Source organism: Phytophthora cinnamomi, assembly GCF_018691715.1.
Source record: "Phytophthora cinnamomi strain GKB4 chromosome Unknown Contig81, whole genome shotgun sequence".
Lineage (NCBI taxonomy): Eukaryota > Oomycota > Peronosporomycetes > Peronosporales > Peronosporaceae > Phytophthora > Phytophthora cinnamomi.
The window spans coordinates 518,309-659,379 of record NW_027151014.1 but is presented as its reverse complement, the minus strand read 5'-3'; the positions used below and the strand labels follow the sequence as shown (position 1 = coordinate 659,379).

The window sequence follows — 141,071 nt, the reverse complement described above, 5'->3', positions numbered from 1 at the left end:
ACGAGCGACACCGCCTCTCTCCTATGATGATAGAGATGATCTTGTTTTTGAAGATTAACAGCCGCCTCTGGAACGTCGAGGTGGTTGAGCAGTGTCTTTAGGTGCAAATGCTTTTACTACGGTAATCTATTCTGCCATCTTCATTTACTGCGTTATTTATTTTATCCCGTTCCTCCAACAGCAACAGGGTTTTATTTTTCTTGGTGTGTATCAGTAGAACTATATGATATTTTGGGTATGCCTGTACCCGAGTCTATCTGTAATGTTGCATACAGTACAACCGCTTGCCTTTGTTATAGATATAGCCCGCTTCTCCGTGCTATTTTCATCCCAAGAAACGACAGCGATTGTACAAGACGCCGGGAGAGTACCAGTTCTTTCAGTGCTTCGCCAACCCGATCGACTGTATCATCTACTAAACCGTGTGCAGGCCGTACTCGCTCGCACAAAAAGCAGAAAACAAGATCCGCTTCATTCATTGTGGGTGCTGCAGACTTGTGCTCTTCGGACGAGAGTGATGACGAAAATGCACCATGCGTAAATCTTGATGAGCAAGAGGAGTTCGACAAATACATGAGCTGCTCCCTAGGTAAAGACGACAACACCAACCTCGACATATTGAAATGGTGGAACTCCACAGGTAAACCAGCGTATCCGAAGCTTGCGATGGTGGCGAGGGCGATACTATGCATTCCGGCGTCAAGCGCCGTATCGGAAAGCAATTTCTCCACTGCGGGAACCGTAATGTGTAAATCGCGGAATTCCCTCAATCCACCGATGCTAGATGATATTCTCGTAGTGAGATCTAATAGCGATCTCATCGACTGAGAGTAAAGATGAACTCACCATATATTGCACATTTTGTTTTGATTGGCTCTGTTTGTATAAAATGGGACGGGTAAAGTTCGGGTACCCGAACGGTGCTGTCGGGCGGGTGCGGGTACCCGGAGTGAACAAGAGGAGCGATCGGGTGGGTGCCGGTAACCCGAAAATCGCCATTTGCGAGCTCTGGTTTCTTGATCGCATGTACGGTTACGCCGTCGAACTCCTATTGAAAGCAGTGCGGCAAACCATCGCAACCCAGGAGACCCAGTCTGGAATTCCCTGGGGTTACACTTGTAACTTTTGTGGTGACTTCAAGGATTTGTTGGTGGAATGATGTATCGCTCGTTTTCGTTTTTCACTCGAAAGAGACGCGACTTGCAGGGGCTTGGTAGACGCACGTAGACGTAGTTCCTTTTACATGTACCCCGTGTGGTCATTTTGACAGTGCTTTCAATGGGCTGAAAAATTGAGCTTCCACGGCTCACACGCCACTATGATTCTAAAAGAATGTTGACGTGGCATCCTGAATGCCGCGGAGTTCACATTTTACGTGATACAGGTGTAGGTTATGCCTGCACCGTGCACTTCAACAACCTGTGCACCAAATCATGTGCATGCTTCGAGCTTCAGCTACGGTAATTACACGTACACGAACTCAAGAGCTGGACAGCCTATCCGATTAAGGCCAGCCTAATTAAGTCGTTAGGTCCTGGGCGTGTCGTGCTTCACGTGACGAGGCCCAGCGCGACAAACAACATGCGAGGGGCGACAGTGAAAACTACATGAATGGCAAACGTTCTGTATGTTTGAGGATGACGACAATGATACATCCTCCCGTGGAGGACTTGTCTGTCTTTGTCCTTTTTCCCGAGGCTTGTCTTCAAGAATACGGTAGTTGCGCTGGCTCTGGATCATAGCTCAAGTTGGGAATGGATCTCTCTCTCTCTGGGCCAGGGTGTCCGGTTAAACGACCCAAAACGGTGAAGCCACTGCCGTCCGGTGGCCTTGGCATTTCCCCAAATCGTGTGATCAAATGATACATGTACAGGGATAGCTGCAAGCTGTGCGCTTGAGCTCGTACGACAACAGCCCAGATATTAGACAATCATTGAGTATATGTAATTGGGATCAATTTGCGCCGGTGCGAGACAATGCCATAGGCTCACACCAACTTGTGTGAGCCCGTAAGACGCGAATGCCAATGGCTGCCAATAAGCATGCTGAAGTTGGGGACGCTGCGAGTCCGCCTTGGCACATCATACACATGTACAATGTGATGCATTGCCACGGGTAGGGTGGGTGGTACGTGTACCAGACCACAGATCAAGTTTGACCGAAGTGATTAATGCTCATCCCCCCTTTGAAGTTCAAACTTCACTTCGGTTAAAGTTGCGGCAATGTGTAAATTCGCAAGAAAAGCTATAAAAATTTAGCATTTAAAATTCCTCTTTTTTAGGTGCCTGACTCGCAGCTCTACTAACATGAATCTGCGCGTGGTTGATGAATCGCTAGTGCCTACACGTGAAGCAGCCCGATGTACAACCAGTGGGCAAATGAGGGGATGCTGAGCATACCGTACACGCTACACATAGTAATATTACCTCTGGTGCTGCAAAGCCCCACTCTAAAGTGGAGCTCAGTTTCAACAAGAAACTTCAATGTCCCCTTTTATTCATTTACCAACTCAGGTGTTTGACAAACACTGTTTGTACATGTACACTGCGATCGCGCTCTTCTTTTCCACTCTGATAGGGATGCTTTTTTGAGCAGACGATCCGCGGTTTCCGGCGCTATCGCTGAAAGTCGCAGTTAACTCTTAGGAAGAAGGGCGCTAAAATTGTTTTTCACCAATGGAAACTACTGGCGGATTCTTGCCTGGTGTGCCAGCAATTCGGACGCAGGATCAATACGAACTTAAAAAGCTGTTGGTTAGTTGCTTCGTAAACTTCAATGCCCCCTTTTACCCCACAAATCCGGTGCTGCTCCCCCGGACGCTCTTTTTTGGAAGGCTTTGACACTGAAAATAATTTGACTTTGTATGCTCGTAAAATGACTTTTTGTGTCGTAGGTTCTGGAAACTGCGTGGCGGGAGCTTTCAAGACGAATCCTAAAGACCAAACTGCCGTAGGCATCCTTCCAATCTTACAAATGAATCGGTAAGCACCGAAAAGCAGCGCGTACGTTTTTCCAGTCTGCCTGAGCTAAGGAGTGCGGTAAGATGGTGGTGCCCGAGATCCCGGCTCTAAGTCGCCGGGAAGATCGCTTAAAAGCGATGGGATGCCGCACTAATTCCTCTAAACAGCCAAGGCATCCCATCACTGGTGTTTCTTGCCATGTCGGGAGCCCCCTCTCTGCGCGAGTTGCTCGGGCATTACCTCTGCATCCCAATTGCAAGGGATAGGGCGATTAATTTTAATACATACTGGACCTCATACTAAAGTTTTGATTGAGGGGGTACCATCTCCCCCAAAGCGCACAACGCGCACTGCAGGCCACTCAAGGCGATTGCAAACGCGCCGATTTAGGATCGACGACGCTGGTGTCACGAAGATACGGAGCGCAGTTTGACGCTGGAGCACTACCACATGTGCAGTTCAGGTAGATGGGTTGGCGATCGATCGGGTGAACGTGTACAACACACCAGCGGCAGTCTCCGACCCGCGTCGGTATCTGTTCATTCCTCAATTTGCCAGCTCGGGCGCAGACCTCCACTCCGCAAGCCACCCACCCAGCCAGCAAATTCCGTGATGGCCATCAACCACGACAACTACCAAGCCATGGACCAACCCGCCCCGGTGAAGAAGTCGTGGCAGCGCAAGGTGTTCACGTCGCTGACCTTCTGGATCATCGTCGGCATGGTCGTCGGAATCCTGCTCGGCCAGTTCGCCCCCACCTTCTCGGAGAAGGCCGCCCCCATGAAGAACATCTTCCTGCGCACGGTGCAGTTCATCGTGTTCCCGCTTGTGTTCTCGTCGCTGGTGATCGGTATCGCCGACCAAAAGGACATGAAGCAGCTCGGTCGTATCGCGCTCAAGTCCATCATCTACTTCGAGTTGGTCACGACGCTGGCGCTGATCCTGGGCCTCTTCGCCGTCAACATCGTCAAGCCCGGCAAGGTCGGACTCACCCAGGGTGATGAGTACGAGAGCGAGAACACGTCGACCTTCACCTTCGAGAAGTGGATCGAGCACCTGACGCCCAAGACGTGGGGCGAGATGATGGGCGGTGAGGGCTCGTCCGAGCTGCTGCAGGTCCTGGTTGCTGCCATCCTGACCGGTGTGGCCACCTCGCAGCTGAGCGGCCAGCACAAGACCCTCATCATTGACTTCTCCCGTGCCGTGCTCGAGATGATGTTCAAGTTCGTGGACATTGTTATCTGGACGGCCCCCATTGGTGTGTGCTTCGCTATTGCTGATGCGATCGGATCGAACGGTCTGTCGGCTCTGGGCGGCCTGGGCGCGCTCGTCGCCACCGTCTACGTGACCATTATCCTCTTCATCGTCGTTGTCTTCGGAGGTGTCTGCCTCTTCTTCGGGATCAACATCCCGGAATTCCTGATCGCGATGAAGGAGCCGCTCATCATCGCCTACACGACGGCTACGTCGGAGGCCGCTCTGCCTAAGGTGTTCGAGGCTCTCGAGAAGTACGGCGTGTCGACGCACATTTCGGGCTTTGTCGTCCCCTTCGGCTACTCGTTCAACCTGGACGGCTCAACGCTGTACCTGTCGCTCGCCTCCGTCTTCTGCGCGCAGGCCTCGGGTGCCGACAAGTCCATTGGTGAGCAGATCGTCATGGTGCTCATGCTCATGATCTCGTCCAAGGGTGTCGCTGGCGTGCGTTCGGCTACGCTCATTGTCATCGCCTCGACCCTGGACCAGTTCGACATTCCGTCGTGGCCCGTGGCGTTGATCCTCGGCGTGGACTGGATCATGGACATGCTCCGCACGCTCACCAACGTCATGGGCAACTGCCTGGCCGCTGTCATCATGGCCAAGATGGAGAACGAGTTCCGCACGGAGGAGTGGGAGCGCGAGCACAAGCTTAACGGCGAGGACAAGCTGAGTGTCATTGGCGAGAAGATGAGCCACGTGTCGGCTGTCTCAGCCATTGAGGAGGGCCGCCACTAAGCGGATCCTGGATTGAGTTGACCCCCCCAGTGAACGCATAGCGCTAGTGCTGTATGGCAGTACGATGCAGTGCCGAGACGAGGGCATAAGATATACCATAATCAAACCCGTTGTATCCAATCCTTAGTCTTTCCTGTTCCTTTTCGTGTGCCATGTAAATGTTGGTGGCTCAGCGCAACATCGTCACCGCGTCTATGGTGGCCGATTGAGCACGAATGCTCATGTGTTCGTTAGGATAAACATGGTGGACATTCACCAAAGCACCCACGTTCTCATCCACCCAAATGATAGGATGCCAGAGTACGTGCGCATCGTCTTCTCCCCTGTGACAGTGCAGACAGTGTATATTGCCGGTGCCATTTCATGAGTTAAGTGACTACTTCCTGAGTAATAGGCCCAAAATTCGGATACAAACAACTTTTCCGATTATTGGTATACGAGAACGACACTACCCAAACCTACAGTACCTTGCAACTGCAGCACTCAGCACTACATGTTCATCAGCCTGTGCAATCGTTTGGGCTCTTGACTCAATCTGGACTCGCTTAGTGGCGACCTTCCTCGACGGCCGACACGGCCGAGACATGGCTCATCTTCTCGCCAATGACGCTGATCTTGTCCTCACCGCCGTAGAGCTGCTTGTACTCGCGTTCCCACTCCTCCGTGCGGAAGGCGTTCTCCGTCTTGGCCATGACGACCGAAGCCAGGCAGTTGCCCATAACGTTGGTGAGCGTGCGGAGCATGTCCATGATCCAGTCGACGCCGAGGATCAGCGCCACAGGCCACGACGGAATGTCAAACTGGTCCAGGGTCGACGCCATCACGATGATGGCGGCGGAGCGCACACCGGCCACACCCTTGGAGGACACCATGAGCATGAGCACCATGACGATCTGCTCACCGATAGACTTGTGCACGCCAGCGGCCTGGGCACAGAAGACAGAACCCAACGACAGATACAGCGTCGAGCCGTCCAGGTTGAACGAGTAGCCGAAGGGCACCACGAAGCCCGAAATGTGCGTCGACACGCCGTACTTCTCGAGGGCCTCGAACACCTTAGGCAGAGCGGCCTCCGATGTGGCCGTCGTGTAGGCGATGATGAGCGGCTCCTTCATCGCGACCAGGAACTCCACTGGGTTGATCTTGAACAGTAGACACACTGCACCGAAGACAACGACGATGAAGAGGATAATGGTCACGTAGACGGTGGCGATGAGAGCTCCCAGACCGCCCAGAGCCGACAGACCGTTCGAGGCGATCGCATCGGCAATGGCGAAACACACACCGATGGGGGCCGACCAGATGACGATGTCCACGAACTTGAACATCATCTCGAGCACGGCGCGCGAGAGCTCGAGGATGAGGTTCTTGTGGTTCTCGTGCAGCATCGACGTGGCAATGCCCGTGAGGATCGCGGCCACCAGGACCTGCAGCAGCTCGGACGAGCCCTCACCGCCCATCATCTCGCCCCACGTCTTGGGCGTCAGGTGCTCGATCCACGTTTCGAACGTGAAGGTGGACGTGGAGCTGTCGTAGTCGTCGCCCTCGGTCAGCCCGACCTTGCCGGGCTTGACGATGTTGACGGCGAAGAGGCCCAGGATCAGCGCCAGCGTCGTGACCACCTCGAAGTAGATGATGGACTTGAGCGCGAGGCGCCCGAGCTGCTTCATGTCCTTCTGGTCGGCGATGCCCACCACGAGCGACGAGAACACGAGTGGGAACACGACGAACTGGATTGGGCGCAGGAAGATGTTCTTCATGGGGGCGGCCTTCTCCGAGAAGGTGGGGGCGAACTGACCGAGAATGATTCCGACGACCATGCCGACGATGATCCAGAAGGTCAGCGACGTGAACACCTTGCGCTGCCACGACTTCTTCGCTGGGACGGGTGGGTCCATGGCTTGGTAGTTGTCGTCGTTTACGGCCATTGCTGGCTGGCGGCTGGAGATCTGCGCCCGAGCTGGCGAATTGAGGAATGAGCGGATACCGACGTGGGTCGGAGGGAGGCTGCCCCTGAGCACGTTCACCTGACCGCCAACCCATCTACCTTAGATGGCAGCTCTTGCAATCATGGTGGTACCTGCTCAAATATGTTTAGAGTGCGTACATGTAAATACATCCCCCTGCAGAGGACCCTTGCCGAGGTACATTTCCTGCCTGCGTTCGTACAACAGTGCAGCGAAGAGCATGATGGGATGCGTGGGGTGTTTAGACGAAAAGTGGTCGGCACCGCAACTGCTGAGCCATTCGTGTACATGTACGCCCCCAGTCCACGCTTAGCTTCATCAGACCTCAGCTAAATAAACGTGTGGCTGATCGGCCTTTTGCATCAGTCGTAAACTCAATCAGCTCAACGTATGTCATACTAACCGTAACTCATTCAACGCGTGTTGAACAGAATCCTGAAAAGACGCAAACGCTATGATCCAGCAATTAAACGACTCGTTGTCCCCGCAAGCTCTAGAATATATGCAGTTGCGGTTCGCAACTGACCCGCCAGGCGCAAAGGCCATTGGCTTCTCATGATCTAACTTACATTAAATTTTAGTTATGCATTTCGTAGGATAGCTGCGGAACCAGCGGATCATCTGTACGTGGGCACCCCAGTCGATTCGATAGTGCTTCGATTGATTTTGCCATCAGGCACGGTGAGGAGGATACGGGCGTGCCAAAAGTCGACCGCTTTTTTTTTTAATATTTTTAATAAATAAATAAATTAAATAAATTTCTTTTCCTATTGATCATATAGATTGTATGTATCAGCAACATTTCCAATTTACCGACAACTTTACTAAAAAATGATTGAACTTCAAGGGGGGATGCGCGTTAATCAGCTCGCCAAACTTGATCTGTGGTCTAGTACCGCCTAGCCCACCTCTACTGTACGATGCACCAGCATTCAGAGCGACCAGTGCTGAGTCTCTTGAATTCACTGGTCACTTAGGGAGTTGGTCGGCACCTTGGCATCTTTAGCGATGAAGTATAGATCATGCCAAATGTGCATGGGGGACCTACATGGACAAGGTTAGGCAATTCGGGATGCCCTATGGCTTTCGTGTGCAAATCAATCGGATTGCGATAAGGGTGCCGGCCGTACACGCGACTCGCGTGACGCGAGCATCACCTTCTTGCTTTGGCCCAATTTAAGCACTACATGTATTATTTTAACATCCTTGGGCGAAATGATAAGTCGCCGAGTGATGTAGCGAAGACGGCCACCACCGAATGTTGCGGGACCGCAGGGCTTGCTCCAACCTCTGTATTACTAACCTGTCGTGTAGCGAGCCCGCAAGGCGAGTGGAACTGGGGAGCTGTTGCCGCAGCGAAGTGTAGGTAGGCCCGATCCAGTATAGTGGAGTGTTACAACCTAAACTTACCGCCGCAAAACGGCGGCGGCTCGTACAGTGTATGTAAGGGCAACATCTTTCAGATGGCTAGATAACCTAGACCGTCGGCCACCGCGTGCGACTCGCCACGCACACCATTTACCGCGACTTGGTGGCCGGCCACGGTGTCGAGTTCTACCCGACATGGTCAAGACCGGCGGCCACCTCCCCACCAAGATCGAGATGCTGCATAAGGACGTGCCGCGCAACATGCTGATGATCGAGGACATCCTGCGCTCCACGTGGGCCGCCGTGTCGGCCGCCGACCCGGAAGGCGGCGACCCAGGCGTGCGCGGCAAGCCGTTCCGCGCGCAGGCCATCATCTCCAACCCTGTCACCTACGGTCACGAGCACGGAGCCGAGCACCTCAGCGTGCCGCTGCACATCATGTTCCCGCAGCCGTGGGTGCCCACGACAGCCTTCCCGCACCCGCTGGCCAACATGCCATACACCGGCAAGAAGCAGAAGAAGAACTACCTGTCGTACAAGCTCGTGGACCTGCTCATGTGGCAGGGCACGGAAGGCCTGGTCAACGAGTTCCGCACGGAGGTGCTCAAGCTGCGCAAGATCCGCAAGGGCGACGGCGGGCGCGACATCCTGCAGGACTTGCACATCCCGCACGCCTTCATGTGGAGCTTGGAACTCGTGCCCAAGCCCAAGGACTGGGGAGATCTGTACGATGTTGTCGGAACCGTGGCGCTGAAAGGAACGGCGTCGACGTACACGCCCTCGCCGGAGCTGGAGGAGTTTCTGGGTGATGACGGCGGCCCGATTTTCGTTGGCTTTGGGTCCATGATGCTGGACGACCCGCGCGCTACCAAGCAGGCGAGTGCGCGTGTGTTAATCCAGTCCAGCTGGAGCGACATGGCTGGAGACCTGGTGATTCCTGACAACATTTTCTTCCTGGGAAATTGCCCGCACGACTGGTTGATGCCGCGGGTGAGTGCTGTGGTGCACGACGGAGGCGCCGGCACGACTGCAGCGGGCTTGTTGGCCGGGAAGCCGACGTTCATTGTGCCATTTTTTGGAGATCAGCACTTCGGGGGCTGGGCGGTGTCACGAGCAGGTGTTGGTGTGGCTCCATGCCCGATCGAGGAGCTGACGTCGAAGAAGTTTCGTGCTGCGTTTGAAGAGCTGCAGAATTCGGAACTACGTGGCCGAGCTGTGGCCATCCAGCAGAAAATGCAACAGGAGGACGGCGCAGAGGAAGCCGTGCGCTGCTTTTATCGTCATTTGCCCGTGGAGAATATGCGCTGTGATTTGGATCATGTGCAGGGCTGCCGATTATGGCATCGATATTTATCCTGACGCTTACCTAGCAATAAATTATGTCATCGATGTCTGCACAACAAAACATAAATAATGTCATTAGCCCCACAATCACAACAAATAATGCAGTAATGGAGGTGATGTATTAGCGCGTAGCATCATCGACAGTACGAGCGTCCCAGTAGCTCGAATTCTCTCTCAAGAAGAGAATCATCTCGAGGGTGATCGGCTGGAGGCTGTGTCGCTCCTGTCCGTACGTGGTTCGTGCGGTGCTGAAAAACCTCTCGGCAACATTAGACGTTGGATGGATGGAAGAAAGCAGCTCATATCGCTGCTCTTTTCCTTGGAGGCGGCGGCGCTTCTGCAGCTGTTCCACGAACGATCTCTCTTCATCGGCACTACTTTCTTCGCTGCTGTTTTGCTCTTTAGCAACAGGGCTGCAGAACGGCTGAAGTGCAGCTTTCTCGCCGCGTGACAGCCTGTTGGTTTGTCCAGCAAGCACGCGCACACACGCTGCCTCGAAATCAGGGCTGTGAACAATAGCTTCCAGTGGCCCTGAGCAATACAAATAATAAGTTAGCAAGTTAATCATCAAAAAAATAAAACTAGAGCCTGTACTCGCCGATGTATCGCTCATACGGTGGCTTGATTGATAGCAACCCATCAAACCATACACGAACGTCGAGCATGGTGACATCCAAGCCTTGGAGGGCCTTAGCCAACGATTCCACCTTCTTCAGGTCTTTCAGAAGCCCGCGAAGACGTCGGGTAGCCGCCGCAAGCAGGAGATAGTCTTCGAGAGCGTCGTCATTCATATCTATGTGTTCCAGTAGCCGAAAATAGCGGTGCACCATAGCAAACGTCGATCCCCACCTCGTGTCCTGGCGAATTACCGGTCGCAATCCCGTTTTGAGTCTACAGAAAATTCGTTAGAAAATTATAAAATTTCTAAAGTAGCCGCAAATTTACCGTAGTTTTGCCGACTGGGAAATTGTTCTCAACTTGAGCATCAAAGACTGCAGCCGGTCCAGATCGGGCTCAAACTCTTCCATGTCAGCTTGGACAGCCAAGTTGTGTAGTGGGCCTACTTTGGCTCACTACTTTAGCTTACACGTTGCGCAACGTGTATGAGGAAGCGTAGGAGTTTATTAATAATTTGATTTAATTATACTTGAGTCCACAAGTACAATATAAATCAAATAAAACACCAAGTAGCTAGTTTAAGGTAAAATGAGAACTGTATTGTTTGTAAATTGGTCTTTCTCTAAAATCTGCTAAAATAACTGTTTATCATCTATGAAAGGGTTGGCAGCGGCTGGCTGTCAGAGCCCCGCTAATATGCATGTCTCTGATTGGTAGAAAGATGCTGCTTTCTACCAATAGGATCTTTGGGTATGTGTGGACCACTAATTGTGGTGACCCACTTCAATGTATCCATTGGTGTGTCTTACATCAATGTGAGGAAGTATCTAAAACCTTTAACAGATATTTATCTGTTAAACCATAAGTGACAAATGTCATGCACATGTGACAGTTGTCACTTGTGACCGTTATCGTGCACAAGTGACTGTTGTCACTTGTGTGTGTAACCCCGTTACACCATCCCCCCGTTAAGCTTAGACGTGTCGGTCTCGACACGTCAATTAATATTGACTGCTTGTGAATTGTTTGTGCTGGGGTTTCCGTGCTCATCCGCAATGAGCACGATCAAGCTGAAGACCACCATTGGAACAGAGTGTAAACTCTCTGTTGCTGTGTACAATGCGCGGTAGCGCGAGGTGCGCCGCTACCACGGGGACAGACAACACAGTGTCTGTGTACGATTCTTCGATGTCGACCGCGTCTATGCGTCGACATCTCTAAGCGAATTTATGTTGCTTACCGTGATCGGGTAAGCAAGCGCCAAAGCACTTCGGGTCCTTCTCGAAGTGGCAAGTATTAGCAACTCCACGCTGTTGCGGTGGAGGCTGGTGTCCGTGCGCCGTGCGCACTGTCCGTCCAGGTGGCGGTGCATATTAGCAACCGCGACCACAACAGGTGTACTATATGTATACCTGAGAGCTTCAATGATCTCCGTGCTAATTATCTAGCACGCGAGTCGTCAGGCGTTGTAGATTACTACAGCGCTCGCACTACCTTCTTGCTGGTAGTGCGTGTTGGGTTTCGTACTCCTTCACCATGTCCGGAACGTCTTCCATCAGGACGTTCCGTGGTTCCCACGTGTCGCGTTGGGGAGGGAAACCTCTCCAACGAATGCGAAAACAATCCAGACCTCGGATTGTTTTCCTATGATCAACAATTCGCTGGACGATCCAGCGAATTTCTCCGCGTGCGTCTCGCAGCGGTGGCGGAGGTGGTGGAAACACGCCCCGATGGTCAACGCCGTGTTGACCTTCATCTCGTGTTGCTCCACGACCAAGTGACGGTCGTGGAGTACATTCAGAGCGCGGCGGTTGCCGCTCTGTTCCTTCGTGTCCCGGCTCTGGCGGTCTCCCAGACCGCCTTGAACGTGCCGGTCGGGCTGTAGGCCCGACTGTATTAACTGCTCCAGCGCGACTACGCGCTGGAGAGGAGGGTTTCCCCTGTCTAGTCTGTCTCTTCGGGTCAGACGAGCCACTTGGCTCGTGCTGGAGGTATGGCTTTAACCGCCCGACATAAAATGTCGGGTGGAGGCGCATGCTAGACGGTATGTCTAGCGTGTATGCGTTACCGTGGCGTGCCATCACCGTGAATGGCCCGATGAAGCGCGGAGCAAGCTTGCTTGCTCCGAAATCCGAAACAGCATGTTTAGGCAGGTTTTGAGTAGATAACAAAACCAATGAATCCACTTTGAATTCATTTGTGTTGCCCCTGCCAATATTATCGGCGTTCAGCTTCTGTTTGTCCACAGAAGCTGCAATCGTGTCCTGGACAAACCGAATTACGGCTTGTCTTTTATTGATAAAGTCAATCGCATCCGATCTGAACTCGTTCAGCTCGCTCTCCGCTAGAGGCCCGGCCTCTGCGTGGTTCTTTGCGGTGTCTGCGCCCTGCGCAGACCCGTGGTCGTTGGCCTTGTTGTTGGGGGAGTCTGCGCCCTGCGCAGACTCATGTGGTTTGTCCATTGTTGCAGCTGACACTGTGCAAGTGTCAGCGGTTTTCTGCGGCTGCTGTATTGCAGTCGTAGATCCTCCCCCGCTTAAAGTGGGAGCCATCACTCCGAGTAAACTCGGTAGACGTGGATGCCGCATGGCATTCACGTAGAACGGTGTATGCCCGGTCGAGGCATGCACTGAGTTGTTGATGGCAAACTCTGCCATCGATAAGCACTCGCTCCAGTATTGGAACGAGTGAGCGTAGCTCTTCAACATATCGACGAGCACGCGATTCACGCGCTCGGGTTGACCGTCCGTCTGCGGATGATCCGCAGTCGACATGGAAAGCTGGCTCCCAAGAAGTGTAAACACTTCTTGCCACAGGTGCGCTGTGAAGCGCGGGTCTCTGTCCGACACAATGTCGGACGGCATGCCATGGTGTTTGAACACCATGTCGACGAACAGACGGGCCGTCTGCTTCGCGGTCACCTCTGCCGGCACCGCAGCAAGATGTACCATCTTGCTGAAGCGGTCGACGAAGACCACAACACCGGTATTCCCTCCGCTGTCCGGGGGAAGACCAAAGGTGAAGTCCATGTCATTGGACTTCCAACACTCCGACGGAGTCGGTAGTGATTGTAACGGAGCCTGCGCGAATGGCGCAGGCTTTACGCGTTGGTACACCTCGCAAGCACGGACGTACTTGCGCACCCACTTGTACTGGTGGTGCCAGTAGAAGTCGCGCGTGAGAAGGACGTATGTCTTCTCACGTCCGAGATGTCCCGCAGTCGGGGCATCGTGATACTCGTACATGATCCTGAGTCGCAGGTCATGGTCATTTGGCACGACAACGCGATCCGCGTTGTCGTCGACTGCGTTGTAAAGTAGCAGTCCTTCGTGCACCCGATATCGGTGTGCACGCGCACGAAGGTGCTTGGGCAACTTCTGACGAGCCTTGTCAGAAGGTGCTGTGCCATAGGCCAGCAAGAGTTTCGCGTCCGCGTCGTGCGCGTACGCGGCCTTCACGTCGTCCAACAGAGACGACGTGGGTGTGTTCGTTCGCATGGCGTCAATGGCATTGACGTCAGCAGCTTCTGCGTAGTCCGGCCGACGTGATAACGCGTCGGCCACTACATTCAATCTTCCGGGTTTGTATTCGACCCGGAAGTTATACTCCGCAAAGAATGAGAGCCATCTCGCCATTCTTTGTGATATGTGTGGCGACTTCACTGCGGTGCGCAGTGAAGCATGGTCGGTGTAGACCACAAATGGTCTACTTCCAAGTAGATACACTCGGAACTTTGCGAGTGCGTATTTCATGGCAAGGCGTTCCTTGTCATGCACCGGATAGTCGCGCTCAGCTGGCTTCAGCTGACGCGATTGGTAGTAGACGACACGATCACGGCCCTCGTGATCGTGCTGCATCAACGCGCATCCGATCGCGAAATCGGATGCGTCACATACGACGTGGAATGGACGATCTTGGTCAGCCACTGCCAAGATCGGTGCCTCAGTCAAGCCCCGCTTGACTGCATCGAATGCCTTTTGGCAATCGGTTGTCCAATTCCACACAGCTTCTTTCTTAAGAAGCTGTGACAGCGGGCGGATCTTGCCCGCATAGTCCTCCACGTACTTGCACAAGTACGTGGCCAAGCCAAGGAACTGCCTCAGTTCCTTGACACTTGAAGGCGTTGGCCATTCATTGATCACTCTGACCTTTTCCGGGTCAGGGCGAACACCATTCTTCCCTACGAGACACCCGAGGACGGGTATCTCGCTCGCCCCGAAGATACACTTCTTCAGGTTCGCGTAGAGCTTATGCTTTCGCATAAGCTCAAGTAGCTTCCGGAGATGCACCCTGTGCATCTCTACGTCGGTCTTCCCGTCCACAGTCCGGCTGTGGATGAATACATCATCGAAGTAGCTCGGTGCGAAGTCGCGCACCGAGCGCAACAAGTGCGTCACGCACCTGTTGAAAGTCGCAGGGGCGTTCTTACGCCCCTGTGGCATTACTAGCCATTCCCAGAGCATGCCGCTTGGCGTGCTCACTGCCGTGAGAGGGATATCGCTCTCACGCATTAGGATTTGATAAAATCCATCTCGCAAATCGAGAGCACTGTAAATGGTGCTCCCGGCCATCGAATCGATGATAACATCTTTTCGCGGTATCGGCGTCTGCGCCGGTACCGTCGCATCGTTCAGCTTGTTGTAGGCATGAACGATGCGCCATCCGCCCTGTGGCTTTTTGACACAGAACGTCGGAGCACTGTGCGGGGACTTTGATTCCCGCACTTGTCCTACTTTGCGACGACTTTCAAAGAAGTCGTCGATTGCTTTCACTTGCTCTCGCGGCAGTGGCCACTGCCGCGTGACACAGTACTTCGTGCCCGGCACGAGATCAATCTCGTGCTGAATGCCCTTATCCTGCGGAAGCTCCGCAGGAATGTCTTCCGGGAGTACGTCTTTGTACTCCCTCAACAATTCGTAATAGGGACTCGACTTCAGCGAGTCCCAACCTTGTTCCTCGAAGCGCTCTCGCTTCGTCTTCGCACTGAGAGTGTCTTCACTCTCAGTGGTACTTCCCATGAAGAGCTGCCTCAGCTCTTCGTTCTTTCGCTGTCCGAAAGAACGCAGACTTGCTCGATGCGTCCATCGTGCAACTCGCGCGTGAAGCGCTTCCAGCTCATGGCTGGAAGCGAAGTCAACTCCGACGCCGTCGTCGGAGGACTAGCGAGTTCCATCCCACGATACTGGAATCCAGTATCGGTGCGCGTCAAGACGCTTAGCGTCTTGACATTCGGCGTCACCGCCGCAGTCTGCCCAGCAGACTGCTCTTGTTGCGTCTCGGTCCCGGACCGAGACTTGCGCAGCGTTTTCCGCTTGCGCCGTCTTCTTGTTGTGCGGAGCCCGGCTCCACACAGTTGTTCTTCTGGTCCAGGCCCGGCCGTGGACAGTTGTTCGCCGGCGGACCCTGTCCGCGGGCGCGCGGTATCAAGCCCGGCTTGACCGCATTTTCCTTCGTGCAGCCCGGCTGCACGGTATCCTTCGCCGGCAGACCCTGTCTGCGGGCGCGCGATATCAAGCCCGGCTTGATCGCATGGCGCTTCGTCGTGCAGCCCGGCTGCACGACAGCATGCAAATTGCGTCAGTGCGGTACGTTTGCAACCGCCCGCACTGTTTGCAGCGTCAACTCCCGGAGTTGACACGCCTTCGTCACCTCGACGCCATTCATTGGCGGAGCCCCTCATGACCGAGGGTTCGTCGGCTCCCGGAGCCGACGCGCCGTTGTCAACCTGACCTCTTCGGGTCAGGGACTGTCCCTTACACGCTTGAACGTGGGTGTTGGTTCCCGGAAGCAGCACATCTTTTTCGACGTCGGCAGCATTGCCGACGTGGGTCTCACTTGTGCGCTCCTTCGCGCACTTCTTGGGCACTCCGGGACAGCAGCATTAAGCGCTGTCTCGACTGGTGAGCCTCGCGCACCTGCTGGTGCGTGCGCTGCGGTAACAGGGCCATCGCTCTCTGTTCCGCTGTCGCGTCCGAAGCGCACGAGCGTGCGCTTCTTCCAGTCTATTACCGGATCATGCCGTGCAAGCCACGGCATGCCCATTACTACGTCGAACTTATCGTCCAGGTCCAGGACGATAAAGTGTTCGACAAACACCCGTTGTTTGTACGAGAAGCGCACGTTCACGACGCGCTTCTCGGTCTTTACGATGGCACCTGTTGCCAGTCGTACCTCCAGAAGACTTCGAGGTGTATCTACCTCCTCGAAGTCAAGTCTCGACAGGCTTCGTAGTCGAACAAAGTTGCTCGACGCGCCTGAATCTACCAAAGCTCGAAGAGAGTCACTCGCTCTCTTCGAGTAAACCTTCAAGATGCCTAGGTTCGGCCTGTCATCTTGTTTCTTGCAGTGAGAGCTGGTCTCACTGGGGGCTGCAGTCCTCAGTGTCGCGTGCCCGATGTCGGCACGCGTGACTGCATTACCAGTAGGGCGCCCCGCGCCTACTGGATGTTCGCGTTTTTTGTTGGTCCGCGGCGATGCCTAGCATCGCCACGACGGCCACCATTGTAGTGCACGGGAGCCGTGCACTCTGTGACCGATCCTTCCGCAACGGAAGCATCGCACATTACTTCCGTGCTGCTGGTGACCAGCAGCCGTTGCATTCGAGAGGTCCATTGGTTCCGGACCTCCCGTGCTCACTACCGGGCGCGGTTGCGGCCTCGGTATATTTACATGGAGTTTAGCCTGCCGCAGGCTAAACTCTTCTTGCATGGCAAGGGTAATTGCAGCTTCGAGAGTACTCGGGTACTCTCGGAACAGATAGGTCTTCACAGGCCCATCTCTCAGTCCTTTCATGAACGTGACGACTTTAGTCGCCTCGTCTATCGGGTTGGTCACGATGTTCGAGACCAAGTACCGTGCACGCTGCGCGTAAGCATGGACGTCATGCTTGCCCTGCTGCAGGTCGAGGAATTCCGCCCTCGACCGGAACTCATTTTGCGGGGGCTCAAACGCTTGTCTGAGCTCCTCTTTGAATATCTCGTACGTGCTAAAGCACGTAGGATTTGAGAGTCGGCGTCCGTACGCCCAACTCCTCGCTCGTCCGCCAAGACATGACATGGCGAACGCAACCTTTGACAACGGGTCGACGATACGTCGAGCCGCTATGGCTGTGTCGAGTTCGACAAGCCATCGGAGGAGAGGCTCTCCCTCTCTTCCTACATAATTGCTCACGCTCAATTTTGATGATTGAGCACGCGGTGTCGTCCCCGTCGACGCCGTAACTGAGGAAGCAGCATCACGCTGCTCCTTCATGATGAACCCCAGAGCAACACCATGCTGCTCTGTCGGCGATAGCGTACGCAGCATCGTAGCTATCGCCACCTCCCCAATGACTGTTGACAGTCGTTGGAGGGCCTCCCACTCTGGATCTGACAGGTGGGGGCAGTCCGCGCGTGCAACATGCGTTGCAGGCGTATTGGAGCTCTCCATGGGCACTTCCGTGCTCATGGGGTTCTCGGCTCCGCGTTCGTACACCCTGTACGAACGTCACGTAGTCGGTCGTTGGACGGACTACAAAGTGCTACCAGGTGTAGTGGGCCTACTTTGGCTCACTACTTTAGCTTACACGTTGCGCAACGTGTATGAGGAAGCGTAGGAGTTTATTAATAATTTGATTTAATTATACTTGAGTCCACAAGTATAATATAAATCAAATAAAACACCAAGTAGCTAGTTTAAGGTAAAATGAGAACTGTATTGTTTGTAAATTGGTCTTCCTCTAAAATCTGCTAAAAACTGTTTATCATCTATGAAAGGGTTGGCAGCGGCTGGCTGTCAGAGCCCCGCTAATATGCATGTCTCTGATTGGTAGAAAGATGCTGCTTTCTACCAATAGGATCTTTGGGTATGTGTGGACCACTAATTGTGGTGACCCACTTCAATGTATTCATTGGTGTGTCTTACACCAATGTGAGGAAGTATCTAAAACCTTTAACAGATATTTATCTGTTAAACCATAAGTGACAAATGTCAAACACAAGTGACAGTTGTCACTTGTGACCGTTATCGTGCACAAGTGACTGTTGTCACTTGTGTGTGTAACCCCGTTACAAGTTGAGTCCGTGACTCGCACAACCCACCAGGGGGACCCTCATGAGCGTAGCTAGTAATCTGTTTAAAGCACAGTTATCAGCAACTAGGAATAAGCATTGTGATAATTGTTTCCCGAAATCTCGGGGCCACATGTTCGCCAAAAACACCAGGTGGCCTCGCGCTGAGAGGTCGTCGTCGAGGGCCCCCAGCAGCGGCGCCATGCTGAGCAGCGGGGTCTTCCGGACGCCGCCAATCTCGTGGAAGGCGAAGACCGCGATGAAATGCTCGGAGGCATGCGTCCACCCATCGAGGAGCAGCCCAAAGCGATCGGGGAGCTCTGCCGCGATCGAGCGCTCCACAACCCTAGTGAGACTGTCCATTGCACCGACCAGAGTCTCCACACAAATAGGGTCGAGTTTCGTGTATCTGGTTATAACCGAAACAAAATGTAGTAATTAGTGAATGCACACACCAATACGTTGAAACTAGCACACCTTCTAGCTGCTCGATTCTCGCAGAATGAGAGTGGTAGATTGTTTTCAGAATCCAATCCATCCACCCGTAGACATTCAATGCCGATTGCCGCACGTAGTTTAGCATGGAGCCGGTTTCTGCCGTCGATGCTGCAAGCATCACGGCATCGTAGTCAGGATGCTCGCGTCGGACGTGCTGCATGAGGTTGCTGTAGCCGTTCCGGCGCGTCTGCTTCCGCACCGTGCCACACCTGCAACGAAAGTACTCGTTGGTGACCTCGTCATGGTCATCCCGGCACGGTCGGAAGTAGAAGCCGGAAACTTGGGCTGGGGTGAAGGTGGCGTGACGGGCGCGGGAGGCGAGAGCCATGGTGATCGTCGTGCGGTGCTGGGAAAAGCTTAAAGTGAACAGTGAGAACTTGAGCGATCTGTTCTAGATAGATGGCTGTGAGAACGGTTGGACCAGAGGAGCTTGGCGCTCAAGAATTTGTCGGTTGGTATGGATGTGCTCATCATGATAAAGAGGTTTAGGTATAAATTATGAGAGATGATTGTCGAAGCTAATAAATTATCAATAAAATCCAGGGAAATACCAACATAAATAATTTCATCGTCTCATATAAAATTACTGAAATGATCATGCCATAATCGGCAGCCCTGATCATGTACGAGTGGCAACAAAATGGTATGAGCAGCGCAAGCTGAAGGTGTGCGAGATGTGCGACTTTGTAATCTCCTCAGCCAGAAAACGCTGGCAGGAAGGTAACGGAAAATGCCAATTAGTATTGCGGTGCCAAATAGAATACCCCCTGTAGAATCCGATCATCTCGTTGACTATACAATTCGTATTGTACCTACGCCAATTAGTATACCTCACGTTGGCATCCTAGCGCACGACTTGCGCTGCGGAAACATTCAATTCGCTGTCAACAACAAGCACCTGCACCAACCAACCAACGCCACCATGCCTGGATCCCGCCTCGCCAAGACCATGTCGGAGAAGAAGGAGATCGTCACGTGGATCGAGGAACACCGAGAGGTCCCAGCAAGGGCTGCCACGCACTTCCAGAACAAGCGTGGGTGGGAAATCTCTGCGGCTCCAATCCGATATTGGTGGAAGCAGAAGGAGTCAATCAATCTATGTGCCTGCCAAAGTTGTTACTCGGTCTGCGGCAGCGGCAGGATTCGCTCCCTGTTAACAAGATTGGCACACCAGTCGCCATGACGTCTATGGAGAACTATTTTGCCGCAAGTAGCTCTCTCGTGACGATGATTCCGATGACAACGATGTTGAAGAGGATCTTCTCGAAAATCTGGACGAGTTCACGATTTGGGACTCCGAGGATTCCGTCTATGCAATAGTTTACCTCCTCCTAATTGTATACCTTGCTAAGAATGAAGTGTGTTCAATTCGATTGTATACAGTGCACTAATTGGCATTTTCCGTTAGTGGACTATCGGCTCACCGGCAAAACAAGCCACTATTTAGAACGTTCCAAATTTAGAAATACCAAGCAGTAATATGACACCCACAGTTGTGTACATGTTATGGCAACCTAAAATTATTCATTTTAATTATGGCTACAGCGCGTCCACATTGGTAGTGGTGGCCTTAGGAGGTACTGTGCGAGACTGGTACTCGTCCACGCTCAGAGGCAGTCTTCCCTCCCGCTGAAGCTTCGCTTTGGCCATGTGAGGAGGCTTGAACGTGTTGCCCCCGGTATCCTGAATGCACAAGTCCATCGACCCCTGCAGACTTAACGCGGCATTAATTGTCGATGGCGGCAGCTCCCAGTACACTGCTGTAACGGCATCAATGAGCTCATCAAAGCTGCGAGGTGTGCGCAGATGTTGGCGGGCTTGTATGACTGCGAATAAGCCTAAGTCCAAGCAGTTGAGATCCGGGGAGTTCGGCGGTTGGCAGCACAGCTCGATATCCAGCTCCTGCTGCTGCACGGTGTCGGCAAACTGAGCATCGTCGACGCTAATATGCGCAGGAGCGTTGTATTGCTGCACGCGCACATGCACACCGTCTCTTGCAGCCGGCCAGCGCTCGCGAACAGCAGGTAGAAGCTTCTCAATCAACATTGCACAATAGGTACCTTGGTTTACGCGGCCTTCCTTGGTCACGATTGTCCCCGCCGGACGCTTGGTACTGCTGCGGACAGCAGCTTCCCGCACGATGAAGGGCCATATGCCTAGCTTTCCGTCGAAAAAGGAGCCCGAGGCCTCACCCCATCTTGGTCTTCCTACCACAGCAAGCATCATCACCTTTGTGATGTAGCGCTTGGAACGAACTTGGCGGTGGGGCTCTGCTTCGCCAGGAAGAAGATAGTATCGACGCCGGACGGCTGTCATGTAGAATAGTTTTTCGTCTACATGAATGGTGTCATTCATGTCTCTAAACAGCAAAGACAATGGCTCAACATGCCCGATGCACCAGGTTAGTCTTGCTACCTTGTTCTCTTCCGTCAGAAGTGGCTTTACATTGCTAGTGTGTGCCACGAGCTTCTCGTCCTTGACACGACGCTGCAGGGTTGCTCTCGACACACCGCATGACAACGCCGCAGAGCGCAATGTGCTGCGCTGCTCCAGCGGGGTAATCCGCAGCCGCTCCAGCTTGGCCGACAAATCCGCCATTGGGCGGCCACGATCATGGCGGCGCGACTCAGCACACAGTTGGCCCGACTTGGCCTCCTCCTCCTTCGCGCGCCGCCATAACCTTGAGATCGTGCGAGGGTTGACTTGGAACTTGTCCACCACCCCCTTCACGGCGCCTCATCGAGGAACGCCGTTCACCGATCGCTGCAGCAGCGACACCATGACCTGCTCGCGGTCGATGTCAGTGAGCTCCCGCCTTCGCGGCGTGCTTGAAACCTCCATTGGACTGGGAAAGTAGGAGTATGGGCGGATCTGGACGCTTGGTTTGAGGAGGAAGGGCGACATCTGCGATCTGCCGCCCTGTCCCAGCTCTTAAATCACATCCGAGGCCATTCATTTCGTCACTCTGCTGTCAAAACTAACCGTGGTGAGTAAATAAGCACACGGTTCACACCGTGAGAACGCGCCGCGTCGTATTTGCCAAACCGCGCTGCAAAAGACGAAATATTGACAAAACGCGCATGTGTTCTACAACAATGGGACATCAATTTTGAGACGGAGTAGTACACAACTGTGGGTGTCATAGTACTGCTTGGCATTTCTAAATTTGGAACGTTCTAACTAGTGGGAGTAGTAATATACCCCCACAAACGACCGCCAGTTTTTTTTTCAATGAATATATTACCACCTTCAGGTAATATAAACGTTGAGTACCAAAAGTAGACAAAAAGTGGGCAAGACCTCTCGACACCCTCTGGTACAAATAAGCATTCTATAATTATTCAGACGCCACAATACTTCTAAACATTGTTTCAGATCACGCACAAATGGCCGCCAGTTTTTCAAATATAAAGAACGACCCATCCTGATAGATAAAATATAAAGATATAAACCGATCATATATACGATCCAACGATCCAACCATAATTATGTGTGAATATATTATTCCAAGTTCAGGCAGGAAATGTAAAAAGGCACCTAATACGCCATTTTGTCATATTGAGAGCCATCATCCGGATTATAAATCATTTACAACTGAATATCATATCCCGAAGCATGGTATTGACCCCGTTAGGGAAAGAAGACACCTATCAGCAATGGATAGAGCGTGGCTATTGAAGCACACATAAATTGTAAATATTTTCTTTCATCGAACCTGATATAAAGTATTCAATAATATATAAACAGTCATGACTTATACTCCGGAATTCTACCAAGCTAACAAGGATCGCCTCAAAGAGAATATGAGGCGCTCATATCTAAAGAATAAGGAAGCTCGCGTCACCAAGCAGAAGGAGCATGATACTGCTAACAAAGACAAAATCAATGCTCGACGTCGTGAGAGGCGTAGAGCACTCAAGGAAGCGCAAACAGCAAACGAAACCAAGGAATCGAATTAATTAGTTTCGTTTTTTTGTTATCAATCAGATATAAAGGTCTATCTTAAGCGAAGATCAAACTAATATAAAGACATTTTTACGCGACGAAATATAGCACCTGATATATAGCTATGTTTGGATACGAACTCGAAGGATTGCACCGTCTCAAAATCAAGCCCATTAAATGGGGAACCTCATATCGACTGAAGGTGCGCGGACGCACTGGTAAGATGGTGTCCATTGGAAACCCAAGCCTACCCAAGAATATGAAGCTCACTGCCAAGCAATACAATGTCTCGATCGATGAGCTCACGAAACAACTTTCACCCGATTACAAACTCGACACGCAATTCATTTTCAAGAAGGAGAAATATGGTGAGAGACACTTCTATGAATACATCCCAACGGGTGAATTCTATGATAAACTCGAAAACGTGCTTCTAAATCAGCCTAAGGCTTATAAGATCAACATCGAACTGGGTTATACGCTTTATGACCCAGTCAATGATGAAGAATTTTACTTCTATCCAAACATTGCTAACACGGCGGTGTATGACAAGCCATTCGCTGTCAATAGCCGTGCTAATGCTCGAAAAATTGTTTCGGATATTAGAACCCGTGAGCTGGCCGACGGACTTAAATATCCGAAGTCATGTGTCAAGCTCAAAGCTATCTCGGGCTTTCTGATTCAAATCGATTACCGCGATCATGCTCTCGGAGACAGCGATGCTTTCTTACCTGAATTCATTAAGAAACATAAATATATTGTTAATTTCACGAAGACTAACAACAAGTGCGTATTCCATTGCCTTGCATATCATTTCTCGGATAAGAAGGACTCAAGAAAAATTCAGACCCAGGTCAAAGCAGCCTTCAAGAAATACTGTAAGTTCAAGGGTTTTGAATACTCTCTCAGCCTCTATAAGAATTTTAAGCTTATCGACCTCCTTGACTTTGATAACCTTGAGAAGTGCTTCAATCTCAACATTAATGTGTATACATACGATGAAGAGTCATGAGCTGTTGAGAAATTTCGCCCTACTGACGGTAAGTTCGAAGATACGATCAATATCTTATCTCACGCTAATCACGCACACTATATTACAAGCCCAGACAAGGTCCAGTCTCGATATGCTTGTCCCGATTGTAAGATGACGTTTGATAACTGCATCAGATTGAGGGAGCACATCTAGTGTAAGTGTGATAAGATCAATATCGGATCATTTGTTAAGGCCCTAAGATCTATCAACCTAACGTTAACACCATTAAGTCGCTTCTGAAGTCTTATGAAGTGAAGAATGTAAATCATTACATTGATCATTTCATCGTATTCGATCTTGAAGCGATTTTGGCGCCTCAAGCGTTTGATAAGGAAGCTAAAACTCAATTCTTCAATGAACACGTTCCTGTTTCAGCAAGCGTTTGCGACAGCTTGACAAGAGAGATTAAGTGCTTTGTCAATTCTGACCCGAAGCAACTCGTTATTGATATGATGTGCTACATCAAAGAGGTTAGAGACAAAATATTTGCTTACAACGTCAGCAAATATGAGGAGCTGATTATCACTCTAATGGATTCGCTTGGAATGACTATGATTCCAGGTGAAACAATTACGGAAACATTCCTCAGCAAGGATCTCCATCGATGGATCAAGCCAGGAATGTATGCAAATTTGGCGGAATTCGTTGATAGTGCTTGCGACTGCTTCATCAATAAGAAATCTAAACGGCTATTGGCCATCCTTAAGAAAGTCCCAGTTCTCGGTTTCAACAGTGGAAGCTATGATATCAATATGATCAAAAATGATTTGTTTGAAGTCTTAGGTGATATCGATAAAATCATCAAAAATGATGGCTATATGGCCAATACGACTGATGATTATAAGTTTCTCGATATCATCAACTATGTTCCAGCAGGAACATCTCTCGATAAGTATCTCACAGCCTATCTCGGTGGTTGTAAATGTGTTGATAGCATTCGTTGCGTCTGTGGTATGACCAATGGAGTTTTTTCCACAGCCTATCTCGGTGGTTGTAAATGTGTTGATAGCATTCGTTGCGTCTGTGGTATGACCAATGGAGTTTTTCCCACATCCTATCTCGGTGGTTGTAAATGTATTGATAGCATTCGTTGCGTCTGTGATATGACCAATGGAGTTTTTCCATATGAATACATTACCAGTTATGATGTTCTCAATGAGACTGAGCTTCCGCCTAAATCAGGTTTCTACAGCAAACTGCGCAAGATCAATATCGAGGATAAGGACTATGCCGCCTACAGTTCGTTTGGAAGCATTATGAGATGAAAACAATCAAGGACCTTCTCGTCTGGTATAACAACCTCGACGTTGCTCCATTCGTGATGGCAATCGAAAAGCATCGTGAGTTATTGAAGCGTTTCGCTTTGGATATGTTCTGTGATGGTGTCTCTCTACCAGGCTTGAGCGAAAAGGTCATGTATCAGACTACACTGAGTGAGCTGAAATTTCCACCTAAGAAGCCGGCTGAATCATTCGTCTTCCCTGCGAAGCGTTTCCAAGGCTATATCACTCAAGACAAGGAAGCTAAACGTGAATTCGATATGACGAAAGATCACGTCGCTAAGCTAATGAAGAAGCAGAGGTATCTCTGTGCCATATGCTATTGCAAGCTGAATGAAGAGATTGTTTCAGTCGATCGTATCAATAATAAGCTCGGGCATATCGATGACAATGTCATGATTACTTGCATTGAATGCAACGTCGCACGCAAGGACATGGACATTAGTGCTTTCAGATACAAGAAGCTACTCGATTACAATGCCAATCGATTGGTATTCTCTATCGATAAGGAAGAGTCAGCTATCTATTACAAAATGAAGGCCAATATCGCCGGCAGACCATCAATCATCTTCAATCGCTATGCAAAGCGTAATGAGACGAAACTTCGTGGTCCTGGTGGTAAAAAGTGTACGAAAGTTATTGGATACGACGCTAACGCTCTATACCTGTGGTGTCTAGGCAATGAGATGCCTTGCGGACGGTTGACTATTATTGACGCCTACGAAACGATCATTGACGATATCAAACAGGATAAGATTTTTGATTTTCTTGAATGCGATATAGAAACTCCAGACCACTTAAAAGACTATTTTAGTGAGATGACCCTCATTTTCAAGAATATTGAGATCGAGCCGACAGCTGAAGTCATTGGTCAGCATATGTTTGACTACAATCAAACACGAGGTAAGAACATGGCTAAAGTAGGGCGCAAGCTTATTGGGAGCTGCTTTGGCAAGCAAATCCTCATCTATACACCTCTTCTCAAGTGGTATCTGGAGCATGGATCAGTTATTACTAAGACGTATAGCTTCATCAAGGCTCACAGTCATCGACCCTTCAAGTCATTCATGGAGCAGGTGTCTGATGCACGGCGAGAAGGTGATGTTGATGATAGCAAAGCTATGATTGCTGATATGATGAAGCTTGTCGGTAATGCCACTTTCGGTCGCTCTGGCATGGATATGAGCAAGCACAAGGAAATCAAATTCTTGAATGATGAGAAGCAAATTAAGCAGTCTATCGAGCATTTCACACACCAATCAAGAACGGAGTTTTCCAATGGGACTGTTGAGTTAGTTAAGCATAAACGACGAATCAAGCTTACCAATCCTATCCATATTTCTATTGCCATATATCAGTTAGCTAAGCTACGTATGCTACAATTTTACTACGATTGCATCGACTTTTACTTCGATAGATTTGACTTCCAGCATCAGGAGATGGATACCGATAGTGGATATATTGCCTTTAGTAATGGTAATCCTTTCCCAAATCTCATAAAGTCTGAGCTTCTTGACCATTTCAACAAACATAAGTATGAATGGTTCCCAAGAGACGATACCAAGGAGAATGCTGCTTTCGATCGAAGAACGCCAGGTCTTTTCAAGGAGGAATTTCGCTGCAATGCTATGGTCAGCCTATCGTTCAAAAACTACATTTGCTACCTGAGTGGACAAATCGATGATAAGACTGGTAAGGAGAAGATCAAGCTATCAGCTAAGGGTGTGCAAAATCGAAGAATGCTAATGTTCTGTGCTCTAACAACTTTGAAGCCGTTGTCAAGGGGCAACAATTCACTTTCGAGGGAAATAACACTGGATTCTGCATTCGCAAAGAGGCTAATTCAATCATTACCTACTCTCAGACAAAGACAGCGCTTTCTTACTACTACGACAGGCAACAAGTACTGTCGGATGGTCTTTCTACCGTTCCTTTAAATATCTAAGGGGAAACATTTGCCATTTTTTTAATCGTATAATATAAAGCTATGGATGATCTACTTGAGGGGCTATACTATGATCCAGCCACTGGTTTAATATCGGCAAAAACCTTATTTTGGAAAGCTAAGGAAAGAGATTCATCTATCCGCTTAAAAGATGTTGAGTAGTGGTATAAGGACAAGCTCGACATCCAAAGACATGTATCGCAGAAGGATACCTACGACAACTTTAGAATCACCTCTCACGACCCGAATTCATGGCAAATGGATCTTGCGTTTTGGCACAAGATTCCAATATTAGCAGCTATCAATATCAACTCTCGACTGGGTTTCGCGAAGATCCTCAAAAACCAAGGAGCTATCGCAGTATTAGGTGGAATCAAGCAATTTGTTAAGGAAGAGGGGGTTCATGTATTAACGTCGGATAATGGTAAGGAGTTCCTCAATCGTAAGCTTCAGGCATTCCTCAAAGAGCGAATGATCACACACTACAATAACGATTCTGGCGATCACGCTAAAATGGGTAAGATTGAACGTTTCAATCGAACGTTGAAGATGCGATTACTTAAAATTAATCAGCCTATCATTGACAAACTACTTAGCGACGTTGTAAGTGGATATAATAACACTTGGCATAGTTCTATCAAAATGACCCCAAATCAAGCCAAACGCTCAACCATAGAAAAAGATCTTGATCATAATCGTGAGTTAATTGAAAAGGTAGAAGGAAATCTACCAATCAAATCTACAGTACTCTATCGTCTATCTAAAGGTGTATTTGATAAGGACAACGCGCGATGGAGCAATACTATCTATGAAATCGTTGGTATCGACGGATATCGTGTTCAGATTCGATCCAAAAATGGACATACCCTCTATACGAGTCCCAACGATATCAAACTATTCAATTCAAAACCTACTGACGCACCATTCGAAAATGGACAGATCTATGAAGCTGAGCGACTCCTGAAGCATAAAAAAAATGCTATCTGGCAATCTCAAGTACTTAGTCAAGTGGAAGGGATATGATGAACCTACCTGGGAGAGCCAAGACAACCTTAGATTGATCAATAAGAATCGGAGGAGTAAACTGGAACAAACTTACTTCTCAGAGAGTAATCGAAGCTAAATCAGGCATCTTCGCCTGCCTTAGTTTAGGTATTTCAATACTATGATATGGCCCCCAGCCTCTGCCCATGTTCGCGCCTTGATCAATAGGCTTATGCTCATTTTTTTCTCTTATTTATAAGCCTCTCAGTCTCTTCAGCAACCTCGCTATTGTCATATACATGAGAGGCTAACGGATCGTAGTCAATATACTCTATGTCCATTTTTCTTGACTATACTATATACATACATCATATCACGATTATATCAAGATATCTAAGCTCTGCTCTATACCTTGCAACGCTGTCACCCTTTCCAATAAACCATGCTCTAGAGAGTCTCTCCCTTGCGGATATTGCTCACAGCATAGTAAGGATCATAAAATAACCATGTATCGCAAGGAACTGAAGAAAATGCATCAACGGATGCGGTTCTACAGCAATAAGCTAAATCAGATGAGTTCGTTGCTAAACGATGTCTATCGACTTTACTATCAAATATCACCTACAGCAACTCAACTCTAATCGACCTTATCGATTCATTTGCCGTGATCCTAAGTTCAAAAAGGAAGTCGAAGAATTGTTCGGACTACCTATCGATGAGTGTCAAGCCGCTTACATATCATTGCTAAAGAGGCGCAATGCGACCGTTCATAAATTCACGATGCGACTATGGGATGACAGGTCGGAGACCGTCCGGGAGGGGCTACGCCCGCTCCACTCACCGGACGATGAGCCTTACGGCTCCGCAGTTGGCGGAGTCGCGAGGCGACCCCACCTTCGTGATATACCGGATTCCCTCCAATATAAGTCAAAATTCCGGAAATAAATATCAATATAGCAATCGACAATGTTCCCCAATTTCACATCTCTTGCACAGCGTGAGCAAAAGCGTATCGATCTACTCGAACGAACCAAGCTTCGCGTCAGACAGAAAGATGAATCTCGCCGCATGTATGCGGAAGCATCATGGGCATCGGAAGCAGGCAAAACCATCTCACTTGACAAGCGGGCCACTCAGGACCCGAATGATCAAGCTGGAGATGGTGATTTAAAAAAGCCTTCAGTAGCAACTGAAAATCAAGATAATTCACTAAAATCCTCCCAGAAAATACCTGAGTTATCATCGGTTGGAATCAATACTGATCTACTGAAAGTGCCTATTATGGTTGATGCTGAAACTACTGCCAGATCAGACATGGCTGACGCTGAAGTAGTTGCTAAATCATCTATAGCACATATGGGGTCTACAGCTAAGCCAAATGTTATGGATAGATCGGCCGGTGTTAAACCTGATACCGCTGATGCATGGATCGAGACCTCAGAAACCGCGGTCATTCGAGATCATGAAGATCAAGTTGCATCAAGAAATTGGATTAAAGCATTCTACAAAGCTAATCCAAACTGGGCGACCATTGGAATCAACCCAGTTAAGAAGGATGGTAAAGACGATAGAAAACGTGTCATTCGTGAAAATGGATCTCTTCGATCGGTAAAGAGTGGCAAAAAATTTAAAAGTTATGGCTCAATCGATTGGGTCGCTACCGAGTCTAAAATACGAGATATTCTCTACGATGGTGAAAGCAATTCGATTGATGAACTTGGTGCCATGCGCGCTGAAGATATGAGAACGCTCGAGGAGCGTTCGATCGGCCAACAACGTCGGCCTCCCCAACCGCGATCAGATAGAAAGAAAAGGGGCGAAGATGATATTGAAGATCTCGATAAAGCGCTAAAAGATCCACGGCTCACATTAAAATATTTAAATAAATCGACTTCGACAAAACTCGATGATGATGAGGCTAAATACAAGCTGGCATGGTTTATAATTGAGAATAAAGCTATGTTAGAGGCTAACAACCTACAAAAACGCATAACTCCTATTCTTAGAGATGGTGAGGTATATTTGGGTGGATATCTATGGATTGACAGCCATTTTAGGATCTACGTGTTTGGTATAGATTCTAACAAGCGTCACCCGCTGTGCAAAAAATTGTAAATTGGTCTGCTACGCTCGAATGGTTCTTGACCATTGTCAAGAAGAAAGGACTTAGCTTAGTATCAAATACTGAGATGGCTAACGAGAAATGCTAAACCTTACGAATTAGCAGATGATCTCATCGATGAACGACCAGGTGAAGATGAATACATGGACAAAGAGCTTGCTATCCCAGAACTTGAAGCTAAAACCATGCTCACGGATTATTACAGGAAGCTTGCTGATAATCCAGTGAAGATAATAGTAAGATTACGTCCGATTGTTAATTCGGATAAAAGTTCGAAGATCCACCCGACTTACTACCTAGGTGAGCCAACTCATAACAAACCCCTATATTTTAGAAACGCTCAGCTCAAGCCTGTGAAAGGCGACGCAATGTCGCGTTTGATGAAAAATATTCGATGGATGGACAAATTCCAATCCTTACTAACTGAGCTAGAAGACTGGGAAATATGTTGATGATACCGGAAATCGAAATATAGAAAAAAAACTCAATGATAATCTAAAGTTGCTACGAGAAGCCATCTTCAGCAACGCTGCTGATATCAAAACACCACTTGAATATGAAGTTTTATGGCGATGGGACCCTTCGAGAGCTACACGATGACACGGAATCTGCTTTTCAAGAATACGGACAAGCTCAATGCCGCTTGGAGAAGAATATACACGATTCTATGAAGTCGGAATCAAAGGCTGATAAAGACGCAGTAAGAGCGTTAAGGGCAGCGGTAAAAGTTACCAAAACAGCATATTCAATCAAATTTCGTGCTTACCAATCTAAGCTTCAGCAGCAGCGAGAAAGTGACCAAATGGGCGATGATGATGCGTTAATGTCAGCTTCAGTGCTTGCAAAGGTTGAACGGGCAAATGGGCTGAAAGGTCGCGGACTACAAGGGGCAGGTGTCGTGCCATTGGAAGGTGTTGAGCGTAAAGGTAGGACTTACAACCTGAATGACATTCAAGGCAAAGCGACTCCATCAGCATATGTTTATCGCAAGCTTGGTTCTAAATTTATCAGATTGCCAGATCTTGACAAGAGGACGCTGACCATCGTTCAGCCAAATCGCAGAAAGGTTGGTCCGATGCGTGAGATCAGTGATTCTCTACAGACCATGATACAGGATCTGGTATTTAGAAACGATATCAGTCAAGAGAAGTATGATCATCTATCTATTGATGATAAGAAACTATTCAAAGAGATACTTGAGATGACCCATCTTCAATACAACTTTGGTCAGCATCTTGAGGACCCGCTCGAGTCGCTTCGGATGGAATACGATAAGCTCAAGGGAGAACCGATGCTTGGCAATACAAGTCCATCGATTCTAAAGCAACTCAAGGTAGTATGTGTGGATATGTACAGCAATCGATTGATTTCTGATTCTGAATTCAAATCGATTATCACGCGACTACTATAGCTAAGTTAGTACTCGACCCACGAAACATTTCCAAGAGCGGAGGGCTCTATAATCTAAATGCTGATCAAAATCTTGCTGAGCTGACGGCTATCATGAAGGATCTGCTCGTCAAGGAGGTTCCATCAAGCGATCGACCTGCCGTGTGGGCATCTGACAAGCCATATTCGGCGAAGAAAGTTGTATCCACTCAAACTGATGCTACTGGCGACGAAAGGGAGAAGTCGGAATCTAAGGCTGGATCAAATGTTTGGGCTTACAAAAAAAGAAGCGATCGGTCAAGACCTTTGCACTATGAAGTCATTGAAGCAACCTTTTTTGGCGCGGGCTAACGCCCCGCCCGGAGCGACTTCGTCAGCTCTTTTAACTCATCAAGACGTGCATACACATCGTTTCGATCCGCTTTGAGAATCTCCAACTCAGTCTGCTGTCTCAAAACCAGCTTATGAAGGAGACAGGAGACCTTGCCATAATCAACAGTCATCTGAAGACCTTCCAGATCAACTGTTTCATCCTCGACGTGTAAATCTGGATTTGAAACGTAGTTGATACAATGGTAGAGGCCTGCCTTCAGCATTTCCTGAGCACAGTATCCGAGGTGCATAGGAGTGTCCTCTGAGTCGTTTTTGTATTTAAACATACAAGGCTCAATTTTCAGTAGACCATCGCACACAGAGTCCTCCACCGGTTCAAAACAATGCTTTAGACGTCGATCACTATATGTATAACTAGTATGGCAGCATCCTCACGGCGAATCATCGCCTCGGTTGCTAAGGGGGCAATCCCACAAATATTCTCTTTCAGAATATTTTTGGCAACGCCCCCCAAATATCATACATACTCTAGTTAGAAAGTTGAACTTCATTTGCAATCGAGTCGAGAACTGTCTCCAACCCCACGAGGTAAGACGTGCACGTAGGGCGAGCTGCTGTCCGTCATACTTATACTGTGGGTTGCCTCGTGTTGCTGTAGCATTGCTGCTGCGCCGCTATTCCTACAAGAGCTCATCATCGTCGCCGCTACGTGTGAGGGTCATCTCATGGCGATGAAACGCACCAATTTTGAGAAGCGCTCGGCGCAAGACCTCAGTTCGCTACAATGTCAGTATCCCGGGAAATGTGGCAACGAGAGAGCGCTTAAGGCGAATGGCCAGCGGCACTGGCTTTGCGCTATCCACCGCGACCACCAGAATGCGATGCAGCGTGCGCGCTACCAAAAATCAAGCAAATCAAGGAAGGCAAGTTCCAAACGACAGAAGATTCGTGATTCTACTAATGTAGAAGGGGATCGCGGGACTATGCTCGGGGCTCCAATCTCACGCAGCGGTGATGCTGGGAACGCAGAACGACCTACACGTCTAGAACATGCACGGGATTGCAGTGCGCGTGATCACACAGACGTTGCAACCAACGCGACAGAATCGGCGCCGTTGGATCCACCGGTTGAGGGAGGCTGCCACACGACGCCACCACCGGCGAGCGCTGTACACACGCTTCCCCATGTGTCTGTTCAAGTGGATTACACGCATGCGCAAGACCTTCCGCCCATTCACATTCGCGTAGCTGCCGCATCCTCTCCATCCGTCTACATTGTAGTTCAGGTAGTCCCGGTCCCCTCGCGCAGCCAACAGCGGTTCCAGCGTCTTACATCTCCTGTGTTGCGCCTCAGGTGGAATATGACCACACTGACGAGGATAGCGGCACTCGAGACCAGACGATTGCGACGGCAGCAACACCGAAGGAGTTCGCCCATGGCTCTCCATCTGTGTTGAGCCCTAACGTTGGCACGAGGCCGTCATCTTGTTTGCAACGCAAAAGTTCTACTGGTGCATAAAATTACGTAGATGAAGCACAGGGGCCCTCGTTGAAGGTATAGCTTTCAGTCAGGCAAGCTGTAATATGTGATATACACGCTTGAATGTTATGGCTTCTGATTAGTTTTGCTCTAAGCATCAACTATGAATTTGTTAGCTAGTTGTTTGCTTTTAAGATGGCTGCGACTTCCCCATTACAATGACTCGATAGTTCTGTTGTGCACTATAGCAATGGCTTTCATGTTGAGTACTGCCGGCACTGCTGACTGTGTAGTTCGAGCTACAGCGTTTGAAACACGATTTTCTTCGCGCTGAAATTCCTTTACTTTCGCAGGAAAACCGGTAAGTTTCACTAATGTTAATCGGTGAGTGAGTACGATGGAGGACCGGTGTCTGACCCGTGAGAGTGCTACATAAGTGAAAGGTATGCTAGAAATCGAATTCGAGTGAAATACGACATACTTACAAGTAAGACCTTGGACTTTATGCACGGTCATTGCGTAGGCAAGCCTAAGCGGGATGCCTCTTCGTACTCCACGGAGATCGCTTGATTCCTTACCCTACGATACGTCTTTAGGGTTTATTGGCACAATATTCGGTATGTCGTCCAGCAACGAAGGTCCTAAGTACACGTCGGTAATTTGCACGAGAACAATAGGTAATTCACTTCCTCGCACAAACATAAAGTCGTACACTACGGCATTTTTACCATTACACAGTCCAGCCGACTGGGCCATGTTGTATGTGAGCGTGATGGGGGCACCAATGCAAAGTTTTAGCTTGTTAGTCACTACTCTATCACGGTCTGGGTTGGTTTGTTGTGCATCCTTCACGAGCGCGCGTACCGTCCCCGCTGGAATATCTCTTTTAATTGCCAACCTTTTCTGCTGAACAAAATGCTGTGAAGTAATGTTCACGATCGGTGATCTGGCGGAGCTAATACTCTTCTCGTTGGCGGCAGCTACGTCTACACTTTTGTACGCTACATGCTTTGCTTTGTCCGTCCATGTAGGTTCATCTATCATTGCTAAACAGCGCGAGTTGAAGAGATCTATATCAGCTTGTGTAGGCACCTTCTGCCTCAATCTACGAAGAGCACTAAACCACTCTGGATCAAGTTTGCCTCTATTTTGGCTCGTTAAGGTACACACAGAAGCCAGATCTCCCTTCCGCGTCTTTGAACGACGTTTGACATTTTAACTAGTGGTGTTGAAAGCGAGTTCGGTACTACAGGGTCTAACTGAGCTGCATCGCCTGTAAAATAAACGTCTCTACCTCCGAATAACTCATCCGAGTGACTCGGCCAGATTTCTCGCATCCGCCTACCTATCCAGTACAGCATCCCACACGAAATCACGCTGAACTCGTCAATAATGACGAGGTGCACGTCCTTGAATTGCTGCTGCATGTTTTTCAGCTTAGTCTGACCAGTTTTGGTTTCTGCCAAGGATTTATATGGTACAAAGAATGCAGACTTAGAAAAAGAGGAAAACCCAAGGGCCGAACATAGCGTCTTCCCCTTGATGTTAAACGCTGCTGTCCCTTGGTGAGCAAGTAGTAGAACGCGTTTTGATGTTCGTCGCGTCGAACCATGCTCACCGAAGACGTTATGCACGTCTTTCACTATGTGCCGGATCAACCAGCTCTTTCCGGACCCGCCTTCGCCATTTATTATCATCTGGAATGGTTTGCAATTCGACTTTTCCAGCGAACATTTAAACAGTTTTCGAGACTGCTCCATTGCAAGGGCAAACGGCACCCACTGCGATTCGGCCATTGTTTGCGTACTATTTTCTCTACTAGTTTCCTCACAGTCATTTATCGGATAGCGATAATGCGATATTTTCCTGGTATTCTCGTGAAATACGTTTCCTAGTGTACGCCGGTCTTGTTTCTCTTTTGACCACGGCTTTAAACACACATTTATAAAGTCACAAGCTTTGCTCATGACTTCCGCCGAGTAGGTATGCCTAGGTTTTAAGTCAACGCCATTGAGGTTTCCCGAAGCGACTTTATCCGTTGGCTCTTCTTGAGAATGTTCATCGCCTACACATGGGTTGTCAATAAAAACGTATTCAGAAGCAGGGAAAGAAGAAATACTACATGATCGCGGGAATTTCTGAGTAGATCTAGCTTGTGTTGCCGGGCCAGCTTAGCATTGGACTCTTGCCGAAGCTCTTCATGCAAACTCTCTTCTTGTACTTCAAAAAAGCGTTTGATACACTGCTCATCAGTCTGTGGCAAGCCTTCCAATGATCTCCAGGGAACATACAGAAACACTTCCGAAAAGCAACGTTCCCTGAAACCGGGTGCATACACGGGGACTTCTGCACCACCACCGCCTTGTTTCGGCGTGCTATCCATCCTTCCCCGTCCACCCGTTTTCAGATATCACCACGTTTTTGCTTTTTGACTATCTCAGGTATCGCTTCATATTCCTCAACGAATGTTGCGAAGCTCATCGACTCGAATAAAGTATTAGCTGGCCGGTTCATGTATGCTCGCTCGATGGGCTCTATTCTAATTGAATTCGAGTTCAATTGGTTCAGTGCAATGAGATCCTCTACTCCCTGCGGCTTCACGCGGTAGTATCTAAGATTGTGGCGCAGGACTTTCACTTTTACGACCGACCGCGACTTACTATGCATAGGAAGCGTTCTTAGTAAGATGTAGATCGCCTCGGGAGCACCAACTTCTCTCACAGACAACATAGAATTTGCTACGCGTTTCAGAACCGAGTGATACGACAGGTTTGTGTCACACCGCTGGATCGCTCTAGCAATTACGCGTCGAAAGCGTAGCGTATCAGGCTCTGCTTTGCTAATGTAAGCCCCCGCGTACTCTGCGGCTCCATATGAATTACCGATCAATTGTAGATCCATATTAGCACGCCAACAAGATAGTAAATGCGGTGAATAATTGTAGATCGTGGACACCTCACGTCTTAAATGTACCTTTAATGATGGGATTCCATCCGTGCCAACATTTGTTTCAATGATCGTTTTCTCTTGCAGATTTTTAGGAAATCCAAAGCGACAATTGGAGCTCTTTTTCCTACACGATGAGTTTGCATAGCACTCATGCTGTTGTACGCGCTGTACGAGCCTGGAAAGATCACATTCCCATTCGGCGGTTCCAATCGCTGGGGTCTCAACGCCAAGATATCCACCTTACCGGTGCGATGCACGCCGCATGTAGTACACGAACAGCTATCTAATTCTTGTAGTGTTTTCGACAAAACCGATATATGTTTATCAACAAATGCGGTAAGCTCCGCTCGTCCTTCATCGGTTTCTGACAGCTTTAGCACATCTGGGGCATCTTCGATCCAGAGTAGGCAATGAACGTGGGGTGAACCACGCTGCTGAAACTCAACTCTCCAGAAATGATCAATGATCTTGCCTAGTGGTTGTGCTTTACCGCACATAATAGTATCAAAAAACGTCTGGAAGCGCCGATTAAAATGCCTCGCACTGATGTCGGGGTTTTGATTCAAGTGTTTTCTTCGCTCTTCAAAAGAAAGTTGCCTGCATTCTGCTAGCGTCAGGGCGGGGTTACATGCTCGAGCGAAGTCCGGCCCAATAGAGTCAGCGGCGCTCAAGGTTAAAAAGAAAGTAGGCCACCTTGTTGGTAGCACACGGTTCCCAATCATCGCCATTAAATCGTCGCGGGCGTTGGACCAGTACAACCCACTACCCCGTACTACCCGAAAAATGGCTTTAACGAATCTAACACCTGGATTGCAGCATTGAGTTCTTCTTTTTCGTTAGACGGATGTCCGCAATCTCTTCTGGGACTTTGATCACACCCACTCCCTGCAATTTCTACTGCCGCGACACGGCTGTCCGTAACACGAACTCGTCTCACCAGGCCATCGATTTGTCTTCTGCATCCAATTCATGCAGAAAAACTTGAAATTCCCGTGAATTACAAAACGTCTGTCATGCCACCTCATAAGGTGTGCGCAGAAGTCGGCTAAGCTGTACTCGTGCATTCTACCTTCATTATCATTAACCGCGTGATATCCTCCTTTTTCCATCCGGAAACAACGTAGGGAAGCAACACAGCATTAAATGCTCCGTCCCGTATTCATCTATCGGATGTTCTTGACGTCGCAGCTCACCAATAGGAATAGCAGGATCCGACGCATTTACACCTGCCGCTCACATCAGCTGTTCTAGTTCGCTCTCTATATTGCTCTGACTGCCTTCAAGTTCAAACGATTCAGTTAGATTGTCAAGTACGTCACTTCTTTCATCATCTCCACTTGAGCTCGCCAATTGAGATTGAGCAAACACGCTCGCGTCATCGTACTGGGTAGTTCATGTTGCACAATCTTCCGTGCTGCAGGTGGGGTCGAGCGCCGGATCCTGGAGTTCGTCCGTCACACAATCTGGTAAAGTCGGCGAATCATGCTCACTGCTAGTGACGGGATAATCACGATTCTCGCTGTTGACCTGCTGACTGTGACCTCTTAGCTCCTGTACTTCCTCATCTGTTACAAATATCGTTGGTATGTCTTGTGCGGTGTCTACTTCTTCTAGCGCACGGAGATTTTCCTCCGAAATCGAGACGTCTACGTAGATATCGTTGTTAGCAATCAGCCACTTCAACGCGCTCCGCAGCAATGCAGGTCGGACGCGAAAATACTTTGTGGTTTTATCCGACTTTGACGCGAGAAAAACAACCCCACATTCCCTCAACGGCCTCGGTAGTTTTCTTACTCTTGCTCCAGGGTCATTCCAATAATTTATAGCATTGCCTCGAGTGAGTTCTTGGCCGTCACGGTAGAGATTCACACACGTAGTGAACGAGATCCCCAATCCGACCAATCTTGCCTCCATCCGATTAAGTACAGCCAGTTCTTTAGGCACCTCACAGATTCGGAATCCACTGCTCCGACAGAACTTAGGTTTGCTTCGTGAGCGTAGTGATCGATAGCATCGATCACACAGCCAAATCGACTGCGTTGACTGCGTATCCCGCCAGACACACTCGAGACAAGACCCTCCGGTATAATTTCCACTGTTCCTTCCTCGTTGCGAAGGGGATACAAAAACTGGATTCAGATTCGTACAATCTTAACACGGCATTCACTGAGTTTGCGAGCTCCCCACAGCTTCCGCATACACGAAACAGTGGGTCATCGTTGCCCCCGAAAAACGCTACAACGTACACAATTGTCGCTAGGTGAGTCTCTCAGACCAGAATTCCGTACAAAAAACACTAACCTTTTTTGTCGTCCTCGATATTTTCTTCATCGTCTGCATTCAATCGAAGCATCGACTTCTTTCTCCGCTTGTTGCGAGGAAGTTGCTGAGTATCTGCGTTCCGTTTTTTTGTTTCCTCGTGTCGTGCGAGCTGGGCTCTGGTGCGCTCTGCTTCTACGTCATCAACAGACACCGTAGGCTTTGGTGTTGCTTTAGGCTTTGGCGTTGCTTTACGATACGGGACTGTAGATTTTGCTGTTGCCTTCAGAGCACGTTTTGCGGCTTTCGCGCGTCGTGCCAACTTGGCAGCTCTTGCCATCGTCTTGCCAAATGGTCTGGATGCTCATTCAGAGCTGACGCGACGGATGTTGTGAGGACTCCCCCAGCATCAACAAACCCACTGTACGGCTTAAATCTGCTAGATTTTGGGTGAGCCTCACTCGGGGTATGGTCCACTGTCGGCTTCTTCTGTTTTGTCTATTTTGCAACTCTGCAACTATATCTCCCTTGAACCCATTTCCGCTACAGCAGTTGTAAAGTATGGCATTCAGGCAAGTTCTAGGCATCGACTTCAACTAAAATGACTTCCCGCTATCGTATAATCACATAAAGTGGCACAACTGCTAGCAAATACAATGCACGCAAGATTTCTTCATAGAAGTAACAGCGCCCATCGTTTTTTTTCAGTGTCAAATCACTCTTTTGCATTCAAATCTGCTACATGAAATGAATTACCTTACAGCCTCAACACTCACTCGCGCGTAGTTAGTTCTGGATGAAAGCAACTTGCACCGTTCAATGCCCACAGCCAAACATCGTGCATGCTGCGACCCCGTGTCGTGTGTTCGTTTCTCCAGTTCACACACTGATGTGATCACCGCTCTTACTGCGCGTCAGCGGAGCACAAGCTCTCACTTTCTTGCTCCCTTCGTCTGCCATGTCGTAGTCAGACTCGTCATCGCCGGATTGGGTACCCATGCCCGACGAGGTTGCTGGAGACTTGGACTTCGGAGACGACGGCAAGGCCTCTCCTGGGTCTTGCGCTTCTTGGATGGGGCTCCCTTCGTAGATTTTGAAGGTATTGTCGCGCTCGTACTGCACACTGCCTTTCGCAATGTTCGCATAGAACCCAACGCCGTCGACTTCGTGGAACGTGTACACCGCACCAGGGCGGAATTCCATGTTGGGCTTCCCGTATGATCCCTTCTTCGGCTTCGCGTCCCAAACCGTTACCTGAACAAGGTAGGGCTTTCTCTTCAGAGGCGTCAGGTCATGCAACGCAACCGCCGTCAACTCGAACATGGAGCGTTGACTGGCGTCAATCCCAGTGACGCGGGTTCCACGACCTCCAATAACACGCTCCGTAGAAAGACAGCACAGCTTGAGCGTCACGCTCACATCCACAGCCGGCTCCGTAGCCGAGATGAACTCGCGGAAATCAGCGACGCACGAAAAGAGGTTGACCTCCGCCTCATCTCTCTGCTTCTGCACGTCATTTTGGATAGCCTTCAGCAGCTCCATGGTTGGTCTTGCAAAATGCGTCGAATGTTCAGGGGTGAGTGTGTAGCACTGCTCAAAAGCAAAAGTGAGCTGAGCGAAGATGCGAGGGATGATCGTATCCTTCTGTGTCGTCAGTGGAATCATTCGCTCGTCGGGAACCTGTGCATCATAGCGTGGTTCGTATGAACATTGGATCAACAAAACTTTTCCGTTCCGCTCCATTCTAGCTTATACTGGTCAACAGTTACTATTTTAGACTCGCGGCGGTGTACTTCTCCACCAGTACGTATGACATACTATATACATTACCAGGCATTCAAAAATAGATATTTTGACTGAAGACACGCTTTGAAAAAGCCTGAAACCCAGAATGGATACGTAGTATAAAAGGAGAGTTTAGGTCGTTTTTAGAGGTGCAGGAAGACTTTTGCTGCTCGATGCAGTATTTGCTACGCATGTCCATACTTTTACTCTATCATATTGTCGCGGCCCTGCCGCGGGTACTTTCGGGTAACCCAGCAAGGTATCCTGATCGAGCTGCACTTCACTTCTTGCCTGTTTATCGGTGTATCTCTACACGGAATCATGGACTGATGATTCGATGATTCCCTAACGTGTAGCATTACTTCTTTCTCCGCAGTGCCGCAAAATTCCTCTACTTCGCGTTCCATCCTCACGGCAGCTGCTCACAGTTCTACCGGTTGCCATATGCAATGCCGTTTGCATAACCATACTCACAGCTCTACCTGCTGCAAGTATCCACCTGCAAAATTCAACGTTTTGAGGCTTCGCACGACGCGCAGCGCGTGGCGCACTGTAGAAGTAGAAAGTGGTCTACCTGCTGCAACAATCCATCTACTAACATCCAACGTTATAAGGGTTTGCGCGACGCGTTTTGCGTGGTGCACCGTAGAAGTAGACAGATATTCACAACCAAATCTACCTGCTGCAACTACCCATGTGAGGCTTCGCGCGACGCGCAGCGCGTGGCGCACTGTTGAAGTAGAAAGTGGTTCACGAAAAGTCTCACGAAGCAGCCCACAGTTCTACCTGCTCCAACAATCCACCTACTAACATTCAACGTTGTGAGAATTCGCGCGACGCGCTGTGAGTGGCGCACCGTAGAAGTAGAAAGATATTCACGACCAGGTTGCTGATCCAATATCACTGAAGGAGATTTGAGTTTTCTTAAATTCTGCTATTGAATAACGACGAGCCGCACGAACAGGGACTAATTTCCACATGCAATGCTCGGGATCGGACTCAACGAAAGCTGCTCTACCCTAACAACCATGGTTGGGTATCCATCCGTTTAGAAGCTTCGTGGCGTAACCGCATCAGACCTCCTTCGAAGGCATTCTTTTTGGCAATCCAGCTCAAAGGTACCCTCTGCATCTAGAAGAGCCGCACAAGCACTTGATCTTCTCCTACAGTCGAAATAGTTAGGTAGTTGGTAGCCAAAAGCTTAGCCAATGTTGTTTGACTTACTTTGTCTGTACCCAGCTTGAACCCGTAAGATATCGTTATCTCCTCGCCACGTTCGATTGCTCAGTTAGCAAAAAACCACAGCACGTTTCCCCGGCTACCTCCCAACGCTCAACATCGCAGTTCGGCTCGTAGCTATGGTTAGCGAACCGAGACTTACCACCAACGTAACGTGCGTCGATGACCTCCTTGTCTGTCACAACCATGCCGTACGTGTTTTGCGAACGCCGCGCTTCCTGTATGCCATTAGTTCAAAATTAGTAGTTACCCTCGCATCGGCTCTCGATTCGCATACATTTCCCGACTCAAAACCTCACCGACGTACTGCGCGACGAGGTCGTCCTTTGCGATTGCCACATCTATGACGAGAGAGATCCCTTTTCCTTCGATAGGTTTGAGACCCATTGCTGCGTGGTCACCTCGTTGCATCCGCTGATTTCCGCACGTTATTGTCGAAAAGCAATGACCAGCAACGCATTAAAACTTGGCCTTAGAAGTTTTGTTAGCATAGTGTATACATATACATCCGAGCATTATCCACACGAAAATACCGCTCGATTTCGCAGCCAGGGCCGCAGGTTTCTCGCCAGTAGGTACGGGCGGCACAGTGGCAGTACGGGATTTCCTGTCGCGGAAATTAGTCCATAAGAGCACCGTTAGCTTTGCAATCATCACAATTGCATTTTCCCTTCAAAGCCTGAGCTTACCGGTGGTTCTTTGCGGGACCTACAAATGTAGACGTTCTGCGAAACGTCTTCATACTCGGTATATGCCCCAATTACAGAACGCAGCTGCATTATGATCGATTCGATTAGCACATCGTCATAACTTGCAACACGGTTTTCTTAGGTGCCCCTACCGTTTGTGGTCGCGAACCCTACCAGAGAAGCTCATGCCCTTCTCTCGTCAAAAACAGATCCATCTTTAGTTGTTTCATTGAGTGCGTAGATCCAATCTCCACAACCTGCACACAGAACAAAAGTGACGTTACCTAGCCATCGGTCTAAACCAGCTTTGTAGGTCCCATCCTTACGTAGTACTTGACGACTCATCACAGAAAGTGCCCTCCAGTCTTCGGTACGCTTGCTTCCAGCACCATCCTCGCTGCAGCCGCACAGTTTCAAGGTACCACATGTAGCCAACTCTCGTTTCTACAAACATCGACGACTTCCCACGTGAATATCAACTATACACCGATTTCTTGCCCATCAACAGTCACGATAACCTACACCACCCCAGTACCAAGGTCCAGCTACAAATACACCAAAACCAGACAGCATCAGGCATCAGGTTCGCTACGGAAGTACTCTACAACTCATACCTGTCCGGAATGGTCATCCAGCGCTCCAGTAAGTGTTGGTTTCTCCTGTTGTTGCAGCAGCAGTGGCAGAAACATATCCTTTCAGGTTTTTTAATCTGCTGACATTATCACGACCTGACGCTGTAGCACCAGGGTCTCTTGATAGTGTCCCTCCTCGCCTTCAATGCTAGAGGTGCATATTCGACACTTTCAGAGGTGGTCCCAGCTGACGAATGGAGTCCGAGTTGTCGGGCTCGTAGTGCATACTGCCTCTAGCCACGTTGTCATAGAGCCCAACATATTGGACGCCACGGAGAGTATACACCGCACCGGGATAAAAAGCGACGTTAGGTATCCCATACGACACCGAATTGGCATCTCAGACAGTCACCCGCGAAAGGTTTGACCCAATATTCAACGGCGTCAGGTCACCCTGGTCATAAAGCGTAGGCTCTATCACGAAGGGGTCAACCATGGTAACGCGAATCCCTCGACAGTTAGGAAGCCGCTCGGAAGAGAGGCAACGCAATTTGAGCGTGACGCAGACATCCGCAGCGGGGCGAGTAGTCGTAATAACGTCGCGAAAGTCGACGACGCGCGAGCAGTAGTTGACAACGATTTCTTCTGTCTGCTTGAGAACTTCGTTGTGTATAACATCCAGAAGGTCCATGCTTGCGTAGAGCGGGTGAGCTGAAAGCACACGTGTGGCGCGTCAATCCAAATCTAAAGTGACCGGTTGAAGTGCAGGGTTTCTACCACCTCCTTTCTCCATCATCCGGAGGGAGCTTAAGCCGCTGGCACCAGATACAAAAGAATATCAGGGTGCTTTGACGTGACGGTCGTCCCGTGTAGTTCACCGTGACGGCCGCCAACGAGCCATATTTGCCTCCGCTAGGGCCAGAAAGGCTTGTATCGGATGTATATAGGCGGTGGTTGGAGGATCACGGGACGGAGGGGTTCCGCTCGGTTGTGCCCCGCGTGAGGCGGTTCGTTGGATTCGCCAGATCTTATTAGGCTGCGTCTTGCGACGTGTTATTTTTGATGAACGGGCCTGCAGCCGTAAGGATTCCAATAGACGCTACATGTAACGGTTATACGTACAAGTGGCTGCAAGCCACTTGTGAATTTAACAGATAGGTTATCTGTTAAAAGTTTGGATACTTCCTCACATTGGTGTAAGACACACCGATGGATACATTGAAGTGGACCACCACAGTGAGTGGTCCACACATACCCAAAGATCCTATTGGTAGAAAGCAGCATCTTTCTACCAATCAGAGACATGCATATTAGCGGGGCTCTGACAGCCAGCCGCTGCCAACCCTTTCATAGATGATAAACAGTTTTAGCAGATTTTAGAGGAAGATCAATTTACAAACAATACAGTTCTCATTTTACCTAATCTAAGTCACTTGGAATCCTTTTGTTACTTAACTTATATTTGTGTATTCAAATATAATTAACCTAAGTAATTACTAAGTACTTACGCTTCCTCATACACGTTGCGCAACGTGTAAGCTAAAGTAGTGAGTCAAGTTAGACCCACTACACCTGGTAGCACTTTGTAGTCCGTCCAACGACCGACTGCTTGACGTTCGTACGCGGCGTACGAACGCGGAGCCGAGAACCACATGAGCACGGAGGTGCCCATGGAGAGCTCCAACACGCCTGCAACGCATGTTGCACGCGCTGACTGCCCCCACCTGTCTGACCCAGAGTGGAGGCCCTCCAACGACTGTCCACAGTCATTGGAGAAGCGGCGATAGCTACAATGCTGCGTACGCTATCGCCGACGGAGCAACATGGTGTTGCTCTGGTCTATCATGAAGGAGCAGCGTGATGCTGCTTCAGTGACGGCGTCGTCAGGGGACGACACCGCGTGCTCAACCATTAAAGTTGAGCGTAAGCAATTATGTGGGAAGAGAGGGCGAGCTCTCCTCCGATGGCTTGTCGAACTCGACACAGCCATAGCGGCTCGACGCATCGTCGACCCGCTGTCGAAGGTCGCGTTCGCCATGTCCTGCCTTGGCGGACGCGTAAGGGAGTTGGGCGTATGGACGCCGACTCTCCGATCCTACGTGCTTCAGCACGTACGAAGTGTTCAAAGAGGAGCTCAAACAAGCGTTTGAGCCCCCGCAAAACGAGTTCCGGTCGAGGGCGGAGTTCCTCGACCTTCAGCAGGGTAAGCATGACGTCCATGCTTTCGCGTAGCGCGCACGATATTTGGTAACAAATATCGTGACTAACCCGATTGACGAGGCGACCAAGGTCGTCACGTTCATGAAGGGGCTTAGAGATGGGCCTGTGAAGACCTATCTCTTCCGAGAGTACCCGAGTACTCTCGAAGCTGCAATCACTCTTGCCATGCAAGAAGAGTTTAGCCTGCGGCAGGCTAAACTCCATGTAAACGTACCGAGGCCGCAACCGCGCCCGGTAGCGAGGACGGAGGTCCGGAGCCAATGGACCTCTCGAGCGCAACAACTGCTGGTTACCAGCAGCAGGGAGGTAACGTGCGATGCTTCCGCTGCGGAAGGATCGGTCACTTTGCACGGAGTGCACAGCCCCATGCCCCTGAGGTGGCCGTCGTGGCGATGCTAGGCATCCCCGCGGACCAACAAACACGCGAACATCCAGTAGGCGCGGGGCGCCCTACTGGTAATGCAGTCGCGCGTGCCGACATCGGGCACGCGACACTGAGGACTGCAGCCCCAGTGAGACCAGCTCACTGCAAGAAACAAGATGACAGGCCGAACCTAGTCATCTTGAAGGTTTACTCGAAGAGAGCGAGTGACTCTCTTCGAGCTTTGGTAGATTCAGGCGCGTCGAACAACTTTGTTCGACTACGAAGCCTGTCGAGACTTGACTTCGAGGAGGTAGATACACCTCGAAGTCTTCTGAGGTACGACTGGCAACAGGTGCCATCGTGAAGACCGAGAAGCGCGTCGTGAACGTGCGCTTCGTACAAACAACGAGTGTTTGTCGAACACTTTATCGTCCTGGACCTGGACGATAAGTTCGACGTAGTAATGGGCATGCCGTGGCTTGCACGGCATGATCCGGTGATAGACTGGAAGAAGCGCACGCTCGTGCGCTTCGGACGCGACAGCGGAACAGAGAGCGATGGCCCTGTTACCGCAGCGCGCGCACCAGCAGGTGCGCGGGTTACCAGTCGAGACAGCGCTTCATGCTGCTGTCCCGGAGTGCCCAAGAAGTGCGCGAGGGCGCACAGTGAGACCACGTCGGCAATGCTGCCGACGTCGAAGACAAAAGATGTGCTGGTTCCGGGAACCAACACCCACGTTCAAGCGTGTAGGGACAGTCCCTGACCCGAAGTCGTCAGGTCGACAACGACGCGTCGGCTCCGGGATCCGACGCACCCTCGGTCATGAGGGGCTCCGCCAATGAATGGCGTCGAGGTGACGAAGGCGTGTCGATTCCGGGAGTTGACGGTGCAAACAGTGCGGACGGTTGCAAACGTACCGCACTGACGCACTTGTATGCTGTCGTGCAGCCGGGCTGCACGACGAAGCGCCATGCGATCGCCGGCTTGATTGCGCGCCCGCAGACAGGGTCTGCCGGCGAAAGGACACATTACCGTGCAGCCGGGCTGCACGAAGAAACATGCGGTCAAGCCGGGCTTGATACGCGCGCCCGCGGACAGGGTCCGCCGGCGAACAACTGTCCACGGCCGGGCCTGGACAGAAGAGCAACTGTGCGGAGCCGGGCCCGCACAACAAGAAGACGGCGCAAGCGGAAAACGCGCAAGTCTCGGTCCGGGACCGAGACGCAACAAGAGCAGTCTGCTGGCAGACTGCGGCGGTGACGCCGAATGTCAAGACGCTAAGCGTCTTGACGCGCACCGATACTGGATTCCAGTATCGTGACATGGAACTCGCTAGTCCTCCGACGACGGCGTCGGAGTTGACTTCGCTTCCAGCCATGAGCTGGAAGCGTTACGCGCGACTTGCACGATGGACGCATCGAGTAGTCTGCGTTCTTTCGACAGCGAAAGAACGGAGAGCGAGAGCGAAGAGCTGAGGCAGCTCTTCATGGAAGTACCACTGAGAGCGAAGACACTCAGTGCGAAGACGAAGCGAGAGCGCTTCGAGGAAGGTTGGGACTCGCTGAAGTCGAGTCCCTATTACGACTTGCTGAGGGAGTACAAAGACGTACTCCCGGAAGACATTTCTGCGGAGCTTCCGCAGGATAGGGCATTCAGCACGAGATTGATCTCGTGCCGGGCACGAAGTACAGGTCACGCGGCAGTGGCCACTGCCGCGAGAGCAAGTGAAAGCAATCGACGACTTCTTTGAAAGTCGTCGCAAAGCAGGACAAGTGCGGGAATCAAAGTCCCGCACATTGCTCCGACGTTCTGTGTCAAAAGCCACAGGGCGGATGGAGCATCGTTCATGCCTACAACAAGCTGAACAATGCGATGGTACCGGCGCAGACGCCGATACCACGAAAAGATGTTATCATCGATTCGATGGCCGGGAGCACCGTTTACAGTGCTCTCGACTTGCGAGATGGATTTTATCAATCTAATGCGTGAGAGCGATATCCTCTCACGGCAGTGAGCACGCCAAGCGGCATGCTCTGGGAATGGTTAGTAGATGCCACAGGGCTTAAGAATGCCCCTGCGACTTTCAACAGGTGCGTGACGCACTTGTTGCGCTCGGTGCGCGACTTCGCACCGAGCTACTTCGATGATGTTTCATCCACAGCCGGGCTGTGGACGGAAGACGACGTAGAGATGCACAGGGTGCATCTCCGGAAGCTACTTGAGCTTATGCGAAAGCATAAGCTCTACGCGAACCTGAAGAAGTGTATCTTCGGGGCGAGCGAGATACCCGTCCTCGGGTGTCTCGTAGGGAAGAATGGTGTTCGCCCTGACCCGGAAAAGGTCAGAGTGATAAATGAATGGCCAACGCCTTCAAGTGTCAAGGAACTGAGGCAGTTCCTTGGCTTGTCACGTACTTGTGCAAGTACGTGGAGGATTACGCGGGCAAGATCCGCCCGCTGTCACAGCTTCTTAAGAAGAAGCTGTGGAATTTACCAAAAGCATTCGATGCAGTCAAGCGGGGCTTGACTGAGGCGCCGATCTTGGCAGTGGCTGACCAAGATCGCCCATTTCACGTAGTGTGTGACGCATCCGACTTCGCGATCGGATGCGCGTTGATGCAGCACGATCACGAGGGCCGTGATCGTGTCGTCTACTACAATCGCGTCAGCTGAAGCCAGCTGAGCGCAACTATCCGGTGCATGACAAGGAACTCCTTGCCATGAAGTATGCACTCGCAAAGTTCCGAGTGTATTTGCTTGGGAGTAGACCATTTGTGGTCTACACCGACCATGCATCACTGCGCACCGCAGTGAAGTCGCCACACATATCACAAAGAATGGCGAGATGGCTCTCATTCTTTGCGGAGTATAACTTCCGGGTCGAAACAAACCCGGAAGATTGAACGTGGTGGCCGACGCGTTATCACGTCGGCCGGACTATGCAGAAGCTGCTGACGTCAATGTCATTGACGCCATGCGATCGAGCAAACCCACATCATCTCTGTTGGATGATGTGAAGGCCGCGTACGCGCACGACGCGGACGCGAAGCTCTTGCTGGCCTATGGCACAGCGCCTTCTGACAAGTCCCGTCAGAAGCTGCCCAAGCACCTTCGAGCGCGTGCACACCGCTTTCGTGTGCACGACGGACTACTGCTACTTTACAATGTAGTCGACGACAACGCGGATCGCGTTGTCGTGCCAAATGACCATGACCTGCGACTCAGGATCATGTACGAGTATCATGATGCCCCGACTGCGGGATATCTCGGACGTGAGAAGACTACGTCCTCACGCGCGACTTCTACTGGCACCACCAGTATGGGTGCGCAAGTACATCCGTGCTTGCGAGGTATGCCAACGCGCGTAAAGCCTGAGCCGTTCGCGCAGGCTCCACTGTAATCACTACCGACTCCGTCGGAGTGTTGGAAGTCCATGTCTTTGACTTCATCTTTGGTCTTCCCCGGACAGCGGAGGGAACACCGGTGTTGTGGTCTTTGTAGACCGCTTCAGCAAGATGGTACATCTTGCTGCGGTGCCAGCAGAGGTGACCGCGAAGCAGACGGCCCGTCTGTTCGTCGACATGGTGTTCAAACACCATGGCATGCCGTCCGACATCGTGTCGGACAGAGACCCGCGCTTCACAGCGCACCTGTGGCAAGAAGTGTTTACACTTGGGAGCCAGCTTTCCATGTCGACTGCGGATCATCCGCAGACGGACGGTCAAACCGAGCGCGTGAATCGCGTGCTCGTCGATATGTTGAAGAGCTACGCTCACCGTTCCAATACTGGAGCGAGTGTTTATCGATGGCAGAGTTTGCCATCAATAACTCAGTGCATGCCTCGACCGGGCATACACCGTTCTACGTGAATGCCATGCGGCATCCACGCCTCCCGAGTTTACTCGGAGTGATGGCTCCCACTTTAAGTGGGGGAGGATCTACGACTGCAATACAGCAGCCGCAGAAAACCGCTGACACTTGCACAGTGTCAGCTGCAACAATGGACAAACCACATGAGTCTGCGCAGGGCGCAGACTCCCAACAACATGGTTAACGATCACGGGTCTGCGCAGGCGCAGACACCGCAAGAAACTCACGCAGAGGCCGGGCCTCTATGGAGAGCGAGCTGAATGACTTCAGCTCGGATGCAATCAGTTTCATCACCAAAAGACAAGCCGTGATTCGGTTTGTCCAAGACACAATAGCAGCTTCTGTTGATCAACAGAAGCTGAACGCAGACAATGCGGGCAGAGGCAACACAAATGAATTTAAAGTTGGTTCATTAGTTTTGTTAGCTACACAAAACCTGCCTAAACATGCAGTTTGATTTCGGAGCAAGCAAGCTTGCTCCGCGCTTCATCGGGCCGTTCACTGTGTTGGCACGGCACGGCAACGCATACACGCTAGACATACCGTCTAGCATGCGCCTCCATCCGACCTTTTACGTCGGACGGCTGAAGCCATACCTGCAGCACGAGCCATCTAGCTCGGCTGACCCGAAGCCTCGGCAGGAGCCGAGGCAGAAGCGGAGGACTTGGCCTCGGCGACGAGCAACCTCTCCTCCAGCGCGCGTACACGCTGGAGCAACCCCTTCATCTGGGTCCCCAGCTCGACCTGGATATTCGAGGCGGTCTGCGAGACCGCCGCGACTTGGGCCTTCTGGTTCGCCAGCTCCTACTTCAGGGCGGCGAACTCAGCGCCCTGCAGACGCTCCGTACCCGGTCGTGGAGGCGCATACTGATCAGCCCGGGCTGATCATACCGGGCGTGTTCCCACCCCGCCACCGCCGATCCGTGACGCCCGCGGCTCAACCCGCTGGATTGTTGAGCGGATTGTTGACCATAGTATCCCGAAAACGAACCCTCAAGGGCTCGTTTTCGTATTCGTTGGAGAGGATTTCCTTCCCATCGAGATACATGGGAGCCGCGGAACGTCTTGCCGGAGGACGTCCCGGAAATGGTGAGGGCGTACGAGGAGCAGTACGCGCTGGCACAGCGGAAGTAACACGAGCGCTGCGATCATCGCTAGCGCCCGAACCCTCACGTGCTAAGAACTTACCACGGAGCGAGACTCTCGGGCACACGGAACGACGTGTACCCGTTCAGGTCGCGGTCGCTCAAGCGGACCGCGCCTGGAAAGCACTTCGTGCACTGAAAGACCTCGGGCACAGCGCACGGCACATTTGCCTCCTCAGCAGCAACATGAAGTTGCTCCAGCTTTCCACGCTTCGAGTACGTCTCGAAGCGATCACGCTTGCTTAATCCGATCACGGTAAGCACTCGGCCTCTTGTTGAAGTTCTCAACAAAGGCGTTCCAGCTTTGACAAAGTGCCTGCCATTCGGGCACTTTGCTGCGAGAAGGGTCTTCTTGCTTTGAAACCATCGGAGCTCATGAAAGAGTCCGATGTAGTAATCGCGCCTTTGATGCGTTTCCGCATCAAAGTGCAGCTGGCCACAGCGTCATCTTTGATGGCGCTGCATACGTGGCGGCACCTCATTCGGAGGTACCGAGTTCCCATACCGGTCCGCGATCTCGGACGCGGACGGCATCCACGGATCGCGCGCTGCAGGCAGCGCGCGGAGAGCCTGAGCTGACATCACGCTGCAGCAGCAGCGCGCGGATACTGAGAGCCCCAGCGGAAGCGAGTGGGTATCGCTCAGTACGCGAACGCTTCGAACTCGAAGCGTCCGATTCGTCCCCTTCACGCGGGCGAACGTTCTGGCGTGAGGGTCGAGCGATTCGCTCGACACTGAGTCTTTACGCTTTGAGGGCGAGTCCTCCTCGCCCTCCATATCTTCATCGTCGTCGTCGAAGTCGACGACGTCGCCGTACTTCGCCTTCTGGCGTTCGAAGTAGTCGTCGATGGAGAGGACTCCCCACCGACTGCGGACTTCTTCTGAGGCGCGCTCATCGTTGAATGAGCGCGGATTTCTCCAAACGCGGAGAATTGACGAATGGTCAATTCCAAAGATTGACGTGCGGGGACCCGCGCGTCTAACCTATAGGGGGATGGTGTAACGGGGTTACGCACAAGTGGCTGCAAGCCACTTGTGAATTAACAGATAGGTTATCTGTTAAAGTTTTGGATACTTCCTCACATTGGTGTAAGACACACCAATGGATACATTGAAGTGGACCACCACAGTGAGTGGTCCACACATACCAAAGATCCTATTGGTAGAAAGCAGCATCTTTCTACCAATCAGAGTTGCATATTAGCGGGGCTCTGACAGCCAGCCGCTGCCAACCCTTTCATAGATGATAAACAGTTTGCAGATTTTAGAGGAAGATCAATTTACAAACAATACAGTTCTCATTTTACCTAATCTAAGTCACGGAATCCTTTTCTTACTTAACTTGTATTTGTGTATTCAAATATAATTAACCTAAGTAGTTACTAAGTACTTACGCTTCCTCATACACGTTGCGCAGCATGTAAGCTAAAGTAGTGAGTCAAGTTAGACCCACTACACGGCCTCTCCGTAAGTTCTTTGCGGTGTCTGCGCTATGCGCAGACCGGCGTAGTCATTAACCTTGTTGTTGGGGAGTCTGCGCCTGCAGACTCATGTCGAGACATCCATTGTTGCAGCTGACTGTGCAAGTGTCAGCGGTTTTCTGCGGCTGCTGTATTTGCGATCGTAGATCCTCCCACTTAAAGTGGAGCATTCTCGTAGAATGGTGTATGCCCGGTCGAGGCATGCGCTGAGTTATTGATGGCAAACTCTGCCATCGATAAACACTCGCTCAGTATTGGAACGAGTGAGCGTAGCTCTTCAACATATCGACGAGCACGCGATTCACGCGCTCAGTTTGACCGTCCGTCTCTGCGGATGGTCCGCAGTCGACATGGAAAGCTGGCTCCCAAGAAGTGTAAACACTTCTTGCCACAGGTGCTGTGAAGCGCGGGTCTTTGTCCGAGCACGATGTCCGGACTGGCATATATATGTTTTGACACCGTAATGTCGACGAACAGACGGGCCGTCTGCTTCGCGGTCACATCTGCTGGCACCGCAGCAAGATGTACCACATCTTGCTGAAGCGGTCACAAGACCACAATGCCGGTGTTCCCTCCGCTATCCGGGGAAGACCAGATGAAGTCCAAGGGCATGGACTTCCAGCACTCCGACGGTCGGTAGTGATTACGGTGAGCCTGCGCGAATGGCTTAAGGCTTTGCATGATTGGCATACCTCGCAAGCGCGGATGGCGCGCGCCCTTATAGTGATTGCCAATATCGCGCGCATCTTCACGTCCATGTCCACAGTCGAATCATATGATAAATATCGATCGTCATGGTCGTTAACGCATTTCAACACCGATCGCGCGTTAATCATCGACTTCGCCTTCAAAAGCGTAGTCCGTCGTGCGCAACGATGTTACGCGCAAATTAACGAACGCTTCTGACGGGATTTCGAAACTTTATTATACATAAACCAGCTGAAACTTCGCGTCCGCGTCGTGCGCACGCCTTCACGTCGTCCAGCGCTGAATGATGTTAATTTCTTTCGATCATGGCGTCAATGGCGATATTAACGTCTGCTTTCATAGTCAACGACGTGATAACGCGACCGCATTCAATCTTCGGGTTTGTTCGACGATATATCGCAAAGAATTGAGCCATCTCGCCATTCTTGATGATATGTGGCGACTTCACTGCGGTGCTTGGCTAAATGATCACTTCAAGCAAATACACTCGGAACTGCGGTCATATTTCATCACCGGATAGTTGCGCTCGGCAGCTTCGGCTTTGACGCGGTGGCAATGAACGACGTTCACGACCCTCGTCGTCTGCTGCATCAACGCGCATCGATCGCCGAATCAGATGCGTCTACGATGAGAATGGGCGATGTCGGCCGCTGCCAGGTGGCTTCGGCCCAGCGTTTTGACGATGCCTTTTGCGCAATCGGTTGATAATTCACACGGCTTCCTTCTTAAAGAAACTGTGTTTTAACGGGCTGATCTTGCTACCCGCTATCCGCATTAACACTGGTACGTGGTAAAACCGAGACTGCTCGATTCCTTGAACGCGAACGTTGACCGATGCCTGACCTTTCGATAGAACGGTACCATTCTTCCTACGGACTTGCCGAACCGGTATCTCGCTTTCGCCCCGGCTTCTTCGAGTTCGCGTAGGCAATAACTTTCGCGTAAATCGAAGTAACTTTCGGAAGTACCTGTGCGTCTTCATATTTCACCCGGCTGATGATGTTACGTCATCGGTATCGGTGCCGGTCGTACGCCAACAGTGCGTCGCATCGACCAGTCGCGAGTCTTCAAACATGTGGCATTACTAACCATTCCCAGAGCATGCCGTACTTGGCGTGCTCACTGCCGTGAGAGGGATATCGCTCTCACGCATTAGATTTGATAAAAACCCATCTCGCAAGTCGAGAGCACTGTAAACGGTGCTCCCGGCCATCGAATCGATGATGTCATCTTTTCGTGGTATCGGCGTCTGCGCCGGTACCGTCGCATCGTTCAGCTTGTTGTAGGCATGAACGATGCGCCATCCGCCCTGTGGCTTTTTTGACACAGAACGTCGGAGCACTGAATGCGGGGACTTTGATTCCCGCACTTGTCCTGCTCTGCGACGACTTTCAAAGAAGTCGTCGATTGCTCTCGCGGCAGTGACCACTGCCGCATGTGACGGTACAGTATACTGTGCCCGGCACGAGATCAATCTCGTGCTGAATGCCCTTATCCTGCGGAAGCTCCGCGTCTTCCGGGAGTACGTCTTTGTGCTCCCTCAACAATTCGCCAATAGGGACTCGACTTCAGCGAGTCCCAACGCTTATTCACCTCGAAGCGCTCTCGCTTCGTCTTCGCACTGAGAGTGTCTTCACTCTCAGTGGTACTCCCATGAAGAGCTGCCTCAACTCTTCGCTCTCGCTCCCCGTTCTTTCGCTGTCGAAAGAACCCGAGGCTTGCCAGACTTGCTCTCGATGCGTCCGTACAGAAATCACGCGTGGCGCTTCCAGCTCATGGCTGGAAGCGAAGTCAACTCCGACGCCGTCGTCGGAGGACTAGCGAGTTCCACCTCACGATACTGGAATCCAGTATCGGTGCGCGTCAAGGCTTAGCGTCTTGACATTCGGCGTCACCGCCGCAGTCTGCCCAGACTGCTCTTGTTGCGTCTCGGTCCCGGACCGAGACTTGCGCAGCGTTTTCCGCTTGCATAAATGAACGCCGTTCTTGTTGTGCGGAGCCCGTCTCCGCACAGTTGCTCTTCTTGTCCAGGCCCGGCCGTGGACAGTCGTTCGCCGGCGGACCCTGTCCGCGGGCGCGCGGTATCAAGCCCGGCTTGACCTTTTTTCCTTCGTGCAGCCCTGCTGCACGGTAATGTAATCCCTTCGCCGGCAGACCCTGTCTGCGGGCGCGCGATATCAAGCCCGGCTTGATCGCATGGCGCTTCGTCGTGCAGCCCGGCTGCACGACAGCATGCAAATTGCGTCAGTGCGGTACGTTTGCAAACGCCCGCACTGTTTGCAGCGTCAACTCCCGGAGTTGACACGCCTTCGTCACCTCGACGCCATTCATTGACGGAGTCACTCATGACCGAGGGTGCGTCGGCTCCCGGAGCCGACGCGTCGTTGTCGACCTGACCGCTTCGGGTCAGGGACTGTCCCGTACACGCTTGAACGTGGGTGTTGGTTCCCGGAACCAACACATCTTTTTCTTCCGACGTCGGCGGCATTGCCGACGTAAGGTCTCACCATGCGCGCCTCTCGCGCACTTCTGTAGGCACTCGGGACAGCAGCATAAAGCGCTGTCTCGACTGGTGAGCCGCGCGCACCAGCAGGTGCGCGCGCTGCGGTAACAGAGGGCCATCGCTCTCTGTTCCGCTGTCGCGTCCGAAGCACGAGCGTGCGCTTCTTCCAGTCTATCACCGGATCATGCCGTGCAAGCCACGGCATGCCCATTACGTCGAACTTATCGTCCAGGTCCAGGACGATAAAGTGTTCGACAAACACTCGTTGTTTGTACGAGAAGCGCACGTTTACGACGCGCTTCTCGGTCTTCACGATGGCACCTGTTGCCAGTCGTACTTCCTCAGAAGACTTCGAGGTACATTTACCTCCTCGAAGTCAAGTCTCGACAGGCTTCGTAGTCGAACAAAGTTGCTCGACGCGCCTGAGTCTACCAATGCTCGAAGAGAGTCACTCGCTCTCTTCGAGTAAACCTCTCAAGATGACTAGGTTTGGCCTGTCATCTTGTTTCTGCAGTGAGCTGGTCTCACTGGGGCTGCAGTCCTCAGTGTCGCGTGCCCGATGTCGGCACGCGCGACTACTATCAGTAGGGCGCCCCGCGCCTACTGGATGTTCGCGTTTTTTGTTGGTCCGCGGTGATGCCTAGCATCGCCACGACGGCCACCTCCAGGGGGCATGGGAGCTGTGCACTCCCGTGCAAAGTGACCGATCCTTCCGCAACGGAAGCATCGCACGTTACTTCCCTGCTGCTGGTAACCAGCAGTTGTTGCATTCGAGAGGTCCATTGGCTCCGGACCTCCCGTCCTCGCTACCGGGCGCGGTTGCGGCCTCCGTACGTTTTCATGGAGTTTAGCCTGCCGCAGGCTAAACTCTTCTTGCATGGCAAGAGTGATTGCAACTTCGAGAGTACTCGGGTACTCTCGGAAGAGATAGGTCTTCACGGGCCCATCTCTAAGTCCCTTCATGAACGTGACGACTTTAGTCGCCTCGTCAATCGGGTTGGTCACGATGTTCGAGACCAAGTACCGTGCACGCTGCGCGTAAGCATGGACGTCATGCTTACCCTGCTGAAGGTCGAGGAACTCCGCCCTTGACCGGAACTCTTTTGCGGGGGCTCAAACGCTTGTTTGAGCTCCTCTTTGAATACTTCGTACGTGCTGAAGCATGTAGGATCGGAGAGTCGGCGTCCATACGCCCAACTCCTTGCGCGTCCGCCAAGGCAGGACATGGCGAACGCGACCTTCGACAGCGGGTCGACGATGCGTCGAGCCGCTATGGCTGTGTCGAGTTCGACAAGCCATCGGAGGAGAGGCTCGCCCTCTCTTCCCACATAATTGCTTACGCTCAACTTTAATGGTTGAGCACGCGGTGTCGTCCCTGACGACGCCGTCACTGAGGAAGCAGCGTCACGCTGCTCCTTCATGATGAACCCCAGAGCAACACCATGTTGCTCCGTCGGCGATAGCGTACGCAGCATTGTAGCTATCGCCGCTTCTCCAATGACTGTTGACAGTCGTTGGAGGGCCTCCCACTCTGGGTCAGACAGGTGGGGGCAGTCAGCGCGTGCAACATGCGTTGCAGGCGTGTTGGAGCTCTCCATGGGCACCTCCGTGCTCATGTGGTTCTCGGCTCCGCGTTCGTACACCGCGTACGAACGTCAAGCAGTCGGTCGTTGGACGGACTACAAAGTGCTACCAGGTGTAGTGGGTCTAACTTGACTCACTACTTTAGCTTACACGTTGCGCGACGTGTATGAGGAAGCGTAAGTACTTAGTAACTACTTAGGTTAATTATATTTGAATACACAAATATAAGTTAAGTAAGAAAAGGATTCCAAGTGACTTAGATTAGGTAAAATGAGAACTGTATTGTTTGTAAATTGATCTTCCTCCTAGAACTGCTAAAAACTGTTTATCATCTATGAAAGGGTTGGCAGCGGCTGGCTGTCAGAGCCCCGCTAATATGCATGTCTCTGATTGGTAGAAAGATGCTGCTTTCTACCAATAGGATCTTTTGGGTATGTGTGGACCACTCACTGTGGTGGTCCACTTCAATGTATCCATTGGTGTGTCTTACACCAATGTGAGGAAGTATCCAAGACTTTTAACAGATAACCTATCTGTTAAATTCACAAGTGGCTTGCAGCCACTTGTGCGTGTAACCCCGTTACAGGCCGGGCATCTAGCGAAGAGCGAGCTGAATGACTTCAGCTCGGATGCAATCAGTTTCATCACCAAAAGACAAGCCGTAATTCGGTTTGTCCAAGACACGATCGCAGCTTCTATGGATAGACAGAAGCTGAACGCAGACAATGTGGGCAGAGGCAACACAAATGAATTTAAAATTGGTTCATTAGTTTTGTTAGCTACACAAAACCTGCCTAAACATGCAGTTTCGGATTTCGGAGCAAGCAAGCTTGCTCCGCGCTTCATCGGGCCGTTCACTGTGTTGGCACGGCACGGCAACGCATACACGCTAGACATACCGTCTAGCATGCGCCTCCATCCGACCTTCTACGTCGGACGGCTGAAGCCATACCTGCGGCACGAGCCATCTAGCTCGGCTGACCCGAAGCCTCGGCAGGAGCCGAGGCAGAAGCGGAGGACTTGGCCTCGGCGACGAGCAACCTCTCCTCCAGCGCGCGGACGCGCTGGAGCAACCCCTTCATCTGGGTCCCCAGCTCGACCTGGATATTCGAGGCGGTCTGCGAGACCGCCGCGACTTGGGCCTTCTGGTTCGCCAGCTCCTGTTTCAGGGCGGCGAACTCAGCGCCCTGCAGACGCTCCACGGCGGTCACCCGGTCGTGGAGAGGCGCATACTGATCAGCCCGGGGCTGATCATACCCGGGGCGTGTTCCCACCCCCGCCACCGCCGATCCGTGACGCCCGCGGCTCAACCCGCTGGATTGTTGAGCGGATTGTTGACCATAGTATCCCGAAAACGAACCCTCAAGGGGCTCGTTTTCGTATTCGTTGGAGAGGATTTCCTCCCCATCGAGATACATGGGAGCCGCGGAACGTCTTGCTGGAGGACGTTCCGGAAATGGTGAGGGCGTACGAGGAGCAGTACGCGCTGGCACAGCGGAAGTAATACGAGCGCTGCGATCATCGCTAGCGCCCGAACCCTCAAGTGCTAAGAATTTACCACGGAGCGCTTTGAGACTCTCGGGCACACGGAACGACGTGTACCCGTTCAGGTCGCGGTCGCTCAAGCGGACCGCGCCTGGAAAGCACTTCGTGCACTGAAAGACCTCGGGCACAGCGCACGGCACATTTGCCTCCTCAGCAGCAACATGAAGTTGCTCCAGCTTTCCACGCTTCGAGTATGTCTCGAAGCGACCACGCGCTTGCTTAATCCGATCACAGTAAGCACTCGGCCTCTTGTTGAAGTTTTCAACAAAGGCGTTCCAACTTTGACAAAGTGCCTGCCACTCGGGCACTTTGCTGCGAGAAGAGGTCTTCTTGCTTTGAAACCATCGGAACTCATGAAAGAGTCCGATGTAGTAATCGCGCCTTTGATGCGGAAACGCATCAAAGTGCAGCTCGGCAGCCACAGCGTCATCTTTGATGGCGCTGCATACGTACAGCGGCACCTCATTCGGAGGTACCGAGTTCCCATACCGGTCCGCAATCTCGGATGCGGACGGCATCCACGGATCGCGCGCTGCAGGCGCAGCGCGCGGAGAGCCTTGAGCTTTGACATCACGCGCTGCAGCAGCAGCGCGCGGAGTACTGAGAGCCTCAGCGGAAGCGAGTGGGGTATCGCTCTCAGTACGCGAACGCTTCGAACTCGAAGCGTCCGATTCGTCCCCTTCACGCGGGCGAATGTTCTTGGCATGAGGGTCGAGCGATTCGCTCGACACTGAGTCTTTACGCTTTGAGGGCGAGGCCTCCTCGCCCTCCATATCTTCATCGTCGTCGTCGAAGTCGACGACGTCGCCGTACTTCGCCTTCTGGCGTTCGAAGTAGACGTCGATGGAGAGATGACTCCCCACCGACTTAGAAGACTTCTTCTGAGGCGCGCTCATCGTTGAATGAGCGCGGATTTCTTCTCCAAACGCGGAGAATTGACGAATGGTCAATTCCAAAAGATTGACGTGCGGGGACGCCGCGCGTCTAACCTTAAGGGGGGGGATGGTGTAACGGAGTTACACGCACAAGTGGCTGCAAGCCACTTGTGAATTTAACAGATAGGTTATCTGTTAAAAGTCTTGGATACTTCCTCACATTGGTGTAAGACACACCAATGGATACATTGAAGTGGACCACCACAGTGAGTGGTCCACACATACCCAAAAGATCCTATTGGTAGAAAGCAGCATCTTTCTACCAATCAGAGACATGCATATTAGCGGGGCTCTGACAGCCAGCCGCTGCCAACCCCTTTCATAGATGATAAACAGTTTTTAGCAGTTCTAGGAGGAAGATCAATTTACAAACAATACAGTTCTCATTTTACCTAATCTAAGTCACTTGGAATCCTTTTCTTACTTAACTTATATTTGTGTATTCAAATATAATTAACCTAAGTAGTTACTAAGTACTTACGCTTCCTCATACACGTCGCGCAACGTGTAAGCTAAAGTAGTGAGTCAAGTTAGACCCACTACAGTAATACGATAGCGGGAAGTCATTTTAGTTGAAGTCGATGCCTAGAACGTGCCTGAATGCCACACTATACAACTGCTGTAGCGGAAATGGATTCAAGGGGTGAGGATGTGGTGATATAGTTGCACAGTTGCAAAACAGAAGAAGCCGACAGTGGATCATACCCCGGGTGAGGCTCACCCAAAAGCTAGCAGATTTAAGCCGTAGAGTGGGTTTGTTGATGCTGGGGGAGTCCTCACAACATCCGTCGCTTCAGCTCTGAATGAGCATCCAGGCCATTTGGCAAGACGATGGCAAGAGCTGCCAAGTTGACACGACGCGCGAAAGCCGCAAAACGTGCTCTGAAGGCAACAGCAAAATCTACAGTCCCGTATCGTAGAGCAACGCCAAAGCCTAAAGCAACACCAAAGCCTACGGTGTCTGTTGATGACGTAGAAGCAGAGCGCACCAGAGCCCAGCTCGCGCGGCACGAGGAAACAAAAAAAACGGAACGCAGATACTCAGCAGCTTCCTCGCAACAAGCGGAGAAAGAAGTCGATGCTTCGATTGAATGTAGACGATGAAGAAAATATTGAGAACGACAAAAAAGGTTAGTGTTTTTCGTACGGACTTCTGGTCTGGGAGACTCACCTAGCGACAATTGTGTACGTTGTAGCGTTTTTCGGGGGCATCGATGACCCACTGTTTCGCGTATGCGGGAGCTGTGGGGAGCTCGCAAACTCAGTGAATGCCGTGTTAAGATTGTACGAATCTGAATTCAGGTTTTTTGATCCCTTTCGCAACGAGGAAGGAGCAGTGGAAATTATACCGGAGGGTCTTGTTCTAGTGTGTCTGGCGGGGATACGCAGTCAACGCAGTCGATTTGGCTGTGTGATCGATGCTATCGATCACTGCGCTCACGAAGAACACCTAAGTTCTGTCGGAGCAGTGGATTCCGAATCTGTGAGGTGCCTAAAGAACTGGCTGTACTTAATCGGATGGAAGCAAGATTGGTCGGATTGGGGATCTCGTTCACTACGTGTGTGAATCTCTACCGTGACGGCCAAGAATTCACTCGAGGCAATGCTATAAATTATTGGAATGAACCTGGAGCAAGAGTAAGAGAACTACCGAGGCCGTTGAGGGAATGTGGGGTTGTTTTTCTCGCGTCAAAGTCGGACAAAACCACAAAGTATTTTCGCGTCCGGCCTGCATTGGTGCGGAGCGCGTTGGAGTGGCTGATTGCTAACAACGATCTCTACAAAGACGTCTCGATTTCGGAGGTAAATCTCCGTGCGCTAGAAGAGGTAGACACCGCACAAGACAGTCCAACGATATCAGTAACAGATGAGGAAGTACAGGAGCTAAGAGGTCACACTCAGCAGGTCAACAGCGAGAATCGTGATTATCCCGTCATTAGCAGTGAGCATGATTCGCCGACTTTACCAGATTGTGTGACGGACAAACTCCAGGATCCGGCGCTCGACCCACCTGCAGCACGGAAGATTGTGCAACATGCACTACCCAGTACGATGACGCGAGCGTGTTTGCTCAATCTCAATTGGCGAGCTCAAATGGAGATGATGAAAGAAGTGACGTACTTGTCAATCTAACTGGATCGATTGAACTTGAAGGCAGTCAGGGCAATAAAGAGAGCGAACTAGAACAGCTGATGAGAGTGGCAGGTGTAAATGCATCGGATCCTGATATTCTTATTGGTGAGCTGCGACGTCAAGAATATCTGATAGATGAATACCGGACGGAGCATTTAATGCTGTGTTGCTTCCCTACGTTGTTTCCCGGTGGAAAGGAGGATATCACGCGGTTAATGATAATGAAGGTAGAATGCACGACTACAGCTTAGCCGACTTCTGCGCACACCTAATGAGGTGGCATGACAGACGTGTTCTAATTCACGGGAATTTCAAGCTTTTCTGCATGAATTTGATTCAGAGAAGGCAAGTCGATGGCCTGGTGAGACGCGTTCGTGTTACGGACAGCCGTGTCACGGCAGTAGAAACTGTAGGGTGTGGGCGTGATCAAAGTCCCAGAAGAGATTGCGGACATCCGTCCAACGAAAAAAGAAGAACTCAATGCTGCAATCCAGGTGTTAGATTCGTTAAAGCCATTGTTCGGGTAGTACGGGTAGTGGGTTGTACTGGTCCAACGCCCGCGACGATTTATTGGCCATGATTGGGAACCGCGTGCTACCAACAAGGTGACCTACTTTCTTTTTAACCTCGAGCGCCGCTGACTCTATTTGGCCGGACTTCGCTCGAGCATGTAACCCCACCCTGACGCTAGCAGAATGCAGGCAACTTTCTTTTGAAGAGCGAAGACGATACTTGAATCAAAACCCCGACATCCGTGCGAGGCATTTTAATCGGCGCTTCCAGACGTTTTTTGATACTATTTTGTGCGGTAAAGCACAACTACTAGGCAAGATCATTGATCATTTCTGGAGAGTTGAGTTTCAGCAGCGTGGTTCACCCCACGTTCATTGCCTACTCTGGATCGAAGATGCCCCAGATGTGCTAAATCTGTCAGAAACCGGTGAAGGACGAGCGGAGCTTGCCGCATTTGTTGATAAACATATATCGGTAGTGTCGAAAACACTACAAGCATTAGATAGCTGTTCGTGTACTACATGCGGCGTGCATCGCACCGGTAAGGTGGATATCTTGGCGTTGAGACCCCCAGCAATTGGAACCGTCGAATGGGAATGTGATCTTTCCAGGCTCGTACAGCGCGTACAACAACATGAGTGCTATGCAAACTCATCGTGCAGGAAAAAGAGCTCCAATTGTCGCTTTGCATTCCCTGAAAATCTGCAAGAGAACACGATCATTGAAACAAATGTTGGCGCGGATGGAACCCCATCATTAAAGGTACATTTAAGACGTGAGGTGTCCACGATCAACAATTATTCACCGCATTTACTATCTTGTCGGCGTGGTAATATGGATCTACAATTGATCGGTAATTCATTTAGAGCCGCAGAGTACGCGGGGTCTTACATTAGTAAAGCAGAGCCTGATACGCTACGCTTTCGACGCGTAATTGCTAGAGCGATCCAGCGGTGTGACCCAAACGTGTCGTATCACTCGGTTCTGAAACGCGTAGCAAATTCTACGCTGTCTGTGAGAGAAGTTGGGCTCCCGAGGCGATCTACATCTTGCTAAGAACGCTTCCTATGCATAGTAAGTCGCGGTCGGTCGTAAAAGTGAAAGTCCTGCGCCATAATCTTAGATACTACCGCGTGGAGCCGCAGAGAGTAGAGGATCTCATTGCACTGAACCAATTTAACTCGAATTCAATTACAATCGAGCCCATCGAGCGAGCATACATGAACCGGCCAGCTGATACTTTATTCGAGTCGATTAGCTTTGCAACATTCGTTGAGGAATATGAAGCGATACCTGAGATAGTCAAAAAGAAAAAAAAAATGGTGATATCTGGAAACGGGTGGACGGGGAAGGGTGGATAGCACGCCGAAACAAGGCGGTGGTGGTGCAGAAGTCCTCGTGGATGCACCCGGTTTCGAGGAACGCAAATTTTTGCTTTTCGGAAGTGTTTCTGTATGTTCCCTGGAGATCATTGGAAGACTTGCCACAGACTGATGAGCAGTGTATCGAACGCGTTTTTGAAGTACAAGAAGAGAATTTGCATGAAGAGCTTCGGCAAGAGTCCAATGCTAAGCTGGCCCGGCAACACAAGCTAGATCTACTCAGAAATTCCCGTGATTCATGTAGTATTGCTTCTTTCCCTGCTTCTGAATACGTTTTTATTGGCAACCCATGGGTAGGCGATGAACATTCTCAAGAAGAGCCAACGGATGAAGTCGCTTCGGGAAACCTCAATGGCGTTGACTTAAAACCTAGGCATACCTACTCGGCGGAAGTCATGAGCAAAGCTCGTGATTTTATAAATGTGTGTTTAAAGCCGTGGTCGAAAGAGAAACAAGACCAGCGTACTCTAGGAAACGTATTTCACGAGAATACCAGGAAAATATCGCATTATCGCATCCGATAAATGACTGGGGGAAACTAGTAGAGAAACTAGTACGGAAACAATGGCCGAATCGCAGTGGGTGCCGTTTGCCCTTGCAATGGAGCAGTCTCGAAAACGGTTTAAAAGTTCGCTGGAAAAGTCGAGTTGCAAACCACTCCAGATGATAATAAATGGTGAAGGCGGGTCCGGAAAGAGCTGGTTGATCCGGCACATAGTGAAAGACGTGCATAACGTATTCGGTGAGCATGGTTCGACGCGACGAACATCAAAACGCGTTCTACTACTTGCTCACCAAGGGACAGCACCGTTTAACATCAAGGGGGAAGACGCTATGTTCGGCCCTTGGGTTTTCCTCTTTTTCTAAGTCTGCATTCTCTGTACCATATAAATCCTTGACAGAAACCAAAACTGGTCCGACTAAGCTGAAAAACATGCAGCAGCAATTCAAGGACGTGCACCTCGTCATTATTGACGAGTTCAGCATGATTTCGTGTGGGATGCTGTACTGGATAGATAGGCGGATGCGAGAAATCTGGCCGAGTCACTCGGATGAGTTATTCGGAGGTAGAGACGTTTATTTTACTGGCGATGCAGCTCAGTTAGATCCTGTAGTACCGAGCTCGCTTTCAACACCACTAGTTAAATTGTCAAACGTGGTTCAAAGACGCGGAAGGGAGATCTGGCTTAGTATTCAGACTGTGTGTACCTTAACGAGCCAAAATAGAGGCAAACTTAATCCAGAGTGGTTTAGTGCTCTTCGTAGATTGAGGCAGAAGGTGCCTACACAAGCTGATATAGATCTCTTCAACACGCGCTGTTTAGCAATGATAGATGAACCTACATGGACGGACAATGCAAAGCATGTAGCGTACAAAAATGTAGACGTAGCTGCCGCCAACGAGAAGAGTATTAGCTCCGCCAGATCACCCATCGTGAACATTACTCCACAGCATTTTGTTCAGCAGAAAAGGTTGGCAATTAAAAGAGATATTCCAGCGAGGACGGTACGCGCGCTCGTGAAGGACGCACAACAAGCCAACTCAGACCGTGATAGAGTAGTGACTAACAAGCTAAAACTTTGCATGGGTGCCCCCGTCACGCTCACATACAACATGGCCCAGTCGGCTGGACTGTGTAATGTACAAATGCCGTAGTGTACGAGTTTATGTTTGTGCAGGGTAGTGAATTACCTATTGCTCTCGTGCAAATTACCGACGTGTACTTAGGACCTTCGCTGCTGGACGACATACCGAACATTGTGCCAGTAAATCTAAAGACGTATCGTGGGGAAAGGAATCAAGCGATCTCCGTGTTGTACGAAGAGGCATCCCGCTTAGGCTTGCCTACGCAATGACCTTGCATAAAGTCCAAGGTCCTACTTGTAAGTATGTCGTATTTCACTCGAATTCGATTCCTTGCATACCTTTCACTTATGTAGCACTCTCACGGGTCAGACATCGGTCCTCCATCGTACTCACTCACCGATTAACATTAGATAAACTTACCGGTTCTCCTGCGAAAGTAAAGGAATTTCAGCGCGAAGAAGATCGTGTTTCAAACGCTGTAGCTCGAACTACACAGTCAGCAGTGCCGGCAGTACTCAACATGAAAGCCATTGCTATTGTGCACAACAGAACTATCGAGTCATTGTAATGGGGAAGTCGCAGTCATCTTAAAAGCAAACGACTAGCTAACAAATTCGTAGTTGATGCTTAGAGCAGAACTAATCAGAAGACAAAACATTCAAGCGTGTATATCACGGATTACAGCTTGCCTGGCTGAAGCTATACCTTCAACGAGGGCCCCTGTGCTTCATCTACGTGATTTCATTCACCAGTAGAACTTTTGCGTTGCAAACAAGATGACGGCCTCGTGCCAACGTTAGGGCTCAACACAGATGGAGAGCCATGGGCGAATTCCTTCGGTGTTGCTGCCGTCGCAATGGTCTGGTCTCGAGTGCCGCTATCCTCGTCAGTGTGGCCATATTCCACCTGAGGCGCAACACAGGAGACGTAAGACGCTGGAACCGCTGTTGGCTGCGCGGGGGGGGGGGACCGGGAACGCCTGAACTACAATGTAGACGGATGGAGAAGACGCGGCAGCTACGCGAATGTGAATGGGCGGAAGGTCTTGCGCATGCGTGTAATTCACTTGAACAGACACATGGGGAAGCGTGTGTACAGCGCTCGCCGGTGGTGGCGTCGTGTGGCAGCCTCCCTCAACTGGTGGATCCAACGGCGCCGATTCTGTCACGTTGGTTGCAACGTCTGTGTGATCACGCGCGCTGAAATCCCGTGCATGTTCTAGACGTGTAGGTCGTTCTGCGTTCCCAGCATCACCACTGCGTGAGATTGGAGCCCCGAGCATAGTCCCGCGATCCTCTTCTACATTAATAGAATCACGAATCTTCTGTCGTTTGGAACTTGCCTTCCTTGATTTGCTTGATTTTTGGTAGAGCTCACGCTGCATCGCATTCTGGTGGTAGCGGTGAATAGCGCAAAGCCAGTGCCGCTGACCATTCGCCCTAAGCGCTCTCTCGTTGCCACATTTCCCGGGATACTGGCATTGTAGCGAACTGAGGTCTTGCGCCGGGCGCTTCTCAAAATTGGTGCTTTTCTTCGCCATGAGATGATGATCTGGCTCCGGCATCCGATCACCGGCGATCACCGGACGCCAGCACTGCCGATCCAGCAGTGAAGACAGCGCGGCAGAAGGTGAATCGACGGCTGAGATCTCACACCTCATATGTAGGATATGAGATGTGAGATCCTATGCAGTGAAGCCATTGGTACAGGAGACCCAGAGGGGTAGCCCTCTTGGAGGCGCTGCTAGCGCAGGATTTGGCTAAGCTGCTCAATTCATGAGAGTTTGCATTTTACCTTACCGTGCACAGGTAATCCGGGGTACAGAGACCCGGGACACCGAACAAAGTTAACTTTTCACCGTCGGCAAGCTCAACAAGATGGTGGATGCGGCGGCAGACGAAGAACTGACCATCGACGTGCCAGCGCCGCTGCCAGACCCGACGGGCAACACGCGCGGAACGTTAACAGAGAACGTTGCTGCGACTGCGCGCCAGGGATCGCGCCGGTACCAGTGGACCGGACCATTCACGGTACCCAATCCGGGGTTCGCTGGGTTGGGGAGCGGATCAGAGGATGTCGAGATGCCCACGGCTTCTCCCGGTGGCGAGGGATCTCAAGCTGGCGATGGACAAGATGAAGATTCTGGTGTCCAGTACGTCATGAGTAACGCCCCGGCACTCCCTGCCGCCCCAAAGTACAGTGGCAGTACACTGCAGGAGAAGCGCGAGTTCATGAGGGCGTATCAAACGTACGTCCACGCCCTGAGCGCGTTCCATACTGCGACCACGAAGCCATACATCATGCCGGTGAGCGCGTGTATCGAGGAACGCACGTGCAACCTCATCTGTATGTACGAGCTGAACAAGGACCCAAGTTGGGTATCAGAAGCTGAGTGGGTCGCCTACTTTCTCGAGGCTCTAAAACCTGAGCAAGAGGACTATACAGCTATCGACGAGGCGATGAAAAGCCTGAAGCTGAAAACGACGTTTCCGGATGCGAAGTCACGCATGGGTCAGCTACGTGCTGACATGCACAAGATCCTGGATCAACATAATGTGGAGAACATCTTTTCCAGAAAGAACAGAAGAAGCTGGTGCAGTACCTGGTGGCTGCTCTGGAGCCTGAAGACTTCCGGGAGGCAATTCGGAAACGCTTGGCGCTCGACCAGCACAAGGATATGAGGAAGGACGTCGTGAGTTGCTACAAGTGGATCCTGGAACTGCTCATGGCATATTTGCAGTGGAACCCGTCGAGCTCAAAGCCTAATCGGGCTCCATCCCGCCCGCAGAATGGTCCCGCTACAACCGGTGCAAGTGGTACCAGCCGACGTCGGACTCCTTTCAGCAAACCACCACAGGCGGCGACACAATGGCGCAAGTCAGATAAAGGAATACCGCCCGCCGAACCTGCACAGAAAGGACCACGACCTCCTCAGGAATGCTTAAAGTGTAAGTCAAGCGAGCACAGGGTACGCCAGTGCCCGCAGGTTCGCCCCGAGGAGATTGACGCCCTCATTAATGCTTGGAAGGCATCACGCTCTGCCTCAAAGACTCACATGCGGCGAGTGCAGGCAACGACACCTCAACTTGCCAACGACGCTCCGGTGGAGAGCTTGGATAAGACGGGAGCACGTGGCGAGGACGACGGGACCGCTGTAGCACACATCAGTGGCTTGCCAGTTCCGGCGTCGTTGCTGGACTCGGGTGCTGATGATTCGCTGGTGAGTGCAGGCGTCGTGAACAAATTGGCAGAGCTTGGGAATTTTGTTGCTGTCAAGCAGTGCAGTACGACGCCTCTCTATCCTGTTGGTGGCGGTACATTGGAAGTCTCACGCAAGGTTCGATTTGAGGAGGTGACATTAGAGACACCAGCAGGGCCTCTAATGCTCCGTGGACTCGTGTGCTGGATTGATGAGAGTGACAAGTCGCATGCGTTAACTATAAGCCGTCTTGTGATGAAGCGGTTGGGCTATTCGACTCCGAAGCTCCTGGCTGATGCCAAGGCTCGCAGTGACGAATATCATCTGGATGACATGGACCTCTCCGATGCTGCTGAGCGCAAGTTCACCCGTATGCATGCTCTCATGCGCGACAAAACGGAGGAGTATTTTGAGGCTGATGAAGTCGACGAACTCGTGACAACACCCTCGCTGACAGCGGAAACAGACCAACAAAGCGTCCAGGCAGTGTTAGCGGCCAAGGTGCAAGAGGCTCGAGAGGCTGGATTACCCTCAGACTGCGTGGAGACGCTTCAGCAACTTCTCGCTCGCTACTGCGACGTTTTCGTCTAGCGTTTGGCAATGATCCGCCCATCAAGGTGCCACCGCTCAAGATTAGGCTGAAAGAAGGAGCACGACCAGTCAAGGCGAAGGCTCGGCGGTATCCACCTTTGCATCGTCAATACTTGGAGAAACACTTGAAGGAACTACTGGACCACGGCTTGGTGTACATCAATCACCGTAGCCGTTGGGCCTCGGCACCTCGCATTGTTGCCAAAAAACAACCTGGGGAATATCGCATGACAGTCGACACAAGAGCCATTAACGTGCTGACGGACCCGATGTTGTGGCCAATGACTGATCTGGAAGCTGACCTAGCAAGTGCTGAGGGCTCCGAAGATTACTTCAGTCTGGATTGGTGGCGCGGCTATTGGCAATTGCCATTGGACGAAGAATCGCAGGAACTCTTTACCATCATTACGCATCGGGGTATGGTGACACCGACGCGGGTACTTATGGGATCCTCAGATTCGGTCGCGTTCTGCCAGGGGGTAGTGGAGCAGATTTTCGGCCCTCTACTCGCTCAAGAGATTCTGGCTTGGCTTGATGACATATTGGGTTTTGCGAAGACCCCCGCGGCACTCATGACTGTGTTGGAACATGTGCTGACCTTGTGCGAGCAGTATGGACTCAAGTTGCATCCATCCAAGTGCTGCTTTTACACCCGAGAGGCATTGTGGTGCGGGAAGTTGATTTCCGCAGACGGTGTGCGTCACAGCCCTCAGCGAGTCCAAGGTCTTGTGGATTTGCCACCACCGCGCACCGCAGGCGATTTACAACAATTTATCTGCGCGGTGAATTGGATGAGAAGCAGTATCCCGAACTATTCCGCTCTCATGGCTGATCTCGCAGCCCTGCTCGAGGTTGCTGCCACTAAAGCCAAGAGTCGGAAGAAGACACACTTACATCGGGTTTTATTGTCCGGTATCGGTTGGGACTCCCAGCATGATGCTGCTTTGCGTGATGTGAAGGAAGCGCTTTTGCGGATTGTGCCTCTCGCTCATGCCAGGGCAGATTGGGAGGTTACCCTGTACGCTGACGCGTCGGACGAACATTGGGGCTCTGTAGTTACCCAACTCCCAGCTTCTGATCTTGGATTGCCTTTGGAGAAACAACGTCACCATCCCTTGGCATTTCTAAGTGGGTCGTTTACTGGAGCTTCTCGGAGGTGGGCAATTATCGACAAGGAAGCCTTTGCCATTCTCGCCACCTGCAAGAGACTATCCTACTTGCTGCTCCGACCTCGAGGTTTTCATGTCTACACAGACCATCGGAACCTCCAATACATCTTCAACCCGGCCGGAGGTAACGGTGACGTGACCAAGTTTCAAGCGGACAGGCTCCAACGGTGGGCGATGACTCTCACCATGTTCAACTACGTGATTGAACACGTTAGTGGCGAGCAAAACGTATGGGGAGATCTGCTATCACGTTGGGGTGCTGCGAGCAAGACCGAAGAAGGACCCGCAGCGACCCGCATGATGTCGTTAACCGTAGTCGAACGAGTGTCACCACTCCAAGATGCGGATTTCCAGTGGCCAACACATGATGAGATTGTTGGCGAACAAGAACGGGCCTTGAGACTTCTTCGCGAAGACAGCGATCTGTTACCACCATGCCACCTCGACCACGATCAAGGTATTTACGTGGACGACGATGACAAAATATGGATCCCGGGTGGAGCGGTGGATTTACAGCAGCGTTTGTGCGTCATCGCTCATGCTGGATCGATGGGCCACCGTGGCGTTGCAGCTACTACTCAAGCCCTGAAGCATGTGTTCACCTGGGGAACCCTCGTTGCGGATGTGCAGACCTTTATTCGAAGCTGCTTGCACTGCATGATGGTCGGCGAAAAAACGGTGCCCAGACCGTACGGGCCGGCATTGCATGCTACAAAACCCAACGAGCTCATCCATTTCGATTTTTTGTCGATGCCGGAGAGTACTGACGGGCTCAAGTATGTTCTCGTCATCAAGGATGATATGAGTGGCTACGTCGAGTTGATCGAGTGTGCAGACCCGGATGCTAAAACCGCGTGTCGAGGGCTACTTGACTGGTTCAAGAGGTTTGGAGTAGTGTTACAGTGGGTATCGGACAGAGGAGCGCACTTCAAGAACGAGTTGATTGCATTGCTGAAGAAGAAGCTCGGTGGCTCGCACCATTTCACCACAGCGTACTGCCCCTGGGCAAATGGCAGTGTCGAAGTGGTCAACCGGATGCTGCTCAGGTGCCTACGTGCTCTGTTGAGCGAGATGAAGTTGGCTATGTCGGATTGGACGAGCGTATTACCGATTGTCCAGTCAGCGTTGAATCAGACACCAGCTGATCGCCTTGGTGGTGTTGCTCCAGTCACAGCATTTACAGCATTACCGGCAACGACTCCGTTGACTTCTATTCTGCACCCCACTATCGGTACAATGGAGGACGTGGTTGCGGTCGTGGAGAAGCAGCGCCAACACATCGCAGACATTCGTGATTCTTTGACCAACATGCACCGCGAACTTAGTGCTGAAGCAGCCAAGAAACGTCAGCAGGCGCGCGATCGCAGAGCCAGTAAACCAGGTGTTTCAATGGCACTCTTCACTGAAGGAGATTTCGTGTTGGCGGCTCACGTATTGTCCCGTGCGAACAAGTTAGCAGTCCAATGGAAGGGGCCTAAACGAATCGATGATGATCTGGCTCCGGCATCCGATCACCGGCGATCACCGGACGCCAGCACTGCCGATCCAGCAGTGAAGACAGCGCGGCAGAAGGTGAATCGACGGCTGAGATCTCACACCTCATATGTAGGATATGAGATGTGAGATCCTATGCAGTGAAGCCATTGGTACAGGAGACCCAGAGGGGTAGCCCTCTTGGAGGCGCTGCTAGCGCAGGATTTGGCTAAGCTGCTCAATTCATGAGAGTTTGCATTTTACCTTACCGTGCACAGGTAATCCGGGGTACAGAGACCCGGGACACCGAACAAAGTTAACTTTTCACCGTCGGCAAGCTCAACAAGATGGTGGATGCGGCGGCAGACGAAGAACTGACCATCGACGTGCCAGCGCCGCTGCCAGACCCGACGGGCAACACGCGCGGAACGTTAACAGAGAACGTTGCTGCGACTGCGCGCCAGGGATCGCGCCGGTACCAGTGGACCGGACCATTCACGGTACCCAATCCGGGGTTCGCTGGGTTGGGGAGCGGATCAGAGGATGTCGAGATGCCCACGGCTTCTCCCGGTGGCGAGGGATCTCAAGCTGGCGATGGACAAGATGAAGATTCTGGTGTCCAGTACGTCATGAGTAACGCCCCGGCACTCCCTGCCGCCCCAAAGTACAGTGGCAGTACACTGCAGGAGAAGCGCGAGTTCATGAGGGCGTATCAAACGTACGTCCACGCCCTGAGCGCGTTCCATACTGCGACCACGAAGCCATACATCATGCCGGTGAGCGCGTGTATCGAGGAACGCACGTGCAACCTCATCTGTATGTACGAGCTGAACAAGGACCCAAGTTGGGTATCAGAAGCTGAGTGGGTCGCCTACTTTCTCGAGGCTCTAAAACCTGAGCAAGAGGACTATACAGCTATCGACGAGGCGATGAAAAGCCTGAAGCTGAAAACGACGTTTCCGGATGCGAAGTCACGCATGGGTCAGCTACGTGCTGACATGCACAAGATCCTGGATCAACATAATGTGGAGAACATCTTTTTCCAGAAAGAACAGAAGAAGCTGGTGCAGTACCTGGTGGCTGCTCTGGAGCCTGAAGACTTCCGGGAGGCAATTCGGAAACGCTTGGCGCTCGACCAGCACAAGGATATGAGGAAGGACGTCGTGAGTTGCTACAAGTGGATCCTGGAACTGCTCATGGCATATTTGCAGTGGAACCCGTCGAGCTCAAAGCCTAATCGGGCTCCATCCCGCCCGCAGAATGGTCCCGCTACAACCGGTGCAAGTGGTACCAGCCGACGTCGGACTCCTTTCAGCAAACCACCACAGGCGGCGACACAATGGCGCAAGTCAGATAAAGGAATACCGCCCGCCGAACCTGCACAGAAAGGACCACGACCTCCTCAGGAATGCTTAAAGTGTAAGTCAAGCGAGCACAGGGTACGCCAGTGCCCGCAGGTTCGCCCCGAGGAGATTGACGCCCTCATTAATGCTTGGAAGGCATCACGCTCTGCCTCAAAGACTCACATGCGGCGAGTGCAGGCAACGACACCTCAACTTGCCAACGACGCTCCGGTGGAGAGCTTGGATAAGACGGGAGCACGTGGCGAGGACGACGGGACCGCTGTAGCACACATCAGTGGCTTGCCAGTTCCGGCGTCGTTGCTGGACTCGGGTGCTGATGATTCGCTGGTGAGTGCAGGCGTCGTGAACAAATTGGCAGAGCTTGGGAATTTTGTTGCTGTCAAGCAGTGCAGTACGACGCCTCTCTATCCTGTTGGTGGCGGTACATTGGAAGTCTCACGCAAGGTTCGATTTGAGGAGGTGACATTAGAGACACCAGCAGGGCCTCTAATGCTCCGTGGACTCGTGTGCTGGATTGATGAGAGTGACAAGTCGCATGCGTTAACTATAAGCCGTCTTGTGATGAAGCGGTTGGGCTATTCGACTCCGAAGCTCCTGGCTGATGCCAAGGCTCGCAGTGACGAATATCATCTGGATGACATGGACCTCTCCGATGCTGCTGAGCGCAAGTTCACCCGTATGCATGCTCTCATGCGCGACAAAACGGAGGAGTATTTTGAGGCTGATGAAGTCGACGAACTCGTGACAACACCCTCGCTGACAGCGGAAACAGACCAACAAAGCGTCCAGGCAGTGTTAGCGGCCAAGGTGCAAGAGGCTCGAGAGGCTGGATTACCCTCAGACTGCGTGGAGACGCTTCAGCAACTTCTCGCTCGCTACTGCGACGTTTTTCGTCTAGCGTTTGGCAATGATCCGCCCATCAAGGTGCCACCGCTCAAGATTAGGCTGAAAGAAGGAGCACGACCAGTCAAGGCGAAGGCTCGGCGGTATCCACCTTTGCATCGTCAATACTTGGAGAAACACTTGAAGGAACTACTGGACCACGGCTTGGTGTACATCAATCACCGTAGCCGTTGGGCCTCGGCACCTCGCATTGTTGCCAAAAAACAACCTGGGGAATATCGCATGACAGTCGACACAAGAGCCATTAACGTGCTGACGGACCCGATGTTGTGGCCAATGACTGATCTGGAAGCTGACCTAGCAAGTGCTGAGGGCTCCGAAGATTACTTCAGTCTGGATTGGTGGCGCGGCTATTGGCAATTGCCATTGGACGAAGAATCGCAGGAACTCTTTACCATCATTACGCATCGGGGTATGGTGACACCGACGCGGGTACTTATGGGATCCTCAGATTCGGTCGCGTTCTGCCAGGGGGTAGTGGAGCAGATTTTCGGCCCTCTACTCGCTCAAGAGATTCTGGCTTGGCTTGATGACATATTGGGTTTTGCGAAGACCCCCGCGGCACTCATGACTGTGTTGGAACATGTGCTGACCTTGTGCGAGCAGTATGGACTCAAGTTGCATCCATCCAAGTGCTGCTTTTACACCCGAGAGGCATTGTGGTGCGGGAAGTTGATTTCCGCAGACGGTGTGCGTCACAGCCCTCAGCGAGTCCAAGGTCTTGTGGATTTGCCACCACCGCGCACCGCAGGCGATTTACAACAATTTATCTGCGCGGTGAATTGGATGAGAAGCAGTATCCCGAACTATTCCGCTCTCATGGCTGATCTCGCAGCCCTGCTCGAGGTTGCTGCCACTAAAGCCAAGAGTCGGAAGAAGACACACTTACATCGGGTTTTATTGTCCGGTATCGGTTGGGACTCCCAGCATGATGCTGCTTTGCGTGATGTGAAGGAAGCGCTTTTGCGGATTGTGCCTCTCGCTCATGCCAGGGCAGATTGGGAGGTTACCCTGTACGCTGACGCGTCGGACGAACATTGGGGCTCTGTAGTTACCCAACTCCCAGCTTCTGATCTTGGATTGCCTTTGGAGAAACAACGTCACCATCCCTTGGCATTTCTAAGTGGGTCGTTTACTGGAGCTTCTCGGAGGTGGGCAATTATCGACAAGGAAGCCTTTGCCATTCTCGCCACCTGCAAGAGACTATCCTACTTGCTGCTCCGACCTCGAGGTTTTCATGTCTACACAGACCATCGGAACCTCCAATACATCTTCAACCCGGCCGGAGGTAACGGTGACGTGACCAAGTTTCAAGCGGACAGGCTCCAACGGTGGGCGATGACTCTCACCATGTTCAACTACGTGATTGAACACGTTAGTGGCGAGCAAAACGTATGGGGAGATCTGCTATCACGTTGGGGTGCTGCGAGCAAGACCGAAGAAGGACCCGCAGCGACCCGCATGATGTCGTTAACCGTAGTCGAACGAGTGTCACCACTCCAAGATGCGGATTTCCAGTGGCCAACACATGATGAGATTGTTGGCGAACAAGAACGGGCCTTGAGACTTCTTCGCGAAGACAGCGATCTGTTACCACCATGCCACCTCGACCACGATCAAGGTATTTACGTGGACGACGATGACAAAATATGGATCCCGGGTGGAGCGGTGGATTTACAGCAGCGTTTGTGCGTCATCGCTCATGCTGGATCGATGGGCCACCGTGGCGTTGCAGCTACTACTCAAGCCCTGAAGCATGTGTTCACCTGGGGAACCCTCGTTGCGGATGTGCAGACCTTTATTCGAAGCTGCTTGCACTGCATGATGGTCGGCGAAAAAACGGTGCCCAGACCGTACGGGCCGGCATTGCATGCTACAAAACCCAACGAGCTCATCCATTTCGATTTTTTGTCGATGCCGGAGAGTACTGACGGGCTCAAGTATGTTCTCGTCATCAAGGATGATATGAGTGGCTACGTCGAGTTGATCGAGTGTGCAGACCCGGATGCTAAAACCGCGTGTCGAGGGCTACTTGACTGGTTCAAGAGGTTTGGAGTAGTGTTACAGTGGGTATCGGACAGAGGAGCGCACTTCAAGAACGAGTTGATTGCATTGCTGAAGAAGAAGCTCGGTGGCTCGCACCATTTCACCACAGCGTACTGCCCCTGGGCAAATGGCAGTGTCGAAGTGGTCAACCGGATGCTGCTCAGGTGCCTACGTGCTCTGTTGAGCGAGATGAAGTTGGCTATGTCGGATTGGACGAGCGTATTACCGATTGTCCAGTCAGCGTTGAATCAGACACCAGCTGATCGCCTTGGTGGTGTTGCTCCAGTCACAGCATTTACAGCATTACCGGCAACGACTCCGTTGACTTCTATTCTGCACCCCACTATCGGTACAATGGAGGACGTGGTTGCGGTCGTGGAGAAGCAGCGCCAACACATCGCAGACATTCGTGATTCTTTGACCAACATGCACCGCGAACTTAGTGCTGAAGCAGCCAAGAAACGTCAGCAGGCGCTGAGCGACTACGTTTTCGAAGTTCAAGATTTGATGGCTCCATTTGCGATTTCAACACACCACGCGTCAAGACTGAAGTTCTATGCGGACGCGTCCCGTAACGTTACGGAGGACCTCGTTGCTCAGGCCATGCACGCGGACGGCGGCCACTTAGTGTCCAAGTTGGTGGAGTGTCGAATGGGGCCTGAGACACACACTTGGGAGATCCAAGTCGAGTGGATCGGTCTCGACCCCTTGGAAGCGTCATGGGAGCCGGCCACGGTTATCTACGAAGACGTCCCCGAATTAGTCAAACGCTTTGTGTTGCGTGCTGACTCGGATGCAGCTCAAGCAATGTGGGCATCGCTGACCAAGACTCCGGCGGCGCGGCAGAAATCCAAGCCACAACGCCGCCGAAAAGGGAGGGGGTAGTGATCTGGCTCCGGCATCCGATCACCGGCGATCACCGGACGCCAGCACTGCCGATCCAGCAGTGAAGACAGCGCGGCAGAAGGTGAATCGACGGCTGAGATCTCACACCTCATATGTAGGATATGAGATGTGAGATCCTATGCAGTGAAGCCATTGGTACAGGAGACCCAGAGGGGTAGCCCTCTTGGAGGCGCTGCTAGCGCAGGATTTGGCTAAGCTGCTCAATTCATGAGAGTTTGCATTTTACCTTACCGTGCACAGGTAATCCGGGGTACAGAGACCCGGGACACCGAACAGATGACCCTCACACGTAGCGGCGACGATGATGAGCTCTTGTAGGAATAGCGGCGCAGCAGCAATGCTACAGCAACACAAGGCAACGCACAGTATAAGTATGACGGACAGCAGCTCGCCCTACGTGCACGTCTTACCTCGTGGGGTTGGAGGCAGTTCTCGACTCGATTGCAAATGAAGTTCAACTTTCTAACTAGAATATGTATGATATTTGGGGGGCGTTGCCAAAAATATTCTGAAAGAGAATATTTGTGGGATTGCCCCCTTAGCAACCGAGGCGATGATTCGCCGTGAGGATGCTGCCATACTAGTACTTACTTACTTTCCAACCGTGAAAACTCCTATTGGTCACCATCACGTGTTTCTAACTTCCTCAACGTCGGTATTAGACGGGCATTGTGGGTTAATAGTACCGTCCTTTTGGTGATTGTTGCCGTTCTCCTTGTAGGATCACGGCGGAGACAAAGATGACCCAGGCCGAATTATCCCAGCTGGCCACCACGGACCAGGCTGCGTTCGAGATGGTTAACACCCCAAGCAAACGGCATCGGAAAGCCATCGGTTGTCCTACTTCCGAGCGTGGGCGGAGTCGAATTGAACGGACTCGCCAAGTCGCTGAAGGTTAAATCCACTCAAGTCGCGTGGCTCGACGATCTGTTGAGCCGAAGCAAGAAGGACCAAGTGAGGTGTTGGTGATCAGAGCTACCTTGTATTACGGGGTATAAGACTGTATTTTGCATCACGTTAAAGAAGCGAACAGAGAGAAACAGGAATGGAACGGCACAGGCATCAACTCTCCATCCACACCACGTGTCTGCATGGGGCGTGAAAGGTGACGAAATGATCTCTCCGCGCTGCAATTTGCAGAGGTGACTGTGCGGGGGGACTCCCTGCAGATCAAGTCAACACAGCAGGTGACTCAAGTCATGGCTGCTGCGACGAGCGCCGCGATGTCCACGACCTGCTCTACATCACGTGTTTACTTCTGCGTGCCCCGCGTGCATTGGTCATCTCCTACGGCGCTACACACACGAAGCTAACGGGTGGATGGATGGGACGTTGAAGCTCCGCTATTATAATGACGAGTACAATATCATCGGTCGAGCACAGCCACCTGTCGTTCCCCTTTCACCTCGCTCTGGGGTCTTATCCGGGTAGGGAAGGACTTCCTGGTGCCTCCCAGAAGGTGCCAATGCCCAGGAGCTCCATCGTCCTGGTCACTTGTCGTTTGGCGCGTCGTAGACTATCAGGCGCCAGCCACCGGAATGAAAGGCGTGACGCCGTTCCCCGCCGTCCACGTGACGCCGGACCAAGCGCGCCGCTATGAGCGACAAGTGCGTCAGCTACTGGACGATACGATCAGGGAGTTCGACGCGCACGTCGCCGCCTGCGGGAGCGGCAAGAACCCGCTGCACAACAAGTGGCAGTGGAAGCCGCTCAAGACCCAGGAAGGGCTCAACGTGTACAAGGAGCGACAACCGACGCACCTGGAGCTGAATCCGCTAACGAGTCGAAGCACGAAATCGTCAGGCGGCTCAATGTCTGGCAGTTCGGTCGTCTCCATGGCCACGACAGACAGAGCGGCGAGGCCCACGAAAGCGGTGGCGATGGCTGCCTACACGCCCGACATGGCGACCTCGGCGTCGTCGACAGCAGTGCCCGGGTCGTCGTCCGTTGCCTCGGCGGTGATCACGGGGCGCATCGACGGCAGTCTGAGCGACGTCATGTATGGACTCCTAGCAACGGATTCAGCCGAGCTGCAGCTGCGTTTGCGCTACATGACGGACTCGGAGCTACTGGACACGGCGATGATCAGCACCGTCCACCCTCCCACCGCCGCCACACCATTCCAGTTCATAGGCTTGCAGTGGGTCCTCCGCGGAGAGTCTGCTCGTAGCAAGTCAAGTGCGCGGAGATCTCGTGACTTCGTCGTGTTGGTTGCGTCTGGGGTTGTGCAGCACAAGGTCCCGGGGACCATGGAGCCTCAAGAGATCGGCTACCACCTATGTGAGTCGGTAGAGGTGCAAGAATGCGGGGAACTGGTATCGCAGGGCTTCACGCGTGGATGGCTCTCGACCTGCTCGCTCTTTTCTTCAGCACAGGGCGGCTCGGCTCAGGTCGATATCTTCGCGCGCGGATTTGTGGACTTCAAGGGCAAGATGCAGGACTATCAGGCGACCAACATGGCCACGACGCTGCTGCTTGCTGGGGTGTCGGAGGCTGCTACGTGCGGCCAGAGCAAGAAACTAGGCTGGCTGTTGAATTTCAAAGGTGCTGCCTCAGAGTTCCGGCGCGCGCACCCAGAGTCGAAGGCCTCGTCAAGTCGCTGTGGCATATGCGAACGCAAATTCGGCGTCTTACATAGCACAGCGTCGTGTAGTCTCTGTCGGGCCAAGATCTGCTCGCGCTGCAGAGTGAGCCGCAGCTTGAGCTTCGTGAAGCGGCTAGAGACGATGATCAGCATGACTCAAAGCCGGAGTTGGGATGAGGGCCAACCTAATGGCCAGGTACGCTGCTTGAACGTTATCCTGTGCAAGAACTGCACGATGAATGCCGGGCGCTTGGACGCGCGTGCCATTGCTCGCCGAGAGATCGAGGCTAGTTACGGACTCGACGAGATCACGCACAGTGCCCCCGTGAAAATCGGCGAGATTTCGGTACGGCGGTCCAGGAACTCGTTCTCTTCGGAGCACAACTCCTCGTCGAGTAGTTCTACTTCACAGATGCGGTTTTGGACACCGGGCACCGACACAGCCAAGCTGCGAGGTCGCGAGACGGATCAATCGTCCACGGTGGCTTGGGCGCCAGGCACCAACACTGCCGCGTTGCGAGGAAACGGCGACGACGAGCTGTCCGACGACGTGATCAAGAAGCCCAAATTACTGGTCACCAGGATGGACAGCGGCAAGTCGAACTTCTCGGATTCCTCGGCTGCCAAAACGGTCTCGTCCGTTAGTTCCTTCGCGTCGACGCTGCTGTCTCCGCGCGACCTAGAGAGCTCCCAAGAGGAGCCGAGCTTCGAGTTGACCACGTACCAACCGCGACAGCACCACCAACCCCAGTACGCCGACGAAGACTCCGAGATGATTTACTCGTATGCACCTCAGCGCCCAGCCAACACTGCAAACTCTCGAGCAGACCTGGTGCGGAGGATGCAGGAGCTGCAGATGAGCGCCGAATCGGTGTACCAGTTCACGAGTCAGATGAACGCCAACACGCGCTACCGACACCAGTCGCCCGAGACTTCATACACGAGCACGTTCATCTCGGAGCTGGACTAGAGTAGGTAGGCAATGCCAATGACGATATCGATCGAGGGTATCGAGGCGTAGATGAGAAGTACATAGTGTTGGTGAAAGGCTTTGGCCCGCGAAGGAATGGGCAGCGACGTATAAAATTCACTCTAAAGTACTGTAACAGTTAGACGTCCTTGCCCAGAACTCGCTCCTGGATCTGCCTGAGCTTCTGGTACAGCTTGGAGCCAATCGGTTGGTACACCAAGTTGGTCTTGATCACGGCCCACCAGCCCATCTTCCCCTGCAGTTGTCTTGTCACTGGCTGCTCGACGCGGAGGTGTCGAGACGGATCCGAGCTGCCATTTGACATGCCGAGTAGCAGGAGCGTGAGCAGAGCGACGAATTTGAGACCGGAGGACGCTGCCATCGCGCTGCTTCGTCCGAATCTGACAAATGTTAAACTGAACGATAGCCAGGGTCAGCGCCTCGCTTTGTCGTAGTCCTGCCTTCATTCCAATCCTGAGCGCATCCGAAGGCAGTTCCTGCTGGTAGTTTTGACTATCGACCCCAAGGTCCCGACTCGCCGAGTCACTCGGGGGACTTCCTTGTGGACAAGCAATCGCAAATGCTGTGATTTGCTTAGCGTGCCTGGTGATGCTTCACTTCGACACGACCTGAGAGTCACGTGGGGGATTCAGAACCCCAGTACACTTATTCCACTTCTCCACTGTACATGCTTACCAAACAGCTCAACACTTTAATAATTTGAAGGTATGTGAGCTTGGATGCTTCGCAAGGGTGAAACAGTTCGAGTTGGACGTTCATATTGCGTTAATACTACGAAGTGCACCTGTCGGTTCATATAATAGCTCGAGATGGAATCAAAGCTTACAGTCAATACCTCGTTTGTCACGATCGATACCTTGGTTATAAGCTTACGTATATGCTGGCCTTTTATTTGTCGTTTCCTGTGATTTTGTTTGCAGCGTGCTTGATTATATCTTGTCGTCAACTGGTTGGTGAGTTTGTCTTGACAATGCGAAACCAGGCTCCGATTTTTCCCTGCAACTCTCGTGTCGGGTGTAGCTCGACGTTCTTGTCTCCTAGCGGCTCGGTTCGGAGACGTCGAATCGGCTCCGAGCTGGTAGTGTTCGCGTCGACCATCAGCGCGAGTAGAGCTAAGCTTTTAATTAAGGAAACCGCGGAGGGCCATCCGATCGAAGTTGGTCGGAGAAGAAAATTGTGAAGTAGTACGAATTCGGCGCTCGTGAAGCATAGACGCAAGCACAGAAAGGTGCCACACGCCTGCAATTACTCTGCGGGCGAATGATCATCTCGGAATCGTGTAAGCTCACTTGGGACAGATAGTATTTAACACGAACGCGACCGAGATATGAAGCTCACCACAAATCGGGTGATTCCGGGACGTCGGCGTGAGTACGCCTCCTGTACTGTAGATTCGATGGCAACCAGACATTTAAATTCGTGGCGCTATCCCGACGATCACGTTCGAATACGAATCGATTCGCGATCAAACTGTGCTCGTCCTGTGCGCTGCGTACGAGCGCCTCGACCAAATTGTCACAGTCGCAGCGACAGCATCCGATTTAGCGCCGGCAACGGAAGCTTGACGGTCTTTAATTCCATCGGCTTTGGCAAGTGCAGGTCGTGCACAACTTCACAGCCATATGAGCGTCACTAAGACGAAATCAAAGTTCTTACATTGCATCGATTCGGCCAGCACAACCCAGACTCTGAAGCGCGGACGGCGCTCAGCACGAGATGGCTACATTCCTCGTTGCACTTGTCCTCGAACCCTCGATGGCACCATGCCTACCATGCAGACGTCCAGCCCCGATGATGCAAGATGCAGCGCTATCGATGGTCACTTATCCCCTACTCATTTTCCAATCTGCAGGCCTCGACACCGCTAACGAAACGATGAAATACTTCCTCACAGCCGTGGGGGTGTCCGCTGCAGTGACGCAAAGCTGGTTGTACTTGGGTCCGCTGCTCTTCGCCGACGACTACGCTCCTCTAGTCCTGACAACCGACGAGCCGTCCGACGTCTGCACCCTGTTCAACTCCTCCACTTCAACTTGTAACACCTTGTCCTCCTTCCTCAGCATCGCGCACACCTCCGAGCGCGCTGCAGAGATCGAGTTCATGGCCAACAACCTCCAGAACGAAGAGCGCACGTGGCCCATCGACGGCCAAGACATCCCGATCTACATGGGGCCCGTGGCCCGCCCGGGCTCAATAGCCGAGCAGCTGCAGTACCAAGACCTGGTGGAACTCCGCGACCTGAAGCCGGACACGCCCGAGCTTATGGCGGCGCTGGCCGCGCGTTGGCTGCCACAGCTCAACTCTATAGACGCATACACGCGCTTCTACGAGCTGTTCCACCCCATTGCGGACGCTCCAGTGGAGTCGGTGGACCACGGGGACGTCGGCTTCGGCGCCTCTCGTCTCAGTCTACGCGGCTTCGACCTGAGAGCTGTGCGAGACTCCGACGCCGACCCGGAGGACGAGACGCTCACGGCGGACAACGTGGCACAAATCTGTGGCGCTGGGGCGTCCGTGGACTCGCTGCGAGCCGACAAGAAGCTGTTCGTAGTGGACTTGGCCACCATCGGACAGTGGGGGGACCCCAGCGTCTCCAAGGTCGAGTCGGACCTCGAGACAGGAACCGCACAGCATCCGACGAAGTATCTGCCGTCGGTCGTCGGCTACTTCTGCTTCAACGAGCAGCTCCTTCCGCTGGCTATCAAGCTCGTGGACTCTGGCATCACCTACACGCCCTTCGACTCGCCTGAGGAGTGGCAGCTGGCCAAGACGGCCTTGAACGCCGCAGAGGCCACGTTCCAGCAGATGCAGCACTTCGCCGAGAGCCACACGCTGTCGATCCCCATCCGCGTCGAGCTGTACCGAGCTTTCGCGGAGAAGCACCCGGTCAGGGCCTTGTTGATGCGTCACTTCGCTCTTGACTTTGGCCTAGAGCAACAGGCGGGGGTTGTGCTCTTCAACACCTCCACGCCGCTGGATAAGACCTTCGGCATCGGAGCTGCGGGCTGCGTGCGCTTCTTGCAGGACGCCCGACAGCGCATCTCGCTGCTCGACGACGTCTACAGCGACGTGAAGGCGCGCGGCATCCAGCACCTGCCACACAAGTACGCGGTGTACGGGAAGATGCATGCGGACGCCATCTCGCGCTTCGTCGGCGGGTTTCTCGACGTCTACTACTCGGACGACGAAGCTGTGAGGACGGACGTGGAGCTGCAGCAGTGGGCGGCTGAGTGTGCCAAGATCCCGCACCTGCACGACTTCCCCCAGGCTTTTAAAGGAAAGGAGCGATTACACCAGCTCCTGACGAGGCTGGTGTTCCAAAGCGTCGTCAAGCACCACGCCATGAACGGAGAAGTGACGTGGACCACGGTAGCCATGCCCTTCAGCGCCGCGGCGCTCTGGAAGCCTCTGCCCAACCGCAAAGAACGCGACGGCCACGCGAAGATCGACGTGTTCAGCTTCCTGCAGCCGCGCGAGTTCTTCCCCTCCATGATCTTTCTCAGCGCACTGTTCAACCGGCCGCGGCCGGAATCAACGACACTCAAGTCCGTGTACCACGCGGCCCCATTCACTCACGACTTGAGGCTGCAGCCGGTCATCCGCGCGTACGACGCCGAGCTGCAAGCCATCGACGACTTCATCGTGGCTAACGAGGAGCACGAGGCCCAGCCGTATCACATCCTCCGCCCGGGGAGCCTGCCGCACAACACTTGGATCTAGGCGTGCGGTGCTGTTTGAAGTTGAGAGCGCGACTGATGAAAACCGTTACTTTCGCCAGTCGCTAGTCGCTTTAACTCTGAACGTTTCATTTTACTGTTCGAACTCCGTTGGCGGACGTTGTTATGGGCGATCTACGGCTCACAATCTCATTATTTTTCTTGCTGCACTTCATTGCTTTACTTCGACATCAAATAATTAGGGGTTCGGGGTTTAGTTGCCGCGGTGGCTGGAGGCTGAGGTCTTGCGGATGCGGAAGTCCAGCTTCATGGGGCGCTTGACCGCCACGCCGCTCGGAGACGGACTGGGGCTGTCGCTGTCGCTGTTCTGCGCCGAGAAGTTCTTCATGAGCTGCGCCACCTTGCTGTTCGTCACGCCGGGCGCAGAAGAAGTCGATGCGTGGGACGCGCTGGACGCCACCGCGCTAGCGTAGCGGTCTGTAATCTTGCCGGTCTGCACCGACGACGGCGGAGTCATGCGGTGAAGAATCGAGGACGGCGACTTCTCCTCGAACTCCTCCGTCTCGGGAATCGAAATCGTGCGGTGGTCTCGGGCTGTTGATCCAGGGAGCTTCACGTCCTTGCCCAGAAGCGACATCTCCGTTACCATTTGCTGCACGATAACTTCGAGTTCGTCGCGCTCGCGGATGGCGACGGTCACGCGGGCTCCCAGCTTCTCCAGACGCTTCGCCTGCTCTTCGTTGCGCTGGCACAGGTTCGCGATCTCGTTCTCGAAGCGCTTCACTTTATCGGCCACGTCCTCGATGTTGCCAGGGGTGCTACCGGACTCACCACCATGTCCACCGCGGATGCGTTCAAGGTCACGCTCCGCCATCGTCAGCGCGGCGGACTTCTGGTCCAGCTCGCGCTGCATCTCAGTGAGCATGGCCGAGCTCTTGGCATCCAGCGAGGGAGCGATGAAGCTGCTGTTGTCAGTGTTAATAGTGCGACTACGCTGCTCGAATAGCTGACCTTCCAGCGCTGTCAGCTTCACCTCCAGCGTGCGTTTCTCCTTTAGTGCATCTTCCAGACGCTCATGGACACTTTCAAGTTGATTGCTGCGGAAACGGAGCTGCATGACTTCCTGTTTTGACAGCTTCAGCTGCTTCTGCACCTCGGCCAACTCGTCGTTCTGAGTAGTCGAGTCGCTTGCAGCCGAGTAGTGAGACACAAACGACGTCGAGTTTGTCGTAGCGGGAGGGGGATTGGCAGACATTGAAGCCAATTGGTTCTCGAGCTGCGTCGTCGCTTCTTGCGCCATTTTCAGCGTAAGGCGCACTCCCGCGAGCTCACTCTCTAGCTCAGCCTTGGCCCTTTGACCTGCGCTAGCGCGGGCTTCAGCGTCCTTAAGCTGCCTCTTGGTAGCAGCAAGCTCTGACTCATTCGATTTCTTTTCCTTTTCACGCAACTCCAGTAGCCGTTCAAGCTCTGCAATGTGTTCGTCGATCTCAGCCGATGTTACTTGGCCTTGGCTGCTGTTCTTCTGGTTTTGTAGCTCTTCAATCTCGCTGCGAAGGTGAGCATTTTCCTCGGTGGCACTGGAAAGCATCTCGTCCAGCTGCTTTACGCGTTCCTCCAGCACCAATTTGGCCTTGCCGACGTCGGCATAGATCTTGTCCAGGAACCCGGGTGCCTGCTGAGGCTGCTCCTTCTCCTCCCTGTACGCGCTTTCGTTCTGAGCTGTTTCGAGCTGGTCCTTTAGCCTATCGATTGTGCTCTTTGCCTTGTCCAGCTCGGTCTCGAGCGCTGCAGATCTGCCTGCTTCAAACTCATGCTGCTCGCGAATACGAGTGAGCAGCGCAGAGTCCTCGTTCTCAGGCTCATCAATATCATCTCGGCTAGAAGAGCTCGTAGTCTCTGACACCTCCGCAGTCAGAGACAATCCCGACGTCAAGCCCGACGGGAAGCCGCCGGAGTGCTTCTTCAAAGCGCTTGCAGCATTGGCCAGCGCGCCCTCGAGCTCTGCGCGGAGCTTGAAGTTTTCGCGTTCAAGGTTGTTCAGCTGCTGCGTCATAGTTAGCGCCACGGGGCGTGCTTCGCAGTCCACCGTCACGCTGCCGCTGTGCGCCGACGAGATCGTAGTGCCTGATGCATCCGTGGCGGAACGATGAGTCCGAGTGCTGCCCTCAATATTCTCGCTATCGTAGTCCATCGATCGGCCCAAGAACTCCAGTTGCTGCTGTAGTCTCTGGTTGCGCTGCAACGCGGCCTCCGTCTCGGCACGGAAGTCAAAGGAAGTCTGAGATACTTGAGAAGTGCGTGACGGCCGTGAACTCATCGAGTGTCCACGCAGTGGGTCCACCTCCTCGTGAAACTTCTTCACGCGCTCGATCAGCTCCCGCTGTGGCAGCAACGTCATGTCCTGGACCTGCATCTGGCTGTTGCACAATTGCACCGCCGTCTCGAGCTCCTGCAGCAGACGCAGACTCAGCGCTCGCTGCTGCGCTGCGTTGCGCGTCTCGGCTTTCTCGCGAATGCCCAGCTCCTCGTTCTCCGCGGACAGCGCGTCGATACGCTTCTGCGACTCTTTCAGAAACGATTCCAGTTGCAGCACCTGCACCTCCTTGCGATCGAGTCTCCGCTTGGCCGATCGACAGTTGGTGCAGTTCGAAGACGAAAGCTCCTCCAACAGCTCGCGCTCGCTGCCTGCTGAGCTGAGACTCGTGGTCGTCCGTCGAGTGGAGACCGATGTGTCATTCACGGTTCGTCTGGACCTGGACGCCTCACGCGACCGAGGCGTCTGCGCTGCCTGTGTCTTGGGCGTCTGCGACTTCTGCGCCTGCTGCGTGCTCTTGCCCAGCAGCGTGGAGGACGGTGGCAGTCCAGCCAGGCCGGTCGTGTGCGAGTTGGCGCCCGGATGCATCATCATGTTGGCGTTCGTGTTGGAGCCCACCTGCGAGCTGCTAGGCGACTGCACCAAGTCCCACGTGATGTCGAACTCGAGCGTGGCCGCCAGGTCCCGACACTTGAGCGGCGAGATGCGGAAGGACTTTTGTCTGTCCTGCGAACTGGCCCCGAGCTGGACGAGCGTGGCGAAGTCCAAGGAGAAGAGCGCGACGGCCGAGTGGCTCGGTAGCTACAGGGGGCAACGCAAGACACGCAAAAGAGTCAGAAGTGCTGTACGGAGATCAGTTCGGGGCGTCCGGGCCGCAGGTTCGTCTCCCCGCATGCAACACCTGGCGCCACGTGTAATGGGCGTCCGGGGCATATGGGGCGCCTGTCGCGCGGGCGGACACCCTGGCCTGCACACGAAGGAACTCACCGCTACGAGCACGATCTCGTACTCCTTCTTGAGGAACTCGTTGCTGGCGCCGCCCGCCTTCTTGTGGCGCAGCAGCGACGTCTGGATGCCCACGTGCTGGTTCCACACGGCGCAGTGTTCGGCGCTCCAGTGCGCGGGCTCGGACGTGACCTCCTTGCTGTTGCGGCGGAAGAGCACGATCAGGTCCTCGTCGTTCGGGCTGATGTCGCGGCCGATGTTGGCCCGATGGATGAACACTGCGGCCGGCAGCCGAGACACACAGAGAGAAGGTTAGTCCAACGTGGCCTGCGTCGAGTTGAGTCGCGCGTGGCGTGGCACGCACCGTCGAGGTTGACGAGGATGGTTCCTGTCGCGGCCGAGCCGGAGCGCGTCGAGCGCGGCGTGGTGGCCGTGTGCGTGGGCCGTGGCGCCCACGAGTCAGTGGCGCCTCGCCGCATGCAACGCGAGGTGTTGGCCGAGGCGTTGTGGGCCTCGACAGAGCGGAGCAGCGTCTGGAAAATGGTGGAGCTACCGAGCGCTGCGCGTGGTTAGCTCGAGGCGAAGTGAGACTGGGGGATAAGAGCCGCCAAGAAGCAGAGAGAGCGGGCGAGCAAGAGGAGAGACCTGTCACGGCCAGGGACCGGCTGTGGATGACATGCGCCGCCAGCTGGTATGCGTGCTTGCTCGCTCGCCAGGTTGTCGCGGCGGCTGGAGCTGAACCTGCCTGCCTGCCTGCCTGCCTCTGCGTGTGCGTGGCGCCGGCCCGCGCGGCCCAGAGCGTCTGCTGGACGTTTGAGCGGCGCCCGTGGCTGGCCGGTGCTGGCCATTGCAATGCGGGCGCGGCCCAAGTCGCCTTGCGGTGGAGCAGCTCACCACCTCCCGCGCCTCGCGGTGGTCGAGCCTGGACCAGGCGATGTGCCCGTTGCTGCGCTTCCGCCTCGACAGCTTGGCTCGCATAGCCCAGCGGGGATCTGGTCGAAGGAGCGGCTCCCGCCGCGGCCGAGACCCAAAGGCTCGCAAATCGCGAGACGCCATGGTGGCGCCGCGAGACCAGATGCCCGAGTTACAGCGGCAACCGTACCTGTACGTCGCCCCGGCGGGCAGGCCCCCGCCGTCATCGTCCCGACTTGACAATGGAGCTAATACATGTATCCTTAAGTAAGCCAGGCGACCTGGCAGGTCTGGCGCTCGTCGACGAGAGTATCAACTTGATAATCAAGCGAAACCTTGACGCAGACGTTGCGCTGCTCCCTCTCGTGTTGATGTGGCGACGAACAGCGCCACCGTCGACATGACTTCAACAGGGACCTGCATTGAAGCACTGCACTTGTTATCCATGGTTATATGCGTTTCTATCTATGCAGGGCGCTCGACAGTCCCACCTCCCTTCCGATCGGGGACGCGTCGAGGCTGTCGAGGCCCGCATTGCAATTGTAATACTCGGGACACGGCGTCCCGAGTCACGGTGATCCGGCTCACACACGAAGACACACTTGGGACTTGCTGACAAAATTGTGCTCCTGCGGATGCGGAGCTCGAATAAATACATCAACTGGTGCCTTGAAGCCGCCTCGTACTCTCTCACAGATCGGCCACGGACACGGCCATGACGGAGCACGAGCTCCGCAGCGACGACATATTGGACGACAGCTCCGAGCTCGACAGGCTGCTGAGCGCGCTGTTGGAGCTCAGGTAGCTCGGCCTCGCCCAGGTGGGCGGAGCCTGGCCGGTGGTGGTCAACCGGCCTTCCAGCACGCGCACCAGCTCCTCCTGAACGTCGATGGCGTCCGGGCGCTTGCTTGGCACCTCGTGCCAGCACCGACGAGCCAGCTCCTGCAGCTCCAGCGGGCAATCCGCTGAGAACTGGAGCAGGTGTGGGTCGCCGCCTACGCCGACCTTCGAGCTGGCCAGGTCCTCCTCCACGGCGATCATCGTGTCCAGCTCCCACAGGAACGTGCCGAACGCGTACACGTCGTCCCGCTGAGCCGCCACCGTGGCCGACCCGATGCCGCTGGAGTTCAGCGAAGTCGCGTCGAACTCGTCGCTCTCTTCCTCGAACGCGGGGTTGTCGCCGTCCAGCGTGACGCTGCTGGCTGCGCTCACTCCGCTCACGTCACTCTGGCCGCTGTTGTTGGCGTTGCGGCTGCGGCGGCCCAGGTTGCCGCCCGAGCCGTGGCGCTTGGCCTTGGACGAACGCGTCGCGCGGAGGCCCGTGATCTTCTGCATGGTCCACATCGCGCTCTCCCTCAGCGAACCACGGAAGTCGTCCGTTATGCGGTTGTTGTTGTTGTTGTCGTCCTTCTTCGGCGTGAGATCCGAAGGCAGGAGCACATCCATCGCACTCAGCTTCGCCTCGCCCTGCTCATTGACCAGCACCTTGCGCGCGCAAACACGGCCGTGTGCGCAGTTGTTGGCGTGCAGGTAGACCAGGCCCATGGCCACATCCAGAGCGATCGACAGCTTGCACCTCCAGTCGGCGTTCGGGTTCGCGTTCACGCTCGCACTCGAGTTCGCGAACACCGGGTACCAGCTGAAGATGTTGCCATTACCGCTGCCGATACTCGCCGCAACGCTGGCGTTCGGGTGGAATCCCTTGCCCTCACGACGGTGGCGCTCCGACTCAAACATCGTAGCGAGAGAGCCGTGCTGCATGAACTCGAACACGACACCCAGGTGCCACGACGGAGCACCCATGTTTGGGTATCGGCTCTTGGTTGTAGCGCGTGCCATGCTCTCACTCGTGCTGTTGGTAGGCCCGTTGCCATTGTACGGGTGTGGCGAGGCCACAGCACTACTGCCACGTCGACGACTGGCAGTGGTGCTGCAGCCGGTGGTGACACCAATGAAGTGCACTATTGACGCGTGGTCGAACGTCGCAGCAAGACGGATCTGCTCGACGAAACGCTTCTCGAGACGCTTCTTCGAGCGCATGAGTGCTTGAATCACCACCTTGTAGCCCTGGTACTCGGCCAGAAACAGCGCTCTATCCATCTTCTTGCGGGGGTTACCCACTCCGACGGAGCTCAACGCCAGCGCAGCCTTGCTGCTCATCTTAGAAGCAGACATGTGCAGCGCACGACGCATCTGGATCTCCTCGGGCGGGATCTCGTACACTAACAGATCGTCCAGGTTGATCTTGCTTTTGAGCTTGCTGCGCACCTGCAGCGAAGCCGTGCTGGCTCCGAGATAGCCGTTGTCGTTGGGGCTTGGCTCGAGAATCGCGACCGGGTTGTATTTGTCCAGAGGACTTTCGTACACGCCCCACGCTGTTTCTCCAGGGGTGTGGAAACCACTCCCAAAAGTGCTGTGGTTGTCGTTTTTGCTGTCCGTATCGCGGTATTCCTCGTTTCCATTTCCGCGACTGACCCGTCCGCTGGACGTGAACACCATGAAGTTTCCACCGCTGCTGCCCAAGCGACGATCGCGGTTGATCTTCATCGCAGCACGTCGCGAGTGGTCATTACTCCCGTCGCTGCTGTTTCTCCGCTTGTTCCAAATGAACCCGAACACCAGCGCACTGAGCAGGATTCCAACAAGAAAGAATGTGCTACCGATGACCCCTATGGACTCGGCCGAGAAAATGGACGAGTTGGAGCTCGTGTTCGATTCCTGCGATGAGGCCGCACCACTAGAGCTTGAGATGTCGTTGATGTCTGCCTGAGCTAGACTGTTCGACTCCGATTCAGACGTGGACGAGATGACACACTCCTCGTCCTCGAGAACGCAGAACGAGACCCCCTGAATCTCCTCGTGCGTCGCCTTGGAATTCGAGCACGTGCTCGCGAGAGAAGACGGCACTGTGAACTCCGTAAGGCTCTGAAACACACTCACATCCGAGCGGCAAATCTCGATCGTGGACAGCGGGTTGTCTGCTAGGTACACTTTTCGTAGCGTCGAAGCGAAAGTCACGCCGCTGACCTTTTTGATTCCGTTCGACTCAAGGTTCCTGCACGATGCAAAAGTGTAGGTTAGTCAGTGACCACGTAGGCCAAGGTGCAGATGTCGGAACGTACAGCTCCACAAGCGTCGAGAGAGACGATACGATGGTCGGGAACGCCGTGAGCAAGTTGGAGCTCAGGTCCCTGGAGAAATAAAAACACAAGTCGATCAGAATATGCGTCACTACCAATTTCTCGTGTCAACTGGTACGCACAGGTACTGCAGGGCCGTGGGCAGGTTGGAAAAGTTGGTTGACGCGCTTGTAAAGGAGTTTTTAGTCGCGTTCAACGTGCGCAGCGACACCGGTAGCATGAGGTCGTCCAGGTTGGTGATGCCCGTGTTGGAGATGGACCTACAACATTCGCTCAAAGTCAGCAACCACATCGTCACACCTCTTCCATCTTCCTGCAACGTACAGGGACTGCAGCGCGACGAGCTTCGTGAACGTGTCGACCCCCACCGAGCTGAGCGAGTTGCCGTGCAGCAGCAGCGTCTGCAGCTCGCCCGACTCGGGCCAGGGCGTCGACGACGACAGCGTCGTGATCGAGTTGGCGCTCAGGTCCAGGTAGTTGAGTCGACGCGGGAAGTTGAAGGCCGACAGGTCTGTGATGAAGTTGTCCGCGAGCTCCCTGCAGCAAAATCTCCATCAGTCAAGAGCACAGCGTTGCACTGCACCTGCTTCATGCACGTACAAGTCCTCCATGTCGTTGTCCGAGTCCGCGGGCGCGAACTTCTCGAGTTCGTTGTTGTTGAGCAGCCTGTCACAAGGGATTCCACGAACAGCTCGTCACGCTCTGCTCTCTGCATGTAACGAGGTGCTACCTTTTGGTCTTACAGTTGGTACACGCGCGGGTAGCTGCGCACTTGCACGACGTCGAGGTTGGACAGGTTGAGGCTGCGCTCGACCGTGGAGCTGACCACGACCTCGAAGCTGCGCGCGTTGCAGTCCGAGTCGTACACGACAGCGGTGGTGTCCGTCTCGCCCTCCACCAGCGTGCTGGCGTTGGTGCACGCCTCGGCCGCCGCCCGCGAGGCCCCGAGGCCCGTGACCAGCAGCAGCACGAGCTGGAGCGAGCCATTCATGGGGAAGGAAAAGTCTGCGCGGCGACGCGCAGTTGGAGAATGGAGGCCCCGCGAGCTGGGGCCTTTACAACGCGACGCGGCGAGAGCTGCCGGGATGCTGGGCTGCTATCCACCGAGTCTGTCTTGGCAGCGCAGAGCTGCTCAATAGAGTATGGGGAAGGTCCGTCCTCGGTCTCCGCTGCTGTGGCCCTTTTTGCCCGCAGAGGAAAAGCGATATGGGCTTTGCGGTTCGGGTTGGGCAGTGAAATGCGGTTCCAGAGGCTGCTCACATAGTTTTATCCCGTGAAACTGAAAATAATAGGGTATTACATTGAGTAGAGGTTTTTCTGACTTCCTTGCGCAAAATAAAGTCAGAACGCTTTTGCCCTTTTGCCCCTCACTCCAAATGATTGACGTGACGCCTTCTTTTGTTTTTGTACTTGTGTGTGTATCTCGTCCCCCGTGGCGGAGGCTGGCTTGTCTCCCTTGGCAGAGCCTTTTTGGGAAGCCCGGGGCGGATAGGCAACGGGGCATGTCCCTCGGCTGGGATGAGGCTCAGCTTTCCTGCTCCGTAGAGTCTTGAACGCGCCTTGGCTCAAAGAAGAGCCGGCGATTACCCCAGGCGCGCGTGAGGCTGTGCGGCGCGCAGGACGGGAACTTCACTTTGCCCGCGGGATTGCCCGGTCCACCCGATCGCGACCGGCTCGGTGAGTCGCCAGCTCCTTCCGCTGGCACCGCCGAAAGTTAAATCTTCCGTAACGCTGGCGCGTGCGGCCCCCAGCGTCGGAGCTCAACGCTTTTGACGCACGCGGCACATCGCCCCGTGCAGCACATGTTGCGTGACTGGGGCAGTAACGCTGCTGTGTATTCGCGCGGGCAGGCTGGGCTTGCTCGCGTGGAGAAATCGCACTTTGGCGAGACCCCACTTCAACTTGAAGCGGGTAGGCTCGCGTTCTGCGTTTTGGGGATCATGAGACCTTGGTTCGTGCCATGATCCAGTATTTATAGGCGCTTGGTTTCCATGGCTTGGTATTGCTGTCCTAGGTGCCTAGGACATGCCTAGGTAGGTATGCAGTTGTTCGTATTGGGATCAAGCAGGCCAGCTATTCTCAGCACGCCCCGAACTTTGGCCCCACTTCGGCATTTGCTGCTCACTACAACAGCCATCTACCTGCAACAGTCTACCATGGTCAGCATCCAGACCCTGCTCAAGGCCCTCGCGTTCTGCGTGCTCAATGCGAGCCTCCTCCCCCGCGCCCAGGCGGACATCGTCCTTGTGCTACCCGAAGACCCAGCGTGCACGTCGACGCCCGACTTGGTCTATGCAGGCATCATGGCCATCACGGACCCGGCATGCCTCGATTCGAGCGAAGACCCTGGCTGCAACCTGTTCGGCATCCCGGACTGCCGCGCCTGCGCTCTCGTTCCCGAAGCCGTCACTTCGGACTCCCCGCCGTGCAAGCTACTGGTCGTCTTTAACCAGGACGCACTTCAAGGGGAACAACCCGCCAACAGTCGAAATTGCAATGACTGCGAGCCTGAGGTTCCGCTACCCCTGGTTCCAGGCAGTTCCGTTGACTCCGTCAAGTCTGTGGAGACGGCTGATGCCAACGAGTCGAGTGGGCAAGAAGACTACGTGCCGATTGTGATCGTCCTGCCCATTGAAGTGTTCATCGAGACGGAATCGTCCGTTTTGGTCGATAGCGAAAGCTCGTCGGACTATGACGACGATAGCGATGCTGGGGATGAGTCCAACGTCGGTAGACGTCTCCGCGCGCAACTGTAGCTGTAAGACACGCAATTTGCGCTACTCTTTGCTAGCACACGCGATTATCACATCAAATATACTTGACCCTTTAGAATCTTTAGCTCTTTCGAGTGTACTCGCCAACTTCGTTTACGATGATCGGCTTCAACGCGCTTGACTTTTTTTTGTGCGGTAATACTTCGGCCGCTAACCCCCAGCGCCGCCCGTGCGAGATCGCCTCAACGCTTTTATAGCATATCTACATGTGATGATGCCGGTGCCTGGCACGAATGTAGACTTCTGGTGCTGTGTACCATCACACTAACTAAGCATTTAGTGGATCAGCTAGACCACTAAGGTACGAGTAAAATTGCTGTGGTAAGCCTAAATATAAATTGAAAAGCTCATACCATTACCCGCGTCAAACTTTTAAGCTGACCCCGATGCCGCCGAATCAGCTTGGAGTATCCCATACACTTCGATTCCAACAACCGCAGCGGCAGAACAGCGATGAAATATGGTTAAGGCACTGGCCGACCGAGTTGGGTTGCTCGTACTAGCCGAGCGCCGCCGCTTCGCGGCGGTGGTTGTGGGTTTGGTCACAGTAGTATGGGCCGCCCGCCTCCGCCGGGCGATGGCTTCGTCAAAAGGATATACTGCTAAACTGAAACGCACTTGAAAAAAGACATAGATTTATGTAATTATGAAGTGTGTACTGCTGATCGCCTACTCCGCCTAAGCATCTTCGAATATCTGCCTGTACACAATGTTGTCAGTGTATGCACCGTCGTCTTCCTCCAGCTCCGGATACTCGATCAAAGCCTTGAACTTGGACCTGGATGTAACCCGCGACAGCGCCACGTAGAGCTGTCCGTGGGAGAAGCAGGGTGTTGCCAGATACAAACCCAGGTTCTGGACAGTTTGGCCTTGGGCTTTGTTGATGGTCATGGCGAAAGCTGGTACAACTGGAAACTGCTTACGTCGCAAGCGGAAGGGGAACTCGCGCGCGTCCCCATCGCTGACGAAGACGATCCTTGGAATTAGAACGTTTTGACCAATCCGTTCGCTAGTCATGATGGTAGCATGAATGACGTGGGGCTTGAGCTGGACAACCCGTAGTCGCGTTCCGTTGCAGAGGCCCAAGTCGGGGTTCAGGTTTCTCATCATCATAATTGGGGCGCCTTCCTTCAATGTAAGCTTGTGTGGAGGAATACCGTTGATAGTCACCGAATGCAACACCTCCGGCTCGAAGAAGTTGCCTTCGTTGTCGTCATCCACGGAATCCACCGATAGATACTCGCGGGCCTCCCCGGAGAGTCGCTCCGAGACGGCTTGGTTGATGCGGTGCACCACGGCGTTGGTAGTCGTCAAGATGGTCCTGTTGGCAAAGTACTCGTCCGTAGCAACCTCGGGATCGTTGATGTCGGCGTACATCTTATCTATAATGTTCTTCAAACCCCGTGGAACAGCTCCAGGTGTGATTGCTTCGTCTTCAATGTCGTCTCCTTCTTCGTAGATGTTGTCGATCAGCATATCGCGCGGAATCTTCACAAAGTCCCTGCCCAGGGACCTGTTGACCTCGTGTCTACCCTCTCCCACTTGTAGGAGAAACTCCGAGAAAGCCGCGAGCTCTGCGGCGGTGCTTTCGTTACTTGCCGATTGTACACGCATGTTTTCCGTGAGATGCAGCTGCTTGAAGTGTCGCCATAGCGTAGATGACTTAAGACACGCGTCGATGGTCTCCGCTGGTGTGCCGCGTACTACCACCGGTAAAATCGGGCGGAAGTCACCCGAAAGGACAAATACTTTTCCTCCAAAAGGCTCCTGGTCGTTACCCATGATGTCACGCAAAGACCTGTCGACCGCTTCGAAGGCGTGTCTGTGAGTCATTGGAGCTTCGTCCCAGATAACCAAACTGGCCCTCTCGATCAACATCTTGAGGCGCGATTGTTTGTAAATCGCACACGTCGACTTGTCGTTCAGCTTGAGAGGTATCTTGAACGTTGAATGCGCTGTGCGCCCACCCATGAGCAACAGCGAAGCAATTCCACTCGAAGCCACAGCAATCGCGATCTTCCCGGACAGCCTCACCTTCGCCAGGATATGCCGCAGCAGAGTTGACTTTCCTGTACCTCCCGGGCCGTCAATAAAGAATAGCTTGTTGCCTTGAACTGGTACTTCGGCCGCCTGGATGATTTCGTCGTAAATAGCTCGTTGGCCGTCGTTCAGCTGGCTTTCTTGGTCCACAATGGCTTGAAGGGTAGAGTGCTGGTACCCCTCCAGTTCGCGTCGAATGAGGTTGTTCCGCAGCAGCGAATCCAGCACCAGCCGCGGGTAGTCATCCAGCTGAGGGAGGTCAAAGTCCGCCACTACGTAGCCATTGATTTGGAGCAGGTCGTTAAGGTCCTTGAGTGTGTGGAACCTGATCATGTCTTCCTTCTCCTGTCCTTCCAAGCCTCGGTATGTGTACGCGAAGTCTTCAGAAAGAACCTCTTAGAATCGATTCCACAGTACGCGAACCTCCGAAACTTGAGAATAAACAATGATAGTCGCGAAGAGCTGGCGGAGTTGGTACGGCATCTTGAAGGCAGCGGCTTCTTCCATACACGCAATCCATTCTGCGTCGTCTTCAAGGTAGCCCAGTTTGAGTGCGGCTTGGCGGTACGACGCATACGTAACACCATCCACTGTCCGAAGCTTGGCAAAGGACTGTGGTCCCTTGCGGTGACACAGCAGTACACGCATGTAGAACCTCTCCATGTCCCGAGGGGTCACATGAACCATCCGCCCAAGCGCCGCTTGGTATTGTTTGCGACGAACCCATTTCTTTGCCTTGTCATCCCATCGGAATAGCTTCGGAATGTCTTGGTACACCATGGTCTTTGCAACTTGGTTCTCCGGAGCCTCGCTCGCACACAATTCGAAGAAGCGGGTCAACATCGTGTGGCGACCGCGCGTGATAACTCGATCCGGGTTGTCGCTCGAACGGAAGGTCACGAATTGCTCGTTCTCCAGGTGGATCGTCAGCTGTACAATGGAGTGCGTCTTGCCTTGAACGGAGAAGTCGAGAAGCCGCATACATGCCTCTATCGGAGATATATACCTTGCGTTCAGGTACCGAAGAATCTCGTTGGGATCCATCCTTGCACCGTTCGACTCCCCGCCCACCGCTTCCACAGTTATTACAGCCTTGTCGGACCCCTTGTAGACGTACTTGTACAGGTATTTGACCGCCGTGAGGGCCGTACAAACCTCCACGTTGATATGGCAGTTGTACTTCTGCGAAAGGTAGGGGTTGTACGGGACCACCCACTGGTTAATGGTGGCGTTGTCGTACTCCCTTCCCTTGAACTTGAGTACTCCTGGAGGCCGGCGGCAACGTCTGCAGACAGGAAACCCGTTCACGTTTCCTTGGGTAACCTCTACCAACGGCTTCGGGTATCCCTTCGTGCATTTTCCGTCCTTCATGCAGGGGCTGGAGGGGTTCGCCGCGCCACATGGACCATGCATCATGCAAGTGAGGATGGTCTCGTACAGCTGGGGGTTGATCTCGGCGTCCGGGAGCTCCGAAGAGCACAACTTGTCGATGATTTGTCTTGTACGCGGCTTGTCTTCGTCTGCGAGAATAATCAGAATGTGTGCGTGTGGGAGGCCTCTCTTCTGGAATTCCACCACGTAGATCCTCGCCAGAACACGTCCCAGTACGCCTTCATCCAAGTCTTTCAGCATAGCCGCCAGTTTCTGCTGCCAAACGCGGGCTACGATGTCCGGGCGGTCTTGAGCGCTTTGGTTTGGCTCCGGTATCTTCTCCTGGATCTCGTCCCACGTAGGGTTGCACGTCATAGTAACGAAGACGTCCGGTTTTCCGTACTCGCGCACGATAGCCATGGAATCTTGGTGAGACTTGTACATGGCCCGCGGACTGCCCGAATGCGTAGCTGGTAGAACGATGCGCTTGCCGATTTGGTCCAGGAAGTGTCCCGAGCGGCGTTGCGGTTCGTCTGGGTGCTGTAGCGCCCCCGTTTCGCGGTTGTACTCCGTCAATAGGGCTTCGCCCTCGCGCAGAACCGCCGTGTTTTCACTTAGAAGCGCGTCTTGGACCCCGCTGTACTGATCGGCCCGTAGTTCGGCTTGATGAGATGCCACCCAACGCAGTTGCTCTTGTTCGCACTTGGCTCGTTGATCTACGCAGTACTGCTGGAATAATCGCCCACCTTGGTGCAGTACCGACTCGTCACCGACTTTCTGGAATAACCGGTAGGCTACGTGCTCGCGGAGGGACATTTCACGCTTCTTTCTGCGCACCACGTTGTTCGCATACACATCTGTGTAGGTCCAACCCAGTTCTCCATGCGGAAGAAGTAGTGGGTACTGCAACGGGTCATACACAGAGTGTGTTTCGAAGAGACGCAGCAGCGAGTGATCTTTAGTACGCAGAAGGATGTCCCGCGGACTGTCCAAGTTGCCGTCCTCGATAAGAGTCGCTCCAACTTCCGATACCGTGGGGAGGTTGTGAGTTCGCGGGTTCGACCTCTTTTCGTGTAGCCGGAACACCATATCAACCACCTCCTTTCCTGCTGCCTGGTCGGCGCGCAGCTTCTCCGCGAAGTTGAGAAATTGTTGCGCGAACGGATTGCACTCCTCCATCATCTGCTCGATCTCCAGCAGCGTTCCAGGGTGGAGGTCAGCGAAAATACCTCGGCGTCGCTCCGCACGTTGTTGCATGTCTGGGTCGACGATGTAGATCTGGGCAAACTTGGGGGGGGGGGGGCATCGGCTCGTTTGTGAACGTATCGATACGCGGAAGAAGAGATCCCAGGTAGTGCCCCATGGCTCCTTGAATATGATACGTGTATACGTCACGTTGTCCAGCAACGCTCTCGTCTTGGTTCACGTCCCTGAAGTTGGACCGGTTGCTACAGGACGCCCCAATCGACGTGAAGGCAAACACTTGGTTGTAGGCACGGATGCGGCGCCGAAATTCGGCGTCCATGTACAACTGGTGCAATCGCGGTGGCGCAGCAGGTAGTGGGGGTAGTTGCACCGCTCCCTCTAAACAGCAGCCTTTCTTGGACTCTGCAGGCCATTTTCACGCGTTGCAATGAGGGCAGACCGTAGTCGGAGGCAATCTGTGGCGCCCATCGACGATATTGGAACCGCTGAGCATAGAGACTCTGAAATCCTCTTGGTTTGCGAGTGCATGACCTCTGCGAAGCGTACTGCGCCGTATACGCTCCTGTTGTCACCGCTCCTCTCTCTCTCCTCCTCCTGAGCATCGCGAACCATTGCTTGATGCTCCCGGCGGGCGGCTCGCTCCGCTTCGACGACTTCCTGGCTGAGCGCAGCCCGACGTTCTTCCTGGCGAACGCGCTCGCGTTCCTGCCGTTCTTGGCGTTCACCAGGGCCTTCTTGCTGTCGATGTTCTGCATGTTGGCGACGGTCGGTCTCCTGGATGATCTCCCGTTGTTGCTCGGTTTGATTAGATCTTCTATTGGCCCGTCCTAAACGGTTTTCTTCGCGCACTGAGCTCCGTTCGGCCTCGGGGACTGACGCTCGACGTGCACGTTGGAGTTCTGCAGCTCTACGTCTCTGACGCTCGCGCTGGGATCCCGTCATGTTAGCCCTTCTAATTCGAGCTCTCTCACGGTCGCGAGCTCGAGTGCGTTCTTTTGAGAAGCCGACATTGCTGCGCGCCGCCTACGCGCTGCCTCCGCCGAGGTAAGGGTGGGTGCTTGCTCCCTTGTGGTGGCAACCGCTGCTGCAACTGTAGGAACAACGGGCGCGGCTACCGGGACCGGAGGCTGTTCTCTGCGGACTGGCGGAGGCACAGCAGACGTGATCGCGACCGTGGTGTGACTCTGGACTGCCGTGACCGTTGCAGCTGTGTCTGCCACGTTAAGCGCTTGAAATTCCTTGTTCAAGTTGTATCGTTTAGCCCTCCGACGCGCTTGGCGGCGCTTTTTAGCGGCAGGCTCCTCTGGGGCAGCCGGGGTTGCGTTGATACGCTCGTTGTCTCGCAAGGCCTCCTCGATCTCCTCGCGCGTCCATTTCCTTTTCGTTCGAGCCATTTTGGCCTGCGTACACGCAACAGAGTCACATGACGCGTTAGACATAAAGTCTAAGAACACCGTCGCCATTTCCAGGGTCCTATACACGCGCCCCGCCGCGGACACAGAAGCGCAAATAGGTGCGTCCACCTAAAGCGCCGGTCCCATACACGACCACTGGCCCGGAGATGAGGTAGGTCACCCGGCTTCGCCGAGATCTGCCCCATTTACCCCGGATTGGTATGAGATTTCCCACGCCGCTGGCGGGCGGACGTGGGCACCTCAGGGTCGCGGCTCCCAAGAGCGGTCGCTGCGGCAAGGGCACGCGAATTCCTACGTCGGCGGCGGGTGCCAGCTGCAGTCTTTCTTATCATCTTAAAATGGGTATTGCTACCCACTTTAGAGAAAGAAACGGTCAGTATAGTGGAGAGCTGCAGTACCCAAATGCCATTCCCCAAGGTAATTAAACCCGGGGTGCAGGTAAGTGAGCAATGTTGCAGATTCGGGACGGCCTGCCTGGCATCTGTGCACCAACGGGGGAGTCTCGACTACATGGCCGTGTCGTGGAACCCACTACAACTCCCCCGTGGCCCCACCGGAGTAGGCACCAGGCCGCCCTTAATCCCACACTATAATACCTCGACTGCCCTGAAGGTACCAGTTATCCCAACAGGCGGAACTCCCGAAACCGACACTTCTATTACAGTTAGGAAACTATGTAGCTAAGCGTACCTTAGTCCCTGTGCGGCGCTCGCGTCCTGTGGAGCTTGCTGTAGCGCCCGACGTCCGAGCGCTTCCTCGCTCCGCCGCGCGCGGAATTCAAAAAAGGAAATGTGAAAGCTGAGGCAAATCAGCCGGCCAATCACAGCACGAATAGAAATCACGCAGAAATAAGCCAGTCCGGAAGATGGTGGGATGCCATAGGACAGGTTACTAATGCGTTAATGCAGGGCGGTAGGACGATGCTCTACGGTAGGCTAAGGCCCGATGACAGAGAACGGACGGACTGACGGACAGACTGACAGGATACTCTGTTAGTTGGGGGGTTAAGACTAGCCGATCGCCGCCGCTTCGCGGCGGTGTGTGTGTGGTTAGCCATAGGCTGTTACGCTCGCTGTTCCAGCTCGCTTCACTCTTTGTCATAGCCCCCTCCGCATCGCACCGGCGGGTCTACAGTTCGGCGCAACCCGTTACGCTCGCTGTTCCAGCTCGCTCCACTATTTGCCATACCGTTCGTCGCAGCCCATTACACTCGCTGTTCCAGCTCGCTTCATTACTTGCCATACCGTTCATCCTAACCCGTTACGCTCGCTGTGCCAGCTCACTCCACTACTGAACACACCGTTCGTTGCGATCTGTTACGCTCGCTAAGTCAGCTCGCTCTACTACTTGGTATACCGTTCATTGCAACCCGTTACATTCGCTGTTCCGGCTCGCTTCGCTACTGAACATACCGTTCGTTGCAACCCGTTGCCTACTGTTCGTCCCAACCCGTTACGCTCGCTGTGCCAGCTCGCTTCACTACTTGACTTCCTGTTGGTCGCAACCCGTTACGCTCGCTGTTCCAGCTCGCTCCACTACTGCGCGATCGCGCACGGTGCTTGAGGTCCAGCGTGCTCGAAGGTACTACGGGCTCGATTTCGAAAACTCCGGTCGTGTGTCACAAGGACTCGTCGTACCACTTGCTCGTTACAAAGGATGCCGCGCAAAAGATGTAGACAACATGCCAGCGCGGTAGTAATATTTAGCGCATAACTCCGGCTTTCTTATCCTTACCGTAATTTATCGTCGAGAACGATTCTGGAACGTTCTTTCCCACCAGATGCATTTTCGTCGTCAGCACCGCTAACCCCTTCAGGTGCGAAGGAGGTCTCCTCCACACCTCCGAGCAGGGATGGCAAAAAAAATATTTAAATATTTTTATCCGTGAAAAAATATAATAAAAATATTTTTCATTTTTATTCGTGTAAGTACTAAAATAAAACACTTCGGTTTTGTATCGGACACAATCTGACAACCGCGCTCTATTAGGTGGGGCCCTATATTTGCTGACGTGCGACGCGGTCATCTCGCCGTCCTTGCACACGTGGAAGGTGGGGAAGCAATCCACATCAATCTCCTTGCAGACGCTCTCCAGCTCCTCGGTGCTCACCTTTAGGAACTTGACGGCCAGGAACTCGTTCTCCGTCAGCTGCGTCACCTTGGGGGGTCACCATCTTGCAGCCACCGCACCGCGGCGCCGAGAACTGCTCGGTGGCCGGCTGCTTCTCGCCGATGGCGCCGCTGAAGTCCTCAGGTGTCTTGACCTCGATCGGCATGGTCGGCTCCGCCACCTTTGAAGCTGAAGTAGCCCTGCGGTGGCATCCCACTCGTCAGTATGCGTTGAGGCCAGTATTCAGGTAGTTACTGTATTATACGGTGCTCCAGGCGATCCGTTTCAGCGGGGTTTGATGTATAAAAATGGTAAAAAAATATCATAAAAATGAAAATTAAAATATTTTTTCGATATTTTTATTTTGAAAAAATCCTTCCATATTTTGTTTGCCATCCCTGCTCCGAGCGCCGCACAAAGCAACACTGGGATTGCATGCAAAGAGGGCTTCATTCTAAAGAAAAATAATCTCACCGGCGGTTTTTTACCGCAAGGATTAGTTCAGACCAGCGCGACGTGGCGTCTCATCATTGGTTGGAAGTCTATGTGACACGCCTTCATGTCCGCTTAACCCTTTCACTACCAGAGATTTCTTACGGGTCTCCTTCGACCTATAGCTCAGCAAATCAATTTATCGCACAGAAGAAAAGTTAACCAATCAAAACGACAGATTAGTGCACGTGGTGTTGCTGGTTTGCTTTACGGTACTTCCATTCAAAAGTTTGAGGGGTCGAGCAGCATGCAGTCGCGCCCTAACCAGTTGTGTCGCTACTGCGGCAATGATCCGTGCGAGTGGGAGCAGTTCGGAGAGGACATCGTGGCGAGCCTACTGAGGATGCTGACGTCCGAACAGCGGCGGCGAGGCGCGCGCAACCCGGACGCCGTGTCGCTGCAGCTCTACCATTATCTTAAGTACGGTTTTTTAGCCAAGCACCACACGCAGCAGCTGCCAGTCTGCATTCGCCAACACCTCGGACTCGTGAATATGCAAACGTAGGTAATATTTACATTTTATCCCTACGCATCTGGTAATGTAAGCTCATCTAGTTTTGTAATGGTTCTGTTCTTTTTCAGCCGTGGGCGGCCTGTAGCAACTCCATCGGCAGCCGCAATTACTTCGTCCAGTGCGGATCGAACTGTCAGTGTAACGGGGTTACACGTACAAGTGGCTGCAAGCCACTTGTGAATTTAACAGATAGGTTATCTGTTAAACGTTTTGGATACTTCCTCACATTGGTGTAAGACACACCGATGGATACATTGAAGTGGACCACCACAATGAGTGGTCCACACATACCCAAAGATCCTATTGGTAGAAAGCAGCATCTTTCTACCAATCAGAGACATGCATATTAGCGGGGCTCTGACAGCCAGCCGCTGCCAACCCTTTCATAGATGATAAACAGTTTTTTAGCAGATTTTAGAGGAAGATCAATTCACAAACAATACAGTTCTCATTTTACCTAATCTAAGTCACTTGGAATCCTTTTGTTACTTAACTTATATTTGTGTATTCAAATATAATTAACCTAAGTAATTACTAAGTACTTACGCTTCCTCATACACGTTGCGCAACGTGTAAGCTAAAGTAGTGAGTCAAGTTAGACCCACTACACCTGGTAGCGCTTTGTAGTCCGTCTAACGACCGACTGCTTGACGTTCGTACGCGGCGTACGAACGCGGAGCCGAGAACCACATGAGCACGGAGATGCCCATGGAGAGCTCCAACACGCCTGCAACGCATGTTGCACGCGCTGACTGCCCCCACCTGTCTGACCCAGAGTGGGAGGCCCTCCAACGACTGTCAACAGTCATTGGAGAAGCGGCGATAGCTACGATGCTGCGTACGCTATCGCCGACGGAGCAACATAGTGTTGCTCTGGGATTCATCATGAAGGAGCAGCGTGATGCTGCTTCCTCAGTAACAGCGTCGTCAGGGACGACACCGCGTGCTCAATCTTTGAAATTGAGCGTAAGCAATTACGTGGGAAGAGAGGGCGAGCCTCTCCTCCGGTGGCTTGTCGATCTCGACACAGCCATAGCGGCTCGACGCATCGTCGACCCGCTGTCGAAGGTCGCGTTCGCCATGTCCTGCCTTGGCGGACGCGCAAGGAGTTGGGCGTATGGACGCCGACTCTCCGATCCTACGTGCTTCAGCACGTACGAAGTATTGAAGGAGGAGCTCAAACAAGCGTTTGAGCCCCCGCAAAACGAGTTCCGGTCGAGGGCGGAGTTCCTCGACCTTCAGCAGGGTAAGCATGATGTCCATGCTTACGCGCAGCGCGCACGATATTTAGTATCAAATATCGTGACTAACCCGATTGACGAGGCGACCAAGGTCGTCACGTTCATGAAAGGACTTAGAGATGGGCCTGTGAAGACCTATCTCTTCCGAGAGTACCCGAGTACTCTCGAAGCTGCGATCACTCTTGCCATGCAAGAAGAGTTTAGACTGCGGCAGGCTAAACTGCATGTGAACGTGCCGAGGCCGCAACCACGCCCGGTAGCGAGGACGGGAGGTCCGGAACCAATGGACCTCTCGAGCGCAACAACTGCTGGTTACCAGCAGCAGGGAGGTAACGTGCGATGCTTCCGTTGCGGAAGGATCGGTCACTTTGCACGGGAGTGCACAGCTCCCATGCCCCCTGGAGGTGGCCGTCGTGGCGATGTTAGGCATCGCCGCGGACCAACAAAAAACGCGAACATCCAGTAGGCGCGGGGCGCCCTACTGGTAATGCAGTCGCGCGTGCCGACATCGGGCACGCGACACTGAGGACTGCAGCCCCCAGTGAGACCAGCTCTCACTGTAAGAAACAAGATGACAAGCCGAACCTAGTCATCTTGAAGGTTTACTCGAAGAGAGCGAGTGACTCTCTTCGAGCCTTGGTAGACTCAGGCGCGTCGAACAACTTTGTTCGACTACGAAGCCTGTCGAGACTTGACTTCGAGGAGGTAGATACACCTCGAAGTCTTCTGGAGGTACGACTGGCAACAGGTGCCATCGTGAAGACCGAGAAGCGCGTCGTGAACGTGCGCTTCTCGTACAAACAACGAGTGTTTGTCGAACACTTTATCGTCCTGGACCTGGACGATAAGTTCGACGTGGTAATGGGCATGCCGTGGCTTGCACGGCATGATCCGGTAATAGACTGGAAGAAGCGCACGCTCGTGCGCTTCGGACGCGACAGCGGAACAGAGAGCGATGGCCCTGTTACCGCAGCGCGCGCACCAGCAGGTGAGCGTGACTCGCCAGTCGAGACAGCGCTTAATGCTGCTGTCCCGGAGTGCCCAAGGAGTGCGCGAGGGGGCGCACAAGTGAGACCCACGTCGGCAATGCTGCCGACGTCGGAAGAAAAAGATGTGTTGGTTCCGGGAACCAACACCCACGTTCAAGCGTGTAAGGGACAGTCCCTGACCCGAAGCGGTCAGGTCGACAACGACGCGTCGGCTCCGGGAGCCGACGCACCCTCGGTCATGAGGGGCTCCGCCAATGAATGGCGTCGAGGTGACGAAGGCGTGTCAACTCCGGGAGTTGACGCTGCAAACAGTGCGGACGGTTGCAAACGTACCGTACTGACGCAATTTGCATGCTGTCGTGCAGCCGGGCTGCACGAAGGAAAATGCGGTCAAGCCGGGCTTGATACCGCGCGCCCGCGGACAGGGTCCGCCGGCGAACGACTGTCCACGGCCGGGCCTGGACAAGAAGAACAACTGTGCGGAGCCGGGCTCCGCACAACAAGAAGACGGCGCAAGCGGAAAACGCTGCGCAAGTCTCGGTCCGGGACCGAGACGCAACAAGAGCAGTCTGCTGGGCAAACTGCGGCGGTGACGCCGAATGTCAAGACGCTAAGCGTCTTGACGCGCACCGATACTGGATTCCAGTATCGTGACATGGAACTCGCTAGTCCTCCGACGACGGCGTCGGAGTTGACTTCGCTTCCAGCCATGAGCTGGAAGCGCTTCACACGCGACTTGCACGATGGACGCATCGAGCAAGTCTGCGTTCTTTCGGACAGCGAAAGAACGGCGAGCGAGAGCGAAGAGCTGAGACAGCTCTTCATGGGAAGTACCACTGAGAGTGAAGACACTCTCAGTGCGAAGACGAAGCGAGAGCGCTTCGAGGAACAAGGTTGGGACTCGCTGAAGTCGAGTCCCTATTACGAATTGTTGAGGGAGTACAAAGACGTACTCCCGGAAGAGATTCCTGCGGAGCTTCCGCAGGATAAGGGCATTCAGCACGAGATTGATCTCGTGCCGGGCACGAAATACTGTGTCACGCGGCAGTGGCCACTGCCGCGAGAGCAAGTGAAAGCGATCGACGACTTCTTTGAAAGTCGTCGTAAAGCAGGACAAGTGCGGGAATCAAAGTCCCCGCACAGTGCTCCGACGTTCTGTGTCAAGAAGCCACAGGGCGGATGGCGCATCGTTCATGCCTACAACAAGCTGAACGATGCGACGGTACCGGCGCAGACGCCGATACCACGAAAAGATGTTATCATCGATTCGATGGCCGGGAGCACCGTTTACAGTGCTCTCGACTTGCGAGATGGATTTTATCAAATCCTAATGCGTGAGAGCGATGTTCCTCTCACGGCAGTGAGCACGCCAAGCGGCATGCTCTGGGAATGGCTAGTAATGCCACAGGGGCTTAAGAACGCCCCTGCGACTTTCAACAGGTGCGTGACGCACTTGTTGCGCTCGGTGCGCGACTTCGCACCGAGCTACTTCGATGATGTATTCATCCACAGCCGGGCTGTGGACGGGAAGACGACGTAGAGATGCACAGGGTGCATCTCCGGCTACTTGAGCTTATGCGAAAGCATAAGCTCTACGCGAACCTGAAGAAGTGTATCTTCGGGGCGAGCGAGATACCCGTCCTCGGGTGTCTCGTAGGGAAGAATGGTGTCCGCCCTGACCCAGAAAAGGTCAGAGTGATTAACGAATGGCCAACGCCTTCAAGTGTCAAGGAACTGAGGCAGTTCCTTGGCCACGTACTTGTGCAAGTACGTGGAGGACTATGCGGGCAAGATCCGCCCGCTGTCACAGCTTCTTAAGAAAGAAGCTGTGTGGAATTGGACACCCGATTGCCAAAAGGCATTCGATACAGTCAAGCGGGGCTTGACTGAGGCGCCGATCTTGGCAGTGGCTGACCAAGATCGCCCATTTCACGTAGTGTGTGACGCATCCGATTTCGCGATCGGATGCGCGTTATGCAGCACGATCACGAGGGCCGTGATCGTGTCGTCTACCAATCGCGTCAGCTGAAGCCAGCTGAGCGCAACTACCGGTGCATGACAAGGAACTCCTTGCCATGAAGTATGCACTCGCAAAGTTCCGAGTGTATTTGCTTGGGAGTAGACCATTTGTGGTCTACACCGACCATGCTTCACTGCGCACCGCAGTGAAGTCGCCACACATATCACAAAGAATGGCGAGATGGCTCTCATTCTTTGCGGAGTATAACTTCCGGGTCGAATACAAACCCGGAAGATTGAATGTAGTGGCCGACGCGTTATCACGTCGGCCGGACTATGCAGAAGCTGTTGACGTCAATGCCATTGACGCCATGCGATCGAGCAAACCCACATCATCTCTGTTGGATGATGTGAAGGCCGCGTACGCGCACGACGCGGACACGAAGCTCTTGCTGGCCTATGGCACAGCGCCTTCTGACAAGTCCCGTCAGAAGCTGCCCAAGCACCTTCGAGCGCGTGCACACCGCTTTCGTGTGCACGAAGGACTGCTACTCTACAACGCAGTCGACGACAACGCGGATCGCGTTGTCGTGCCAAATGACCATGACCTGCGACTCAGGATCATGTACGAGTATCATGATGCCCCGACTGCGGGACATCTCGGACGTGAGAAGACTTACGTCCTTCTCACGCGCGACTTCTACTGGCACCACCAGTATAAGTGGGTGCGCAAGTACATCCGTGCTTGCGAGGTATGCCAACGCGTGAAGCCTGCGCCATTCGCGCAGGCTCCACTGCAATCACTACCGACTCCGTCGGAGTGTTGGAAGTCCATGTCTTTGGACTTCATCTTTGGTCTTCCCCCGGATAGCGGAGGGAACACCGGTGTTGTGGTCTTTGTAGACCGCTCAGCAAGATGGTACATCTTGCTGCGGTGCCAGCAGAGGTGACCGCGAAGCAGACAGCCCGTCTGCTCGTCGACATGGTGTTCAAACACCATGGCATGCCGTCCGACATCGTGTCGGACAGAGACCCGCGCTTCACAGCGCATCTGTGGCAAGAAGTGTTTACACTTCTTGGGAGCCAGCTTTCCATGTCGACTGCGGATCATCCGCAGACGGACGGTCAAACCGAGCGCGTGAATCGCGTGCTCGTCGATATGTTGAAGAGCTACGCTCACTCGTTCCAATACTGGAGCGAGTGTTTATCGATGGCAGAGTTTGCCATCAATAACTCAGTGCATGCCTCGACCGGGCATACACCGTTCTACGTGAATGCCATGCGGCATCCACGCCTCCCGAGTTTACTCGGAGTGATGGCTCCCACTTTAAGTGGGGGAGGATCTACGACTGCAATACAGCAGCCGCAGAAAACCGCTGACACTTGCACAGTGTCAGCTGCAACAATGGACAAACCACATGAGTCTGCGCAGGGCGCAGACTCCCCCAACAACAAGGCCAACGACCACGGGTCTGCGCAGGGCGCAGACACCGCAAAGAACCACGCAGAGGCCGGGCCTCTAGCGGAGAGCGAGCTGAATGACTTCAGCTCGGATGCAATCAGTTTCATCACCAAAAGACAAGCCGTGATTCGGTTTGTCCAAGACACTATAGCAGCTTCTGTTGATCAACAGAAGCTGAACGCAGACAATGTGGGTAGAGGCAACACAAATGAATTCAAAGTTAGTTCATTAGTTTTGTTAGCTACTCAAAACCTGCCTAGACATGCAGTTTCGAGCTTCGGAGCAAGCAAGCTTGCTCCGCGCTTCATCGGGCCGTTCACTGTGTTGGCACGGCACGGCAACGCATACACGCTAGACATACCGTCTAGCATGCGCCTCCATCCGACCTTTTACGTCGGACGGCTGAAGCCATACCGGCAGCACGAGCCATCTAGCTCGGCTGACCCGAAGCCTCGGCAGGAGCCGAGGCAGAAGCGGAGGACTTGGCCTCGGCGACGAGCAACCTCTCCTCCAGCGCGCGGACGCGCTGGAGCAACCCCTTCATCTGGGTCCCCAGCTCGACCTGGATGTTCGATGCGGTCTGCGAGACCGCCGCAACTTGGGCCTTCTGGTTCGCCAGCTCCTGTTTCAGGGCGGCAAACTCAGCGCCCTGCAGACGCTCCACGACGGTCACCCGGTCGTGGAGAGGCGCATACTGATCAGCCCGGGGCTGATCATACCCGGGGCGTGTTCCCACCCCCGCCACCGCCGATCCGTGACGCCCACGGCTCAACCCGCTGGATTGTTGAGCGGATTGTTGACCATAGTATCCCGAAAACGAACCCTCAAGGGGCTCGTTTTCGTATTCGTTGGAGAGGATTTCCTCCCCATCGAGATACATGGGAGCCGCGGAACGTCTTGCTGGAGGACGTTCCGGAAATGGTGAGGGCGTACGAAGAGCAGTACGCGCTGGCGCAGCGGAAGTAATACGAGCGCTGCGATCATCGCTAGCGCCCGAACCCTCACGTGCTAAGAACTTAGCACGGAGCTCTTTGAGACTCTCGGGCACACGGAACGACGTGTACCCGTTCAGGTCGCGGTCGCTCAAGCGGACCGCGCCTGGGAAGCACTTCGTGCACTGAAAGCCCTCGGGCACAGCGCACGGCACATTCGCCTCCTCAGCAGCAACATGAAGTTGCTCCAGTTTTCCACGCTTCGAGTACGTCTCGAAGCGATCACGCGCTTGCTTAATCCGATCACGGTAAGCACTCGGCCTCTTGTTGAAGTTTTCAACAAAGGCGTTCCAACTTTGACAAAGTGCCTGCCATTCGGGCACTTTGCTGCGAGAAGATGTCTTCTTGCTTTGAAACCATCGGAGCTCATGGAAGAGTCCGATGTAGTAATCGCGCCTTTGATGCGTTTCCGCATCAAAGTGCAGCTCGGCAGCCACAGCGTCATCTTTGATGGCGCTGCATCCGTACAGCGGCACCTCATTCGGAGGTACCGAGTTCCCGAACCGGTCCGCAATCTCGGATGCGGACGGCATCCACGGATCGCGCGCTGCAGGAGCAGCGCGCGGAGAGCCTTGAGCTTTAACATCACGCGCTGCAGCAGCAGCGCGCGGAGTACTGAGAGCCCCAGCTGAAGCGAGTGGGGTATCACTCTCAGTTCGCGAACGCTTCGAACTCGAAGCGTCCGATTCGTCCCCTTCACGCGGGCGAACGTTCTTGGCGTGAGGGTCGAGCGATTCGCTCGACACTGAGTCTTTACGCTTTGAGGGCGAGTCCTCCTCGCCCTCCATGTCTTCATCGTCGTCGTCGAAGTCGACGACGTCACCGTACTTCGCCTTCTGGCGTTCGAAGTAGTCGTCGATGGAGAGATGACTCCCCATCGACTTTGCGGACTTCTTCTGAGGCGCGCTCATCGTTGAATGAGCGCGGATTTCTTCTCCAAACGCGGAGAATTGACGAATGGTCAATTCCAAAGATTGACGTGCGGGGACCCCGCGCGTCTAACCTTAAGGGGGGGATGGTGTAACGGGGTTACACGTACAAGTGGCTGCAAGCCACTTGTGAATTTAACAGATAGGTTATCTGTTAAACGTTTTGGATACTTCCTCACATTGGTGTAAGACACACCGATGGATACATTGAAGTGGACCACCACAATGAGTGGTCCACACATACCCAAAGATCCTATTGGTAGAAAGCAGCATCTTTCTACCAATCAGAGACATGCATATTAGCGGGGCTCTGACAGCCAGCCGCTGCCAACCCTTTCATAGATGATAAACAGTTTTTTAGCAGATTTTAGAGGAAGATCAATTCACAAACAATACAGTTCTCATTTTACCTAATCTAAGTCACTTGGAATCCTTTTGTTACTTAACTTATATTTGTGTATTCAAATATAATTAACCTAAGTAATTACTAAGTACTTACGCTTCCTCATACACGTTGCGCAACGTGTAAGCTAAAGTAGTGAGTCAAGTTAGACCCACTACAGTCAGCGAGCGTGATGTAAATGCATCACGATAGTGAAAAGCTGAAAAGCATTCCACGTGGTAGCCACGCAGGCACGCAGTGCACCCGTACTTAGATTTTTTGGAGAGCCCCCTGAGCGAACAAAGGTAGCAGGTTAGTTTTCCGTTCGAGTGCTTGGTGGAATTTGGTGTGAGCATGTGCTGACTTGTGTCTGTGCCCACAATATTTTGAACAGGCTGTCGCTGCGGTGCTGCCTGCCGTTTCCGCCGAACTTGTTGAAAGTATGGTGCAGTCATGCTGTCAGCCACTCGACGCTTGAACTCGCGCAGCGTGACCTGCTTGCAGTCAGGCGGGGCTACTTTTTTCATTAAGCAGAATGCGTTTATCAGCGAGAGATCCATTGCCCACGTAAAGATGCTAATCTCTAACCGAGTTTCCTTCCGTCGAATTGGATTGGTGCTTCGGAGTTGATCAACTCTATCTACCCCGTTCATAAAAATATTGTAGACAGCTATAATAGCTGGCACCTGTAGTATTCTGCGATGCAAGTTCTGTTCACTAGTCCATCGACGAATTGGAGCGAGACCATGACACAAATTAATTGCCTCTTGCGATGACCCACTCAGGACGCGTTGGGTAGGAGTTCCACTAAGATCATTTGAATAAAACACAACGGGCTTCTTGTCCAAGAAAATAATGTAGCCAGCATTCTTTGCGATTCTCATGGTAGGAATGAACTCCGTCCTTTTGGAAGCTGGAAGCTTCTTCTGGGCACGTTTGTGAGCCTCTTGAGCTTTACTCCAGTCAGGCTGAACGTCGACAGCAGCAACTAGCTCCCAGCTGCCGCGAGGCATTATTTTCACACGAGCAACAGACATTGCAATTTCGATCTCATTCCACTTCCCCATTTGTGACACCTTACAGGTTCCTATCATACGCACTTCTCCATCCGTGAAAGCTGACACAGCTTTTGCCAATGCATGTCTAGTATAGAAATTATCACAAACAATGATCCGGCGGCCTGCAACGGCCTGGTGAATCTGGGTCATGTGCCCAACCATCGCTACCCACAGAGCCGAAGCTGAGTCACGTGCCACTGAAATATCATCTCGCGATAACGTCCGCTCAAGCGGCCTCCGTAGTTCAGGAAACATGCTGTAATAGCGCTCTGCAGGATTCCTCGGTTCACTATTGCCAGATCCATTGTCGTTGATAGTATGAATGTACAAGCTCTCCCACCCAACTACAGCGTAAAAACGTATGCCGTACTTATCGGGCTTACTCGGCATATATGTCCTGGCGGATGATCGTGCTTTAGTTCGTACTGTGTTCTCGTCGAGGCTTGCAGCACCAACCGGAACAGCAACCTCCGCGAATCTACTTTGAATATGACGCAGCAGGTCTCGACTATGCCACAGTGGATCCATCAGCTTGTAGGTTTCGGTAGCGCTACCAGGTGCATGAAATTGGATGTTAGATCGTATACATTCAAACCTGTTCCGGGCCATAGTCTCAGCCACGTCCTTCTGCCCCAAAAAACGCTTCTCAGACCAAAATTCCTTGATTTCTGTTAAGGGCAAGATGCCCATTGCGATCTCCAGACCCAAATACGCGTCAAACTCCACTGCCGACACCTCAGCTTTCCCACTCCCGCGCAACTTCGTGTTCGTCCAGCCTCTAAGAGTCTCTCGATAGGTGGCGCTAAAAAAAGAGAAAATAACCCAACTTCTTGTCGTTCTACAAACGCTCGGCGCACTTGACCTAATTGAACGATGTGCAGGTCGCTTTCGTTAGCTATGCCATCGACATAGGTGTTCCCTGTTCGACCGCTTGGTGCAGCGTGCGTCGGCGCAGCCTGCATTCGTGTTGCAGCGAGAAGATCGCTAGCCTTAGCCTCCTCGTCATCGTTGTTTGAGCGTGGAGAGGGGGTATCCTCTTCCAGGCCAAGGTCCGTGTCGATCTCCCAGTCTCCGGTGTCGTCATTGGCTGCATTGAGCAGCGCCTCTAAGTCCATTTTTCCACGAGGGTGGGGGGGGATCTGTTGGCTAGATGAGAATAACGAGTATGGCAGGTCACGTGAACTGTTTGTGGCTCACACGGTAGTGCATTTTACAGGTTCAGGGAGACCTGTTAGGCTGTACAGACGAGGGCGTGAATAAGGAACGCCTGATATATAACAACTTTCAAGTGGTATGAGCCAATTAGAGGCATAAATTGCCATTGATGTGGACAAAATACTTGATTTAGTTAATTATGCCACTAATCTGTGTCCGGATCACGTATAAGCCGGCGTGGCGCCAACAAGATTTGATGGTGTCGGCGTCCAGCGCATTCCACGCGTTGCTGCACCACGTGACTGCGTCCGATGTCTCGATTACAAAGGGGTACAGCTCGCAGCACAGTCTCCAGACTGCCTCTTCGCCGCAGTCTTGCAGTACACGCCGCTTGATCCACGCGATCACACCTTGGTCCATGGGTTGGATCGCAGGAGTCCAGGGCCACCATAGACGCCCGCGGCACCTTCTTGCGGCAGCGAAAGTCGACCGCAATGCGCTTGAGCGAGCTCTCGTTGTCCAGGATCCTCTTGACGGACGATTTGCCCGGCGCCTTGTCCAGCGCAAACTTCTCCCGAGCGCATTCTCCTAGCGTCGCGAGGCTCCACGTTGGCTCGCGGGTGCGCATTGCACAGAGGGCTGCTTGGTGAGGCGCATTCTCCGTGCTTGCCGCTCCACCTTGTTCGTGACAAATTCGAATTTCCCGCCCAGCAGAGGCCCAGCTGGCCAATTGCGATGGCCAATGTCAGTGCTTCAAGCTCTTCCCTCTACAATTGCATAACATTAGGTTTTGGGGGTTATAGGATGACACCCGTTCCTTATTCACGCCCTCGTCTGTACAGTGCTTTGCCGTCGTCTCGTAGCTTTTAGTTTTGGCCAATCGCATCTTGCGATTAGACCTCTCATGGGTCCCTATGGACCTATAAATCACTCCAGCCGGCTGGTAGTCAAAGGGTTAAGTACGCCAGAAATTCTACCTCCCTTCTTCCTCATTCCAGAAGCTGCCGCATCGAGGAAAGATGGTGTTGCTGTCATTAGAGTGCGCGATTGTGGGTCAGGTTGGAAGCTCGTTTGATGTGAAGATCGACGATGGTGCGAAGGTGAGCGAGTTGAAGAAGGCGATCAAGGGCGAGAAGCCAGACACGATCACGGGCGAGGCTGACAAGCAGCAGCTCTTCCTGGCGAAGACGGACGGCGGCGCGTGGCTGGACAAGGTTGGTGCGGCATCTGTGGCGCTCGATGAACATGGACACCCGCAAGGCTTTGTGCAGATGGATTCCACACTGTGGATCAAGAACCCCAAGCATTTTGGAGCGAATTTTGAACCGGGTGAGGGCCAAATTCACGTGCTGGTGGTGGTTCCGGAACAAGAACACGCACAAACAGGATTGTGGCTTGTCACTGGATCCGTTGATAACGCGCTGAACACGAAAAGGATTCGCTGCAGGCTGTACCGACTGGCGGGGTCATACCTTGGATACTACGATCCTGCGCGCCGTGCCGAGGATAAGGATAACGCACTCTGGTATGAAGGCAAAACGTTGCACATCCACAGTCTGTTCGAGACCAGTAAGTTCACTCATCCTGTTGATGTAGCTTGTATTACTTGGTTGGACTAACTCTTTTTGACAGGAGAGAATGCTCTGCTGTTTGACAATGCATTACAGGACGAAAGTATCACGTCAACATCCGCACTCAACGGCCACACCGTTTCAACAAATGTTGCCTCTACTAGTATTTCTCTGGAGTTGACCCAACTTCGGCGCATCTACGGTCGGGATTATGATCCAAATGACACCGAATCCCCCCAGGCCTCGATGTTGTCTCTATCAACTACCACCTCGATCGTTGACGTGGCGACTGACGAATTCAAGTACCAGCGTATCGAGAGTGAAGAGTGGTTCGGGTCGGTGGGGAAGGCACAGAGCTGCCATGTGATGTCCAAAGAGCATTGCCTGAAATATCCAAGCTACAAGAAGTATGACAACGACCCAAGCAATCGTCTTGCTCTTTCTGCAGAATTGCACGAGTGGTTTGATGCTCGGTCGTTTACGGTTCCGACGATGAAAATTTCCGTCGAGTCCACATCTGAAGGATTTGTAATCGGCAACAGATACAAGGTATGAGTCTTTTGAGTACGTGCTGAATACTACTTGTTCTAACATTATTTACGATGCCATAGGTCAATTTGGTTGTGCGCGCGTGGAATGCTAGATTCGCAAGACTTCTCTCGCTGCGTTTGAAAGAAGGCTTCGTTGTGTCGGATGATGGCTTGGAGATGCGAACATCCGTCTACGTACAGAACAAGAAGGTGTTTTGCGAGTGCATGGAGTGGAAGCGCAAAGAGATAGAGAAGAAGTGGAGAGAGCACGAGGATATGGCACCTGCTGTGGACTGACAGCACCACACGTAGCGTATCGTAAGATCCTATTGAGGTTAAACGACTTCAATTGTTTTTCATCCTACTAGTAGTAACATTAGACAAGGCTATCAGAGAGAATCGTCCTCAGACTGTGTGTCAAGCAAGGAGCTCAGTATTTTTTTAACCATCAATCAGCAGCACAACAGCATCTCGAGCACAACGAAGCATGAGGAGCAAGCAGCAGAGAATACTTCATTTTAAGAATTTACGCATACATGTGAGCATACATGGGCATCGATTGCACCACGTGTTGCGCATACTCCATACGCCTCGCCATGAGAAACTCTGGTTCCACCACATCTGCCATCAACTCGTATCGCTCCATCATCTCCTCTGCACGATCATCATCCGGCTGGGGCAAGAAGTCATCAACCTTGATTGTCTTGAAAGGTTCAGGAATGAATGACGGAGGAAGTGGGGCAGACTCCGTTCGTCTCAGTACGGCTGCCTCGATAAATCTGAACGCGTTCTTTGGATACTGCAACGTAACTTGGGTCAGAACGTGCTTGTCGCTGAACCAAGAGAAATGCCAGTGGTCGTTTAAATCCGTCAACAAACTCAGCGGATAGCAGTTGAGAGGCGCCTTCATGCTGCAGCTCACAAGTTGACCAATCGCTTGAGGAACATTGCCCGGTTCGACTTTCTTCTTGAGCTCGATCACCAAGCTGACCCCAGCCAGCTTAATCAGTGGGTTCTTCGATGTTCGATTGATGAGCAATACATCAGCTGTGCCTTTCATAGCAAACGGAAGTCTTGGGTCCACGATGTTGAGAACTGATTTATCGTCCGCAATGTCATCCAACAAGAAGTCTCCTCGATCTATCAGCGTCTTCAAATGCTGCTGCAAGTACGCCATGTACCCAGCCCTTTGACTCTCCTCGCTCTCCGCGATTTTCGGAATCCACGAATAACCGGCGATCGAAGTATTGACTGGTTCCTTCACATCAGGAACATTTTCGGTCAACCGCATCTTCTTGACAATTCGCTCTTCCATCGCAGTATTCAGATCGGAAAACGAATACGCAGACGCCTTCTCATCTCGTTCCCTGAGAACCTTATCCACTGCCATCTCCACTTGCTCTACCGTCAGTGGAGTTGTCGCTGCAGACACAACGTTTGAGGTACCTTCTTGTTCCGGAACCACCACCAGCACGTGAATTTGGCCCTCACCCGGTTCAAAATTCGCTCCAAAATGCTTGGGGTTCTTGATCCACAGTGTGGAATCCATCTGCACAAAGCCTTGCGGGTGTCCATGTTCATCGAGCGCCACAGATGCCGCACCAACCTTGTCCAGCCACGCGCCGCCGTCCGTCTTCGCCAGGAAGAGCTGCTGCTTGTCAGCCTCGCCCGTGATCGTGTCTGGCTTCTCGCCCTTGATCGCCTTCTTCAACTCGCTCACCTTCGCACCATCGTCGATCTTCACATCAAACGAGCTTCCAACCTGACCCACAATCGCGCACTCTAATGACAGCAACACCATCTTTCCTCGATGCGGCAGCTTCTGGAACGAGGAAGAAGGGAGGTAGAATTTCTGGCGTACTTAAGCGGACATGAAGGCGTGTCACATAGACTTCCAACCAATGATGAGACGCCACGTCGCGCTGGTCTGAACTAATCCTTGCGGTAAAAAACCGCCGGTGAGATTATTTTTCTTTAGAATGAAGCCCTCTTTGCATGCAATCCCAGTGTTGCTTTGTGCGGCGCTCGGAGCAGGGATGGCAAACAAAATATGGAAGGATTTTTTCAAAATAAAAATATCGAAAAAATATTTTTATTTTCATTTTTCATTTATGAACAAATGGTCATCTATTTCCGAACGGGAGGTACTACCTCCGTTCGGAAATAGATGACCATTTGTTTTTTTTTTGCGCAGCGCTCCGCCTCGTTCACTTTCCTGATTATAAAATTGTGGGAGTGCTGGAGATCTAGAGTTGACACCAAGCGAGGCACAGTCCAGAGAGGCGCACGCGTTTAAAATGTGGGAGGGCTGGAGATCTAAAGTTGACACTAAGCAAGACACAGTCCAGAGAGGCGCAGGCGTTCTTGTTCCGCCGCACAAAAATGGATCTAAGATCTCACTTCATACTTGAGGGGCACATGATTTGGCTTCGGGTGCTACGAGGATCCCACTTGCTGAGAGACTAGCCGATCGCCGCCGCTTCGCGGCGGTGTGTGTGTGGTTAGTCGCAGGCGGTTACGCTCGCTGTTCCAGCTCGCTCCACTACTTGGTATACCGTTCGTCGCAGCCCATTATGCTCGCTGTTCCAGCTCGCTCCACTACTTGGTATACCGTTCGTCTCAACCCGTTACGCTCGCTGTTCCAGCTCGCTCCACTACTACGCGATCGCGCACGGTGCTCGAATGTCCAGCATGCCTGAAGGTTCGGCGTGCTTGAAGGTCCTGCGGGAGGTGCTTGAAGTTCCGGGTTCACCCCTGTCCAGCGCACGTCTTTTATATCGCGCGCTGCATCGCAAAATGTGTGTGCAAAATATGTGTGGCACCCCGAATAGCAATATATTCTAACGTAGAGGGTTTCGGCCAATCACAGTGCAGTAATAATATATTATGTATTTATCCAGTCAACGCTCAGGCTCAGAAGGTCGTCGTCTATTTACGTTAGGGCACATGTACTGGATGCTATACTGTACACGCAGCGCACCGTCGTCGCTGTGCGGCGCTCGCGTCCTGTGGGGCTCGCAGCGGCGCCCGCCGTCCGCGCGCGGCGGAGCGACGCCGCACGCGGAATTCAAAAAAGAAAATGTGAGCGCTAAGGCAAAATCGGCCAATCACAGCGCGTTATAATTATCACGCATGACTATGTTGTAATATCGGGCAAAGATAAGACAGGCAGGAGGATGGTGAGATGTTATAGGGTAGGTTAGTAATAGGCGGCCCGGAACCATCAGACGATGCTGTAGGGTAGGCTGATGCCGCAAGGGCGGGGACAAACGAACAGTGGACAAACTTACAGGATACTCTGTTAGTTGTAGTAGATGTTGCATCGGATGGCAATGACGTTGGAAGACTGTCCGTTCGCATCAGTTTGTACTTCGCAAATGTTCGAGCCTGTAGCGGGTCTAACTTGACTCACTACTTTAGCTTACACGTTTCGCGACGTGTATGAGGAAGCGTAAGTACTTAGTAATTACTTAGGTTAATTATATTTGAATACACAAATATAAGTTAAGTAAGAAAGAGATTCCAAGTGACTTAGATTAGGTAAAATGAGAACTGTATTGTTTGTAAATTGATCTTCCTCTAAAATCTGCTAAAAACTGTTTATCATCTATGAAAGGGGTTGACAGCGGCTGGCTGTCAGAGCCCCGCTAATATGCATGACTCTGATTGGTAGAAAGATGCTGCTTTCTACCAATAGGATCTTTGGGTAGGTGTGGACCACTCATTGTGGTGGCCCACTTCAATGTATCCATTGGTGTGTCTTACACCAAGGTGAGGAAGTATCCAAAACATTTAACAGATAACCTATCTGTTAAATTCACAAGTGGCTTGTAGCCACTTGTGCATGTAACCCCGTTACACCATCCCCCCCCTTAAGGTTAGACGCGCGGGGTCTCCGCGCGTCAATGTTCGGAATTGACCATTCGTCATTTCTCCGCGTTTGGAGAAGAAATCCGCGCTCATTCAACGATGAGCGGGCCTCAGAAGAAGTCCACAAAGTCGGTGGGGAGTCATCTCTCCATCGACGACTACTTCGAACGCCAGAAGGCGAAGTACGGCGACGTCGTCGACTTCGACGACGACGATGAAGATATGGAGGGCGAGGAGGACTCGCCCTCAAAGCGTAAAGACTCAGTGTCGAGCGAATCGCTCGACCCTCACGCCAAGAACGTTCGTCCGCGTGAAGGGGACGAATCGGACGCTTCGAGTTCGAAGCGTTCGCGTACTGAGAGCGATACCCCGCTCGCTTCCGCTGGGGCTCTCAGTACTCGGCGCGCTGCGCCTGCAGCGCGCGATCCATGGATGCCGTCCGCGTCCGAGATCACGGACCGGCATGGGAACTCGGTACCTCCGAATGAGGTACCGCTGTACGTATGCAGCGCCATCAAAGATGACGCTGTGGCTGCCGAGCTGCACTTTGATGCGTTTCCGCATCAAAGGCGCGATTACTACATCGGACTCTTCCATGAGCTCCGATGGTTTCAAAGCAAGAAGACATCTTCTCGCAGCAAAGTGCCCGAATGGCAGGCACTTTGTCAAAGTTGGAACGCCTTTGTTGAAAACTTCAACAAGAGGCCGAGTGCTTACCGTGATCGGATTAAGCAAGCGCGTGATCGCTTCGAGACATACTAGAAGCGTGGAAAGCTGGAGCAACTTCATGTTGCTGCTGAGGAGGCAAATGTGCCGTGCGCTGTGCCCGAGGGCTTTCAGTGCACGAAGTGTTTCCCAGGCGCGGTGTGCTTGAGCGACCACGACCTGAACGGGTACACGTCATTCCGTGTGCCCGAGAGTCTCAAAGAGCTCCGTGCTAAGTTCTTAGCACGTGAGGGTTCGGGCGCTAGCGATGATCGCAGCGCTCGTATTACTTCCGCTGTACCAGCGCGTACTGCTCCTCGTACGCCCTCACCATTTCCGGAACGTCCTCCAGCAAGACGTTCCGCGGCTCCCATGTATCTCGATGGGGAGGAAATCCTCTCCAACGAATACGAAAACGAGCCCCTTGAGGGTTCGTTTTCGGGATACTATGGTCAACAATCCGCTCAACAATCCAGCGGGTTGAGCCGCGGGCGTCACGGATCGGCGGTGGCGGGGGTGGGAACACGCCCCGGGTATGATCAGCCCCGGGCTGATCAGTATGCGCCTCTCCACGACCGGGTGACCGCCGTGGAGCGTCTGCAGGGCGCTGAGTTCGCCGCCCTGAAACAGGAGCTGGCGAACCAGAAGGCCCAGGTTGCGGCGGTCTCGCAGACCGCCTCGAATATCCAGGTCGAGCTGGGGACCCAGATGAAGGGGTTGCTCCAGCGCGTCCGCGCGCTGGAGGAGAGGCTGCTCGTCGCCGAGGCCAAGTCCTCCGCTTCTGCCTCTGCTCCTGCCGAGGCTTCGGGTCAGCCGAGCTAGATGGCTCGTGCCGCAGGTATGGCTTCAGCCGTCCGACGTAAAAGGTCGGATGGAGGCGCATGCTAGACGGTATGTCTAGCGTGTATGCGTTGCCGTGCCGTGCCAACACAGTGAACGGCCCGATGAAGCGCGGAGCAAGCTTGCTTGCTCCGAAGCTCGAAACTGCATGTTTAGGCAGGTTTTGTGTAGCTAACAAAACTAATGAACCAACTTTAAATTCATTTGTGTTGCCTCTGCCCGCATTGTCTGCGTTCAGCTTCTGTTGATCAACAGAAGCTGCTATTGTGTCTTGGACAAACCGAATTACGGCTTGTCTTTTGGTGATGAAACTGATTGCATCCGAGCTGAAGTCATTCAGCTCGCTCCTCGCTAGAGGGCCGGCCTCTGCGTGGTTCTTTGTGGTGTCTGCGCCCTGCGCAGACCCGTGGTCGTTGGCCTTGTTGTTGGGGGAGTCTGCGCCCTGCGCAGACTCATATGGTTTGTCCATTGTTGCAGCTGACACTGTGCAAGTGTCAGCGGTTTTCTGCGGCTGCTGTATTGCAGTCCTAGATCCTCCCCCACGTAAAGTGGGAGCCATCACTCCGAGTAAACTCGGTAGACGTGGATGCCGCATGGCATTCACGTAGAACGGTGTATGCCCGGTCGAGGCATGCACCGAGTTGTTGATGGCAAACTCTGCCATCGATAAGCACTCGCTCCAGTATTGGAACGAGTGAGCGTAGCCCTTCAACATATCGACGAGCACGCGATTCACGCGCTCGGTTTGACCGTCCGTCTGCGGATGATCCGCAGTCGACATGGAAAGCTGGCTCCCAAGAAGTGTAAACACTTCTTGCCACAGGTGCGCTGTGAAGCGCGGGTCTCTGTCCGACACGATGTCAGAGGGCATGCCATGGTGTTTGAACACCATGTCGACGAACAGACGGGCCGTCTGCTTCGCGGTCACTTCTGCCGGCACCGCAGCAAGATGTACCATCTTGCTGAAGCGGTCGACGAAGACCACAACACCGGTATTCCCTCCGCTGTCCGGGGGAAGCCCAAAGATGAAGTCCAAAGACATGGACTTCCAACACTCCGACGGAGTCGGTAGTGATTGCAATGGAGCCTGCGCAAACGGCGCAGGCTTTACGCGTTGGCATACCTCGCAAGCACGGACGTACTTGCGCACCCACTTGTACTGGTGGTGCCAGTAGAAGTCGCGCGTGAGAAGGACGTATGTCTTCTCACGTCCAAGATGTCCCGCAGTCGGGGCATCATGGTATTCGTACATGATCCTGAGTCGCAGGTCATGATCGTTCGGTACGACAACGCGATCCGCGTTGTCGTCGACTGCATTGTAAAGAAGCAGTCCGTCGTGCACCCGATATCGGTGTGCACGCGCACGAAGGTGTTTGGGCAACTTCTGACGAGCCTTGTCAGAAGGTGTTGTTCCATAGGCCAACAAGAGCTTCGCGTCCGCGTCGTGCGCGTACGCGGCCTTCACATCATCCAACAGGGACGATGTGGGTTTGCTTGATCGTATGACATCAATGGCATTGACGTCAGCAGCTTCCGCGTAGTCCGGCCGACGTGATAACGCGTCGGCCACCACATTCAATCTTCCGGGTTTGTATTCGACCCGGAAGTTATACTCCGCAAAGAATGAGAGCCATCTCGCCATTCTTTGTGATATGTGTGGCGACTTCACTGTGGTGCGCAGTGATGCGTGGTCGGTGTAGACCACAAATGGTCTACTTCCAAGCAAATACACTCGGAACTTTGCGAGTGCATACTTCATGGCAAGGAGTTCCTTGTCATGCACCGGATAGTTGCGCTCAGCTGGCTTCAGCTGACGCGATTGGTAGTAGACGACACGATCACGACCCTCGTGATCGTGCTGCATCAACGCGCATCCGATCGCGAAATCGGATGCGTCACACACTACGTGAAATGGGCGATCTTGGTCAGCCACTGCCAAGATCGGCGCCTCAGTCAAGCCCCGCTTGACTGCATCGAATGCCTTTTGGCAATCGGGTTTCCAATCCCACACAGCTTCTTTCTTAAGAAGCTGTGACAGCGGGCGGATCTTGCCCGCATAATCCTCCACGTACTTGCACAAGTACGTGGCCAAGCCAAGGAACTGCCTCAGTTCCTTGACACTTGAAGGCGTTGGCCATTCATTTACCACTCTGACCTTTTCTGGGTCAGGGCGAACGCCATTCTTTCCTACGAGACACCCGAGAACGGGTATCTCGCTCGCCCCGAAGATACACTTCTTCCGGTTCGCATAGAGCTTATGCTTTCGCATAAGCTCAAGTAGCTTCCGGAGATGCACCCTGTGCATCTCTACGTCGGACTTCCCGTCCACAGCTCGGCTGTGGATGAATACATCATCGAAGTAGCTCGGTGCGAAGTCGCGCACCGAGCGCAACAAGTGCGTCACGCACCTGTTGAAGGTCGCAGGGGCGTTCTTAGGCCCCTGCGGCATTACCAGCCATTACCAGAGCATGCCGCTTGGCGTGCTCACTGCCGTGAGAGGGATATCGCTCTCACGCATTAGGATTTGATAGAATCCATCTCGCAAGTCGAGAGCACTGTAAACAGTGCTCCCGGCCATCGAATCGATGATTACATCTTTTCGCGGTATCGGCGTTTGCGCCGGTACCGTCGCATCGTTCAGCTTGTTATACGCATGAACGATGCGCCATCCGCCCTGTGGCTTTTTTACACAGAACGTCGGAGCACTGTGCGGGGACTTTGATTCCCGCACTTGTCCTGCTTTACGACGACTTTCAAAGAAGTCGTCGATCGCTTTTACTTGCTCTCGCGGCAGTGGCCACTGCCGCGTGACACAGTACTTCGTGCCCGGCACGAGATCAATCTCGTGCTGAATACCCTTATCCTGCGGAAGCTCCGCAGGAATCTCTTCCGGGAGTACGTCTTTGTACTCCCTCAACAATTCGTAATAGGGACTCGACTTTAACGAGTCCCAACCTTGTTCCTCGAAGCGCTCTCGCTTCGTCTTCGCACTGAGAGTGTCTTCACTCTCAGTGGTACTTCCCATGAAGAGCTGCCTCAGCTCTTCGCTCTTCGCTCTCGCTCTCCGTTCTTTCGCTGTTCGAAAGAACGCAGACCTGCTCGATGCGTCCATCGTGCAAGTCGCGTGTGAAGCGCTTCCAGCTCATGGCTGGAAGCGAAGTCAACTCCGACGCCGTCGTCGGAGGATTAGCGAGTCCCATTTCGCGATACTGGAATCCAGTATCGGTGCGCGTCAAGACGCTTAGCGTCTCGACGTCCGGCGTCACCGCCCCAGTCTGCCCAGCAGACTGTTCTTGTTGCGTCTCGGTCCCGGACCGAGACTTGCGCAGCGTTCTCTGCTTGCGCCGACTTCTTGTTGTGCGGAGCCCGGCTCCGCACAGTTGTTCTTCTGGTCCAGGCCCGGCCGTGGACAGTTGTTCGCCGGCGGACTCTGTCCGCGGGCGCGCGGTATCAAGCCCGGCTTGACCGCATTTTCCTTCGTGCAGCCCGGCTGCACGGTAATGTGTCTCTTCGCCGGCAGACCCTGTCTGCGGGCGCGCGATATCAAGCCCGGCTTGATCGCATGGCGCTTCGTCGTGCAGCCCGGCTGCACGACAGCATGCAAATTGCGTCAGTGCGGTACGTTTGCAACCGCCCGCACTGTTTGCAGCGTCAACTCCCGGAGTTGACACGCCTTCGTCACCTCGACGCCATTCATTGGCGGAGCCCCTCATGACCGAGGGTGCGTCGGCTCCCGGAGCCGACGCGTCGTTGTCGACCTGACCGCTTCGGGTCAGGGACTGTCCCTTACACGCTTGAACGTGGGTGTTGGTTCCCGGAACCGACACATCCTCATCTTCCGACGTCGGCAGCATTGCCGACGTGGGTCTCACTTGTGCGCGCCCTCGCGCACTTCCTGGGCACTCCGGGACAGCAGCATAAAGCGCTGTCTCGACTGGCGAGTCGCGCGCACATGCTGGTGCGCGCGCTGCGGTAACAGGGCCATCGCTCTCTGTTCCGCTATCGCGTCCGAAGCGCACGAGCGTGCGCTTCTTCCAGTCTATTACCGGATCATGCCGTGCAAGCCACGGCATGCCCATTACTACGTCGAATTTATCGTCCAGGTCCAGGACGATAAAGTGTTCGACAAACACCCGTTGTTTGTACGAGAAGCGCACGTTCACGACGCGCTTCTCGGTCTTCACGATGGCACCTGTTGCCAGTCGTACCTCCAGAAGACTTCGAGGTACATCTACCTCCTCGAAGTCAAGTCTCGGCAGGCTTCGTAGTCGAACAAAGTTGTTCGACGCGCCTGAATCTACCAAAGCTCGAAGAGAGTCACTCGCTCTCTTCGAGTAAACCTTAAGATGACTAGGTTTGGCCTGTCATCTTGTTTCTTGCAGTGAGAGCTGGTCTCACTGGGGCTGCAGTCCTCAGTGTCGCGTGCCCGATGTCGGCACGCGCGATTGCATTACCAGTAGGGCGCCCCGCGCCTACTGGATGTTCGCGTTTTTGTTGGTCCGCGGCGATGCCTAGCATCGCCACGACGGCCACCTCCAGGGGCATGGGAGCTGTGCACTCCCGTGCAAAGTGACCGATCCTTCCGCAACGGAAGCATCGCACGTTACCTCCCTGCTGCTGGTAACCAGCAGTTGTTGCGTTCGAGAGGTCCATTGGCTCCGGACCTCCCGTCCTCGCTACCGGGCGCGGTTGCGGCCTCGGTACGTTTACATGGAGTTTAGCCTGCCGCAGGCTAAACTCTTCTTGCATGGCAAGGGTAATTGCAGCTTCGAGAGTACTCGGGTACTCTCGGAAGAGATAGGTCTTCACAGGCCCATCTCGCAGTCCCTTCATGAACGTGACGACCTTGGTCGCCTCGTCTATCGGGTTGGTCACGATATTTGATACCAAATATCGTGCGCGCTGCGCGTAAGCATGGACGTCATGCTTACCCTGCTGAAGGTCGAGGAACTCCGCCCTCGACCGGAACTCGTTTGCGGGGGCTCAAACGCTTGTTTGAGCTCCTCTTTAACACTTCGTACGTGCTGAAGCACGTAGGATCGGAGAGTCGGCGTCCATACGCCCAACTCCTTGCGCGTCCGCCAAGGCAGGACATGGCGAACGCGACCTTCGACAGCGGGTCGACGATGCGTCGAGCCGCTATGGCTGTGTCGAGCTCGACAAGCCATCGGAGGAGAGGCTCGCCCTCTCTTCCCACGTAATTGCTCACGCTCAATTTTAATGATTGAGCACGCGGTGTCGTCCCCGACGACGCCGTAACTGAGGAAGCAGCATCGCGCTGCTCCTTCATGATGAACCCCAGAGCAACACCATGTTGCTCTGTCGGCGATAGCGTACGCAGCATCGTAGCTATCGCCGCTTCTCCAATGACTGTTGACAGTCGTTGGAGGGCTTCCCACTCTGGATCTGACAGGTGGGGGCAGTCCGCGCGTGCAACATGCGTTGCAGGCGTATTGGAGCTCTCCATGGGCACCTCCGTGCTCATGTGGTTCTCGGCTCCGCGTTCGAACACCGCGTACGAACGTCAAGCAGTCGGTCGTTGGACGGACTACAAAGTGCTACCAGGTGTAGTGGGTCTAACTTGACTCACTACTTTAGCTTACACGTTTCGCGACGTGTATGAGGAAGCGTAAGTACTTAGTAATTACTTAGGTTAATTATATTTGAATACACAAATATAAGTTAAGTAAGAAAGAGATTCCAAGTGACTTAGATTAGGTAAAATGAGAACTGTATTGTTTGTAAATTGATCTTCCTCTAAAATCTGCTAAAAACTGTTTATCATCTATGAAAGGGGTTGACAGCGGCTGGCTGTCAGAGCCCCGCTAATATGCATGACTCTGATTGGTAGAAAGATGCTGCTTTCTACCAATAGGATCTTTGGGTAGGTGTGGACCACTCATTGTGGTGGCCCACTTCAATGTATCCATTGGTGTGTCTTACACCAAGGTGAGGAAGTATCCAAAACATTTAACAGATAACCTATCTGTTAAATTCACAAGTGGCTTGCAGCCACTTGTACGTGTAACCCCGTTACAGAGCCGGTAATCATTTCCACCATTAGAGTTCATGATATGCTCTATGGGCGCTGGCAGCGGGAAGCGCGAGCCCTCCGTCCAAGCGTCGCTCTCAGCCTTCGCCTCACACTCATCGTCAGCAACCGAGCCCTCCATCGTCGTCGGATCCCGCATCGCTTCCAGCACACGACGCGCACCAAGTCGAGCGCGGGGCACGTAGCGCATGTACATGCGAGACACGGGGGGAATCGGTCCGGGCACGAAAGGCGGGCGCTCCTCGTCCATCCAGGAGAACTCCAGCGGCAGCCTCAGGTTCAGCTCCATCGTCTCTGTCGAATCCGTCGAACCAGGCGTTCCAGGCCTCGGCGCAGCAGCGTCAGCGCGTGGCGTCGGCGAGGTTTGGGGGGGGGGGCGAGAGTCGTCCGGGCGGTTGGCAGGGGCAGCGGGGCTGCGATCCATCTTGCACTCTTTCTTGACTTGACCACAGCTGCTACTCGATCTCCCATCGAGTTGATTCCACGCTTCCAACGCGCTCGACAACTCGGCTGCTCACGTGGAAGTACATTGCAACCCGGACGATCTCCCCACGTGTAGCACGCCTCCTACGCTGTGAAGCAGTAGGGCTTCCCAGACGGCCTGGCGTTCACTATCCGTAATGTCCCTCATCCACCAACTTTCGAAATGAATCCAGAAGCCAGTGTGCGGGGGCCAGCAGTGTGTGGTGGCCAGTGAGCGGGGGCCAGCAGTGTGTGGTGGCCAGTGAGCGGGAAAAGCGCGGGAGATTCAGAATTCAAACTGGATTGGTTTAGAAGGGGAATTATGTTGGAGAGGCTGAAATATGATTGGAAATGGTCATCTATTTCCGAACGGAGGTAGTAATAAATATAAAGTTAGTAATATACAAAGATGGCGTACTCTCCTGAGCAATACCAAGCTAGCAAGGAGCGTATCAAAGCAGCGCAGAAGCGCTACTACCAGCGCACCCGCGAAGCTCGTTTGTCGTATCAGAAGGGGTACGACGACAAGGAGATTCGAGCTCGAAAGCGAAAGCCCAAAAGTGAATTTAACGAATGCGAAAACGTACTTACCGAGGAAACCGAACTTAGCTAATTAATTATTTTTTTCTATCAGATAAAAAGTCAATACTGATATAGAGATACAAAGTCGATCGAACCTGATACAAGATCCATAATATTATAAAGTCAGTTGCACGGAGAAAATATAGAGACTGATATATAACGATGTTTGCGTACGAGCTTGAAGGACTAAAACGATTAAATATTCGAGCTATTCGATGGGGTAGTAGCTATAGAGTGAAGGTGCGGGGGCGTACGGGGAAGATGGTGTATGTTAGCAACCTATCTCGCCCCAGCAATCAGAAGTTGGTTGCGAAGCAGTACAATGTCTCTGCCGCTGAGCTTAAGAAGCACATGTCTCCTGAGTTCAAGGCGGACCCGAAGTATCGCTTCTACAATGGAAAGCACATGGAATCTCACCTATATGGAGGGATTCAGCCTAGTGAGTTCTACGAGAAGCTTGAAAATGTTCTTGATAGTCAAAAGAGTGCCTATAGGGTGAATATCGCTCTTGGCTACGACCTTGTCAGCATAACCGATGGTGATGAAACGCGCTACTTCCACCCAAATATTGGAAATACGTATGTATTTAACGCACCTATTGCTATCAACAACAAGGCTGACATCCGCAAGAAGATTATTTCTGAGATCCGATCTATGGAGTTAGCAAACAAACTAAACTACCCCAGTTCTGGATACAAGCTCAAAGCGACCACTGGCTTCAAGATTTACATCTGCTACCGCAACCATTCTCTGGGGGATAGTGAAGCAATCATTCCAAAGGTCATTCGCGAAAAAAGCACGTTATCAACTTCCCAAAGACCAACAACAAATGTGTCTTCCATTGCATTGCCTGGCACTCAGTCCAGGGCCCTAAAAAGGACCCTCGCAGAATTCAGGCGGAGGTGAAGGAAGTATTCAAGCGTTATTGCTCTTTCAAGGGAATCACCTACTCTTTGGGATTACTTCGTAGCTTTAAGCCTATTGATCTCCTTCAGCTCGATGAGGTTGAGGAATGTTTCCAACTCGCTATCAACGTATACTCAATGGATGTTGAGAGTGGTAAAGTTGAATGCATTCGTCGCTCAGACAAGGATTTCGAAGCTATGAACATTCTTTCACACGTGAATCATGCCCTTTACGTCAAGAATGTTGATATGCTTCAAAGCAAGTATCAGTGCTCTAAGTGTGAGATGGTATTTGTCAGCTCCACGAAGCTCAAGGACCACTCTAAGAATCAGTGCGAGCGAGTAAATATTGAAAGTTTTCCAGCTCAGCCAACCATCTGCAGACCTGTTCAGAACACTATTCAATCGTTGCTCACAAAGTACTCCATCAAGGGCGTTGACCAATACATCGACCATTTCATGGTTTATGACTTCGAAGCGATTCTAAAGCCTACAGCGGTACGGCACGGGCAGAGTACTGTCTTCACGAACGAACACATTCCGGTGTCTGTATCAGTAGCTGATAGCTTAACCGAGGAGGTGCGTTGCTTTGTAAATGATGATCCGAAGATGCTGCTTACGGATATGTTCATATACATTGGCGATGTATCGGTCAAGATCCAGCAGTACAATGTCGATAAGTATAAGTCGCTTCTACAGAAAATTATCAATGACCACGGTCTGATAGGTATGGAACTTCCAGTGGTCAATCTTGGTAAGAAGTACAACATGACTGACGTGGAGAATTGGATTAAAGCAAAAACGTATGGTAGCTTCTTTGACTTCCATAGCAGTCTCGGCTTTGGTAAGCAAAGGTCCGATTACGGAAGACTTAAACAGCAGATTGATCAGGTACCAGTATTCGGCTTCAATTCTGGTCGGTATGATATCAACTTGATTAAGACCGACTTGTTTGCCGTCATCGGTACAGACAACATAAATTCTGTCATCAAGAACCCCAGCTACATGTGCATTGCTACATCGAACATGAAAATGCTTGATATTAGCAACTATGTGCCAGCTGGCACCAGCTACGATAAATATCTTACAACGTATCTCGGCGGGTGCAAATGCGATGACAAAATTACATGTGTCTGTGGTCTTGGTAAGGGTCTCTTCCCGTACGAGTACATCACATCATTCAATGTGCTTAGTCAGACTAGTATCCCACCTCAGTCAGCTTTCGACAGCAAGCTCCGTGGAACGAGCATCAGCTCCGATGACTACGAACGAGTGAAGTTCGTGTGGCAGTACTACGAGATGAAGTCCATCAAGGATCTACTTGTCTGGTACAATAATCTCGATGTAGTTCCATTTATCAAGGCTATCAAAGCCCAGCGTGAGCTATTCAAGCGTTTCGACCTGGATATGTTTGCAGATGGCGTATCGCTGCCTGGCCTTTCTGAGAAGGTTATGTATCAGACCTGCTTCAACAATCTCCAATACCCAGACAAGAAGCCTGCTAACGCATTCCAATTCCCAGCTAAACGCATGAGTGGCTACAAGAGTCAGGATGCCAAGGCAAAGCGAGAGTTTGGTATGACACTTGGGCACTTGGACACGTTGCTGCAAAACCAAAACTATCTGTGTGGTTTATGCTAATGTCAGCTGACCGCTGAGAGCGCTTCAACAGATCGGATCAACAACAAGCTTGGACACATCGATGGCAACGTCTTGATCAGCTGTGTCCAGTGCAACACTGCTCGCAAGGACATGTCGCTCAGGGGGTTTAGGTACAGGAAGTTGCTTGATTTCAACTCGGACAAGCTGGTATATTCTATTGACCAGGAGGAGAAGGATATCTACGCTAAGATGAAGGCCAACATCGCTGGAGGCCCATCTATTATCTTCCATCGCTACGCTAAGCGCAACGAGACGAAGATTCGCGGAGGTAAGGTCTGTAAGAAAATTATCGGATATGACGCTAACGCTCTGTACCTATGGGCTCTTGGTAATGATATGCCATGCGGACGGCTTACCACTATTGAGGCTTACGATGGTATCATCGACGACATCAAATCGGACAAGATCTTTGGCTTCCTCGAGTGTGATATTCGCACACCAGGCCACCTCAAAGAGTACTTCAGTGAGATGACACCTATTTTCAAGAACACGCCAATCGATTGTACTGATGAGAGTGTCATTGGTAAGCACATGTTCGAGTACAATGAGGCACGCAAGAAAAGCTGAGCAAAGCCGGCTCGTAAGCTGATTGGTAGCTATTTCGGTGAAAAATTCCTGATTTATGCTCCGTTGCTCAAGTGGTACCTCTCTCATGGTTTGGAGATCACCAAGACTTACTGCCTCATCAAAGCGAGCTCCCACAAGGCTTTTGCTTCATTTATGGATGCTGTATCGAACGCTCGACGAGAAGGTGATGTCGATAAGTCTAAGGCGATGGTTGCTGAGATGATGAAACTGGTAGGCAACAGTGCTTTCGGTCGATCTGGAATGGTCATGTCTAAGCACAAAGTGGTTAAGTATGAGTCTGACGACAAGGCTATTAAGAATAAGATCGAGCACTTCACATTCCACGGTCTGGAAGAGCTCAACGATGCTTGTGAAATCACTATGAAGAAGCGTCGACTTAATAACAAAAATCCTATTCATCTGTCGATCGCTATTTATCAGGTGGCAAAGCTACGCATGCTTCAGTTTTACTATGACTGCATTGACTTCTACTTCGATCGCTCTGATTTTCAATATCAGGAGATGGATACGGACTCCGCCTATATCGCGTTCAGCTGTGATAACCCATTCCAAGACTACATCAAGCCAACTCTACGCGAGCGCTTCAAACAACACAAGTATGATTGGTTTCCACGAGACTACTGTCGTGTAGGAATTCACGATTTTACGAGTCCTCGTCCCTCAGCCTCGACAAATGGGACGAGTCCTACCAACAACACACGCTTCCCTCGAAAGGTCGGCGAAGATTGTTGGGGTTAAACCTGAGGACCAGGTCCGATCCCTTACACCGGGCTGGAAATATGCCTTGTGTTGAAGTATCGGTCAGGTAGGTAGAGCCCACACACAGGCACCGCCAGCCACGAGCAACGGCTGGGGTGCGTAAATATAAACGCTTTCGCGCTAAACCCACTGTGGTCCCTCAGAAAGGAAGGGTACCGGGCCGATCATGGCCTTTGACAGGGGCGCCGAAGTGAAACCTCGGCCAAAGAGTCAAATACACTGGGGGGCCACGCCACGCACCCAGGACAACGTACAAACGTACAGAGAGGACTCTCTACCTCCCAACACTCGGCCACTATCCACTCTTGGCCTTACCAGGGCGAACTCTCGGTCAATGTACCTTAAGCTCACCGGCAGACATACCCCGCGTCGGCCGAGCGTATCCAGACCCTACAGCTAAGCTAGCTAGACTTACCGTAGACGGACTTGACCCTGATGGCTTGGGGGGGGGATATTCTGCTCTGATTTAATAGTTAGAGGCGGTGAGGCCTCGACTATAACTAATCCCTAATGTCTATACAAATATCTAATATGGACCGAGCCTTCGGTCTAATCCTACAACCGGACGAGCATTCGTCTTAAGTCCGGATTCCTAATAGGACGCAAAAGGTGTATCCACTATGACTACCTGGAGAGCTCGGTGAGAATTTATTAGGGCCCGCCGAGCCTCGCAGTCACTAACTAGCTTTCTGTCACTCTGGCGCGGTGAATGTGAGTAGCCAATAGGAGACCTCGGTCGTCTTCTCTCAAACTCTCGACGCCGTTAGACCTCGGTCCAGTGGCTCCACTCCGCAGTCAAAACCCAATCTCACAACGGCCCCCACCTCGACGCGAACCTGTCCGGTGGTGAGCGTCGTGGTGCACGTCGTTGCTGCCAGCATGTCTGCTCCCCCGAGTCCTCGGCAAGGGCCGCGGGTCTTCACGTCGGAAGCTCTCGGCGGCGCTCTCAGGGTAAGCTATGTAGTGTCTTCGAAGCTTCGCTGGTTTCCTCATGCTAATCCTCCATGTCTTCTTTGCATGCCACAATATGACCCAAATGCCTTCATCGTGCCCTTCCCTCCTGAGTTCACGGCTAGGTTGGTCCCTCGGCGGGGCCAACTTCCGCCTCTGACTCGCACAGCGGGGCACCCCGAGGTCTCCCGTCATTTCCTGCGCGCGACCTTCCGCCGAGAGGTGACGCTGCGTCCAACCCCAGTGCCTCGGCTCGTTCGCCACCAACTCCCGCCTCTGATTCGCACAGCGGGGTGGTAACGAGCTCTGAGGCCGCGGGTTCGGGTCGCGTCAACGGTTCGCCTCCTTGCTCTCCGCGGAGCCCTCGGTTGGACGAGAATGGCGGCACTTCATCCAACCCGACCCAGTATTGCCGACTCGAGGAGGGTGAGGTCTCGGAGGCGCCCTCTCGGCGCCCTCCGAACCCTCGTCGCGATGTTATTGAAGACGCTGTCCGGGACGCCGCCGAGGATATGGTCCGAGAGCTGCAGTATCACACCGAGCAGCGTTTCGCAGACCTCGGTCACCTCATGGTGGGCTTGGTGCGTCATCCTCCGCTCCGCCTCGACTCTGATCTCGACCAGCGCCTGGAGGACGCCCAAACCCTCGGCGCGGTGATCCGTGCATTGGCTCCAGACGCGCCGTCGCCTGCCCCCGGCTGGGACGCAGAGATGGCTGACCTTCGGGCGGAGGTTCGTTACTACCAAGAACAGCTCACGTACAGTGATGCGCTGCTACGCCGAGAAGTGGACGAGCGTCGCAAGTTCGAGGTCCTCTGCAACCAAGCCTCGTTCGAGCGCAACCAGCTCGCTGAAAAGTTTCGAGCCACTCGGGAGGAGCGAGACTTCCTTTCTCGCAAGATGGACATCGCGGTGAATGCACTCCGGCAGAGCGCTAAGATGTCTAACAACTTGAAGGCTCGGTGCTCCAAGTATGAAAGCTCGACCAGGGAACTTCGGGCGGTCATCAAGAAAGACCGAGAGGGGTTCAAGTCGGGGCTAATTTCGTACACGAAGGCGGTGGAGAGGTTTAACACATTCCTCCGCCAGCAAGACGCTCAACGAGCCAGTTTGTGTGGCATCGACCTCCCCGATGACTCGTCGCTTCCGCCTGTGGTTTCCTCATTGCTCGGAGAGCTCGACGAGCTGGGCTTGCGATTGTCTGAGGTCGCGGTGGGCTCCAAGCGTCCTCACCCGATCTCCTCGGCCTCGACGGCTAGCTCAAGCGTCGCCCGCTCCAAAAATGTCTCCGTACCATCACAGACGGCTCGCATCAGCATTCCACCTGACTCCTCGGTCGAGCTGTCGGACGACGAGAGCATTACTGCCCCGCCAGCCAAGCGTCTGAAACGTTTAGCCAAGGTCTCGGCGAAGCCGTCGTCTCATACCAAGCTCCCGCCGACGCTTGCGGCAACGAAGTCCCAAGTTCAAGCCAGGCGTACCTCTCCCCTTGGTAAGCCGTCGGTGGATCTGAGGGCCAAAGCAGCAGCGAAGGCAGCCAAGTCTCGGCCAGATTCTGGTACGATTCCGCAACCCACGGCCCAGGACTCGTCGTCGCCACCGCGCGGGTCGTCTCCTCCACGTGGAGGCGGAACTGGCAGCACGAAGACTCGACCGACCGACAGGCCTTCAACGGCGAGTAGTGGTTCTCGTTCTCAGTCACCGCCGGAAGTCTTGGAGGTCGACACCGACACCTCGGTCCACGCGCCCCCATCGCCGCATCCGTCCGACTCTTCGACGAACTCACTGCCCGGCTCGCCAGCTAGGCCTGAGGACGCTGAGGTTCCAACTTCGCCTCCGGCCCCACCGGAGTCTCCGGACGACAAGTTGGAAGGTGGCCGAGATCTCGAAGAGAAGGCGCCGGCCCTTGTCGACCGGGATTCTCCATTCAAAGAGTCGGTTGTGATCAAGCCTCGTCGGGACGGCCGTCCGGTTCGTCCTGCTTCTACCGTGGCCTCACTCCAGTCGAAATCATCGGTCGAGAAGGAAAATGCTCCCGATGACTTCGTCTTGGGCCTCGATGGAACCTCGGAGCCCGAGGTCAGGGACCTTACTGGACGTGATGCTGGAGATGGGTTTCGGTTTGGGAAGCCGTCCGAGAATTTCTGGAGGGAGAGTCTGTCAAAGAGGTTTCCCCAGCAGCAGAAGCCGGGCAAGGCGAAGAAGCCTGCTGCTCCTCCCTCAAAAGCTCCTTCCAAGAAACGTCGGCAGCGCAAGACATCGCCGCCACCGAGTCTCCGGCGTGAACGTGGCGAGCCTACGAAAGTCGGCAAACTACTTCTAAGGATGTCACGACTGGGCCAGCTCGGAAGACCGACACCTCGGCTTCGTCCAAGAAAACTTCTGGTCGCTCCACGAAAACCTCGCCGGATGACGCGTTGGATCTTCTCGAGCTTCCTTTCACGGCCCCAGGTGCTCGGGCCTGCTGGCAGAAAATATTGGAAGTTCGGGTGCCTCGGCCTGCTGATAGTGAAGTCGCGGTGGAGTACTCGGCCGAGGGCATTGCTGCCTTCGCGGATTGGGAAAGCTCGGCCCATCCGTACCAGCAATTCTTGGCGAGCCTCCCTGCCGATCCTTGTTTGTTCAGCGCTGCCGAATTCATGCCGGACGAGCCCATTTCGATACGGGCAGATGGTCTCCCGTTGGTGGTCAAGTTCTGGCGACAGTTCAACGGCCGAGCAGTCGGCCCCACCGAGAAGAACGACTTGGGTTTCGCCTTGTACGAGCGTTCGCATTGGATTTCCCCGGCTGCTGTCGAGCGATGGCTCCAGCAACTTGCCGAAGAGCTCGGTGAGGGTTCTCGCGCTTACGTCGAGGCGCTCGAAGCTTGGACAGACTACCATTCCAACCGGAATGGGCGTGCCGATCGTCTCCGCCTCCGGATCCCCTACCGTCTGTGGCCTCGGTGTTACCCGGACTCGCACGGGCGCATCCATTGCACCCCGGAAGTCATGTTCGAGCCCTCGGTTCCTATTTACTCCGTGGACAATTTGCTGTGGACCCCTATGACTGCGGACTGGTGCACCGAGGTGACGGAGCTGGACGGCCACGAGCCCTGGCGGAACTGTTGGGTGGATGTGCCTGCGGCGCATCCTTACAACACCATCTTCGCTCCCTGCAACCCAGAGGTCCCGGTCTTCGTTCCCCGTGGGATCACCCTACAACAAGTTGCGTCGGTTGTCACTGTCGATCCCGCGCTGGACCCTAAGCTGGTCACCGCGCCCGTGGGTTCGCAAGTTCACCCGCTTCCACACTTCGCCGGTTACTAGGGCCCCTGCTGCAGCTGGTGACTCGGCAGCCGAGGGCTCGGAGGCTGGGGAGGGGAAGTCTGTGCGTTCCCGTGGCGGAGAGTCGACAGAGCAGTCGGCCCAAGGCTCGGTTGAAGAGGCTGCGGACGCTCACGACGGTCGCGTGGATGAGCCTCAAGCTGCCACTCCTCGCTTGGGAGCTCGTGCAGTTCCTCCGGCCGAGCACTCAAGCGACGGAGATTTCGACGACGAGCGCGCGGCCGGTGGCTCTGCTCCGGAAGCTGGAGGGTCGGAGGCTCAACCCAGAACCGGGAAGCCCCAAGAGGCGCGCCTCACGGTACTCGCTCCTGTCGCTTCTAACTCGGACCCTTGAGCCCTCGGTCTCTCGTTTCCGCTTTCATGTTTGCAGCTGTAGTTAGCTCAGAGTCTCTCAGTGATCGTAGTGTCAGGGTAGCTAGCTCTCAGGCTTTCGCTAATCGTCGTTCCATCATCTTTGCGTATCTCCTCATCTCTCTCCAATCGTAATCTCCACTCGTAAGCTCGTTCCAAATTACATGCAAATATACAATCATTTTGGTGCAGTAGTCATTTTCGTCTGCTTGGCTGGGCTGCATCGCCCCACCGGCAGTTCACCATTCGCGACAGGTTGCAGCTAGTCCTCGTCAGCGACTTGGACCATTTGCAACCGTCGGTCGCGGCGTTTCTCGCGCAAGTAGTCGTACAGCAGGCCGCCGCAAGACAAGTTGGCGACTGGCTCCCACGAGGGCTGTAACGGGGTTACACACACAAGTGACAACAGTCACTTGTGCACGACAACTGTCACTTGTGCATGACATTTGTCACTTATGGTTTAACCGATAAATATCTGTTAAAGGTTTTAGATACTTCCTCACATTGGTGTAAGTCACACCAATGGATACATTGAAGTGGACCACCACAATGAGTGGTCCACACATACCCAAAGATCCTATTGGTAGAAAGCAGCATCTTCTACCAATTAGAGACGTGCATATTGGCGGGGCTCTGACAGCCAGCCGCTGTCAACCCCTTTCATAGATGATAAACAGTTTTAGCAGATTTAGAAGGAAGATCAATTCACAAAACAATACAGTTCTCATTTTACCTTAAACTACCTACTTGGTGTTTTATTTGATTTATATTATACTTGTGGACTCAAGTATAATTAATTCAAATTATTAATAAACTCCTACGCTTCCTCATACACGTAGCGCGACATGTAAGCTAAAGTAGTGAGCCAAAGTAGGCCCACTACACCTGGTAGCACTTTGTAGTCCGTCCAACGACCGACTACGTGACGTTCGTACAGGGTGTACGAACGCGGAGCCGAGAACCCCATGAGCACGGAGGTGCCCATGGAGAGCTCCAATACGCTTGCAACGCATGTTGCACGCGCTGACTGCCCCCACCTGTCAGATCCAGAGTGGGAAGCCCTCCAACGACTGTCAACAGTCATTGGAAAAGCGGTGATAGCTACGATGCTGCGTACGCTATCGCCGACAGAGCAACATGGTGTTGCTCTGGGGTTCATCATGAAGGAGCAGCGTGATGCTGCTTCCTCAGTTACGGCGTCGTCGGGGACGACACCGCGTGCTCAATCATTAAAATTGAGCGTGAGCAATTACGTGGGAAGAGAGGGCGAGCCTCTCCTCCGATGGCTTGTCGAGCTCGACACAGCCATAGCGGCTCGACGCATCGTCGACCCGCTGTCGAAGGTCGCGTTCGCCATGTCCTGCCTTGGCGGACGCGCAAGGAGTTGGGCGTATGGACGCCGACTCTCCGATCCTACGTGCTTCAGCACGTACGAAGTGTTCAAAGAGGAGCTCAAACAAGCGTTTGAGCCCCCGCAAAACGAGTTCCGGTCGAGGGCGGAGTTCCTCGACCTTCAGCAGGGTAAGCATGACGTCCATGCGTACGCGCAGCGCGCACGATATTTGGTATCAAATATCGTGACCAACCCGATTGACGAGGCGACCAAGGTCGTCACGTTCATGAAGGGACTTAGAGATGGGGCCGTGAAGACCTATCTCTTCTGAGAGTACCCGAGTACTCTCGAAGCTGCAATTACCCTTGCCATGCAAGAAGAGTTTAGCCTGCGGCAGGCTAAACTCCATGTAAACGTACCGAGGCCGCAACCGCGCCCGGTAGCGAGGACGGGAGGTCCGGAGCCAATGGACCTCTCGAACGCAACAACTGCTGGTTACCAGCAGCAGGGAGGTAACGTGCGATGCTTCCGTTGCGGAAGGATCGGTCACTTTGCACGGGAGTGCACAGCTCCCATGCACTACAATGGTGGCCGTCGTGGCGATGCTAGGCATCGCCGCCGACCAACAAAAAACGCGAACATCCAGTAGGCGCGGGGCGCCCTACTGGTAATGCAATCGCGCGTGCCGACATCGGGCACGCGACACTGAGGACTGCAGCCCCCAGTGAGACCAGATCTCGCTGCAAGAGGCAAGATGACAGGCCGAACCTGGTCATCTTGAAGGTAACGTCGAAGAGAGCGAGCGACTCTCTTCGAGCTTTGGTGGATTCAGGCGCGTCGAACAATTTTGTTCGACTACGAAGCCTGCCGAGACTTGACTTCGAGGAGGTAGATACACCTCGAAGTCTTCTGGAGGTACGACTGGCAACAGGTGCCATCGTGAAGACCGAGAAGCGCGTCGTGAACGTGCGCTTCTCGTACAAACAACGAGTGTTTGTCGAACACTTTATCGTCCTGGACCTGGACGATAAGTTCGACGTTGTTATGGGCATGCCGTGGCTTGCACGGCATGATCCGGTAATTGACTGGAAGAAGCGCACGCTCGTGGGCTTCGGTCGCGACTGCGGAACAGAGAGCGATGGCCCTGTTACCGCAGTGCACGCACCAGCAGGTGAGCGCGACTCGCCAGTCGAGACAGCGCTTAATGCTGCTGTCCCGGAGTGCCCAAGGGGTGCGCGAGGATGCGCACAAGAGGAATCCACGTCGGCAATGCTGCCGACGTCGGAAGATTCCGGAGCCAATGGACCTCTCGAACGCAACAACTGCTGGTTACCAGCAACAGGGAGGTAACGTGCGATGCTTCCGTTGCGGAAGGATCGGTCACTTTGCACGGGAGTGCACAGCTCCCATGCATGCTAGGCATCGTCCAGTAGGCGCGGGGCGCCCTACGGTAATGCAATCGCGCGTGCCGACATCGGGCACGCGACACTGAGACTGCAGCCCCCAGTGAGACCAGATCTCACAGGCCGAACCTGGTCATCTTGAAGGTAACGTCGAGAGCTTTGGTGGATTCAGGCGCGTCGAACAATTTTGTTCGACTACGAAGCCTGCCGAGACTTGACTTCGAGGAGGTAGATACACCTCGAAGTCTTCTGGAGGTACGACTGGTGCCATCGAAGACCGAGAAGCGCGTCGTGAACGTGCGCTTCTCTTACAAACAACGAGTGTTTGTGGAACACTTTATCGTCCTGGACCTGGACGATAAGTTCGACGTTATTATGGGCATGCCGTGGCTTGCACGGCATGATCCGGTAATTGACTGGAAGAAGCGCACGCTCGTGGGCTTCGGTCGCGACTGCGGAACAGAGAGCGATGGCCCTGTTACCGCAGTGCACGCACCAGCAGGTGAGCGCGACTCGCCAGTCGAGACAGCGCTTAATGCTGCTGTCCCGGAGGGTGCGCGAGGATGCGCACAAGAGGAATCCACGTCGGCAATGCTGCCGACGTCGGAAGATTCCGGAGCCAATGGACCTCTCGAACGCAACAACTGCTGGTTACCAGCAACAGGGAGGTAACGTGCGATGCTTCCGTTGCGGAAGGATCGGTCACTTTGCACGGGAGTGCACAGCTCCCATGCACTACAATGGTGGCCGTCGTGGCGATGCGCGAACATCCAATGCAATCGCGCGTGCCGACATCGGGCACGCGACACTGAGGACTGCAGCCCCCAGTGAGACCAGATCTCGCTGCAAGAGGCAAGATGACAGGCCGAACCTGGTCATCTTGAAGGTAACGTCGAAGAGAGCGAGCGACTCTCTTCGAGCTTTGGTGGATTCAGGCGCGTCGAACAATTTTGTTCGACTACGAAGCCTGCCGAGACTTGACTTCGAGGAGGTAGATACACCTCGAAGTCTTCTGGAGGTACGACTGGCAACAGGTGCCATCGTGAACGTGCGCTTCTCGTACAAACAACGAGTGTTTGTCGAACACTTTATCGTCCTGGACCTGGACGGTAAGTTCGACGTTGTTATGGGCATGCCGTGGCTTGCACGGCATGATCCGGTAATTGACTGGAAGAAGCGCACGCTCGTGGGCTTCGGTCGCGACTGCGGAACAGAGAGCGATGGCCCTGTTACCGCAGTGCACGCACCAGCAGGTGAGCGCGACTCGCCAGTCGAGACAGCGCTTAATGCTGCTGTCCCGGGATGCGCACAAGAGGAATCCACGTCGGCAATGCTGCCGACGTCGGAAGATTCCGGAGCCAATGGACCTCTCGAACGCAACAACTGCTGGTTACCAGCAACAGGGAGGTAACGTGCGATGCTTCCGTTGCGGAAGGATCGGTCACTTTGCACGGGAGTGCACAGCTCCCATGCACTACAATGGTGGCCGTCGTGGCGATGCTAGGCATCGCCGCCGACCAACAAAAAACGCGAACATCCAGTAGGCGCGGGGCGCCCTACTGGTAATGCAATCGCGCGTGCCGACATCGGGCACGCGACACTGAGGACTGCAGCCCCAGTGAGACCAGATCTGCAAGATGACAGGCCGAACCTAGTCATCTTGAAGGTAACGTCGAAGAGAGCGAGCGACTCTCTTCGAGCTTTGGTGGATTCAGGCGCGTCGAACAATTTTGTTCGACTACGAAGCCTGCCGAGACTTGACTTCGAGGAGGTAGATACACCTCGAAGTCTTCTGGAGGTACGACTGGCAACAGGTGCCATCGTGAAGACCGAGAAGCGCGTCGTGAACGTGCGCTTCTCGTACAAACAACGAGTGTTTGTCGAACACTTTATCGTCCTGGACCTGGACGGTAAGTTCGACGTTGTTATGGGCATGCCGTGGCTTGCACGGCATGATCCGGTAATTGACTGGAAGAAGCGCACGGAACAGAGAGCGATGGCCCTGTTACCGCAGTGCACGCACCAGCAGGTGAGCGCGACTCGCCAGTCGAGACAGCGCTTAATGCTGCTGTCCCGGAGTGCCCAAGGGGTGCGCGAGGATGCGCACAAG

General features: G+C 53.1%; 18 protein-coding genes across 19 annotated transcripts in view; 10 read left to right on the top strand and 8 right to left on the bottom strand.

Annotated features, from left to right (window-relative positions):
- The window catches only part of IUM83_12478 (uncharacterized protein), a gene marked incomplete at both ends in the record, with an annotated part of 714 nt that extends 613 nt beyond the window's left edge, over positions 1 to 101 (top strand). Inside the window, one exon of the mRNA XM_067937103.1 lies at positions 1 to 101. This exon is cut by the window's left edge and continues 297 nt beyond it. Within this exon, the coding sequence (XP_067785222.1) occupies positions 1 to 101 (101 nt within the window).
- A 3,471-nt stretch (positions 102 to 3,572) lies between these two features.
- IUM83_12477 (Dicarboxylate/amino acid:cation (Na or H) symporter (DAACS) family protein) lies at positions 3,573 to 4,952 on the top strand (the record flags this gene model as incomplete). The annotated part of the gene is made up of 1 exon (XM_067937102.1): positions 3,573 to 4,952. The coding sequence occupies one exon, from the start codon at positions 3,573 to 3,575 to the stop codon at positions 4,950 to 4,952; it is 1,380 nt and encodes a 459-aa protein (XP_067785204.1).
- Positions 4,953 to 5,497: 545 nt separating this feature from the next.
- Positions 5,498 to 6,880, bottom strand: IUM83_12476 (Dicarboxylate/amino acid:cation (Na or H) symporter (DAACS) family protein; the record flags this gene model as incomplete). Its single annotated transcript, XM_067937101.1, has 1 exon — positions 5,498 to 6,880. One exon carries the CDS (start codon positions 6,878 to 6,880, stop codon positions 5,498 to 5,500), a length of 1,383 nt encoding a protein of 460 aa, XP_067785221.1.
- Positions 6,881 to 8,482: 1,602 nt separating this feature from the next.
- On the top strand, positions 8,483 to 9,646 carry IUM83_12475 (Sterol 3-beta-glucosyltransferase; the record flags this gene model as incomplete). Its single annotated transcript, XM_067937100.1, has 1 exon — positions 8,483 to 9,646. One exon carries the CDS (start codon positions 8,483 to 8,485, stop codon positions 9,644 to 9,646), a length of 1,164 nt encoding a protein of 387 aa, XP_067785220.1.
- Positions 9,647 to 9,752: 106 nt separating this feature from the next.
- IUM83_12474 (Tubby-related protein 3) lies at positions 9,753 to 19,123 on the bottom strand (the record flags this gene model as incomplete). Its single annotated transcript, XM_067937099.1, has 3 exons — positions 9,753 to 10,162; positions 10,230 to 10,424; positions 18,775 to 19,123. 3 exons carry the CDS (start codon positions 19,121 to 19,123, stop codon positions 9,753 to 9,755), a joined length of 954 nt encoding a protein of 317 aa, XP_067785370.1.
- A 1,211-nt stretch (positions 19,124 to 20,334) lies between these two features.
- On the bottom strand, positions 20,335 to 21,393 carry IUM83_12473 (Transposase, Tc1-like protein; the record flags this gene model as incomplete). Its single annotated transcript, XM_067937098.1, has 1 exon — positions 20,335 to 21,393. The coding sequence occupies one exon, from the start codon at positions 21,391 to 21,393 to the stop codon at positions 20,335 to 20,337; it is 1,059 nt and encodes a 352-aa protein (XP_067785369.1).
- Positions 21,394 to 77,958: 56,565 nt separating this feature from the next.
- Positions 77,959 to 79,974, top strand: IUM83_12472 (uncharacterized protein; the record flags this gene model as incomplete). Its single annotated transcript, XM_067937097.1, has 1 exon — positions 77,959 to 79,974. The coding sequence occupies one exon, from the start codon at positions 77,959 to 77,961 to the stop codon at positions 79,972 to 79,974; it is 2,016 nt and encodes a 671-aa protein (XP_067785203.1).
- Positions 79,975 to 80,113: 139 nt separating this feature from the next.
- On the bottom strand, positions 80,114 to 80,356 carry IUM83_12471 (uncharacterized protein; the record flags this gene model as incomplete). Its single annotated transcript, XM_067937096.1, has 1 exon — positions 80,114 to 80,356. One exon carries the CDS (start codon positions 80,354 to 80,356, stop codon positions 80,114 to 80,116), a length of 243 nt encoding a protein of 80 aa, XP_067785367.1.
- Positions 80,357 to 81,870: 1,514 nt separating this feature from the next.
- On the top strand, positions 81,871 to 83,715 carry IUM83_12470 (Allene oxide synthase-lipoxygenase protein; the record flags this gene model as incomplete). The annotated part of the gene is made up of 1 exon (XM_067937095.1): positions 81,871 to 83,715. One exon carries the CDS (start codon positions 81,871 to 81,873, stop codon positions 83,713 to 83,715), a length of 1,845 nt encoding a protein of 614 aa, XP_067785219.1.
- A 210-nt stretch (positions 83,716 to 83,925) lies between these two features.
- Positions 83,926 to 87,410, bottom strand: IUM83_12469 (uncharacterized protein; the record flags this gene model as incomplete). The annotated part of the gene is made up of 3 exons (XM_067937094.1): positions 83,926 to 86,787; positions 86,974 to 87,209; positions 87,296 to 87,410. The coding sequence occupies 3 exons, from the start codon at positions 87,408 to 87,410 to the stop codon at positions 83,926 to 83,928; spliced, it is 3,213 nt and encodes a 1,070-aa protein (XP_067785349.1).
- Positions 87,411 to 88,533: 1,123 nt separating this feature from the next.
- On the bottom strand, positions 88,534 to 91,974 carry IUM83_12468 (serine/threonine protein kinase; the record flags this gene model as incomplete). Its single annotated transcript, XM_067937093.1, has 6 exons — positions 88,534 to 90,898; positions 90,966 to 91,034; positions 91,106 to 91,243; positions 91,308 to 91,520; positions 91,584 to 91,649; positions 91,727 to 91,974. 6 exons carry the CDS (start codon positions 91,972 to 91,974, stop codon positions 88,534 to 88,536), a joined length of 3,099 nt encoding a protein of 1,032 aa, XP_067785260.1.
- A 1,165-nt stretch (positions 91,975 to 93,139) lies between these two features.
- Positions 93,140 to 93,739, top strand: IUM83_12467 (uncharacterized protein; the record flags this gene model as incomplete). The annotated part of the gene is made up of 1 exon (XM_067937092.1): positions 93,140 to 93,739. One exon carries the CDS (start codon positions 93,140 to 93,142, stop codon positions 93,737 to 93,739), a length of 600 nt encoding a protein of 199 aa, XP_067785258.1.
- Positions 93,740 to 101,858: 8,119 nt separating this feature from the next.
- IUM83_12466 (putative thioredoxin) lies at positions 101,859 to 102,065 on the bottom strand (the record flags this gene model as incomplete). The annotated part of the gene is made up of 1 exon (XM_067937091.1): positions 101,859 to 102,065. The coding sequence occupies one exon, from the start codon at positions 102,063 to 102,065 to the stop codon at positions 101,859 to 101,861; it is 207 nt and encodes a 68-aa protein (XP_067785261.1).
- A 573-nt stretch (positions 102,066 to 102,638) lies between these two features.
- On the top strand, positions 102,639 to 102,896 carry IUM83_12465 (uncharacterized protein; the record flags this gene model as incomplete). The annotated part of the gene is made up of 1 exon (XM_067937090.1): positions 102,639 to 102,896. One exon carries the CDS (start codon positions 102,639 to 102,641, stop codon positions 102,894 to 102,896), a length of 258 nt encoding a protein of 85 aa, XP_067785331.1.
- Positions 102,897 to 114,091: 11,195 nt separating this feature from the next.
- On the top strand, positions 114,092 to 115,470 carry IUM83_12464 (Crinkler (CRN) family protein; the record flags this gene model as incomplete). Its single annotated transcript, XM_067937089.1, has 3 exons — positions 114,092 to 114,641; positions 114,705 to 115,192; positions 115,255 to 115,470. 3 exons carry the CDS (start codon positions 114,092 to 114,094, stop codon positions 115,468 to 115,470), a joined length of 1,254 nt encoding a protein of 417 aa, XP_067785259.1.
- Positions 115,471 to 115,699: 229 nt separating this feature from the next.
- On the bottom strand, positions 115,700 to 127,064 carry IUM83_12463 (Crinkler (CRN) family protein; the record flags this gene model as incomplete). 2 transcript variants are annotated; one of them, XM_067937087.1, is made up of 2 exons in its annotated part: positions 115,700 to 116,955; positions 126,647 to 127,064. In XM_067937087.1, 2 exons carry the CDS (start codon positions 127,062 to 127,064, stop codon positions 115,700 to 115,702), a joined length of 1,674 nt encoding a protein of 557 aa, XP_067785347.1. The 2 variants fall into 2 exon arrangements, with proteins under 2 accessions (XP_067785347.1, XP_067785348.1); XM_067937088.1 differs by lacking the exon at positions 126,647 to 127,064 and having other exon boundaries at positions 115,700 to 116,974.
- A 971-nt stretch (positions 127,065 to 128,035) lies between these two features.
- On the top strand, positions 128,036 to 130,818 carry IUM83_12462 (uncharacterized protein; the record flags this gene model as incomplete). Its single annotated transcript, XM_067937086.1, has 3 exons — positions 128,036 to 128,179; positions 129,739 to 130,165; positions 130,262 to 130,818. 3 exons carry the CDS (start codon positions 128,036 to 128,038, stop codon positions 130,816 to 130,818), a joined length of 1,128 nt encoding a protein of 375 aa, XP_067785328.1.
- A 2,099-nt stretch (positions 130,819 to 132,917) lies between these two features.
- Positions 132,918 to 136,208, top strand: IUM83_12461 (uncharacterized protein; the record flags this gene model as incomplete). The annotated part of the gene is made up of 4 exons (XM_067937085.1): positions 132,918 to 134,106; positions 134,350 to 134,820; positions 134,892 to 135,306; positions 135,857 to 136,208. 4 exons carry the CDS (start codon positions 132,918 to 132,920, stop codon positions 136,206 to 136,208), a joined length of 2,427 nt encoding a protein of 808 aa, XP_067785329.1.
- Between the last annotated feature and the right edge of the window lie 4,863 nt (positions 136,209 to 141,071).